This window comes from Ranitomeya variabilis, chromosome 3 (genome assembly GCF_051348905.1).
Source record: "Ranitomeya variabilis isolate aRanVar5 chromosome 3, aRanVar5.hap1, whole genome shotgun sequence".
NCBI lineage: Eukaryota > Metazoa > Chordata > Amphibia > Anura > Dendrobatidae > Ranitomeya > Ranitomeya variabilis.
This window is the reverse complement of record NC_135234.1, coordinates 684,557,923-684,702,101: the sequence shown is the minus strand read 5'-3', so window position 1 is coordinate 684,702,101 and position 144,179 is coordinate 684,557,923.

Here is a 144,179-nt window from a genome sequence, read left to right as displayed (position 1 = left end):
ATCCCAACAGTAACCCTAACCACACCTCTAACCCTGACACACCCCTAACCCTAATCCCAACCCTATTCCCAACCGTAAATGTAATCTAAACCCTAACCGTAACTTTAGCCCCAACCCTAACCCTAACTTTAGCCCCAACCCTAACTGTAGCCTTAACCCTAGCCCCAACCCTAGCCCTAACCCTAGCCCTAATGGGAAAATGGAAATAAATACTTTTTTTTTATTTTTCCCTAACTAAGGGGGTGATGAAGGGGGGTTTGATTTACTTTTATAGCGGGTTTTTTAGCGGATTTTTATGATTGGCAGCCATCACACACTGAAAGACGCTTTTTATTGCAAAAAATATTTTTTGCGTTACCACATTTTGAGAGCTATAAATTTTCCATATTTTGGTCCACAGAGTCATGTGAGGTCTTGTTTTTTGCGGGACGAGTTGACGTTTTTATTGGTAACATTTTTGGGCACGTCACATTTTTTGATCGCTTTTTATTCCGATTTTTGTGAGGCAGAATGACCAAAAACCAGCTATTCATGAATTTCTTTTGGGGGAGGCGTTTATACCGTTCCGCGTTTGGTAAAATTGATAAAGCAGTTTTATTCTTCGGGTCAGTACGATTACAGCGATATCTCATTTATATTATTTTTTTTGTTTTGGCGCTTTTATACGATAAAAACTATTTTATGGAAAAAATAATTATTTTTGCATCGCTTTATTCTCAGGACTATAACTTTTTTATTTTTCTGCTGATGATGCTGTATGGCGGCTCGTTATTTGCGGGACAAGATGACGCTTTCAGCGGTACCATGGTTATTTATATCTGTCTTTTTGATCGCGTGTTATTCCACTTTTTGTTCGGCGGTATGATAATAAAGCGTTGTTTTTTGCCTCGTTTTTTTTTTTTTTTTCTTACGGTGTTTACTGAAGGGGTTAACGAGTGGGCCAGTTTTATAGGTAGGGTCGTTACGGACGCGGCGATACTAAATATGTGTACTTTTATTGTTTTGTTTTTTTTATATTTAGGTAAAGAAATGTATTTATGGGAATAATATATTTTTTTTTTTTTCATTATTTTGGAATATTTTTTTTTATTTTTTTTTACACATTTGGAAATTTTTTTTTTTACTTTTTTACTTTGCCCCAGGGGGGGACAATACAGATCGGTGATCTGCCAGTTTGCATAGCACTCTGACAGCTCACCGATCTGATTGAAGTGCAGGCTGCTTCACAGTGCCTGCTCTGAGCAGGCTTCTGTGAAGCCACCAAACTCCCTGCAGGACCCGGATCCGCGGCCATCTTGGATCCGGGTCTGGAGCAGGCAGGGAGGGAGGTAAGACCCTCGCAGCAACGCGATCACATCGCGTTGCTGCGGGGGGCTCAGGGAAGCCCGCAGGGAGCCCTCTCCCTGCGCGATGCTTCCCTGCATCGCCGGCACATCGCGATCATGTTTGATCGCGGTGTGCCGGGGGTTAATGTGCCGGGGGCGGTCCGTGACCGCTCCTGGCACATAGTGCCGGATGTCAGCTGCGATATGCAGCTGACACCCGGCGGCGATCGGCCGCGCTCCCCCCGTGAGCGCGGCCGATCGGCTATGACGTACTATCCCGTCAAGGGTCAGATAGGCCCAGGTCACCTCGACGGGATAGTACGTCAAAGGTCACAGAGGGGTTAACTCTCTAACTAGTCACATGATTTAGGTGGGGCAGTAGCCCGAAACACAGTGTCTGCAAATTGAGATTTTGGTTTTGGCTTTTATCATAAATCATGTGACAAGGCTCATTAAAGAGTCAATATTGACTTTTAGGATTGCTACTTCCTATAGGTGGCACTAGAGTTCTAGTCCTCTTCCTCTTTGAAGAGACAATTTGCATATTTCCCAGAGGAGCATTGTGGTTTAAAAGTGTCCTCACCTTGGCATGTCAGGCTTGACATGTCCCTCTCCGTAAGGAAAAACTTTACCCCTTGGATCATTGTACAGAGAGACACACCGGCCCTGGCATGCCAAGGTAAGGAGGCTTATTCACCGAGCAATGCTCCTCTGGGAAATTAAATATGCAAATTGCTTATTCAGATAGAAAAAGGACTAGATCTCTATAGCACCACTTGTTGGAAGCAACAATCCTACAAGTCACTAACGACCCTTTAACATCTCATTTTGCAGACACGGTGTTTTGGGGCATTGCCTGAAGAGGCAATTTGCATATAATAACATTGACCAAAATTAATTTCAGTCTATTTGTTTGGCATTGCGCAACAATCATGGTTTCTCATGCGGCCCCTTGTGAAAATTAATTGCCCATCCCTGCAATAGAATAACAGATAACGTTCTGATTTCTGTGAGTCTCACCTCTGAGAACCTAAGTAATCTAAAGAAGGGGCTCTAGAATCCTGGAATCTTGAGAACAGAGCCCTGCAGGGCCCCATCTTGAATGGATTGGGGATGCAAATGCTCAGCCTATATTGAATTCATTGTCTTAGGCTAGGTTCACAATGCGCTAATGCAGCCCGTTAAACACATGCGTTAAACGGGCTGCGTTAACGCAAGTGCCGAAATGTGATCGCGCTAGCGCAGATAGAGCTAGCAGATGCTCTATCTGCGCTAGCGGTGACGGACCCGGAAACACTGCAGTCCGCGTCCTAGGGTCCGTCACTCAATGAGGGCACATCGCTAGCACACGGCCATTTTGGGCATGCGCTAGCGATGTGTCCGACATAGGGCTTAATGGCGGCGTTAACAGACTGCGTTACACCGCGTTATGCCATGGTGTAACGCAGTCCGTCTAACGGACTGCCTATAACGCAATGTGAACCTAGCCTAAGAAACTGCTTGAGAAACCCAAGTACAGTGCATTGCTTGGCTTTCTCCAACAGATCCACAAAGATCAAACAAATTCTCCATTCCAGAGAACCTCGATCTCATGATCACTTATGTAAACAACAGTGAGACTCTCAAAGATCAGCAAGTTATCGCATGTCCCATGAGTAGGAGATAATTTGTGATTTTGGTGAAATCACAAAGAAGCAAGCACTACATGTCACCGTATCTGTTAATAATTATCTGCCAAAATAGATTTCACAGAAATAACATTGGATTAACATAAAGTGAGTACGTCCTGAGAGACATCAAATAAGTAATTGATTTACTTAAGTGATATCTGTGATAACAATTATGAAATTAAAATGAAGCCATTAAATTCGATTTCAGACTCTATAAGATTAGTATGTGCATATATCAGAGCCCAGGGACTATATAGCACCTGATATACATATATGACTGAGTTCAGAAAGATGGTCTGGAATGTCATATTAACCTTGCACACTGGGACTTTACTGGTGAATTCATTAGCCCCAGTTTGTCACCTAGTGAACCTAATTATCCAGCACACAAATTAGATTTAATTTAAGTGATGGGAAAGCATACAAATTAGCTATTTTACTTTTTTCATTCTGTCAATATTTTTAATAATCATCATCATCTGTTAACAGGAGATCCCATTTAGTTTAATTACCTACATTTAAGTCTGTAGGAAAAAGTAGGCCTCAATTGTCAAAACTGCCTAAATACTGTCTTTATTTCCAATGGTAGCCAATCAAAGGTCAGCTTTAATTTTTTTAATAGTTCTGTTAAAAATGAAAGATGCACTGTGATTGGTTGCTTTGGGCAACAAAGACAATTTTTCTTTCAGACTATATATATTCATTTGCCTTTTTGACCATGCTTAATATTGTCTGCCTCGCTAACAAAATCTTGAGAGAAGTGCAGCCAATAACTAGACTCATCAAGCCACCGAGCTCACTGATTGGCTGCAGCACTGCCTACATGACATCAGCGCTGCAGACAATAGCTGACACCAAGAGCAGTGGCGGAAACTCAGTACTAAACCGGCGGAGCATGCGTAAACAACAGTTTATTTTCTCAATACAAGCTGCAGAAAGGGGACAGAGGTTTTCTGAAATTGGAAAACCAATTTAAATCTTCTGTCATCAGTTCATTATTTAATGACTTTCCACTCCATTTACCCATATGAAAACTGAAATCTTTTAGCATTTATTATTTTCAAAGGAATCTATCAGTAATAGCAACCATCCTAAGCCATATGCTAGGGCTAGCGGAACGCACCAAATAATAAAGAGGTAGATATAAGGTGTGTTCGCAGCCCCGGGTCCACCGTGCAGAGATGGTACCTGCTGCTGAGTAATGGCGGATGGACACTTGTTCACATGTGGGTTAGACCTCACCCCATGAGAATAGTAGCGAACTCTGTTGCTTCACAGAGCTGCAAAAATACACTGCGCCCTGTTAACAGACACAGGGTACAGCTGCAAGACACTAGTGGGATCCCTATGAATCACCCCCACTAATCTGGTGATTGGACTCGCTCTGCCCCTCGGTGGCTTTTGAGCCCGCGCCTGAGGACGCCCCGAGTCAGATGCAGAGTCCAAGCGGGAATTCCCACCCTACACTGACAGGTTGTCAGGAAAGCGCACTGATTGTGCATGGTGCCGTATAAGCGGGCAATGCAAAAGGCACTGTAATGTGTGCTAGGTTTGCAGGTAGCACTGTTGGGCGCTAGATAGCTTCCACCATTCGCGAGCAGTCAACAACACTAGGAATGGGAATGATTAAGGAGCTTTCATCCATCGACAGTCACTAATCTACACACACACATTATCAAGTTTATACTAGCGCATGGCCATGAGAACCTTTTATAGAGGAAGCTCTCCGGGACCTTCCTAGTGGTCCAATAGGAGCTGCTACAGGACCTGAGCATGTGACCCCTGACTTCCAATGAGAGGTCTTCCATTGGGCATGCTCAGTAGAGGAAAAGCAGGACTTAGTCCCAGGAGCGTCTCCTCGCCGCAGAACAGTGCTGGTTACAATGGCTGAGTCTGGAAGGGCAGAAGTAACTAAGCGCACAGTATCTGCCTGAGCCAGACACTGGGACTGACATCTCTGCTGAGCAGGCTCCACTGCAGCTGGAGAACAATGGGAGACAGCAGCGGAGGTGGTTCAAGATCCCCCTGTGCAGCGGCAGTAACTCGACACCTAACATTACCCCCCTCCTTGGACCTCGCTACGTTCGAAGGCAGCAATGAGCTGCGGAGTCCGAATGTGCTCAGCAGGCTCCCAGGACCTATCCTCTGGGCCATAACCTTTGCAATCCACCAAATAAATGTTTTTGCCACGTACTACCTTACACCCCAAGATAGCGTTCACCTCATAATCATCCGTAGATGAACCCAATGTCCCGGCAGATGACTCAGAAAACCGGGACATGTGAACAAGCTTTAGAAGGGACACATGAAAGGTGTCAGTGATACCTAGGCGTGGAGGAAGGGCCAGACGGTAGACCACAGGGTTAACCTGTTTCAGGACCTTGAAGAGACCCAAGTAGCAAGGTGCAAACTTAGTGGTCTCATCTCGCAGCCTGAAATTACAGGCGGAGAGCCACACTAAGTAGCCAAGAGTAAAGGTCGGAGCTGGGCACTGATGTGCATTGGCGGAGGACCTCATTCTCTCCTTGGAAGCCCGGATGGCATCCTGTGTGCGGTCCCAAATGTCACGTGCCTCCACAGCCCAGTCTGCCACCCTGGAATCGGCGGAAGACACGGGCATAGGCACAGGAACCCATGGATACTGGCCGTAGTTAAGGAGGAATGGGGTCTGCACAGTGGAGTCGGCTACGGCGCTGTTCAGTGCAAACTCCACCCACAGTAGCAAGGATGCCTAGTCATCTTGCCTGTCTGAAACAAAATGTCGTGGATATGTGACCAGAGTCTGGTTGGCCCTCTCTACCAACCCATTCGTCTCGGGATGGTATGCTGAAGAGTTCGATGCTGAGTTGACGACAAAGCTCTCCCCAGAACCGAGATGCAAACTGGGGACCCCGGTCACTGACAATTTTGTCCGGCATACCGTGTAGGCGGAAAATGTGTTTAATAAACAACGCTGCCAAGACCCGTGCAGAAGGTAGCCGTGGAAGAGGCACCACACCATTTTGGAAAATTGGTCAGTGATTACCCAAATAATGGTGCAGCCATGGGACTTGGGTAAGCCCAACACAAAGTCCATCCAGACCATCTCCCAGGGCCTGTCTGCCACCGGCAGGGGGTAAAGTAACCCAGCTGGCCATTGTCGAGGAGACTTATTCTTGGCGCAGGAGACACACGCCCGAATATAGTCTTCAACATCACAGGCCATATGTGGCCACCAGTACGTCCTTGCCAGAAGCTCCGATGCCCTTTTGGTCCCAAAGTGTCCACCCACCCTGGACGAGTGAGCCCAAGAGATAACCTCTGGTCGCAAATTTGATGGCACGAAAGTCTTGCCCGGGGGCACAGACTCTAGCAAAACCGGAGCCACGGTCCTCAGGCTCTCTGAAGGGACAATTAACTGAGGCTCCTCCTTCACTGATGATAATACGGAGCGGGAGAGAACGTCGGCATGGATGTTCTTGTCTCCGGACAGATTATGGAGAGTGAAGTGGAAATGGGAGAAGAACAGGGACCATCTAGGCTGGTGAGAATTTAGACGCTGGGCAGTCTGCCCAGTAAACCAAATTTTTGTGATTGGTATAGACTTGGAAGGGAAAACGAGCCCCCTCCAGGAGGTGTCTCCACTCCGAGAAAGCCAACTTTATATCTAGCAACTCCCTGTCCCCGATGGAATTATTCCTCTCTGCCAGTGTGAAGGTCTTAGAGAAAAAGAAGCAAGGATGCTTCTGACCTCGAGCATCCTTTTGGAATGGGACTGCTCCAGCACTGAGAGATGAGGCATCCACCTCCATTATGAAAGGTTTATCTACATCGTGGCGATGTAGAATGGGAGCGCTAGCAAAATGGGATATAATAGAGAGGAAGGCCTTGGAGACCTCCTCCAACCACAATTTGGGATTTGCTCCCTTTTTGGTAAGGGCAACCAAGGGAGCTACCAAAGTTGAGAAGTGGGGAATGAACTGGCAATGATAATTAATGAACCCCATAAAGTGCTGCACCACTTTGAGAGAATGGGGTTCCTGCCAGTCCATCACAGCCTGTAGCTTGGTAGGATCCATAGCCAATCCCTGGGCGGAGATGATATAGCCACGGAAAGGCAAGGACTCCTGCTCAAACACACACTTCTCCATCTTGGTGTAGAGGGAGTTTGCCCGTAGGAGGTCGAAGACTTTGCAAACATCTCTCCGCTGGGAGTCTATATCTGGAGAGTGGATGAGAATATCATCCAAATAGACTACAACCGAGGTGGACAGCATATCCCGGAAGATATCATTCACAAAGTCTTGGAAAACGGCAGGAACATTAAAGAGCCCGAAGGGCATCACCAGGTATTCATAGTGCCCGTCCCTGGTGTTAAATGCCGTCTTCCATTCATCCCCCTCACGGATGCGAATCAGGTTGTAAGCACCCCGCAGATCAAGTTTAGTAAATACCCTCGCATCCCGCAACCTATCAAATAGCTCTGAGGCAGAGGGGATTGGTTGTTAATGGTAATGGCGTTAGGATCCCTGTAATCAATGCATGGATGTAGTTCTCCGTTCTTCTTCTGCATGATGAAGAACCCAGCCCCTGCAGGTGACACTGACTTCCTAATGAATCCTCTTGCCAGATTCTCCTGGATGTATTGGGACATCACTTCCGTCTCTGGGAGAGACAGGGGATAGACTCGACGCCGGGGAGGCTCTGCACCAGGCAAGAGGTGTATAGGACAGTCATAGGGGTGGTGGGGTGGAAGGGTCTCCGCAGCCCTCTTGGAGAATATGTCCACATAGGGCCAATAGTGCTTGATGAGAGAGGAAAGATCTGTGGGTACCTCAGTAGTAGCAACTAGAGATGAGCCACCTCCCTAGTGTTCGGGTTCGGTTTGGTTCGTCGAACAGGGAGATGTTCGACGAACTGTTCGTCGACCGTTCGACAAACACCGTCGAACCCCATTGAAACCAATGGCAGGCAAACACAAACACATACAAACACATGGAAAACACATAGAAAACACCTTAAAAGGTGTCCAAAAGCTGACAAACTGCTCAGAAGACACAACAAACACATGGAAAAGTCACAACTACATATAGTCATGCGAAAAGAAAAGAGGTGGAGGAGTAAAAGGAGGAGGAGACACAGATATAGGCATGCCATGCCCTTCTAAAATCAAGAAAGGCTGGAGTAAAAATGTAAACTCACTCTACCAACACCCAGATGTCTTGACAAAAAAAATAAAAAAATAAATATCTTTAGGTAGAATGGCGGGGGGTCCATTCAGAACACTTTCCTTAGAAGAAGTAGTGGTACCCCCGTTGGGAGTTGTGCCAAAAAATGAACCCAATACATTCAGACTAATCCACCATTTGTCATATCCAAGGGGCAGATCAGTAAACGAAAACATTGACGCGGAACCAAGTACAGCACTATGTACTGTACCTCCTTTGATGAGGCAATCAGGCAGGTCAAGAAGTTGGGAAGGGGCACCCTAATGGCCAAAACAGACATTGAGGGGGCGTTCCGGTTACTACCTGTGCCTCCGAATAGTGTCCTCCCATTGGGCTGCTTCTGTGAAGGAGCATACTACATAGATCGGTGTTTGCCCATGGGGTGCTTGATATCCTGCTCACTATTTGAGGCGTTTAGTTGCTTTCTCGAATGTGTCGTCATGGACGTTTGTAAGGCGGCACATATTATCCATTACCTCGTCGTCTTCTTATGCCTGGGCCCAAAAGATTCGCCACAGTGTGAAAACACGCGGTAGTCCACCTGTGAGAAGGAGAGAGCTGGAGGGAGAGTGGACACCCCAGAGCTGAGGGGTTAGATTGAGAAAGAAAGAAGGCGGTGTAGCTTGCTTCATGGGTGGGGTACTCTGCTGAGTAGGAGAAATTGCTACTAGGCCCAAAAGGATTTCCTGGGCCAGATGCCATTACAAAATAAGAGTTAGGTAAACAGGCGGTGTAGCTTGCTTCATGGGTGGGGTACGCTGCTGAGTAGCACCAAATTCTACTAGGCCCAAAAGGATTTCCTGGGCCAGATGCCGTAAAAAAATAGTAGTTAGGTAAACAGGCGGAGTAGCTTGTTTCATGGGTGGGGTACGCTGCTGAGTAGCACTAAATTCTACTAGGCCCAAATGGATTTCCTGGGCCAGATGCCGTTAAAAAATAGTACTTAGGTAAACAGGCAGTGGGTGGCTGGGCTACTCTGCTGACTAGCAGACACTGAAGCTTTGGAGCAGACCTCTGAATCCCAGGCCATAGTATGAGTAAACAACTCTGCAGACGACCCCACCCACCTGGAATTGACGATGGCAACATCATGTAAAACTCAGCAAGGGGACTAAATAAAAGAGTCTCCATTTTTTCAAAAAATTCGGCCACAGACACCACTTAAATGGCATCAATTTCGCCAGAGTTTTTTAAAACGGTTGGTGAGGTGATTTTCAAAAATCATCAAGCTTTTAGTCTCCCCAAGATGACACAGGGGTAGAAAAGTCCTTGCGGATCCAGGATTTGTTCATCTTGATGAACGTTAGTCTGTCTACATTGTCACTGGACAGCCGCGTGCGCTTATCTGTCAGCACACCACCAGCAGCGCTGAACACACGTTCAGAGAGAATGCTGGCTGCGGGGCACAACAAGATCTCCAAGGCGTGAGTGGCGAGCTCAGGCCATTTTTCAAGATTGGAAGCCCAAAATGAGCAAGGGTCCAGTTCCACAGTCATGGCATCGATGTTAACTTGGAGATACTCTTGTACCATCCTCTCTAGGCGTTGGCTGTGCGTCAGACTTCTTGTCTCCTGTGGCCTTGCAAAGGATGGTCTAAAAAAATCTTGAAACGATTGGAAAAAATTGCTGTTACCACCAGATATGATGTTACTGTTACAGTTAGAGTGATGACTCGATAGTCTCATGGTTGGCAAGTTAGAACTCAGAGATTGACTATGTGCACCACTGGTGTTTTGTGGAAAAGCAGATGTTAGATTCTGTAACAGTCTCTGCTGATACTCCTGCATGCGTGAATCCCTTTCTATGGCAGGAATTATTTAGCCAAATTTGCTTTTGTACCGGGGATCTAAGAGTGTGGCAACCCAGTAGTCGGCATTACTTCGGATTCTGACAATCCAAGGGTCATGTTGCAGGTAGTGCAGCAAGAAGGCACTCATGTGTCTTGCGCATCCAGGAGGACCAAGTCCTTGTTGTCTTGGTGGTGGTGAGGTGAGAATCATGCTTCCTTCGTCTGCCCTCTCCCCCCAACCTCACACAACAGAAATTTGATCAAGGTCTCCCTCATCTGCGCCAGTTCGTCCTCCACTTCTTCCTCGCCTCCTGCACCTTCCTCAACAGTTTGGCTGCTACCATGCGCCCTCGGTAATCCCTCTCCCCCAGCCTCCAATGCCAGCCGCCTTGGTGCTGCCAACCTTCTTGACCTTGGAGATATGATCCCTTCCGCATATGACTCCTCCTGTTGCTCCTCCTCCTCCTCCTCTTGTTCCACCACCTGACTCCGGACACTGTGTAAGGTGTGCTCCAGCATGTAAATCACCGGAATGGTCATGCTGATAATGGCATCGTCAGCACTAAACATCTTCGTTGCTATTTCAAAACTGCAGAAGGGTGCATAGGTCCCTGATCTGAAACCACTCCTGCAGCGTGATTTGCCCCACCTCTTGATCTCGTTGGCCCAGGCTATACGTCATAACATATTGGACCAGGGCTCGTCGGTGCTGCCACAATCGCTGCAACATGTGCAGAGTTGAATTCCACCATGTGGGCACATCGCATTTCAGCCAGTGAACTGGCAGGCCCAACAACTTCTGTAGAGATGCAAGTCATCGAGCTGCGAGATGCGAACGGCGGAAGTGAGCACACAGCGACCGTGCCCTCTGCAGAAGCCCATCTAGTCCGGGATAGTGGGATAAAAATTGCTGGACAACCAGGTTCAAAACGTGAGCCATACAAGGCACGTGTGTGACATTGCCCCGGCGAAGGGCCGCACCCAGGTTTGCAGCATTGTCGCACACAGCCTTCCCTGGCTGTAGGTTGAGTGGAGACAACCATTGATGGAACTCGGTCTCCAGAGCTGGCCACAACTCCTCAGCTGTGTGACTCACATTTCCCAGACATTTCAATGTAAACACTGCCTCATGCCGTTGAGCCCTGGTGACAGCATAGTGAGGAGGTGTGCAGGATTCCTTCTGCGCAGTTACAACATGGGTGGCATTACCAGACAGGCTTTGGGTGCAGGTGGAGGACCGATAGGAGGTTGAGGAGGCAGAAGCAGTGGAGGAACTTCTAGATGCAGAGAATCGACGAGCAACTTGTGGGGACGGCAAGACATGGACAGCAGCCCCTTCTCCTGATGTCGCCGTAGTTACCCAGTGCCCAGTCACTGACATGTAACGACGCCCCTGTCCATGTCTACTCGTCCAAGTGTCTGTGGTGAAATGCACCCTGTCACACACAAAGTTTCTCAAGGAAGCGGTGATGTTGTGTGCGACATGCTGGTGTAGCGCAGGCACAGCTTTCTTTGAGAAGTAGTGGCGACTGGGCATCTGGTACTGGGGCGCTGCGACAGACATAAGGTCTCGAAAATCCTCTGTGTCCACCAGGCAGAAAGGCAGCATTTCTGTAGCCAACAGCTTGCAGATGGAGAAATTCAACCTCTTAGCTTTGTCATGGCTACGAGGAAATGGTCTTTTACTTGTCCACATCTGAGGGACTGAGGGCTGGCTGCCGTGCTTAGATGGAGTTGAGTAGGGTGTCCCCGGCAAGCTGCTGGTTTGTGAGGAAGGTGCAGGCGGAGATGTTATGTTGCCTTGATCAAAATGTGGTGTCGATGTCGGAGAGCGCTCAACACCAGCAGGTGTTTCCACGTGCAAATGTCCTGATGACCTGCTAAAGAGGTGGAAGGTCTGCATCCAAAACCAAGTGCGACTCCTGTCCCCAGAGTCACAGAGGATGAAGAGGACGTGGATGCACTTGATGGGGCAGACGGTGGTTGACCCGGCCCACTAGGCCGCATTGTAGCACAGTGAGCTTCCCACTGCAACTTATGCCTCATTTCCATGTGACGGTTCATGCATGAAGTACTCAAGCTACTGATTTTTTGGCCTCTACTGAGATTTTGTTGACAAATCTTACAGACAACATGAGTTGGGTCATCCTTTACGATGTCAAAAAATGCCTAGGCTATGCAAGGCTTAGAGCCCGTGCGACCTGAATAGCCACCGCGACTTCTGGTCTGAGGCACAGTTGGGGTTGAGGATGCAGTTGATGATGTGCTTCCAGTACTCTGTCTCTGTCCAGGAAGGCGCACCGTTACCTCTTCGTCAGACTCATCACTAGCATCCTCCTCCACCTCCTCTGCTGACCTCATAGACTGGCGGACTGGGGGTTGACTGTAAGTGGGGTCTACAACCTCGTCATCATCATCCTGTGTGTTCTCACACCCGTCGTCCTTAGAGCCAACCTCTTCCTGCCCCGTCCGAAAAGTCAAGTTTTCGTTCCAATCAGGTATCTCAGTCTCATCATCATCTTCCTCATTGTCTCCACCAACAGGAGTTACAGTTTGGGAACAAGGGTCTACATTATGCTCAGAACCTTCTTCATCTGGGCCTGGATCTGACTCACAAAGATTCTGGGCATCAGTGCAGATCATTTCCTCGTCTGGATTCACAGAAGCTCTGGAGCAGACCTCTGATTCCCAGGCTATAGTATGCGTAAACAGCTCTACAGACTCAACCATGTGTGTTACCCCATGCTCAGACGGGCAGCTGGAGACTTGGGAGCTGTGAGGAAGCAAGTGCGATTGGGGTGACAACTCTGAGGACTGGAGTAGTTGTGATGTTGAAGTTGACATGGAGGAGAGCCCACTTGAATGAGCACTTGATATCCGTTCAAGCACCTGCTGTTTTTGTGCCTCATCTGGAATTTTTGGCGATGCTTGTAGCGATGGTCGTAAGAAAGGGATCATATCAGATTGTCCACGAAAAGAAGTAGACATCTTACTTTGGCTGGAAGATGGTCTTTCTTCTGCAGATGTAACTGTTGCTTTACCACCTACCCCACGGACACAACCTTTTTTTCCCTTTCCAACATGCCTATTCCCCTTTCCACCAGCAGCAGGCCTTTTGCCACTCATTTTAGTGCTTAACTAATTGGCAACTCTGTATCTGTAGTTTACCTATATACAAAACTAGGCTTAATTAGTGGCGCTTCCCACAACAATATATAAACCAATCCGAATAAACGGAAGCAAAATGCCAATATAAAATTAAATACTTTATTGTAGACAATATTTAATAACAAAAATTGCAAAAATTAAAAAAATGAAGATACAACTGCACAATACAGCCGCTTTACTAGGTGGCACACCCCTTTTGTATCCTAACTATCACCATTAAGTTAACGCCTATTTGGCTAAGCACCATATATATACACTAGAAATAATTAGTCACTATAATGCCCCATTACATATGTTACTTGTATCTTAAGTGGCTTATCTCAAGCCTACAAAAAACTCTATGGGTTCATTTCTAGAAGATTAGTAAGACTATCAAAAAGCTATACATATGATGTTAACAATGAACATAGATAGTTGCTGATAAATTAATACCACAGGATAAAGTGCAAAGTGCTAACATGAAAACTGTCACATATCATATATCAATTTTTTAGCAGGGTAACAAAAGATCCCATATAATTGTAGTGTGGCAGTCTCAAATAATAACAGACTATAAATAGAGTGTAATGTGCTCAAATCAAGGCAAATACCAGCATATAGTCACACTGTGACAGACACATAAAGTGCATACGTTCAATAATGCTGGAGCACGCGTCTCCAGAATGGTAATGGCAGCAACCACATATGAGAACAGTGTAAATGAGTAAAAGATGGAAGGGTATATGACCTAGTATGGTGGCGTGGGGACCCACGCTTCACAGGCGGGCTACTCTGCTGACGTGCAGACACTGCTACTAAGCCCAAAACCCCAAAACGATTTACTGGGTTAGATGCCGTAAAAATTGAGATACACAGGTGGTGTAGCTAGCTTCACACGCGGGCTACTCTGCTGACGTACAGACAATGCTACTAAGCCCAAAACCCCAAAACGATTTAGGGTACGTTCACACAGGACTTTTTTGCTGCTTTTTTTTGCTGCTTTTTTTAATGCTAATTTAGGTGCGTTATTTTGGTGCGTATTTGGTGCGTTTTTTGGGTACGTTCACACAGGACTTTTTTGCTGCAGATTTTTGCTGCAGTTTTTTGCTGCAGATTTTTGCTGCAGTTTTTTTTTATGCCAATTTTCAGCTGCTAGGACACCTCACAATGGCTCTTCACACCTCACAATGGCTCTTCACACCTCACTACCAGGAACTCCCTCACAATAGATCACAATCAGGACACCTCACAATGGCTCTTCACACCTCATAATGGCTCACAATGGCTCTTCACACCTCACTAACCACACCCCTAAGCTCTTGGCTGTGAGATCCCTTCCTGCTGGCCATGATTTTCTGCACAAAAATAATGCTACATGCGTTTTTGCAGCGTTTTTTTCATCACCCATTCAAGTCAATGGGTGAAAAAACGCTGCAAAAACGCAGCAAAAACGCTGAAAGAAGTGACATGCCCTATGTCCAAAAAAAGCAGCAAAGCAGAAAATACTGATCAAACAAAAAACCAACGTGTGTGCATGAGATTTCTGAAATCTCATAGGCTTTACTGGTACTGTAAAAAGCAGCTGAAAATTAGCATAAAAAAAAGCAGCAAAAAAAAGCAGCAAAAAAGTCCTGTGTGAACGTACCCTTACTGGGTTAGATGCAGTAAAAATTGAGATACACAGGCGGTGTAGCTAGCTTCACAGGCGGGCTACTCTGCTGATGTGCAGACAATGCTACTAAGCCCAAAACCACAAAACGATTTACTGGGTTAGATGCAGTAAAAATTGAGATACACAGGCGGTGTAGCTAGCTTCACACGCGGGCTACTCTGCTGACGTGCAGACAATGCTACTAAGCCCAAAACCCCTAAACGATTTACTGGGTTAGATGCAGTAAAAATTGAGATACACAGGCGGTGTAGCTAGCTTCACAGGCGGGCTACTCTGCTGACGTGCAGACACTGCTACTAAGCCCAAAACCCCAAAACGATTTACTGGGTTAGATGCAGTAAAAATTGAGATACACAGGTGGTGTAGCTAGCTTCACAGGCGGGCTACTCAGATGACTATCAGACAATGCTACTAGCCCAAAAGGATTGGCTGGGCAAGATTACACCAAATGCTGTGACTAACACTTGCACAGCAATGGCTCAGACCTGCCTGGCAAACAGTGCTATGAACTGCTGTAACCTAGCCTGAAAAGGGCTGATATTACAACTAGTCCCAACTCCCTAAACCTATCTCTCAGAAAATTCGCTGGCAAAAAAAGACTCTTTGACTGTATAGCGCCCACAGCAGCAGCAGTGCCGTCTAACACTAAGCTGCAGCAGTGAGGAAATGGTGGCGACGGGGCAAATGGCTGGTTCTTATAGGGCAAGGACATGTGACATACACAGCCAATGACACATGCCCTTGCTTGTGTGCATCACATGCACATTGCTGTGTGTGTGCGCACTGCTGATAGGCTGAGAGACTGCACCACCCCTCTGTAAATGCGGGAAAGAAAAAAAAATTGAGATTCGTGTTATTTCAGCACAGATCTATCCCCCGCCCCCCATACACTGAAACAGTCCATTAACAATGATAAACAGTTTTAATGTGCAAATCAAGCTTTTGGTGAACTAACAGTTATCGAACAGAAACTCGAACAGCCGAATTTTAAGCAAATTGTTCGGGTTCGTCGAACGACTCGAACACCGCCCAAAACAGCTCGAATTTGAAATTGGCGAACAGTTCGACTCGAACACCGCTCATCTCTAGTAGCAACCTGAACGCACTCCCTCAGACATCTGCCCTCACAAGATTCACTCCATCCCAAAATTCTCCCTGAGGACCACTCTATATGAGGGGAGTGGTAACGTAACAGGGTATCCCTAGCAGAATCTCATCTATTCCCTCAGGAATGACAAGAAGGGAAATAATCTCCTGATGGGATGGAGACATAGATAATGAAAATGGGATGGTCTGGTGTGTTATTTGTGAGGGCAGTGTCGACCCATTCACCACTCGTATAGTCACTGGCTTGGCGAGCATCACCAGGGGTATTGCAGGGCGTTGGGCAAAGGCTGGGGACATAAAATTCCCCTCCGCCCCAGAATCCACGCAAAGCTCGACTATAAGAGTGGATGGGCCTATGGTAATTGTCCCCTTGAAGGACAGTTTGGAGGAAAACGTCGCCGTGTCTAGTTTACCTCCTCCTACAACCACTAGACGCTGACGTTTTCCCAACCGCTGGGAACATCTGGAGGCAAGATGTCCTGACTGCTGGCAAACATGACAGACCTTGAGTGCACGAGTAGTCCGGGACTTAGATCCTGCTCGTGACACCTCCATGGCCTCATGTGACTCAGATGCCCGGACCGGAGATTCCAGAGGTTTGGCGAAGGTGGGAGCCAGCCAAAACCTCTGCCTACACTGGGCTCGCTCTATCCTCCACTCTTTAAAACGGATGTCAATGCGAGTTGATACAGTTATTAGCTCCTCCAGTGTTGCGGGAATCTCCCTGGTGGCCAAAGCGCCCTTCACATGGTCAGCCAGCCCCCTCCAAAATATAGGGATGAGGGCTTTATCCGGCCACTCCAGCTTAGATGCTAAAGTCTGGAAGTGGACGGCAAAATGGCTGACCATGGATGAGCCCTGGGTCAATGCCAGCAGTTGGAGCGCCGTATCATGGGTGACTCAAGGTCCTAAAAAGACCTGTTTCAGAGTGCTCAGAAACAACGGAGCACTCTGCACCACATGATTGTCGTGTTCCCACAGCGGCGTAGCCCACTCCAATGCCCTGTCCGACAGAAGGGATATAATGAATCCCACCTTTGCCAGCTCTGTGGGAAAACGTGCTGCCAGGAGCTCGAGGTGTATTGCGCACTGGCTCACGAATCCCCTACATGACTTGCAATCACCAGAGTATTTATCAGGAAGTGGAAGGCGGGATAAGGTCAGAACAGGGGTGGCAGTGGACAAACTTGCTGCAGCCACGCTAGCAGCCTGAACAGCTACTGCGGTAACATCCACAGCTGAGGTTGCACGCTCGAGAGCCGCCAACCTGCCCTCCAGCTGCTGGATGAACTGCTGCAGTCGCTGTTCATCCGCCATTACTAGCCAGACCCTGGCGCTAGTATAATGTTAGGGCTAGCAGAACGCACCAAATAAGTAATAAGTAAGCTGAGTAATGGCAGATGGACCCTCTGTTGCTTCACAGATCCACCAAAATACGTTGCGCCGTATGAATAGACACAGGGTACAGCTGCAAGACCCTAGGGTCTAGGGATCCCTATGAATCACCCCCACTAATCTGGTGATTGGACTCGCTCTGACCCTCCGTGGCTTTTGAGCCCGTGCCTGAGGACGCCCTGAGTCAGATGCAGAGTCCAAGGGGGAATTCCCACCCTACACTGACAGGCTGTCAGGAAAGCGCACTGATAGAGAACGGTGCCATATAAGCGGGCAATGCAAAAGGCACTGTAATGTGTGCTAGGTGTGCAGGTAGCACTGTTGGGCGCTAGACAGCTTCCAACATTCGCGAGCAGTCAACAACACTAGGAATGGTAATGATTAAGGAGCTTTCATCCATCAACAGTCATTCATCTACACACACACATTATCAAGTTTATACTAGCGCATGGCCGTGTGGCCATGCGAACATTTTATAGAGGAAGGTCTCCGGGAACTTCCTAGTGGTCTAATAGGAGCTGATACAGGACCTGAGCATGTGACCCCTGACCACCAATGAGGGGTCTTCCCTTGGGCATGCTCAGTAGAGGAAAAGCAGGACTTAGTCCCAGGAGCGTCTGCTCGCTGCTGAACAGTGCTGGTTACAATGGCTGAGCCTGGAAGGTCAGCAGTAACCAAGTGCACAGTATCTGCCTGAGCCAAATGCTGGGACCGACGTCTCTGCTGAGCAGGCTCCACTGTGGCTGGAGAAGAATGGAAAACCACAGCAGAGGTGGTTTGAGATTCCCCCTATGCAGTGGCGGGAACTCAACACCTAACACCATATATAGGGATGGAGGACATAGAAAGCTGATAGCCAAATAAATCCACATTTGTCTTAAAATGTAAATGATCAGTTAAGATCTATGTAACAGACATAGATCTGCCTGAGAACCTGTCTTCAGAGCTTATTTTAAGCGAAAGGAGACATTACCAGTTTGAGATATGTAATGACTGACAGTTTGCTCTTCTGATCTCACTGCAGAGCTGTGTATGAATATAATTAGCAGAGTTAAACTTTGTCTTATTACAAAATCATTTGTAGCTCTAGTTGTCCTCTAAAGGCCCCGTCTCACTAAGGCTACTTTCACACTAGCGTCGGGAACAACCCGTCGCTGCGCGTCGGGCCGACGTTCCCGACGCTAGTGTGTTCTCCGCCGCACAACGGGGGCAGCGGATGCATATTTCCCACGCATCCGCTGCCCCATTGTGATGTGCGGGGAAGTGCGGGGAGGTGGGGGCGGAGTTCCGACTGCGCATGCGCGGTCGGAAAAAGCGGACCGTCGGGAGCAAAAAACGTTACATGTAACGTTTTTTTCTCCCGACGGACCGCTACCATACGCCCAAACGCCGCCAAACGCATTCACCGTTTGGAAATGCGTCGCAAATGCGTCGCAAATGCGTCGCTAATGTTACTCTATGACGAAACAACGTATCCAGCAAAAACTTTTGCTGGATGCGGCGTTTCGCAAAAACGACGCATTTGCGACGTATTGCAGTTAACGCTAGTGTGAAACTAGCCTAAGCGATTTACCAACGATCACGACCAGCGATACGACCTGGCCGTGATCGTTGGTAAGTCGCTGTGTGGTCGCTGGGGAGCTGTCACACAGACCGCTCTCTCCAGCGACCAACGATCAGGGGAACGACTTCGGCATCGTTGAAACTGTCTTCAACGATGCCGAAGTCCCCCTGCAGCACCCGGGTAACCAGGGTAAACATCGGGTTACTAAGCGCAGGGCCGCGCTTAGTAACCCGATGTTTACCCTGGTTACCAAAAAAAACAAACAGTACATACTCGCCTTTCGGTGTCCGTCAGGTCCCTTGCCGTCTACTTCCTGCTCTGACTGAGATCCGGCCGTACAGTGAGAGCAGAGCGCAGCGGTGACGTCACTGCTGTGCTCTCACTTCTCACTGTATGGCCGGCAGACAGTCAGAGCAGGAAGCAGACGGCAAGGGACCTGACGGACATCAGAAGGCGAGTATGTATTGTTTGTTTTTTTTTTACATTTACGCTGGTAACCAGGGTAAACATCGGGTTACTAAGCGCGGCCCTGCGCTTAGTAACCCGATGTTTACCCTGGTTACCAGTGAAGACATCGCTGGATCGGTGTCACACACACCGATTCAGCGATGTCAGCGGGGCCTCAACGACCGAAAAAAGGTCCAGGCCATTCCGACACGACCAGCGATCTCACAGCAGGGGCCTGATCGCTGGTACGTGTCACACATAGCGAGATCGCTATGGAGGTCGCTGTTGCGTCACAAAACTTGTGACTCAGCAGCGATCTCGCTAGCGATCTCGCTATGTGAGACGGGGCCTTTAGTGCTTCAGCTTCCAGCTCACAGGTAACCATTGTGGGCAGAAGGGCAAAGTGCAAAGCTGACAACACTGTGAGGAAAGATCTGCAGCTGCAAACGTGTTTGTAATGAAACAAGGTTCTGCTGTACTCCCCTCCCCCTACAACGACTGCCTGTGACATGGAATCTGAAGAAGGGTTAAGGTACCTTCACACGAAGCGACGCTGCAGCGATAGCGACAACGATGTCGATCGCTGCAGCGTCGCTGTTTGGTCGCTGGAGAGCTGTCACACAGACCGCTCTCCAGCGATCAACTATGCCGAGGTCCCCTGGTAACCAGGGTAAACATCGGGTAACTAAGCGCAGGGCCGCGCTTAGTAACCCGATGTTTACCCTGGTTACCAGCGTAAAATCTAAAAAAAACAAACAGCACATACTTACATTCACGTCCCCCTGCGTCCACTTCCTGACTGACTGAGCGCCGTACAGTGAGAGCAGAGCGGTGACGTCACCGCTGTGCTGCTTTCACTTTCACTTTGCGGCGCTGAGTCAGAGGAGGAAGCAGACTGCAGGGGACGCAATGTGAGTATGTGCTGTTTGTTTTTTTTACATTTTACGCTAGTAACCAGGGTAAACATCGGGTAACTAAGCGCGGCCCTGCGCTTAGTAACCCGATGTTTACCCTGGTTACCAGTGTAAAATATCGCTGGTATCGTTGCTTTTGCTTTCAAACACAACGATACACAGCGATCGGACGACCAAATAAAGTTCTGGACTTTATTCAGCGACCAGCGACATCACAGCAGGATCCTGATCGCTGCTGCGTGTCAAACGAAACGATATCGCTAGCGAGGACGCTGCAACGTCACGGATTGCTAGCGATATCGTTATAATGTCGTTTCGTGTGAAGGTACCTTTACTTGTATTCAGGCACAATACTGCAGCAGGACTTACAGTACAATGAGATCAAATTCACAAATGCAGATGTGATTGTTAGGCAAATCTCAGCTCTGCTTTACTGTGTTAGTTATAGTCACACATAGCCCTGCAGTGAGATAAGGAGAGCAGAGTCTGACAGTTATTACATGCCTCACACTTGTAAAGCCCCCTTTCATTTAAAATAGTCTCTGGAGCCAGATTCTCACGCAGATCAGTGTCCGGACCATAGATCTTAATAGTTAATTTACATATTAAGAAAAATGTGGATTATTCTGTAATAAAAGTTGAGATTGTCGATAACAAGGTATCATTTTCTTCTGTTTCCTATGACCTACATGCCCATATAGATGGCGTAGGAGAATTGATCCTACTGACAGATTCCCTGTCAATGTTTTCTGATAGGTTTTTGAAACGGTTCCAGCAATCTATGCAAGACTACCTGCTGCCAAACCTGTGTCCTTGTGACATAAATGCAAAGCTAAAACTAAGGCTGCAGTCACACTAGCAGTATTTGGTCAGTATTTTACATCAGTATTTGTAAGCCAAAACCAGGAGTGGAACAAATAGAGGAAAAGTATAATAGAAACATATGCACCACTTCTGCATTTATCACCCACTCCTGGTTTTGGCTTACAAATACTGATGTAAAATACTGACCAAATACTGCTAGTGTGACGGCAGCCTAATAGTCATGACCAGTGTGTCTGGTTTGTACACAAAGGCATTTAGTGTTGTGTCTATAACTGTATCAGCCCATGGCTCTCACATCAACAACAATTACCGTATTTTTCGGACTATAAGACGCACCTAGGTTTTAGAGGTGGAAAATAGGGAACAAAATATTTGAAGCTAAAAAATGTGGTAAAATATTTAATAACATAAATAACATACTATTATATGTGGTGGTATTATATATAATAATTTGTTATTATGTTGGAAGCTACGGGTAGAAGATGGTGCTGCGGGACCAGTGTGGTGTCTGTAAAGTACTATATGAAGACACTGGAGGGTGAGCATAAGAATGGGGGCACAGGGCTTAAATTTAAAGCACCATTCCAGCACTGAAAAATAACAGTGGAGTGCTGCTTTAAAATCCCAGGGGAGAACTATAACTCCCAGCATGTCCTGCAGATGCTATGGCATGCTGGGAGTTATAGTTCACCACAGGAGTGGCGGAGTGCATTTTTTTGTGCTGTAGTGACTAACCTTTTAATTAATTCTTAGTTGTTCAGGCTGTGCAGGTACTGCAGCTAGCCAGCCACGCTGACCGCACCTCTTATTGCCTGTCCAAAGCTCATGTAAGAGGAAGCTTGCCGATTCTAGTGCCATGTCTGAAGGACCTGTGATGATGACATGAAGAGGGAGGGCTCTGTGCTGTCATGTGATGCTCCAGCCCACCCTCTTCATGACCTCACACAGGTCCTTATGCCGCAGCACTCAGCATCCAGCACAGCCCGGGCAGGGGCTGTCCTGTCTCTCCTCTGGCACCCTGCTCCTGCCGCCTCCTCCACCGGACACACAGAACTCCCCAGCTGCAGGAATCTGGTGCTGGGGAAACCATGTGGGTCCGTTGTTTAAGTGAAGGATTATTCATTGGCTGCTCCCCCCTCACTCTTCGGTGCTGACAGGTGGGAGGGGAAGTGGCTAATGAATATTCACCTCACTTTAAGTATCGGGACCACGTGGTTTCCCCAGAGCTGGATTCAAGCAGTGGGGACATTTTCCTGCCTTCTACCAGTGGGATCCCACACACCGGGAGCACCAAGAAACTGCCATAATGGCTTTTTTCTTTCTTTTTTTGTGTATTTTTTGTGACCTCCATACCATGCTAATTTAAACTCAGTTTACTGATATTTAACCCATTATTACAGGGGATGACTGGGTCACATTTTGGACATGAATAGGTCAGGTTTGACATTTGGTCGCGGTTGCTATGAATCATTAGTCATTAATTATTCTCACAAGTGATTGACATATATATATTTTTTGGGTTTTGTCATAACTTGTTACAAACTGCCAGCTGTTTACTGTTGATTGAGCACACGGTTGTAACGGGGGCCAAGGTGGTAGCCATGGCGAGTGGCTGCTGCTGTTACAACACACCCCGGCTCCCCATTTTGTGTCCATTTTGTGGTGTGCTGTGTGTGTCAAGTGCTTCACCTACCTGTGGGTCAGGAATCTCTTCAGCATATAGAGCACACAAATATAATCAGAGTCATTGTTCTTTTCCAATGAAACTTTACTGAACTCAGGCTTTTTCATGACAGTTACAGTCCATCCATTTTCACAATACATGGGAACTCTATCTCCTGCACTTTCCCTGGTCTGCTCCTTCAGCTTATCTTCCTGCACCTTGGTTTCCAGGCTCGCAGTTCCCTGAACCATCCAACTAGCTGATACTGAGTGCCCCCTGTCCACTTTCCCCATCATGGGTGAAACTAAAGGATGCCACTGCCTATCCTTCTTGGACTGTAAGTCCCGGACGTCATGAGAGGTAACCCACAGACAAGCCACTGATTCTTCCAGGCTGTCTCGCTTCCCACGTGCTCCAAGATCTAGCATCTTCAGACCTTCTTCCTTCAATCTTCAGTCTCACTCCCTCAACTCTGCAGTGTTGCTCTGTTCAGCTCTCTGCCCCAACTCCTTCTAGATGGAGCAATTTTCCTCACACAGCTTTAGCTCCTCCCACTAACTGAAATTACCTCAGGAAGGCACTCTACACTGGCCCCGCCCCCTTTCTCAATTGTCACTACTCTGACTGAAACCCACTAGCCCTCCTACTGGCTAAGGCCTCTTTCACACTTGTCCTTTGGCCTCAGTCTGAAACGGCCATTTTCCTCAAATAGCGGATCCACCATTTTTTTTTGCAGATCCGCTATTTTCCCATAGACATACATTAGCGACGGATTGTGGCGGATGGTCGTCCGTTCCATCCGCCATGTGACGGATCCGTCGAGATTTGGCGGACGTCATCTAGACATAGACGGACATTATAAAGTTTTTTGTCTGCGCCAAAATGGTGGTACGCATTGGATCCGTCGCATCCGCCATTCCATAGAATGGGCGCCTATGGGCGACGGATCCTTCGCGACCGTCATTTGGCGGATCCGTCGCCCCAATCCGCTTTTTCAATTGCGCATGCTCCAAATAGTAGATACTTTTCCCAGACAACCCCCAAGTAACGGATCAGTCAAAAGAACGGATCCGTTAGAACCGTTTTCTCAACAATTGTGACAGATCCGTCGATCCGTCACTATGTCGGAGCAGACTGACGCCAAACAACTGAAGTGTGAAAGAAGCCTAAACTATATAACTGTTACTGAACCATTTCATATCCTATCTTAATCTAAATCTGAATCTAGCATATAGCTCTATAGTGCCCCCCTTAACACTAACCCGCAACTACACTGTCATAACCCTTACCAGTGCTGACCTACCACTGCCACTGACTGTCCCTATTTTGTCCCTAACACTCAAATATCAGAACAGTGTCAGCCATTATTATACTATACAGTGTCAGCTATCATATATTACACAGGGCACACAGTAAACACAAAACATACCCGGTTTCATTAGGTAGGCATGTACACGAATTCAGGGCCCAAACCAGACACCTGCACACTCCCTTACACGGTCATGAAAACTGACAGGTTGTCACCTTGAACATTGAGGGGTCGGTCTGACCGCCATGACGTATATGTGTTTTTAATTGTTTTTATTGTTTGTGGATTTGTGTGTCCTTATGTTCAAATAAAGCTATATATTTTATTATTGTTATCTTGCTCTGAGTATTGATACAGGTGTGCACGCCCAATTGTCTGGTCTTTTCCTGCTTTGGTTTAAGATGTCTGAGTTTGAGCTAAGAACAATTTTTATTAGCAGGTTCCCTTTAACCTGGAGGTGCATGGTAATTTGGTAATCAGTTAAAATTAAAGATTAAATCCTTTTCTTAGGCTACGTTCACATTTGCGGTCGGCGCCGCAGCGTCGTCACATGCGTCATGCGCCCCTATATTTAACATGGGGGCGCATGGACATGCATCGCACTTGCGTTTTGCGCCGCATGCGTCCCTGCGGCGCCCGCGTCCGGGCGCAGAGGACGCAGCAAGTTGCATTTTTGCTGCGTCCAAAATCAATGAAAAAAAGGACGCATGCGGCGCAAAACGCAGCGTTGTGCATGCGTTTTGCTGCGTTTTTGTTTGCGTTGTGCGTTGCGGCGCCGACGCTGCGGCGCACAACGCAAATGTGAACGTAGCCTTAATTCTATGTTTTGCAGTGATGATCGATTGGAAATCATTCATTCTTAACCATAAATAATAAAACATATGTTACATACTGGATATGTGTTATGGTGAATGTATTCAATTTTACTATGATACCAATGATAAATAAATCCACTTCATGCAAATGTAGTATTACTTCTGAAAAGTAGTCACATTATATATATATATATATATATATATATATATATATATATATATATATATACAGTACAGACCAAAAGTTTGGACACACCTTCTCATTTAAAGATTTTTCTGTATTTTCATGACTATGAAAATTGTACATTCACACTAAAGGCATCAAAACTGTGAATTATCACATGTGGAATTATATACTTAACAAAAAAGTGTGAAACAACTGAAATTTTGTCTAGGTTCTTCAAAGTAGCCACCTTTTGCTTTGATGACTGCTTTGCACACTCTTGGCATTCTCTTGATGAGCTTCAAGAGGTAGTTACCGGGAATGGTTTTCACTTCACATGTGTGCCGTGTCAGGTTTAATAAGTGGGATTTCTTGCCTTATAAATGGGGTTGGGACCATCAGTTGTGTTGAGCAGAAGTCTGGTGGATACACAGCTGATAGTCCTACTGAACAGACTGTTAGAATTTGTATTATGGCAAGAAAAAAGCAGCTAAGTAAAGAAAACCGAGTGGCCATCATTACTTGTTTGGCCTAAAGAGACTTGTTTGGGCTAAAGAACACAAGGAATGGACATTAGACCAGTGGAAATCTGTGCTTTGGTCTGATGAGTCCAAATTTCAGATCTTTGGTTCCAACCACCGTGTCTTTGTGCGATGCAGAAAAGATCAACGGATGGACTCTACATGCCTGGTTCCCACGGTGAAGCATGGAGGAGGTGTGATGGTGTGGGGGTGCTTTGCTGGTGACACTGTTGGGGATTTATTTAAAATTGAAGGCATACTAAACCAGCATGGCTACCACAGCATCTTGCAGCGGCATGCTATTCCATCCGGTTTGCGTTTAGTTGGACCATCATTTATTTTTCAACAGGACAATGACCTCAAGCACACTTCCAGGCTGTGTAAGGGCTATTTGACCAAGAAGGAGAGTGATGGGGTGCTACGCCAGATGACCTGGCCTCTACAGTCATCAGACCTGAACCCAATCGAGATGGTTTGGGGTGAGCTGGACCGCAGAGAGAAGGCAAAAGGGCCAACAAGTGCTAAGCATCTCTGGGAACACCTTCAAGATTGTTGGAAGACCATTCCCGGTGACTACCTCTTGAAGCTCATCAAGAGAATGCCAAGAGTGTGCAAAGTAGTCATCAAAGCAAAAGGTGGCTACTTTGAAGAACCTAGAATTTAAGACATATTTTCAGTTGTGTCACACTTTTTTGTTAAGTATATAATTCCACATGTGATAATTCATAGTTTTGATGCCTTCAGTGTGAATGGACAATTTTCATAGTCATGAAAATACATAAAAATCTTTAAATGAAAAGGTGTGTCCAAACTTTTTGTCTGTACTGTATACACATACATAGTATATATATATATATATATATATATATATATATATATATATATATATATATATGGTCACTGGTGTCATACATGAGGAGAGATATGCATCACAAAGGTTGTTTTCCTGCGTGATGTGAAAGCCATAAGTGTTTTCTCCAGCATGATATGTGCTGAGAGCAATCCAGTCACTACATGGGCGTGGTTTTTATGGAGGGTAGGTCAGAGATTGGCCGGACACCTAACCACCATAACTCCACCTCCAGGGTGTGGATGGAGGGAGTTAAATGTCCAGCTATTTTTTTAGCCTTTAAGGAAGAGCTGCCATATGTGTTGTCCAAGAGGTACTGGGCAGGACTGTATATGAACTTTTTTTACTTTCTTTTGAGCCAGACAGGCTGTTTTCTTCTGTTACCAGTTTTGGTTTTTGGTTTATGATACAATAAACCACCCAGAGACTTTAACAGCTGCCTGTGTCTACGTCAAGGAGCAGGTAAGTGAGCTGACCTTCCAAAATATATAGAAAAGTGACTACTTTTTATATATATATATATATATATACATATATATATATATATATATATATATATATATATATATATATATATATATATATATATATATATATATATATATATATATGTTATAGAGCATTGTAAATTATCAACTTCCTTATGAATGTACCAAATCAACAGAAGAGACATGGGTGTCCTAAATGTACCAATTAATAATAGTCCGGCTGTGCACAATTGACTACAATGCAGTTTAGAAAGAAATAGAACTGCTATATTTTGTCACAAACAGTTTCTTAACAGAGCAGTGTCTAACATAAAAGTGACCTCCTGTGTCCCATAAATGTCCCTAACTACTGCGATATACACAGAACTAGGTCACTTAGCTGGGCCAGATGTGGTCATTGCAGTCCTGGCACCGTGAGTACAAAGAGCTTCCACAAAGATGTGCCGTTATTGAAGTGTACTTCTAAAAAGTGGAGCTTAGAAAGAAACATTTATCTCATTTACTTCTGCAGATAATAAGTAAAGCGCATTATTTTAGGAGAAAACCATTTGTTTTCTGTCGGTTTAAATCCAATAAGCTACTTTAAAAAAGTTATCTGCTTTCAATTAAGTTCAGCAAAGTTTCACCATGAAAAGAATGAAAGCCAGCCTTGTCACAATGTAATCCTATTCAAATATGAATGATGCTAAAGAAATATTACATCATTTTTAGAACGCTTTAAAAATACATGAACTCGAAGTCCAGAAAAATCCTGTGACCTCTCAAATTCTACTTCATAAGCTAAAAAAATGAGCATTTCATCAGAATCAAAGCTTTAGGGGATTTAGAGGTTTAAGTCAGCAGTGTGTGAGAGGATCCAAAGACCAGACCGCAAGACATGACATCACCATCCACATGGTTGCTGAGGCCTGTGATTGGCTGCAATGGTCAGGTGATTGGAATGACACGTCAGAGAAAACATCCGGTGACATCCCCAGACTGCAGTAACCAATCACGAGCTTAGCTGTCATGTGACTGAAGAACAGTGACGTTTTTACTTCAAGTCTACTGCAGATCAGCGGAAAGGCCTGTGACAGCAGGAGAGTATGACTCAATTATTTTTTACTAACCTATTGCGATGCCTGTTCAGTTTTTAGTGAGGCCAACCAACCTTTTTAATGGTATCCAGTAGAGATGAGTGGATGTGCCGAGATTCTAATTCGGCAAATCACAAATTTATCAAGGAAATTAAATTTGCATTGCAGTTATTCTATGCAAATTCAATGTTCATCATTATACTCTTGGGGTCTCAAAAGATCCTACAACATAACAAGAGTAGGATACATAAAAAAAACCACAATACTCACCTCACCACTCACCAGTTCCACCACCCATACGGCCTGCTGTCTAGTCCTCTGTGCCTCTTTGTGCCTTTCCCTGTCACGTGTGTCTTCTTGGTTACCGGCTGCCTAGACAATTGATGTACCTGCTTGCCATGCTATAGAAGTGCATGTCATTATGTCCTGAGTAAGGTTGAGCGAAACTCATCGGACAAATTCAAAAATCGCCGACTTTCTGCAAAGTCGGGTTTCATGAAACCCGACCCGATCCTAGTGTGGGATCGGCCATGAGGTCGGCGATCTGCGCGCAAGAGTCGCGTTTTGTATGATGCTTTCAGCGCCATTTTTCAGCCAATGAAGGGGGACGCAGAGTGTGGGCAGCGTGATGACATAGGTCTCGGTCCCCACCATCTTAGAGAAGGGCATGACATTGATTGGCTTGCTTTCTGCAGCATTACAGGGGCTATAAAGGGGCGAGCACGCCGACCGCCATCTTACTTCTGCCGATCTTAGCATAGGGAGAGGATGCTGCAGCTTCATCAGAAGAAGGGATATAGTTAGGGAGGGAAGATTAACCCCCAAACTGCTTGTGCTGTAGCGAGTTCCACTGTCCAACACCACCTTTTTTTTGCAGGGACAGTGGAGGCTATATTTTTGTGCATCAGCTCTGTAGCTTATTAGGCTGCCTTATAAGGCTCCCTGATAGCTGCATTGCTGTTTGCACGCTGCTGTGCAAACCAACTGCTTTTTTAAAAGCAACAATCCTGTTGCTCCTGTCGTGGTTCCCAATGGCAGGGGAACGTCAAAACACAAAAATAACGGACGAGCTCTGGGTGATGGAATCTCGAGCTGACCGTGAGCTAAATCTACCACACAACTAATAGCAGCCAGGGAGCATACCTATGATTATCCCTAGATGCCACGCGCCAGCCGGAGGACTAACTACTCCTGGTAGAGGAAGAAACAGACCTGGCTTACCTCTAGTGAAATACCCCAAAGATGATAGAAGCCCCCCACATATAATAACGGTGAGTTCAGAGGAAACTACATACACAGTATGAAAGTAGATTTAGCAAAGAGAGGTCCACTTACTAGATAGCAGAAGGATACAAAAGAGGACTTCACGGTCAACTGAAAACCCTTTCAAAAAAACCATCCTGAAATTACTTTAAGACTCCTGTGTCAACTCATGACACAGGAGTGGCAATTTCAGCCCACAAGAGCTTCCAGCTACAGAGAATAACAAAACTGCAAAATGGACAAAGAAACAAAAACAAAAGGACAAAAGTCCACTTAGCTGATCAGCAGACTAGTAGCAGGAACATGCAACCGAAGGCTCTGGTTACAATGATGACCGGCAAGGAAATGACTGGAGAGCAAGGCTAAATAGGAAACTCCCAAACACTGATGGGAGCAGGTGAACTGAGACCGCAAAGCACACACAAGTCATCAGTACCACCAGCAACCACCAGGGGAGCCCAAAAGCGGATTCACAACATGCTCCTTTCTGCACAGTTATCTTGTTTATTTGTCCACACTTTTGTGTGCAGCAGTCCTTTTTATTGCTGCCATACTTGTCCTGAGATCATTGTAGGGAGATTGAAATTGTACTACAGTCCTTGTATTTTTTCATATATCTTCCAGCCACTTTCTGCCACGTACATTGTGTTGTGTTAAACACTGGGCCGGAGTTTTGGTTCAGTCTCCCCCCAAAAAAAGCAAGATTCAAATTCTCACAAAGTGGATATACTTCAGTCCTGTTAGTTTGTCGTATATCAGCCAGCCACTTTCTGCCACGTACATTGTGTTGTGTTATACACTGGGCCTGAGTTTTGGTTCAGTCTTCCCCCCAAAAAAGTGAGATTCAAATTCTCACAAAGTGGATATACTTCAGTCCTGTTAGTTTGTCGTATATCAGCCAGCCACTTTCTGCCACATACATTGTGTTGTGTTATACACTGGGCCTGAGTTTTGGTTCAGTCTCCCCCAAAAAAGTGAGATTCAAATTCTCACAAAGTGGATATACTTCAGTCCTGTTAGTTTGTCGTATATCAGCCAGCCACTTTCTGCCACATACATTGTGTTGTGTTATACACTGGGCCTGAGTTTTGGTTCAGTCTCCCCCAAAAAAGTGAGATTCAAATTCTCACAAAGTGGATATACTTCAGTCCTGTTAGTTTGTCGTATATCAGCCAGCCACTTTCTGCCACATACATTGTGTTGTGTTATACACTGGGCCTGAGTTTTGGTTCAGTCTCCCCCCAAAAAAAGTGAGATTCAAATTCTCACAAAGTGGATATACTTCAGTCCTGTTAGTTTGTCGTATATCAGCCAGCCACTTTCTGCCACGTACATTGTGTTGTGTTATACACTGGGCCTGAGTTTTGGTTCAGTCTCCCCAAAAAAAAGTGAGATTCAAATTCTCACAAAGAGGATATACTTCAGTCCTGTTAGTTTGTCGTATATCAGCCAGCCACTTTCTGCCATGGACATTGTGTTGTGCTATACACTGGGCTTGAGTTTTGGTTCAGTCTCCCCCAAAAAAGTGAGATTCAAATTCTCACAAAGTGGATATACTTCAGTCCTGTTAGTTTGTCGTATATCAGCCAGCCACTTTCTGCCACGTAGATTGTGTTGTTATACACTGGGCATGAGTTTTGGTTCAGTCTCCCCAAAAAAAAGGGATATTTAAATTCTCAACAAGTTTATATACACCTTCTACCTTGTTTTACAGTACCATATAACGGTTGTTATTTTGGTTCCAATTTCCAAAAAATGAGGAAGTCTGGTGGAAGAGCCCGTGGGCGGTGGTTGCCAGCTGGTACTGATGGTGGTGGTGCATCTGGTGGGAGTGGCAAAAGCACAATAGCACCTAAGGCTGGAGGTGTTGAGCCAGCATCATCGTCTGGCTACACAAGGCCTCGAAGGCTCCCTTATCTGGGAGTGGGAAAACAGCGTTTAAAGCCGGAGCAGCAGGAAAAAGTTTTGGCTTTCCTTGCTGACTCAGCCTCTAGCTCTTTCGCCTCCTCTTCAGAAAGTTCCAAATATAAAAGCAGCGAGTCGTCAGTGGATGCTCCTGGTCAGGAACAAGATGTTTTCTTGTGTCCTTCACCCAAACCAAAAGTGAAGGATGCATCAGGCGACACTACAGGTTACTCCATGGAGCTCTTTACACATACCGTGCCTGGGTTAGAAAGGGAAATTGTTAACTGCCCATTACAAGATGAATCGGACATGGAGTGCACTGATGCACAGCCACAGCTAGATTATTATGCTGTTCCATTGACTCAGATCACTACATTGCCCTTGCAGTGTACTGAGCCAGAATCTGACCCTGATGAGACTATAGTGCCACGTCCCGAATGCTATAGCACCTTACACGGTGACACAGAGGAAGGTGCACATGACATTGAAGAGGAGGTGATAGATGACCCAGTTGTTGACCCAGATTGGCAGCCATTGGGGGAAGAGGGTGCCGCTGCCAGTAGCTCAGAAGCGGAGGAGGATGATCCGCAGCAGCCATCTACATCGCAACAGCTGTCATCTGGCAGGCCCGTATCAGGCCAAAAACGTGTGTCAAAAACAAAAACAGTTTTAGGACAGCGTGGCCTCCGGTGAAAGTAGCACAGCGTGCAATGCCTGAAAAGGTATTCCATAGTAGGAAGAGTGTAGTGTGGCAACTTTTTAACCAAGATCCGAATGATCAGTCAAAAGTTATCTGTAAGAAATGCTCAAAGACCTTTAGCAGAGGGAAGAATCTTCAAAATTTAAATACAACGTGCATGCTTAGACATTTAACCAGCAAGCACTTGCAAGCCTGGACTAACTACCAAACGTCACGTACCATAGGTGCACCTGCTCAGAATGAAGGTAGTCAGCAACGCTACATTGCTTCCCTCACTGTAAGCCCACCGGTTAGGACACCACCAGCAGCAAATGTGGAGGTATCGTTGCAAGGCCAAAGCAGTCAGGGATTCACAAGGTTATTGGTAGGAAACACTGTATGTAGGCCAACATCAAGAATACCATCACCAACCCTCTCTCAATCCGCCATGTCCACCATCAACACCGGCAGTTCCACCATATGCAGCTCTCCAGTCCAGCTCACCCTACAAGAGACTCTCGTTAGGAAAAGAAAGTACTCATCCTCTTATCCGCGTACACAGGGTTTGAACGCCCATATTGCTACTCTAATCTCGATAGAGATGATGCCCTACCGGTTGGTTAAAAGTGAAGCTTTCAAAGACCTGATGGCCTACGCAGTACCATGCTATGACCTACCCATTCGGCACTTCTTTGCGAGAAAAGCCATCCCAGCCCTCCACCAGCATGTCAAAGACCGCATTGTCCATGCACTGAGGCAATCAGTCAGTGGAAAGGTGCACCTCACAACAGATGCATGGACCAGTAGGCATGGCCAGGGACGTTACGTGTCCATCACGGCGCACTGGGTTAATGTGGTGGATGCAGGGTCCACAGGGGACAGCCATAGTGGGACAGTTCTGCCTAGCCCAAGGTCTAGGAAACAGTTGGCTGTAGGTGTTCGCCACCCCTCCTCCTCCTCCTCCTCCAGAAGTTAAAGCTCGTTTACAGAGCGCAGTCGCACGACCACTCCATCCGCAGCTGCCAGTGTTGCACACGAGGTGTCCCATTATAGAACAGCTAGTGGTAAGCGTCAGCAGGCTGTGTTACAAATGAAGTGTTTGGGCGACAACAGACACACCACGGAAGTACTCGTCCAGTACTTGCAGCAACAAACTCAATCATGGCTGGGCAGTGTACATCTTGAGGCAGGCAAGGTAGTCAGTGATAACAGAAGGAATTTTATGGCTGCCATAGCCTTTTCAGAACTGAAACACATACCTTGCCTGGCTCACACTTTGAACCTGGTGGTGCAGTGCTTCCTCAAAAATTATCCGGAGTTACCAGCCCCGCTCCTGAAGGTGCGAAGACTTTGCTCGCACATCCGCCGGTTGCCCGTACACTCCAGCCGTATGCTGAACCATCAGCGATCGCTGAATCTTCCCCAGCACCGCCTAATAATCGACGTTGCAACAAGGTGGTACTCCACACTGCACATGGTTCAGAGGCTGTGTGAACAGAGGCGTGCAGTAATTAATTTGTGGGAAGATACACATACACGGGCAGGCACTTGGATGGCAGACATGGAGTTGTCTGGTGTGCAGTGGTCAAAGCTACAAGACCTCTGTCAATCCTTCAGTGTTTTGAGGAATGCACATGGCTGATAAGTGCAGACATCATAAGCATGAGCATCCCACTAATGCGTCTGCTGATGCAAAGTTTGACGCACATTAAGGAGCAGGCGTCTGCAGCCGAGGAGGAGGGAAGCCTTGATGACAGTCAGTCATTGTCTGCTCAGGGAACTCTCCTGGATGAGGTGGCGGACGAAGAGGAGGAGGAGGAGGATGATGGGGATGAATATTTATGGGAGGATGCTTCTCAGGGGGCAATAGAAACTGGTGGCGTTGCAAGGTCAGGTACAGGTTTTTGCGGGACACAAGTGATGTTGATTTGCAAGAAAGTGCTCCTCAACCCAGCACAAGCAGTGAATTGACACCTGGAACATTGGCCCACATGGCTGAGTATGCCTTGCGTATCCTAAAAAGGGACCCCCGCATTATCAAAATGATGACTGATGGCGATTACTGGTTGGTCTGCCTCCTGGATCCACGGTATAAAAGAAAATTACAAAATATCATGCCACATGAGAACCTTGAGCAAATATTGGCTACCAAACAAGCAACTCTTGTAGACCGTATGGTTTAGGCATTCCCAGCACACAGCGACGGAGATGGTTCTCACACGAGCCGCAGGGGGCAACATGGCAGAGGTGATAGAGGTGCACAAATCTGAAGTGGCATTGGACAGAGGGGTTTTATGACCAGGTTTTGGAGCCATTTCACAATGACCACTGACACGACAGGTACTGCTGCATCGATTCAAAGTGACAGGAGACAGCATTTGTTCAGTATGGTTACGAACTACTTTTCCTCCCTTATCAATGTTCTCCCTCACAGGTCATTCCCCTTTGATTACTGGGCATCTAAAATAGACACCTGGCCTGAATTGGCAGAATATGCATTACAGGAGCTCGCTTGCCCTGCTGCTAGTGTGCTATCAGAAAGAGTCTTCAGTGCTGCTGGTTCAATGCTGACCGAAAAAAGGACACGTCTGGCTACCAAAAATGTTGATTATCTAACCTTCATTAAAATGAACCAATCATGGATTTCAAATTATTTTGCCCCACCTTCCCCTGCTGACATTTAGCTTGTCTGAAAAATGTCTTGCTTTTGGCCTCCTCTTACTGACTTCTCCAATTCCTCCATTTGCAGCTGTTGAATGTCCACCATAGGCCATTTTTATACCTCCCTAAATGGGCTGACTCACCCCACAGGGCCATGGTCACCACCTGGCGCAAGCACCCGTGCGAGTGCCGTTTGCCTGGACAGGTGGGTGGGCCCACTCTTGGGCGACGACACTGGCACAGGGTCCCTCATAGTACAACAAAGTGTCTCTGACGGTGGTGGTGCACAACCAACGTCAGACACACCGTCGTAATATGAGGGGCCCTATGCCGGTACCGACGACGACAAGAGAGTGTTCCCCCCCAGCTCGAACAGTGCTCTACCACTTGCAATACTTACCTCTCCCTGCTCCACCACTGTGTAGTCTGTGCTGTTAAATCCTTCAATGGCACTGCCAATACAAATTTATTGAAATGATAGATGATAGTTAAAATATACAGGGGCCCTGGCCTCCATTTAGACCAGTTAATACTTTGCGCCTACTACCACTGTCTGCTACTCAGCAGAGGAGCCCACCCCTGTACCTAGCTATGCCACCTGTTTATTTATGAACAATTTTTTGGCAGACAGTTAGCCCACTTTATTATTTGGGCCTACTAACTGTGTCTGCCACTCATTACAGTTTTCCTCCACTGAACAAAGCAATGCCGCCTGTTTAGTCCTGTTACCACATTTGAACTGCATTTAGCCTACTTTATTTTTTGGGCCCACTAACTGTGTCTGCCACTCATTACAGTTTTCCTCCACTGAACAAAGCAATGCTGCCTGTTTAGTCCTGTTACAAATTTTGAACTGCATTTAGCCCACTTTATTATTTGGGCCTAATAACTGTGTCTGCCACTCATTACAGTTTTCCTCCACTGAACAAAGCAATGCCGCCTGTTTAGTCCTGTTACCACATTTGAACTGCATTTAGCCCACTTTATTATTTGGGCCTACTAACTGTGTCTGCCACTCATTACAGTTTTCCTCCACTGAACAAAGCAATGCCGCCTGTTTAGTCCTGTTACCACATTCGAACTTCATTTAGCCCACTTTATTATTTGGGCCTATTAACTGTGTCTGCCACTCATTACACTTTTCCTCCACTGAACAAAGCAATGCCGCCTGTTTAGTCCTGTTACCACATTTGAACTGCATTTAGTCCACTTTACTATTTGGGCCTACTAACTGTGTCTGCCACTCATTACTGTTTTCCTCCACTGAACAAAGCAATGCCACCTGTTTAATCCTGTTACCACATTTGTTCTGCATTTAGCCCACTTTATTATTTGGGCCTACTAACTGTGTTTCCTCCTCATCCTGCTCATTACCCAGCCACTGCTAGATGAGTCTGCTGGTACATTGACCCAGACCACTACATTTCCCTTGCACTCAACACAGCCAGAATCTGACCCTGTTGAAAGTCAGGTTCCCCTTCCCACATACTATACCACCTTACATGGGGACAAAGAGGAAGGTGTAGATGAAAGTGCAGGTTCCTTCATCAGGTGAGGGGGCATACTCATTGGCGATGTCACTGGCACAGGGCCCCTCATAGTACGCAAAAGTGTCTCTACCAGTGGGAGGCGCCACCCGCCGTCAAACACACCGCCGTACTATGAGGGGCCCTGTGCCAGTGACGTCGCCAAGGAGTATGCCCCCACCTGATGAAGGAACCTGCACTTTCATCTGCACCTTCCTACGAACGAGTGGGTCCTCCTTGCTTGCTCAGGATCACAGCACTTGCAAAGTTGAAATACTTACCTCGCCCTGCTCCACCGCCGTGACGTATTCCGCGTTTCCTGAGCCCACGAAAATCTTGAGCCAGCCCTACCCCCCCACAACTTTAGCCAAATGACCCCCAGTTTTCAATGCCTAACTATTATTATAAAGTAAATTAAGATTGACAAGCTTCAGTAATAAGAATTGATGTTTTTGGCATTAAAATGGGCACTGTAGGTGTTTTCCTGTCCTCCACTCACTGCCGACTTTGATTCCCCATTGACTTGCATTGGGTTTCGTGTTTCAGTCGGCCCCCGATTTTTCGCAATAATCGGCCGATTTCACCCGACCCGACTTTTGACAAAGTAGGGTTTCGCGAAACCCGACTCGATCCGAAAAAGTAAAAGTCGCTCAACTCTAGTCCTGAGTTTGCAATGTGCATTGGTACAAGTTGCACACAGGGATGTCAGAGGCTTAATTGGCAAGAAGTAGCAGCCCAGAGTGTGGTAGAAGATAAGGGATTGAGGACTGGACAGCAGCTGTAAGTGCAGCGGGACAGGTCAGAAGTATGGTGCCTACAATTTTTTTTAACCCTTTGCCTGCTCTCTATGGCACAGGTAAACGTTAGAAAGCTGTATTACTAAAATCAGTATTCTGGAAAAATGTAAATTTGAGGAGAATTCAATTCCACTTGAATAAATTTGCTCATTTCTACTAGGCATTCATTAGCTTTATAGCCACCAAACCAAATATCGCACTGGGTAGGATATTAAAACAGACCCTTGTAGCTGCATGTAGAAGCAGTACTTTCTCTGCTGTTGACAACAGCTTAAATAATAGGTTATGCACAATGCCATAACTGTACGAATACCCAATTCCTCTAGGAATTCTGGAGCTGTCAATCAAGGCTAAAGGGAAGCGTGATTTAATAATAATAATAATAATAATAATCTTTATTTATATAGCGCCAACATATTCCGCAGCGCTTTACAGTTTAACAGTTTCAAACACAACAGTCATTGGTAACAATGTTAACAATACAGCAATAAAGCAAAATAAGACGACCCTGCTCGTGAGAGCTTACAATCTACAATGAGGTGGGGAGATACAAAGTACAGGTGTGTATTTACAATGATGTATTTACAATGATGGTCCAGCCATCTTCAGGGGGTGGGGGTAGATGAGAGTCAATGGGCTACACACACACACAAACATAAAATGACTGATTAGGGAACGTGATAGGCCGCTCTGAACAAATGAGTTTTGAGTGAGCGCCTAAAGCTATGCAAGTTGTGGATGATCCTAATATCTTGGGGTAGAGCATTCCAGAGGATTGGCGCAGCACGGGAAAAGTCTTGGAGTCGGGAGTGGGAGGTACGGATTAGTGCAGAGGTTAGTCGAAAGTCGTTTGCAGAGCGCAGCGGTCGGCTAGGCCGATAGACAGAAATGAGGGAGGAGATGTAAGGGGGTGCTGCACTGTGAAGAGCTTTGTGGGTGAGAACAAGTACTTTGAATTGTATCCTGTAATGAATGGGCAGCCAGTGTAATGACTGGCGAAGAGCGGACACGTCCGAGTAACGATTAGCCAGATGGACGACCCTGGCTGCTGCATTAAGGATAGACTGGAGAGGGGAAAGTCGCGTGAGGGGGAGGCCAATTAAAAGAGAGTTACAGTAGTCCAGGCGGGAGTGGATTAGGGCGACAGTGAGAGTTTTTGTTGTCTCCATGGTGAGAAAAGGGCGGATTCTAGAGATGTTCTTTAGGTGTAAGCGGCACGAGCGGGCAAGAGATTGTATGTGGGAGGTGAAGGAGAGATCGGAGTCAAACATGACACCCAGACAGCGTGCCTGCTGCCTAGGTGTTATTATGGTGCCACCCACGGAGAGGGAAATGTCAGATTTAGGGAGGTTAGTAGAAGGCGGGAGCAGAAGAAGTTCAGTTTTGGAGAGGTTGAGCTTCAGATAGAGAGCGGACATGATGTTAGAGACTGCAGACAGACAGTCAGTGGCGTTCTGTAGTACAGCGGGGGTAAGGTCAGGGGCTGACGTGTATAGTTGTGTGTCATCAGCATAAAGATGGTACTGAAAGCCAAATCTGCTGATGGTCTGTCCAATTGGGGACGTGTAGAGGGAGAAGAGAAGGGGGCCAAGGACTGAGCCCTGAGGTACCCCGACAGTGAGAGGAAGAGGAGATGAAGTGGAGCCGGAGAACAGAACACTGAAGGAGCGGTCAGAAAGATAGGAAGAGAACCAGGAGAGAGCAGTGTCCTTAATGCCTAGTGACTGGAGCCTAGAGAGTAGGAGAGGGTGGTCAACAGTGTCGAAAGCTGCAGAAAGATCGAGGAGAATGAGCAGAGAGTGGTCACCGTTACATTTTGCTGTCAGAAGGTCATTGGTCACCTTGATGAGTGCAGTTTCTGTTGAATGTAGGGGGCGGAACCCGGACTGTGAAGGGTCTAGGAGGGAATGAGTGGAGAGGTAACGGGTAAGGCGGGAGTAGACTAGGCGCTCCAGGAGTTTTGAGATGAAGGGTAGATTGGAGACCGGTCTGTAGTTGTTTGCACATGATGGGTCAAGGGTGGGTTTTTTTAGTAATGGAGTAATGATAGAGTGTTTGAAGGAGGAGGGGAAAATGCCAGAGGAGAGGGAGAGATTAAAGATTGCAGTTAGGTGAGTTGTGACGACTGGAGAGAGAGACTGGAGGAGGTGTGAGGGAATGGGGTCGGTGGTGCATGTAGTCGGACGAGAAGAGGAGAGGAGCTTGGAGACTTCTTCTTCTGTGATGGGATCGAATGTGGAGAGTGAGCCAGGGGAGATGCAGGGAGGAATGGGAGTCATTGCACTTGGTGTCTGGGAGCGGATTTCCTGACGGATGTTATCTATTTTCTCTATAAAGTGGGAGGCCAGGTCATCAGCCCAAATGTCTGTGATAGGGTCTTGTGCTTTTGGCCTGAGGAGGGAGTGAAATGTGTCAAAAAGTTTCTTGGGGTTGTTGGATAGTGAGGAGATCAGGGTGGTGAAGTAGGTCTGTTTGGCAAGGTGAAGGGCAGAGTTATAGGTCCTTAACATAAATTTGAAGTGCAGGAAGTCTTCTGGGGTGCGAGTTTTCCTCCATAAGCGTTCAGCACACCTGGAGCATCGCTGGAGAAATCGGGTTTGCGATGTGAGCCAGGGCTGTTTCACTCTGTGTTTGGAGGTTCTGAAGGTGAGGGGAGCTACTTGGTCTAGGGTGCTTCTAAGAGTGTCATTGAAGTAATGTACAGCCAGATCAGGACAGGAACAAGAGGAGACTGGGGACAGTGATGAGTGTAAGGAGTCTGAAAGTGTGTGAGGATTAATAGCATGTAGATTTCTGAATGTGTGGTAGGTAGGAGAGTGCTGGGGTGGGCGAGGAATTGTGAGTGTGAAGGAGAGAATGTTGTGGTCAGAGAGGGGAAGTGGTGAGTTATCTAGGTGGGGAATTGAACAGAGCCGGACAAAGACCAAGTCCAGGGTGTTACCGTCTTTGTGTGTTTCAGAGGTTGAGAGCTGTGAGAGGCCGAGAGAAGTGGTTAGTGATAGAAGCTGGGATGCAGATGTGGACGTGGGGCTGTTAATGGGAATGTTGAAGTCTCCCAGGATAAGGGTTGGTAATTCTGAGGACATAAAGTGCGGCAGCCAGGCTGAGAAGTCGTCCAGGAAGTGGGTAGGTGAGCCTGGGGGCCGGTATATGACCGCTACTCTGAGGGAGAGGGGACGGAAGAGCCTGATGGTGTGGACCTCAAAAGAAGGGAATGAAAGTGAAGATCAGTTTTTAACTCCTTACTGACTTATGCTTTACTGATACATCATATGTCGGCTCTGACTTTGATGCGGGCTTGCACGACGAAGCCTGCATCTTTCCTGGCAGATGATGGCTGCTTTAATTATTAAAGGAAACCTGTCAGGTCCCCCGTGGCCCCATAACCACCAGCAGTTGTGCCTGCATATGTAAATACCCTTTCTAACAATCCCTGTATTACATTATAAACGTAAACAGATCTTTAGATAAATTATTTCTAAAGTCTGTTTATGATATGTAGAGATTCCTGGACCCCTGGATCTTTATTTTTAAATAGCGCTAACATATTTCGCAGCGCTTTACAGTTTTTGCACACATTATCATTGCTGTACCCAATGGGGCTCACAATCTAAATTCCCCATCAGTATGTCTTTGGAATGTGGGAGGAAACTGTCAAATGACAGCATGATCCTGCAGAGGTACAAAGTTTACCTACAGTCACTGGCTTTGGCGGATGCGACTACTGCTCTCATCAGCCTATGCCTGGTGCTACTAATAACAGCGCTACAAATAAATAATAGATAAAAAATGTCAAGGGTTCCCCTGTATTTTTGATAACCAGCCAGGCAAAACTGACAAATGCGGGCTGCAAATCTTAGCTGTCAGCATTAGCAAGGCTGGTTATCAAGAATAGAGGGGTCCGCACTCCGATTTTTTAAATTATTTAAATAAATAATTAAAAAAAACAGCATGGGATCCCCCTACTTTTGACAACCAAGCAAGCTAAAGCAGACAGCTGGGGGCTGGTATTCTCAGGCTTGTATGGAGCCATGTACATTGGCCCCCCAGTCAAAAAATAGCAGCCCGCAGCTGCCCAGTAAAGGCACATTTATTAGGTGTGCCCAGCTCTTCCCACTTCCCCTGTGGTGGTGGCAAGTGGTGTTCATATTTGTGGGGTTGATGTCACCTTTGTAGTGTCCGGTGACATCAAACCCTCTGAGTCTATAAGACGCATATCCATTACTAGTAAATTACTAATACTATTGTTGTATTGTAAATAAACACACAGCAAGTATAAAGTCCTTTATTTGAGATAAAAAAAACACACTTTTACTTTTTTATTTAAAAATAACAAACACATTTAGGTGAGTCTAACGTCCATTCCATTGAAGCCCTTGCCTTCTGTAATAAAACTAAAATAAAAAACAAATATATCCCTCACCTGTCTGTTGTTCTGTCCCATTCTGTAATTCATGTCTGGGGATAAATAGTTTTCCACTTGGACGAAGTGAAGATGATACCGTCACGGCTGAGAACCACTGGGAAAATAAGTTGCTGCTAGCGTATCATCGGTGACCAGCAGTGACGTCATCAAGGTTACCACCAGTCACTGAGGCTGCATTCCCAGTTCCCAGGTGAACTGCGGTGAACTCTCTGAGCACAGCCCTACACCGTGAGACTTTAAATAAATAAATAATTTTTAAAAATGATGTAGGTTCCCCTGTGTTTTTGATAACCAGAGAGGCAAAACTCACAGCTGGGGGTTGCAACCCTCAGCTGTCAGCGTTAGCAAGGCTGGTTATCAAGAATAGATGGGGTCCACTCCATAACAAGAGATGCAAAAATCAAGAAGGTGCTTGCAAAGCCAAGCACAACAGCCGGATCCAAAATGACTGTCTGTCGCACCTGGCAAACCTGTGACACATACTCCCCTTCAGACCATATTTGTCGTGTTACTAACGGATAATCATAAGGCTACGTGCACACGTTCAGGAATTTTCATGTTTTTTTTGCATTTTTTCACTATGAAAGTGCAATAAAAACACATACATTAAGCATCCTATTATTAGAATGCATTCCGCATTTTTTGTGCACATGTTGCGTTTTTTTCCGCGGCGGAATCACATTCCGGAAAAAAACGCAGCATGTTCATTCTTTGTGCGGAATCGCGGGGATTCCACACACATAGGAATGCACTGATCCGGTTACTTTCTGCATGTGGCTATGCCCACCATGCGGGAAGTAAGCGGATCATGTGCAGTTGGTACCCAGGATGAAGGAGAGGAGACTCTCCTCCAGGCCCTGGGAACCATATAATTGTTAAAAAAAAAATTAAAATAAAAAATCATGATATTCTCGCCTTCCGGCGTCCCCGGCAGTCTTCCTGCTCCTCGCGATGCTCGCGTTCCTAAGGATGCTTTGTGGCAATGACCTGTGATGACGAGCGGTCGCGAGACCGCTACGTCTTCTGGGTTCATTACCGCTAGACATTACTGGGAACGCGAGCATCGCGAGGAGCGGGAAGACTGCCGGGGACGCCGGAAGGTGAGAATGTCACGATTTTTTTTATTATTATTATTTTTAACATTCTATATTTTTACTATTGATGCTGCATAGGCAGCATCAATAGTAAAAAGTTGGTCACACTTGTCAAACACTATGTTTGACAAGTGTGACCAATCTGTCAATCAGCATTCTGCAAGCTAACTACGCTTGGAAAACGTGAGTGTTTAGCGTGAAAATGCATGCCAATTCCGCATGTGTTTTTCCCGCGGCAGGGAGTTCCGGAATTGCCACGGGAATTTCCACGGCAATTCCGGACGTGTGCACATAGCCTAAAACTCTAATTTTTCAGCCAGCAATAAACATTGCAACATAGAAGCTAAATAAAGCAAATTGTGCAAAACTTTTAACGACTCCCAATAGCAAAAGTTATTTTTAGCCCAAAATGCATGCATTTAAATAAAATAAATCTCCCTAAGATTAGTAACCCATTTAAATAATGTGCTTTGATTTGTAGGAAGCATGGGCCGACATGGATGAGAGAGGACACATCTAATATTAGTCATGGACAGCTAGTAGGGTTACTGGAATCAGGAGGCATCAAAGACTAGGATGGACACACTAGAATGGTGTCTCTGGCAGCTCTACTATTATTAGAGCTCGATGTTGTTAAGCACTTATTAGTGGCAATGAATTCTAGCCACCTGTTTCTTAAAAATGAAAATGTTTGAGAGGCTCGGCTATGAGCAGCTATTGTTGTTTTAATAGTTATATTGATTCCAAGAAAATCAAACATAAAGAAAGTAATCCTTGTGAAACACTTGCCATACGCTTCTGCTTCCTGCAGAGAAATGAAATTTGCTCTGGTCTCAGTGACTAATTCCAGGCCATTCTTCTCTTGCCATCCATGCTTTTGTGTTAGGTGCATTTATACCCATTTTGTTGTATTGACTCAAATCCATGTAGCCTCTTGTAATCCATACAAACAATGAAAAGAAGATAAGTGATCTTGGATCTGGATCAGAAGATGACTGTTTATTATCAAGTACGAATGAAAAGGAAATCCATTTATATTTAAAAAAAAACCTGACCTGAATGTATTCAAAGGCTACTGACATTCTCCATAAAGCATACTGTATATGAAGTGTCCAGGTACTAATTTTCATATCGCATATACATCAATATGAAATTCACTTTGTATATTTTCTATTATGGTTTATGGTTTTAAGGGACTGTGCACCCCTGAGGATGTCTTAATGGTGTGTATATTTCACACCGTTACGATACAACATGCTAAAGTGCTTGCTGAAAATTTCCTAAGGGGTGAACAACCTGTATGCTCAGCTCGACCAAAGGTGCATGTGCATGTAAGGGGCATGACCAGACAGTGGGTACCTGTGTGCCGGTTCCGGAACTTGAGAGGCTGCATCCACTGTTTCTTGTGGGAAGCCTGAGTGAGCCGAACCTTCCCCAATCGCCTGAGGGAAGAGCTAGTGAGGGGGACCTTCCTGCTGTCCCAGGGGGGCAGAGTGAGCCTGGAAAGCACGCGCAGCAACAGAGAAAAAGAGGGAAAAAGCATGCAAAGAGGGGCAGTGTGGGGCCAGCGTAGTGAGGAGCGTGCTCTGCTTCCCCCTCCAGGGAGTGCTGCAGCAGGCCTGAAAGACGGGGACTGCAGCATTGAGGGGAGTAGTGTGCTCCGAAGCAATGTGCAGAGCAAGAGCCGTGCAGAGCTGAGCTGTGCAGAGCTGTGCCGAGCAGAACAGAGCCGTGCGGAGCAGAGCTGGGCAGAGCTGGGTAGAGCCGGGTACACAGAGCAGAGCAGAGCCGGGTGTTGCAGCAGTCACAGAGAGTAGTGCTCCGGCCGGTCAAAATACTGGGAGAACACCCGAGCATGCTTGGAAAACTCAAGTAATGAGCACACTCGTTCATCACTAAAGTCGACTTCTCCAGTGATGCTCTAGGAATGGCGAACGCCTATGGAGGAAAATTTGCACATCAGAAAACTTTATCCATTATAAATTTATGCTAAGAACCTATAACTCTGCCCTTCGCTTTGCCAAACAGACCTACTTCTCCACCCTGATCTCCTCACTATCAAACAACCAAAAAAACTCTTCAACACCTTTCACTCCCTCCTCAGACCAAAAGCACAGGCCCCTATCATAGACTTTTGTGCTGATGATCTGCCCTCCCACTTTACAGAAAAAATAGAAAATATCAGTCAGGAAATCAACTCCCAGCCACAAAGTGCGGTGACTCCCATCCCTCCCCCATCTCCTCTGGCTCACTCTCCACATTTGACCCAGTCACAGAATAAGCCTACATGCTCATCTCTTCTTCATGTCCTACTACATACACTCCTGACCCCAATCCCTCACACCCACTCCAGACTCTCTATCTCCAGTGGTCACTCCTCACCTAACTAAAATCTTCAATCTCTCCCTCTCCTTTAGTATTTTCCCCTCCTTCAAACACTCTATAAATACTCCATTATAAAAAAAAATTATCTCGACCCATACTGCACAAATAACTACAGACCAGTCTAAAATCTCCCCTTCATCTCTAAACTCTCGGAGCGCCTGGTCTCCTTCCACCTTACCCATTACCTGTCCACTCACTCTCTCCTAGATCCATCACAGTCCGGCTTATGCCCCCTACATTCTACAGAAACTGCAATCAAAGTGACTAATGACCTTTTGATAGCAAAACAAAACATTGACCACTCTCTGCTCATTCTTCTTGACCTTTCTGCAGGTTTCACCACTGTTGACCACCGCCTCCTACTCTCTATGCTACAGTAGGCATAAAGGACACTTCTCTGTCCTTTTTCTCTTTCCATCTTTCTGACAACTGCTTCAGTGTATCATTTGCTGGCTCAAGTTCTTCACCTCTTCCTCTCACTGTTGGGTTCCGTCAGGGTTCAGTCCTTGGCACTCTTCTCTCTACATGGTCACAATTGGACAGACCATCAGCACATTTGTCTTTCAGTACCATCTTTATGCTGACACACAACTATACACTTCATCTCCTGACCTTACCCCTACTTTACTACAGAACACCAGTGACTGTCTGTCCGCAGTTTCCAACATCATGTCTGCCCTCTATCTGAAACTCAACCTTTCCAAAACTGAACTTCTTCTGCTCCCGCCATCTACTCACCTCCCTAAAGCTGACATCTCCCTCTCCATGTGTGACACCACAATAATGCCTAGGCAGCAGGCTCCCTGTCTAGGTGTTATGTTTGACACCAATCTTTCCTTCACCTCCTATATACAATCTCTTGGCTACTCTTGTCCCATGCTGCTAAATAACTTCTCTAGAATCCACCCCTTTCTCACCATGGAAGCAACAAAAACTCTCACTGTTGCCTTGATCTGCTCCCACCTTGACTACTGTAATTCTCTATTACTTAGCCTCCCCCTGATCCTTATGGCAGCAGGCAGGGACATTTATTTGACTAATCGTTACTCAGATGCCTCCGTCTGTGCCAGTCATTGCATTGGCTGCCCAAACATTCTAGAATACAATTTAAACTGTTAGTTCTCACCCACAAAACTCTCCACAGTGTGGCACCCAACTTCTTTTCTGTTTATCAGCCTACCCGCTCGTTATGCTCTGCAAGCGACTTTCGATTAATATGTGCCCTAATCTGTACCTCCCTCTTCCGGCTCTAAGACTTCTCCCGAGTTGCACCAATCCTCTGGAATGCTCTACCCCAAGAAATTAGGACTACACAAAACTGACACAGTTTTAGGCACTCCCTAAAAACACATCAGTTTAGGGCGACCTATCACGTTCCCTAATAGAAGTCCTTTTATACAGTATATGGCTCATTCAATATTTCTCTGAACATAACTCTCCACCGCACTCAAAAGCACTACAAATATTGGTTGGTGACCAGTTCATGCAACCTATATCTGTCCTCCATTCCCTGGTGGACCATCATTGTAAATAAGCACCTGCACTTTGTGTCTACCCCACCTCATGGTAGATTGTAAGCTCTTACGAGCAGATTCGTCATTATCGTTGCTTTAATTATTGTATTATTTTTAATTATGTTACTTAAAAGCTGTGTATGAACTGGTGAATCATAAAGTACTGTGAAATATTTTGGCGCCATATAAATCAAGATTATTATTATTATAGTCGACAGAAGATAGTTCTCCAATCCCTCTAAAATCAGAGGTTTCGGACAACTTTACTCTTTTATGCAAGGGCACCTGTACTTAATAATAATAATAATTTTTATTTCTACAGACCCAACATATTCTGCAGCACTTTACAAATCAGAGGGGATATGTACAGACAATGTCACACATTATCGAGTAACATAGTTCAATGCGTACCAAAAGAAATGAGGGCCCTGCTCACAAGCTTACAATCTATGAGAAGATAGGGGTAACACAAAAGGTAAAAATAAAGTGCTTGGATTGTGGTCCAGCCATCAATATAAAAAATAGGATCATTCAAATAACACTGCATGAACCGTTCAACAGCCAGTATCTGTATAACTACAGATACTACAGATACAAAGTGCTACTCAGTGCATGGAAGATAGAACAAAAGATAGATTAGTGAGGTGAGGTTATAGGCCAGGCTAAAGAAATGTGTTTTGAGGTATGCTTGAAACTGTGTAGTTAACCAGATTGTCTAGGGTAGTGCATTCCAGAAAACTGGTGCAGGACTAGAGGAAAAGAATGGCAGGTTTGGATTATAGAAAATGTTATTTTAAAGTCATTAGTGAAATGGAGAGCATCGGTAGGGTGGTAGACAGGGATGAGGAAGGAGATGTAGGGTGGTGCAGAACTGTTGAGAGTTTTTTGTATAAGTTTATACGTAAACTGAGTTTTTCCTACCTAGAGACATCTATGGAGACCATTTCCTCACTTGAGTATGAGGATATAACGGAGTCTGGTGTTGATAGTCCTCCTAACCGTATTCCCCAAAAAAACAACAAGAAAGGAGGTTCTTCAAAAAATGATGACGACGGGCAAGACGAAAACATCCTAATAAGAAAGTGCAGTCTCAGAAAGCACAATTAACGTAATCTTGTCCGGTGTGGAATTTGTCTGCACAGATTTTGCAGGAAGAACATCTCTCTGTTCTTTCAAAGGGGCTTGGATATTCACCAACTAAAAACTTTGATTTATTTTCTACATTGCTGGATGTAAATAAATTTGCCAGGCACATTACCATCAAGTACCATTTTAAGGAAGATGACACATCAGAATCACACACTTCTGATGATAGGTCTGTTGACATAACCATACCAACTGAAGATATTCCAATCTCTTTATTCAGTGATTTACAAAATATTATGATGTTGAGGCAACATAGATCTGAATCCTACCAAAGCACTTAGGTAGGAAATATAATATTTGAGACCAAAAATCAATACTATTATCCGATCCAATCAAAACCACCCATTCTGGACCAGTTCCAGGATGTGGTAGAGCAAGAATTTGCTAGGTTGGATCTTGGTAAAAAAAACTCCCTTGAACAATCTAAGTAAAAAAGAAAGACTAGCTCTTAGGGAGATTAAAAACATTAAAAACATCATTATATGTAAAGCTGATAAGGGCGGGGTCTATAATCATTCTTGATACTGATTTATATCTGAAATGTAATGAGCTGATGTTGAGCAATACTGACATCTATCGTGTTTTGAGGAGTGATCCAACTGCACTCTTCCAAAAAGATCTAATAGTGCTCTTGAGAAAGGTTCTGGAGAATGGGGTTCTAGCACAAAAAATCTTTGATTATTTGTACACTGATACACCTATAATTCCCATTCTCCATTCCCTACCCAAGGTACACAAACCGGACTTTCCTCCCAAAGTGAGACCTATAATATCAGGCATTGGGTCGGTGAATGAAACACTAGGAGCATAGGTGGACAACATGCTTCAGCCTCTCGTAAAAGAGATCCCTGGATATATTAAGGACACTAAAGCTGTCCTACAAGTATTTGATAAATTTGTGTGGGATGATGAGTTTAGCTGGATTACAATAGATGTAGTGGCATTCTATCCATCAATCTCTTTTGAGGTGGTATAATAGCTCTAAAATTCTTTCTATTTAAATACAGCACCTATGAGTTGCATATGGTAGAGTTTATCATTGAATCTGTGAAATTTCTTTTAAATAGAAATTATATCACATTTAATAACAACTTTTATATCCAGAAACAAGGTGTAAGCATAAGGGGAAGTTCTCACCCTCCCTTGCAAATATTACCGCGGTCTATTTTGAAGAAACTATATTGTTCTCTCCAGACAATCCTTTCTTGAAAAACATGATTTGGTTTCGGAGATATATTGATGACCTCTTGCTGGTGTGCACAGGTGACATAGATGAAGCTAATGCGTTTTTCACATTTCTGATAATCCATTCAATTTCAAATTTACTCATTGTTTCAATAAAGAAAAAGTTAGTTTTCTAGATGTCACCCTCCGCACCATTAGGGGGTCACCAAGAGTTAATATATTACCATATAGAAAAGAAACTGACACTAATACCATTCTTAAACCAAACTCATGCAATCTGAAACATGTTACACACAATATACCTGTGGGAGAACTCATTAGAATCAAAATAAATTGTTCTGATGATACATTACTAGATGCAGAACTGGATAAAAAATGTGTTGAATTACGGAGTAGAGGATATTCACAAAACATCTTAAAATTAGCTAAAGACAAGGTAGCAAAATTGAGTAGAGATGATCTTATTAAAAATAATAAAAAAGTAATATCTCGATGGGTACGGGTTATATTAATTTCACTACCCAATAAAGTGCCAGGAAAGCTCCCACTTTGGGCACAGTTATTTCACCTAGTCTTTTTGTTAGAGATAATACTACGGAAACCAATAACTGGTTAAGTCTGACAGGATTCTATAAATGCAAGCATGCTATAAAATGTAAGGAGTTTACTTCCTATCATATGGGTTTGACATACCCAATCAATGGGTTCAGTATATTGGTTGCACGATCAGTCCCTTGAAACGAAGAATCAGGAGACATCTCTCTGATTCTAAGGGTGAATTGAAAATAAATGTTTCAGCTGTCTCAAGACACTTTGCGGTAACGCTTAGTGGGAACACTGCCACATTATGATTTGCTGTGTTCCGCACAGGCTATCTCCATAAACTGGAACATGGATTTCAAAACCAGGAAAGCTTCCTGGCAAGGGAAAATTAATGCAGTAATTGGTAATGAGGATGCTGTGATAATTACTGATAGTGGTTTACATTATGATGGGCTATTTAACAATATTAAGAACCTGACCTACAAAAGAACTCGCTCTTGGTGGAATAGAGCGTTTCTAGAAAATTATATTCAGAAACAACTAATACCGAGGGGCTTAAGAATTCAAGTTACTCCCTCATTTCAGGTTGATGATGATGAATTTATAAAAAATTGGGAAAGCATTTGCAACGAGACCTCCAGGAAATTAATGGAGTTATTAATTAAATATAACTTGGGAATTCTATCCAAGATTGACTCATCATTGGAAGAAGCTTTTTCCAAGGCTAAATCTAATCCTTCTACCCAACAATTCCAATCAATTAATCCACAATTGGAGAAATTGATTGATCAGTGGGTCAAGGACATTCGAGTGAAACAAGTAAGCTTGCAAGGGATCAAAAAGATTTCTCCAGTGGAAAGATTTATAGATGGCGCAAATATCAACCCAGGGAGAACATCAGGGACCGGATTCCATCAACCTCATCAAATCAGCCTATATGTGATATTTCTGATACCTCCTCTTCCGCCTTCTCTACTGTCTCAACGGTTTCCACTCCGAAACGCAAGAGAGAATTACGTTATGCACCAACAAAACGCACTTATGGCTATTCTCCTGAAAATTATAGAAACAAAAATAATCTGAAGGTAATTAATTTGAGTACACATGTATTTTCGGATGTTGAGATTGGTATTTTGAGTAGAGGACTTATGTTTTGTCCGTCAGCACAATTTGACAAATTTACGGCCGTTAAGGACCTGCATTTGTTACCCAGGGCCGGCGTTAGGGGCAGGTAGACAAGGCAGCTGCCTGGGGCCCCCGCTGCCCTAGGGGCCCCCAGCCAGGGGAAGACATACTGCTGATGGCACTGCTCCGGGGCCCAGAGGTGGAGGGGGGGCCCTGGAGGCAGGCCCGGTATCATGCAGGATCGGGCCCCTCTCACTCCCTCCTATAATCATGGAACACCGGGTGCCGGGGAGAGAGCGGGGCGCGAAGTGCAGGAGATCAAAAAGGGGGCGTGTCATGAAGGGAGAGACGCTGGCCAATCAACGCTTTCCTTACCTCACAGTGACCAGACTGAGGAGAGCGCTCACTGGCTGCCGTCTGTCCTCCTGCATGGCGTGTCCTAATGGTGAGTGCTCATCTACAGTCAGGGGCCCCACAGCACAGCACATAGAGCCATCATGGAGGAAGAGCAGGACTTACAGGGGGTCTTCTGCTCCCTCCACTGTTCTGTTCAGAGCAGGCTGCAGCGTCTCCTCACAGAGAAGAGATGGGGGAGGAGGCTCACTGCACGGGACAGCACCAGGGGGCTGATATCAGTGCTGTCTGCTCTGTGCCCCATCCCCCACAGTGGGGTCTGCAGCCCTCTCCAGCTGAACTATGTGACCTCATCCAGGGCTCATCTGATCACCTATACAAGATTAGTATGTGTGTATGTATATGCTTGTATATGTATGTGTGTGTGCATCTGTGTGTCTCTATGTGTATGTTTCTGTGTGTGTATCTGTGTATGTACAGTATATGTGTGTATGTATGGTATATTTGTATGGCTATGTGTGTATGCATGCACAGTATGTGTGTATCTGTGTATGTGCAATAAATTTGTATGGATATATGGTATATACACTCACCGGCCACTTTATTAGGTACACCATGCTAGTAACGGGTTGGACCCCTTTTGCCTTCAGAACTGCCTCAATTCTTCGTGGCATAGATTCAACAAGGTGCTGGAAGCATTCCTCAGAGATTTTGGTCCATATTGACATGATGGCATCACACAGTTGCCGCAGATTTGTCGGCTGCACATCACAAAGATGCTCCATACAAGGCAGGATGGATCCATGCTTTCATGTTGTTTACGCCAAATTCTGACCCTACCATCCGAATGTCGCAGCAGAAATCGAGACTCATCAGACCAAGCAACGTTTTTCCAATCTTCTACTGTCCAATTTCGATGAGCTTGTGCAAATTGTAGCCTCAGTTTCCTGTTCTTAGCTGAAAGGAGTGGTACCCGGTGTGGTCTTCTGCTGCTGTAGCCCATCTGCCTCAAAGTTCGACGCACTGTGCATTCAGAGATGCTCTTAGGCCTACCTTGGTTGTAACGGGTGGCGATTTGAGTCACTGTTGCCTTTCTATCAGCTCGAACCAGTCTGCCCATTCTCCTCTGACCTCTGGCATCAACAAGGCATTTCCGCCCACAGAACTGCCGCTCACTGGATTTTTTTTCTTTTTCGGGCCATTCTCTGTAAACCCTAGAGATGGTTGTGCGTGAAAATCCCAGTAGATCAGCAGTTTCTGAAATACTCAGACCAGCCCTTCTGGCACCAACAACCATGCCACGTTCAAAGGCACTCAAATCACCTTTCTTCCCCATACTGATGCTCGGTTTGAACTGCAGGAGATTGTCTTGACCATGTCTACATGCCTAAATGCACTGAGTTGCCGCCATGTGATTGGCTGATTAGAAATTAAGTGTTAACAAGAAGTTGGACAGGTGTACCTAATAAAGTGGCCAGTGAGTGTATATATGTTTATGTGCATGTACATACAGTATATGTGTATGTATATGTGTGTACGGTATGTGTATATACTGTATGTGTGTATGTACGGTACGTGTATGTGTATCTGTATGTTCGGTATATGTGTGTATGCATGTACGGTATATGTATGTATGTACGGTATGTGTATTTGGGTGTGTGTATTTTATATGTATGTACGGTATGTGTGTACTATATGTATATAACTGTATCTGTGTATGTACGGTATATGTGTGTGTATCTGTGTATGTACGGTATATGTGTGTACGGCATTTGTGTGAATGTACGGTATATGCATTTGTGTATGTACGGTATGTGTATGTATGATAGTATATGTATGTGTATCTGTGTGTATGTATGGTATATGTATGTGTTTGCATATACTGTATATGTATGTGTATCTGTACGTACGGTGTATGTATGTGTATTTGTGTGTATGTATGGTATATGTATGTACGGTATGTGTATACTATATGTGTATATAGCTGTATGTGTGTATGCATGTAAGGTATATGTCTGTGTATGTATGTACGGTATGTGTATCTGTGTGTGTACGTATGGTGTATGTATGTGTATCTGTGTGTATGTATGGTATATGTATGTATATCTATGTGTGTGAATGTACGGTATATGCATGTGTGTATGTACGGTATGTGTATGTATGACGGTATATGTATGTGTATCTGTGTGTATGTATGGTATATGTATGTGTATTTGTGTGTATGTATGGTATATGTAAGTACGGTATGTGTATACTATATGTGTATATAACTGTATGTGTGTATGTACAGTACGTGTATGTGTATCTGTATGTATGTACGGTATGTGTACCTGTGTGTATGTACGGTGTATGTATGTACAGTATATGCCGGAACAAAAATCATTGTTCTCATCAGCACATCGCCCAGTTAAAACTGTAGATATGCTGCTAAGATGATACTGTATGGGGACAGATTGATTTACTAGTGATCATTCTGTCCCCATCATTGTTCCTCAGCCAGTGTAAAGAGGCTGGAAACAAGTGGCGAATGACTTCAATATTGTTGATCACACTCGTTTAGTGGTCTGAAATCAGCGCATGTAGCTACAACCAAAATGTTTCTTTTTGTTGGTGCAATTTGTTAGTGCAGCGCCCCAGAGTCCTGGTCGTTGCAGTAATGTCGCTCTGCCACTAAGGGGAGTGATGTTACGTCTGATTGCACTAAAGGAGTTTCTCTGACCAGGTAACACTCACACTACACTTCACACTCCGGCCACCAGGGGGGTGGTTCTATCTAGTAGGCCACTCCTCACACTCTGGTAAAACTGGGGGTTGGACAGGAAGACGGGGGAAGAAGTAACTGGGAAGAGCTAGTGAGAGGACCTGTCAGGGATGGGATCCTGGCAGACTCCTAAGAGCAGAACTAACCAGTGAACAATGGGAATACAGAAAAGAGGCGATAGGACCAGAAGGAGTCGTGCTGTTAGACCGAGGCAACATCCTTCTGAGGCGCAAACAGTCGGTGGCCGGAACGCCGAGCAAGTAAGAGACTCTAAGTACTACTGCAAACCACGGCAGGACAGCCAATTATAGGTTGGCTGTCTCACACAAATCACCTAAGCAGACAACGGAGGCAGCTGTGGGAGAGGGGCGACTCTAGGGTCCCGGAAGAACTCCAGGCCTACCCCGTCATACGGGTGCGTCCTACCATATCACCTGGGGGACGGAGAGAACGAACATCAGAGACAGACAGAATCAGTTGTGAGGACTATCCCGGGAGCTCAGCAGGGAAGGACCACAACACACAGCGCTAGAAGGTAGACACTGATTCCCACCTGTAAAGAGAACTCCTGATGTGCCTTTGGACCGGCCGGTCTCAAACAGCCCTGTTGACAGCGCTCTGGACTGAGGATTCTAAAACCTTCAGTAAAGAGGTAAAGAGACTGCAACCTGGTGTCCTCGTTATTTACTACAACCTACACTGCACCGCAATATCACCACCATTTACCACCACCTTTCACTGGACGCCCCTCAGCAGGGTCACGGACCGGGTCTAGCCACCGTGACAACCCCAGAACAGAGACTCAGAGGCCCGGTACCGGGTACCCCTCGGCCCTGCGGCAGTGGGGGCGCTCCATTAGCATTTGGGGCCCCATTTTGAACTTTTGCCTAGGGCCCCACTTTGCCTAAAACCGGCCCTGTTGTTTGCTAGAAAATTACTTTTTTAAATGATACTTTCACAATGAGAGTTTGTTTCAAATGTTTGCAACAGAGGCGGAACAGGAGGCATTAGCAACTTTGAATGAACTGGCACGAGAACACAATGAACCGCAGGAAGGTAAGATTCCTAAATCTATTCAACCACGGTCCCAGAAGTTTCCACCCTTGTCAGCTTGTCCCACAATTGATGTTTTTGTCAAAACGGTGAGCAAAGATTTTGAAAACATTCCTCGCTACCCCAAGATTGATAATTTCAATAAAAAAGAAAAATTAGGTCTAAAAAGACTACAGGAACTAGATGATGTGGTGTTTAAACTAGCTGACAAGGGTGGAAATTTGGTGATTTGGCCAAAAACACTATATGACACAGAAGCTTTCAGACAATTGAGGGACAAAATATGTTATAAAAAACTTTTAATCCCCTTGAAAAATTTAGGTCTGAACTTTTGTCTATTTTGAAAGACGCTATGGAGATGGAGGTTATAACAAAGGAATTATTTTCAGCACTCCAAATTACGGAACCCCTGTACCAACACTGTATTTACTGCCAAGGATCCACAAAAATAGTGACACCCCCCTGGGAGTCCAATTATTTCAGGGTGCGGAAATTACTTAGAAAATGTTAACAAATTTGTGGACGCAAAGTTGCAACCATTGGTTGAGGAACTCCCGTCGTATATTAAAGATACTAATGAATTTCTCAAAAAGGTTGATGGATTACATGTTGACAATGACACCTTTTTGGTGACATGCGACGTGGAATCCTTATATACCAATATTCGCCATAGTGATGATATTCAGGCAGCACAGTATTCAGCGAGTTGCTGTTCTATGCCTTCCCCCATGAGCCAATTGGTGGTCCAACTTTTGCAGTTTTCATTCACACAACTTTTTCTTTTTTAAGGGGTCCCTCTACCTGCAGCTCCAGGGCACTGCAATGGGTGCTTCTTTCGCGCCAACTTATGCAAATTTATTCCTTGGGCTGTGGGAGAGGGATCTATTTTTGTCTGGTCACGTATCGTCAGTGGAGTGCATCCCTATGTGGGTGTGCTACATTGACAATATATTTTTCATCTGGCAAGGATCCATTGAAACACTTCATGGTTGGGTTAAATCAAAATACGAAAAACATACATTTGACCTATAAATGTGATAAAGATCGAATTGAGTTTTTAGATGTCAGTATCCGGAGAGGAGTGAACAATTGCCTACAAACTAACCTATTTCGTAAGGAGACTGCTGTGAATTCATTACTGCATGCTACATCGGCACACCCTCTGGCAATGATACGCTCTATTCCAATAGGTCAATTTTTACATATTCGAAGGATCTGTTCTGAAGACATTGATTTTGAGGCACAAGCTGAGGATCTAAAGAGGAGATTCTTGGATTGAGGGTATAGCAAACGGTCGATAAAAAAGGCCTATAATCGAGCCAAAAATATGACTAGACATCAGGCTCTATATTCTACTAAATCATCAACCTCAAACCAAGTAGTTCGTCTTATTACACAATATCATGGTCAAACTGACCTGATGCAATTTTATATGGCCAAATCTTGGTCAATTCTACAGGCCGATCCAATTCTGTCTAGATATATAGGGGAGAAACTAAATATTACCTACAGAAGTTTTAGGAATTTGAGAGACCAACTTGTCAAAAGTCATTATACACACAAGACGGTCTCCTTTTTGTCCAATTTTAAACCACAAGTGGGTTGTAAACCCTGTGGCAAATGCGTAGCGTGCCCTAATATTCTGAGAGCACAAACTTTTTCCAACTCTAGAAAAAGACGTATAAAATAAAACACGCAATAACCTGTACTTCAAAGGCGGTAATATACTATGCGACCTGTCCATGTTCCCTTATATATGTGGGACTAACCACCCTTCAACTAAAGGTACGCATACACGAACATGTCTTGGGAATACTGGTAGCAAGAGAAATTGAAGATGTCTCCCTTTTAAAAACACTTCCCAAACACTTTAAAATGTATCATGATTGTGATGCTACCTTGTTGAAGGTGATTGGTATAGACTTGGTTTAACCAAAAGAAAGGGGAGGAAAAATCAGTATACCTCTAGCTAAAATGGAAACAAAGTGGATATGGACACTAGAGACCATTTCCCCCTATGACCTGAATGAAAATATAAGTTTTGCCCCATTTATGTAATCCACTTTTTAAATTTTAGGCGGTTTTTTCTTTTATTATGATTATTTATTAATTTTATTATCATCTCTTTGGCTTTTAGGATATACCGTATATACTCGAGTATAAGCCGACCCGAGTATAAGCCGACCCCCCTAATTTTGCCACAAAAAACTGGGAAAACTTATTGACTCGAGTATAAGCCTAGGGTGGAAAATGCAGCAGGTACCGGTGAATTTCAAAATTAAAAATAGATACTCCATACCGTTCATTATGGCCCCATAGATGCTCTAAATAAAGCTGTGCCATATATACAATGCTCTGCACCATTGCCCCATAGATACTCCACATAAAGCTGTGCCATATATACAATGCTCTGCACCGTTGCCCCATAGCTGTGCCATATATATAATGCTCTGCACCGTTGCCCCATAGCTGTGCCATATATATAATGATCTGCACCGTTGCCCCATAGCTGTGCCATATAGTGCTCTGCACCGTTGCCCCATAGCTGTGCCATATAGTGCTCTGCACTGTTGCCCCATAGCTGTGCCATATATATAATGCTCTGCACCGTTGCCCCATAGCTGTGCCATATAGTGCTCTGCACCATTGCCCCATAGCTGTGCCATATAGTGCTCTGCACCGTTGCCCCATAGCTGTGCCATATAGTGCTCTGCACCATTGCCCCATAGCTGTGCCATATAGTGCTCTGCACCTTTGCCCCACAGCTGTGCCATATAGTGCTCTGCACCGTTGCCCCATAGCTGTGCCATATAGTGCTCTGCACTGTTGCCCCATAGCTGTGCCATATAGTGCTCTGCACCATTGCCCCATAGCTGTGCCATATAGTGCTCTGCACCGTTGCCCCATAGCTGTGCCATATAGTGCTCTGCACCGTTGCCCCATAGCTGTGCCATATAGTGCTCTGCACCATTGCCCCATAGCTGTGCCATATAGTGCTCTGCACCATTGCCCCATAGCTGTGCCATATAATGCTCTGCACCATTGCCCCATAGCTGTGCCATATAGTGCTCTGCACCATTGCCCCATAGCTGTGCCATATAGTGCTCTGCACCATTGCCCCATAGCTGTGCCATATAGTGCTCTGCACCGTTGCCCCATAGCTGTGCCATATAGTGCTCTGCACCGTTGCCCCATAGCTGTGCCATATAGTGCTCTGCACCATTGCCCCATAGCTGTGCCATATAGTGCTCTGCACCATTGCCCCATAGCTGTGCCATATAATGCTCTGCACCATTGCCCCATAGCTGTGCCATATAGTGCTCTGCACCATTGCCCCATAGCTGTGCCATATAATGCTCTGCACCATTGCCCCATAGCTGTGCCATATAGTGCTCTGCACCGTCCATTATTGCCCCATAGCTGCTGCTGCTGCTGCAATAAAAAACAAACAAACACATACTCACCTGTCTTGCTTGCAGCTCCTCACGTCCCGGCGTCTCTCCGCACTGACTGATCAGGCAGAGGGCGGCGCGCACACTATATGCGTCATCGCGCCCTCTGACCTGCACAGTCAGAGCGGAGAGACGCCGGGAAGATGGCGCGGCGCCCGGCGTGTGGAACGAGGACAGGTGAATATGCGATACTTACCTGCTCCCGGCGTCCCGCTCTTTCCCCCGGACAGCTGTTCTTCGGTGCCGCAGCCTCTTCCTCTGTCAGCGGTCACCGGCACCGCTGATTAGAGAAATGAATTATGCGGCTCCGCCCCTATGGGGGGTGGAGCAGCCTATTCATTTCTCTAATGAGCGGTCCCACGTGACCGCTCAGGGGAAGAGGCTGCGGCACCGAAGACAGTGTGACAGGCAGGGGGAGCGACAGGAACGCCGGGACTAGGTGAGTATATGACAGTGCTCACCCGCCGACCCCACCACCGATCATGACTCGAGTATAAGCCGAGAGGGGCACTTTCAGCCCAAAAATTTGGGCTGAAAATCTCGGCTTATACTCGAGTATATACGGTATTTATAAATTTACCTGATGTAATCTAAATGTGGTGGTCTTGGGATGGAGTACGCGTGTGATCCGTTTAATCGTACATGATGATGAAGACGATCCAAGAAAATGAATTTCTCTAGGAAGAACTAGGATGAAGTCGGATAGGAACAATTGTAGGGCTAACCATCTTTAGCCTATCTATATAAAAAAAGAAAAATATATTGGTCATTCTGATATGTGCTGTATTAATATGTGACTATTGGTCATATATGTCGTGATAATATATATTTTTCCACCTTTGTCACTAAATATCTCACATTTTATTTCTTATTATTATGTATTATTTATTTAGCTTTTATTTTTAATTTATTTTTTTATTTTTATTTTTTTATTTTTTATTTATTTTTATTATATTTTTTCTATTTATATTTCTCTTTATATTTATTTTTATATATTATTATATTATCATCATTTTTTTCAATGGTATTATACATATACACATATCATTGTGTATATAATAACATATATGTTATAATATGGATTTGGTGGTACCTATATGTCCTGCTCTTTTTGATGCATGTCCATATCACACTTATGTTCACTATATTTTCACTATATTTTTATATATAACTACATACATATTAGATTAAACAGTATAGATTGACTACAGTAGGATACAGAGATAGTTACACAGCCTGTTTCTCCTGATGCATGTATATTTTATATGTATTATTTATTTTTTATTTTTTTATTTTTACATATATTAAATCTATAGTCCACTGCATGCATATTTGATCAATAGCTCATTTCATGTCGGATTATTTGTTGATTCTTATACTAATACATGTATTGGTATATAGGATAACTTTAAAGGGTCCTATTATGTACTCCTTGTTGGGTATATGCAGTAACCTTACATGTCAAGCTGGAGTAATTGCTTATTTGTTACAACTTGCTACACAGACTGCCACACTTGATTTAGGTTTGAAATATGTTTATTATTTTTTTCCCTTATATTATTTCTTTTCTTTTTTATAGTACACGCTACAATTATTGCATTTGTCTACCATGCCTTGTTTGACTATAACGTAGTGTGAACTTACAGAGTTGTTTTTGCTAAAGATCTGCTGCCCATGGTGAGCGCACCTAGCTGGTGCGCATGCGCGGCTTGTGTCCGGACACTCCGGCTTTTCGCATCGCTGTGGTCTTGGCAACTCCGGGCACTAGTCCCGTGCGTCCGATCATGTGATGCGTGGGAGGGAGCTTCCGGTCACTCCTGGCCGCGCATGCGCCGGTCACGCTTTGGTCGCCATCATTGGTGGTATGTATTATATAAACGCAGCAAGCCTGTCTGAATGCCACCCCCTGACGAAGGAACCTTGTTCCGAAATGCGCGTCGGGATGTGTGCGTTTACAGGACGGAGTGGACCTTGAGGTATTGATCCCCTTTTCTTCTTTTTGGTTTATTGCACTTAGCACTTTATTCACTTTATGGAAGGCTGCATACCATTTATGTGACTCCATGTATCGCTTGTCACAAGGGTGCTGGGTAGACTACAGCTGATTACCCGGGCCCCTGCGATATCCCTCAGACTAGGGAAAACACTGTCTGTCCCTCTCCCAGAATTTACACTGATGGTGTGCTTGTCTGGGCCGCCAGGCCTGACCCTGACTCTTGTTTCAGCCCTATGCTGAAACCACCACCCGCCACCCAGTGATAAGACCACACACCAACCCCTACAGAAAGCACAGACAGGGAAAACTAAAAAATGAACCACGCCGCAGACACACAGGAAAACACTATAATGTGCACAGGGCACAACAAATACAAATATAGGAAGGAGAAATATGACAAAGGATAATACACCACCAGATACGATATTTCTTCTCCTAGACCACCACTCCAGACCGAGATCACCAGGCACAAGACACAAGCTATAATCGGCGACGCCCAAAGTCCAGAATGACTATTTAAAGGCCACGGGCGTGACCCAGCCTCCAACCAGATTACCAGCTAGATTAACCCCGGACAACCTGGATAAAATCTAGCCGGCGCCACTGAGCGTATAGTGGACGAATGTGGAATTACCGCTGTCTGTCGGACGCCCTAGTGTGAATAGCGTCCGACATGACATCGCTGCACTGAATTTCTTATATGACACCCTTAAATATACTTTATTATTGATTGTCACATATATTTTACGTGGTTTTCACTTAAAGAAATTTTTTGGGGGGATTTTTTATACCATATTTGGGACTAATATCAACCTGTACAGGTCCACTGGCTGTATTTTATTTATATATATGGGTTCATTTGGTATGGAATCCTTGTTCATTAATTAAGGCTATATGAACCGTCGTGATACGAGCACACTTTTGTTTTATTTTAATTTTTAAATTTTGCACCACTAGCATTGGCAAATAAAGATATTTATCTATTATATGGTCTTGTCTGGTCTTCCATGGTATATCCTTAGTTCTGGTGATTGGTTTTGCACATTATGATTTTGTGGCATAGAGAAGGTCAGATGCCCAATTCGGGGCGGAGACTATAGAAGAAAAATTCTGAATCGCGAAACATTCTGGACGTTTAAGTTGGTTACCAGACATCCAGATGGTTTGAATATTAGGAGGGATTTAATCCTACAATATAATTAATATTTTGAAAAATTGCATTGAACTATGGGAACCAGATATTTCACCATAAAAAATCCTAAGTTGAGCCTTCCTAGAAACAACTTTTTCTTAATTATATCCCACATGCCCGCAAACTGTTTACGCACCAGTTTTATTTAACCCCTACACACAGCGGCCCTTTTTCATTTTTGCGTTTTCGTTTTTCGCTCCCCTCCTTCCCAGAGCCATAACTTTTTTATTTTTCTGTCAATATGGTCAAGTGATGGCTTATTTTTTGCAGGACGAGTTGTACTTTTGAACGACATCATTGGTTTTACAATGTCTTGTACTAGAAAACAGGAAAAAAATTCCAAGTGCAATCCCACACTTGTTTTTTGTTTGGCTTTTTTGCTAGGTTCACTAAATGCTAAAACTGACCTGCCATTATAATTCTCCAGGTCACTTCGAGTTCATAGACACCTAACATGTCTAGGTTATTTTTTATCTAAGTGGTGAAAAAAAATTAAAAACTTTGCTAAAAAAATGCACCATTTTCCGATACCCGTAGTGTCTCCATTTTTCGTGATCTGGGGTCGGGTGAGGGCTTTAACCCGTTAAGCCCCAAGGGTGGTTTGCACGTTAATGACCGGGCCAATTTTTACAATTCTGACCACTGTCCCTTTATGAGGTTATAACTCTGGAACGCTTCAACGGATCTTGGCGATTCTGACATTGTTTTCTCGTGACATATTGTACTTCATGGTAGTGGTAAAATTTCTTCGATATAACGTGCGTTTATTTGTGAAAAAAATAGAAATTTGGCGAACATTTTGAAAATTTTGCAATTTTCCAACTTTGAATTTTTATGCCCTTAAATCACAGATATATGTCACACAAGATAATTAATAAGTAACATTTCCCACATGTCTACTTTACATCAGCACAATTTTTGAACCAAAATTTTTTATTGTTAGGGAGTTATAAGGGTTAAATTTGACCTGCAATTTCTCATTTTTACAACACCATTTTTTTTTAGGGACCACATCACATTTGAAGTCATTTTGAGGGGTCTATATGATTGAAAATAACCAAGTGTGACACCATTGTAAAAACCGCACCCCTCAAGGTGCTCAAAACCACATTCAAGAAGTTTATTAACCCTTCAGGTGTTTTACAGGAATTTTTGGAATGTTTAAAAAAATGAACATTTAACTTTTTTTCACAAAAAATTTACTTCAGCTCCAATTTGTTTTATTTTCCCAAGGGTAAGAGAAGAAATTGGACACCAAAAGTTGTTGGACCATTTGTTCTGAGTATGCCGATACCCCATATGTGGGGGTAAACCACTGTTTGGGCGCATGGCAGAGCTCGGAAGGGAAGGAGCGCCGTTTGACTTTTCAATGCAAAATTGACTGGAATTGAGATGGGACACCATGTTGCGTTTGGAGAGCCCCTGATGAGCCAAAACATTGAAACCCCCCACAAGTGACACCATTTTTGAAAGTAGACCCCCTAAGGAACTTATCTAGATGTGTGGTGAGCACTTTGACCCACCAAGTGCTTCACAGAAATTTATAATGCAGAGCCGTCAAAATAAAAAATCATATTTTTTCACAAATATGATCTTTTCACCCTCATTTTTTTTTTCCCAAGGGTAAGAAAGTGGACCCCAAAAGTTGTTGTGCCATTTGTTCTGAGTACACCGATACCCCATATGTGAGGGTAAACCACTGTTTGGGTGCATGGCAGAGCTCGGAAACCCTAACCCTAGCCCTAACCCTAGCCCTAACCCTAACCCTAGCCCTAACCCTAACCCTAGCCCTAATGGGAAAATGGAAATAAATACATTTTTTAATTCTTTTATGTTTCCCTAACTAAGGGGGTGATGAAGGGGGTTTGATTTACTTTTATAGCGGGTTTTTTAGCGGATTTTTATGATTGGCAGCTGTCACACACTAAAAGACGCTTTTTATTGCAAAAAATATTTTTTGCGTTACCACATTTTGAGACCTATAATTTTTACATATTTTGGTCCACAGAGTCATGTGAGGTCTTGTTTTTTGCGGGACGAGTTGACGTTTTTATTGGTAAAATTTTGGGGCATGTGACATTTTTTGATCGCTTTTTATTCCGATTTTTGTGAGGCAGAATGACCAAAAACCAGCTATTCATGAATTTTTTTTTTGGGGGGGGTTATACCATTCCACGTTTGGTAAAATGGATACAGCAGCTTTATTCTTCGGGTCAGTAGGATTACATCGATACCTCATTTACATAATTTTTTTATGTTTTGGCGCTTTTATACGATAAAAACTATTTTACAGAAAAAATAATTATTTTTGCATCGCTTTATTCTGAGGAGGACTATAACTTTTTTATTTTTTTGCTGATGATGCTGTATGGCGGATCGTTTTATGCGGGACAAGATGACGTTTTCAGCGGTACCATGGTTATTTATATCCGTCTTTTTGATCGCGTGTCATTCCACTTTTTGTTCGGCAGTATGATAATAAAGCGTTTTTTGCCTCGTTTTTTTTTTTTACGGTGTTCACTGAAGGGGTTAACAAGTGGGCCAGTTTTATAGATCGGGTCGTTACGGACGCGGGGATACTAAATATGTGTACTTTTATTGTTTTTTTATTATTTAGATAAAGAAATGTATTTATGGGAACAATATTTTTTTCTCTCTTTATTTAGGAATTTTTTTTTAATTATTTTTTTTTACACATTTAAAAAAATTTTTTTTTACTTTTTCCCAGTGGGGACTGTTATGGTGACCTGGTGGTTAGGAGCACTAGGAATGACCTGATGAGCAAACTAGTAATACAGGACCAGCTCTGGGAAGTGGGAGCTCTGCTGACCGCAACCCCTAATCCTATCACAACAACTAGAAATAGCCGTGGAGCGTACCTGACTCTGCCTAGATGCCTCTTCACAGCCTAAGAGCTAACTACCCCTAAAGATAGAAAATAAAGCCTACCTTGCCTCAGAGAAATTCCCCAAAGAAAACAGGCAGCCCCCCACAAATATTAACTGTGAGTTAAGATGGAAGTCACAAACACAGGAATGAAATAGGTTTCAGCAAAGGAGGCCGGACTTAACTAAACAGACTGAGGATAGAAAAGGCAGCTTTGCGGTCAGCACAAAAAACTATAAAAACCACGCAGAGTGTGCAAAAGAGACCCCCGCACCGACTCACGGTGCGGAGGTGCCACTCTGCATCCCAGAGCTTCCAGCTAGCTTGGCAAAATCATGATAGCAAGCTGGACAGAAAACAGAGATAAACAATATAACTAGCAGGGACTTAGCTTTTGCTGGAGTAGACAGGTCATCTGCAAGATCCAAGAGAGAACTGAACCAGTACTAGAACATTGACAGCTGGCATCAAGTAGCGATCTGAGTGGAGTTAAATAGAGCAGCCAGCCTAGAACTAAATGAGGTCAGCTGTCATGATTCTCAATGGCGAGAGAACATAGCCCAGCATATATGAGAACTAGCTCTTGGAAGATGGAAACTATACTGACCATGAACTAAACCTGCCGCACAACTAGAAGTGGCCGGGTAGCATGCCTACGTTTTTTATCCCTAGATGCCCAGCGCCAGCCGGAGAACTACCTAATCCTAGCAGAGGAAAAGACAGTCCTGGCTCACCTCTAGAGAAAGTTTCCCAAAAGGCAGACAGAGGCCCCCACATATATTGGCGGTGATTTTAGATGAAATGACAAACGTAGTATGAAAATAGGTTTAGCAAAATCGAGGTCCGCTTACTAGATAGCATAAAGACAGAAAGGGCACTTTCATGGTCAGCAGAAAACTCTATCAAAACACCATCCAGAAATTACTTTAAGACTCTAGCATTAACTCATAACACCAGAGTGGCAATTTCCGCTCACAAGAGCTTTCCAGACACAGTAACGAAACAGCAGCTGTGAACAGGAACAAAATGCAAAAACACACAAGGACAAAAGTCCAACTAAGCTAGGAGTTGTCTAGTAGCAGGAACATGCACAGAAGGCTTCTGATTACATTGTTGACCGGCATGAAACTGACAGAGGAGCAAGGTTATATAGCGACTCCCACATCCTGATAGGAGCAGGTGAACAGAGGGGATGATGCACACAAGTACAATTCCACAAGTGGCCACCAGGGGAGCCCAGAATCCAATTTCACAACAGTACCCCCCCCTCAAGGAGGGGGCACCGAACCCTCACCAGAACCACCAGGGCGATCAGGATGAGCCCTATGAAAGGCACGAACAAGATCGGAGGCATGAACATCAGAGGCAGTGACCCAAGAATTATCCTCCTGACCGTATCCCTTCCATTTGACCAGATACTGGAGTTTCCGTCTGGAAACACGAGAGTCTAAGATCTTTTCCACAACGTACTCCAACTCACCCTCAACCAACACCGGAGCAGGAGGCTCAACGGAAGGCACAGCCGGTACCTCATACCTGCGCAACAATGACCGATGAAAAACATTATGAATCGAAAAGGATGCAGGGAGGTCCAAACGGAAGGACACAGGGTTAAGAATCTCCAATATCTTGTACGGGCCGATGAACCGAGGCTTAAACTTAGGAGAAGAAACCCTCATAGGGACAAAACGAGAAGACAACCACACCAAGTCCCCAACACAAAGCCGAGGACCAACACGACGACGGCGGTTGGCAAAAAGCTGAGTCTTCTCCTGGGACAACTTCAAATTGTCCACCACCTGCCCCCAAATCTAATGCAACCTCTCCACCACAGCATCCACTCCAGGACAATCCGAAGATTCCACTTGACCGGAGGAAAATCGAGGATGAAACCCCGAATTACAGAAAAACGGGGACACCAAGGTGGCAGAGCTGGCCCGATTATTGAGGGCGAACTCCGCCAAAGGCAAAAAAGCAACCCAATCATCCTGATCCGCAGACACAAAACACCTCAAATATGTCTCCAAGGTCTGATTAGTCCGCTCGGTCTGGCCATTAGTCTGAGGATGGAAAGCAGACGAAAAAGACAAATCTATGCCCATCCTAGCACAGAATGCCCGCCAAAATCTAGACATGAATTGGGTCCCTCTGTCAGAAACGATATTCTCCGGAATACCATGCAAACGAACAACATTTTGAAAAAACAGAGGAACCAACTCGGAAGAAGAAGGCAACTTAGGCAAGGGAACCAGATGGACCATCTTAGAGAAACGGTCACACACCACCCAGATGACAGACATCTTCTGAGAAACAGGCAGATCCGAAATAAAATCCATCGAGATGTGCGTCCAAGGCCTCTTCGGGAAAGGCAAGGGTAACAACAATCCACTAGCCCGAGAACAACAAGGCTTGGCCCGAGCACAAACGTCACAAGACTGCACAAAGCCTCGCACATCTCGTGACAGGGAAGGCCACCAGAAGGACCTTGCCACCAAATCCCTGGTACCAAAGATTCCAGGATGACCTGCCAACGCAGAAGAATGAACCTCAGAGATGACTCTACTGGTCCAATCATCAGGAACAAACAGTCTACCAGGTGGGCAACGATCAGGTCTATCCGCCTGAAACTCCTGCAAGGCCCGCCGCAGGTCTGGAGAAACGGCAGACAATATCACTCCATCTTTAAGGATACCTGTGGGCTCAGAATTACCAGGGGAGTCAGGCTCAAAACTCCTAGAAAGAGCATCCGCCTTAACATTCTTAGAACCCGGTAGGTAAGACACCACAAAATTAAACCGAGAGAAAAACAACGACCAGCGCGCCTGTCTAGGATTCAGGCGCCTGGCAGACTCAAGGTAAATTAAATTTTTGTGGTCAGTCAATACCACCACCTGATGTCTGGCCCCCTCAAGCCAGTGACGCCACTCCTCAAAAGCCCACTTCATGGCCAAAAGCTCCCGATTCCCAATATCATAATTCCGCTCGGCGGGCGAAAATTTACGGGAAAAAAAGGCACAAGGTCTCATCACGGAGCAGTCGGAACTTCTTTGCGACAAAACCGCCCCAGCTCCGATTTCAGAAGCGTCGACCTCAACCTGAAAAGGAAGAGCAACATCAGGCTGACGCAACACTGGGGCGGAAGAAAAGCGGCGCTTGAGCTCCCGAAAGGCCTCCACAGCATCAGGGGACCAATCAGCAACATCAGCACCCTTCTTAGTCAAATCAGTCAATGGTTTTACAACATCAGAAAAACCAGCAATAAAATCGACGATAAAAGTTAGCAAAGCCCAAAAATTTCTGAAGACTCTTAAGAGAAGAGGGTTGCGTCCAATCACCAATAGCCTGAACCTTGACAGGATCCATCTCGATGGAAGAGGGGGAAAAAATGTATCCCAAGAAGGAAATCTTTTGAACCCCAAAAACACACTTAGAACCCTTCACACACAAGGAATTAGACCGCAAAACCTGAAAAACCCTCCTGACCTGCTGGACGTGAGAGTCCCAGTCATCCGAAAAAATCAGAATATCATCCAGATACACAATCATAAATTTATCCAAATAATCGCGGAAAATGTCATGCATAAAGGACTGGAAGACAGAAGGGGCATTTGAAAGACCAAAAGGCATCACCAAATACTCAAAATGGCCCTCGGGCGTATTAAATGCGGTTTTCCACTCATCCCCCTGCTTGATTCGCACCAAATTATACGCCCCACGGAGATCAATCTTAGAGAACCACTTGGCCCCCTTTATACGAGCAAACAAATCAGTAAGCAGTGGTAACGGATATTGATATTTAACCGTGATTTTATTCAAAAGTCGATAATCAATACACGGCCTCAAAGAGCCGTCTTTCTTAGACACAAAGAAAAAACCGGCTCCTAAGGGAGATGACGAAGGACGAATATGTCCCTTTTCCAAGGACTCCTTTATATATTCTCGCATAGCCGCGTGTTCAGGCACAGACAGATTAAATAAACGACCCTTAGGGTATTTACTACCCGGGATCAAGTCTATGGCACAATCGCACTCCCGGTGCGGAGGTAGTGAACCAACCTTGGGTTCTTCAAAAACGTCACGAAAGTCAGACAAGAATTCAGGAATCTCAGAGGGCATAGATGATGAAATGGAAACCAAAGGTACGTCCCCATGAGTTCCTTTACATCCCCAGCTTAACACAGACATAGCTCTCCAGTCGAGGACTGGGTTATGAGATTGCAGCCATGGCAATCCCAGCACCAAAACATCATGTAGATTATACAGCACCAGAAAGCGAATAACCTCCTGGTGATCCGGATTAACACGCATAGTCACTTGTGTCCAGTATTGTGGTTTATTACTAGCCAATGGGGTGGAGTCAATCCCTTTCAGAGGTATCGGAGCCTCCAATGGCTCCAAATCATACCCACAGCGTTTGGCAAAGGACCAATCCATAAGACTCAAAGCAGCGCCAGAGTCGACATAGGCGTCCGCGGTAATAGATGACAAAGAACAAATCAGGGTCACAGATAGAATAAACTTAGACTGTAAAGTGCTAATTGAAACAGACTTGTCAGGCTTCTTAGTACGCTTAAAGCATGCTGATATAACATGAGTTGAATCACCACAATAGAAGCACAACCCATTTTTTCGTCTAAAATTCTGCCGCTCGCTTCTGGACAGAATTCTATCACATTGCATATTTTCTGGCGTTTTCTCAGTAGACACCGCCAAATGGTGCACAGGTTTGCGCTCCCGCAGACGCCTATCGATCTGAATAGCCATCGTCATGGACTCATTCAGACTCGCAGGCACAGGGAACCCCACCATAACATCCTTAATGGCATCAGAGAGACCTTCTCTGAAAATCGCCGCCAGGGCGCACTCATTCCACTGAGTAAGCACAGACCATTTGCGGAATTTTTGGCAGTATATTTCAGCTTCATCTTGCCCCTGAGACAAGGACATCAAGGCCTTTTCCGCCTGAAGCTCTAAATGAGGTTCCTCATAAAGCAACCCCAAGGCCAGAAAAAACGCATCCACATTGAGCAACGCAGGATCCCCTGGTGCCAATGCAAAAGCCCAGTCCTGAGGGTCGCCCCGGAGCAAGGAAATTACAATCCTGACCTGCTGTGCAGGGTCTCCGGCAAAGCGAGACTTCAGGGACAAAAACAATTTGCAATTATTTTTAAAATTTTGAAAGTGAGATCTATTCCCCGAGAAGAATTCAGGCAAAGGAATTCTAGGCTCAGATATAGGTGCATGAACAACAAAATCTTGCAAATTTTGTACCTTTGTGGCGAGATTATTCAAACCTGTAGCTACACTCTGAAGATCCATTTGAAACAGGTGAACACAGAGCCATTCAAGGATTAGAAGGAGAGAAAGAGAGGAAGGCTGAAGTATAGGCAGACTAGCAAGTGATTCAATTAAGAGCACACTCAGAACTAGAGGGAAAAAAAAAAAAAAAATTGTAGCAGACTTCTTTTTTCTCTCCTTTCTCAGCCAGTAATTTAACCCTTTTTTAGGCCGGTCAAACTGTCATGATTCTCAATGGCGAGAGAACATAGCCCAGCATATATGAGAACTAGCTCTTGGAAGATGGAAACTATACTGACCATGAACTAAACCTGCCGCACAACTAGAAGTGGCTGGGTAGCATGCCTACGTTTTTTATCCCTAGATGCCCAGCGCCAGCCGGAGAACTACCTAATCCTAGCAGAGGAAAAGACAGTCCTGGCTCACCTCTAGAGAAATTTTCCCAAAAGGCAGACAGAGGCCCCCACATATATTGGCGGTGATTTTAGATGAAATGACAAACGTAGTATGAAAATAGGTTTAGCAAAATCGAGGTCCGCTTACTAGATAGCATAAAGACAGAAAGGGCACTTTCATGGTCAGCAGAAAACTCTATCAAAACACCATCCAGAAATTACTTTAAGACTCTAGCATTAACTCATAACACCAGAGTGGCAATTTCCGCTCACAAGAGCTTTCCAGACACAGTAACGAAACAGCAGCTGTGAACAGGAACAAAATGCAAAAACACACAAGGACAAAAGTCCAACTAAGCTAGGAGTTGTCTAGTAGCAGGAACATGCACAGAAGGCTTCTGATTACATTGTTGACCGGCATGAAACTGACAGAGGAGCAAGGTTATATAGCGACTCCCACATCCTGATAGGAGCAGGTGAACAGAGGGGATGATGCACACAAGTACAATTCCACAAGTGGCCACCGGGGGAGCCCAGAATCCAATTTCACAACAGTCAGCTGGAGAAGGAACCTCAGAACCAGCAGCTCCACTCACAGCCACCAGAGGGAGTCCATGGACAGAACTCGCCGAAGTACCATTCATGACCACAGGAGGGAGTTCGAGAACAGAATTCACAACAGGGGACATCACTGTATAGTGACAGATCGCTGATCTGACACTTTGCAGAGCACTGTGTCAGATCAGCGATCTGGCGTGCCCTGCTCCTGGCTCACCAGCGCCTGCTCTGAGCAGGCGCTTGTAAGCCACCTCCCTGCAGGACCTGGAAGTAGCCCCGCGGCCATTTTGGATCCAGGGCCTGCAGGGAGGAGACGCTCGGTACAAGGTGAGCACATCACCTTGTACCGATCATCTCAGGGAAGCACGCAGGGAGCCCCCTCCCTGCGCGATGCTTCCCTGTACCGCCAGAACACTGCAATCATGTTTGATCACAGTGTGCCAGGGGTTAACGTGCCGGGAGCGGTCCGTGACTGCTCCTGGCACATAGTGCTGGATGTCAGCTGCGATAGTCAGCTGACACCCGACTGCGATCGCATATGATGTACTATCCCGTCACGATCATCAGATCGCTGCTATGTAACTGAAATGCAGGCTTGCTATGAGTGCTGACCACAGGGTGGCGCTCACAGCAGGCCGACATCAGTAACCATAGAGGTCTCAAGGACCTCTATGGTTACAATCCTGACGCATCGCCGACCCCGATCATGTGACCGGGGTCGGCGATGCGCTCATTTCCGGCCGCGCGGTAGTTAAATGCAGCTGTCAGCATTTGACAGCAACATTTAACAGGTTAATAACGGCGGGTGGATCGCGATTTCACATGTCAGCTGTACAAAACAGTTGACATGTCGCGACTTTGATGTGGGCTCGCCGCCGGAGCACACATCAAAGGGGGAGATGCGACATGCGCCGTACTAGTACGGGGCATGTCGTGAAGGGGTTAAAATAATGTCGTTTATACTGATCGGATTTTGGAACTAATATGAAATTCAGGTCTCATACATTATGCAGAATTTTGGGGAATAATAGATAATTATGATATATATGGATTATGGTGTAAAATAGGCTATATAGCACACAGAAGTGGAATACCATTCTGTTTGCATTTACCAGTGGATAATGTATGTTGCACAGGTATATTCACGTCTTGACATCCTAATTATTATTTTTATATATATATATATATATATATATATATATATATATATATATATATATATATATGTATATATATATTTATGATAAAAGATAAAAAATATCAATACATACCGCACACATATAATACCATCATATTCCACTAAAGTCTGATTGTCAATGTTATGTTATTTGCAGCAAATGTTCCATAGTCTATTATGTATCAAATTAATTTGTATTGAGTATGGGAATATCCTGATATATGAAATGATACACTCTTTGTAGTGTTGTTTATATAATATAACGATTCCTTGCTATCATATTCATATGTACAGGTTCACATGGACCTTTTTTTCTTGCTGCACTTCTCTGATTACAAGGAATCACTGAAATTGAACAACCATGTTGATACTATCTGCCTGCGTGCTGGACATGAAAGAGTTACTCACACAGCTGAAACTCCTGCTCTGAACCTAGCCTCTGTATGGACTGGTTTTTGTAGCTATTTAGGCTTTGTGCACAAGTATTCTAGGTCCAATGCGGATTTTTCTGCAGCGGATTTGATAAATCCGCAGTGGAAAACTGCTGTGTATTTATCGCGGATTTACCGCGGTTTTTCTGCGGTTTTACAACTGCGGTTTTCCATAGGGGCAGCTGTAAAACCGCTGTGGAATCCGCAGAAAGAAGTGACATGCTGCGGAATGTAAACAGCTACGTTTCCACACGTTTTTTTCCGCAGCATGTGCACAGCGTTTTTGGTTTCCCATAGGTTTACATTGAACTGTAAACTTATGGGAAACTGCTGCGGATCCGTAGCATTTTCCGCATCGTGTGCACATACCCTTAGGCTACTTTCACACTAGCGTTAACTGCAATACGTCGCAAATGCGTAGTTTTGCCGAAAATACGCATCCAGCAAAAGTTCTTGCTGGATACGTTTTTTCGTCATAGACTAACATTAGCGACGCATTAGCGACGCATTTGCGACACATTGCCAAACGTCGCGTCCGTTTTGCGACGCTTGGGCGTGTGTTAGCGGACCGTCGGGAGAAAAAAACCTTACATGTAACGTTTTTTGCTCCCGACGGTCCGCTTTTTCCGACCGCGCATGCGCGGCCAGAACTCCGCCCCCACCTCCCCGCACCTCACAATGGGGCAGCGGATGCGCTGGAAAAATGCATCCGCTGCCCCCGTTGTGCGGCGGGGACAACGCTAGCGTTGGGGACCTCGGCCCGACGCACGGCGACGGGCCGAGCCCGACGCTAGTGTGAAAGTAGCCTTAGGGTATGTGTCCACGTTCAGGAAACGCTGCTTTTTTGATGCAGCATTGAGCAGCATGCATAAAACACGCAGCGTCCAGATGTTACAGCATAGTGGAGGGGATTTCATGAAATCCTGTCTCCACTATGCAGAAAAAGACGCATGCGGCACACCCGAGAAAACTCACATGCGGCGCGTCTTTTAAGAACGCAGCATGTCCTTACATAGCAGAAAAAACTCAAGGACAACGCAGGTGACCTGCCAGTGACCTCAGGTGCAGATTTGGTCAGGATTTTACCTGCATAAAATCCTGACCAAATCCTGAAGCAATCCTGAACGTGTGCACATACCCTTATAGGCTGAGTTCACACATAGCAGAATTGCCGTGGAAATTTCCGCGGCAATTCTGCGCCTCCTGCCGCGGGTATATCACATGCAGAATTTGCATGCATATACCTGCAGAAAACTAGCGTTTTGCAAGCATAATTAGCTTGCAGAATGCTAGCGTTTTCCAAGCGATCTGTAGCATCGCTTGGAAAACTGACTGACAGGTTGGTCACACTTGTCAAACATAGTGTTTGACAAGTGTGACCAACTTTTTACTATAGATGCAGCCTATGCAGCATCTATAGTAAAAGATAGAATGTTAAAAATAATAAAAAAAATAAAAAAAAAAGGTTATACTCACCTCAGCGGCTTCCCTTCCTAATGCTGTGTGTTCAGGACCTTCCATTGACGTAGCGGTCACGTGACCCGCGGTTATGTGACCGCGACGTCATCGCAGGTCCTTCACACACACCTCGGAAGCCGCTGAGAAGGTCGGGCCGCCAGAAGGTGAGTATATCGCTATTTTTTATTTTAATTCTTTTTTTTTTACCACTTATATGGTGCCCAGTCCGTGGAGGAGAGTCTCCTCTCCTCCACCCTGGGTACCAACCGCACTTGATCTGCTTACTTCCCGCATGGTGTGCACAGCCCCGTGCGGGAAGTAAGCAGATCAATGCACTCCTATGTGTGCAGAATCGCTGCGATTCCGCAATTTTAATGAACATGCTGCGTTTTTTTCTGGATTGCGATTCCGCTCAGGAAAAAAATGCAGCATGTGCACAAAAAATGCGGATTGCATTCTGTTACATAGGATGCTTAATGTTAGGTTTTTTTTCGCGGTTTTATAGCGTTTTTATAGCGAAAAACCGCGAAAAAAACGCAAAAAATCTGCTACGTGTGCACACAGCCTTAATGTCTATTTGTGTCTGTTCAGCGAGACCATGATTAAGGCTTTGCTATAGGCCAAAACATGTTTTAGATGTCCACTGGTTTGATCTGACTGCATGTAACTGTGTTTTTTTACATTTTTTAATTATTTCTCAATAAAAGTGGAAGTTTTATACAAATAAGACTTCTGAAGGTGCAGCAGATTCTTCATCGCCGGGTCATACATTTGTTTCTGGATATAAGTTTATATTGTATTCTGTAGCGGATGGCCAACCAATGCAACGACTAGCACATAGCGGTGGCATCAGTGTAATGGCTGGACAGAAATATGATCCTGGCGGCTGAATTAAGGATAGATTGGAGAGGAGAGCATTTAGTACAAGGGAGATCAATTAATAAAGAGTTGCAGTAAACCAGGTGAGAATGAATCAGAGCAACAGTAAGGGTTTTTTCATAGTTAGGCCGGCCTCACACTAGCGAGTTTTACGGACGTATGAGCGCATAAACTACGTCCGTAAAATACGCATTACACACGGCCCAATGATTCTCTATGGCCCAGCTCCTATCTGCCGTATATTACGCATTCGTAATATACGGTCTTGTACGGCCGTAGAAAATCGCAGCATGCTGCGTTTGTCACCGTATTTCGCAAAAAAATCGCCAATGAAAGTCTATGGGGGCGAGAAAAATACGGATTACACACGGACCAGCAGTGTGACTTGCGAGAAATACGCAGCGGTGTTAGTGAAAAGCCGGTAATTCAATTGCCGGCTTTTCATTTCTCCTTCCCAAACCCGACAGGATATGAGACATGATTACATACAGTAAAGCATCTCATATCCCCTTTTTTTTTGCATATTCCACACTACTAATGTTAGTAGTGTGTATGTGCAAAATTTGGGCGCTGTAGCTGCTAAAATAAAGGGTTAAATGGCGGAAAAAATTGGCGTGGGCTACAGCGCAATTTTCTCTGCCAGAGAGGTAAAGCCAGTGACTGAGGGCAGATATTAATAGCCTAGAGAGGGTCCATGGTTATTGGCCCCCCCCTGGCTACAAACATCTGCCCCCAGCCACCCCAGAAAAGGCACATCTGGAAGATGCGCCTATTCTGGCACTTGGCCACTCTCTTCCCACTCCTGTGTAGCGGTGGGATATGGGGTAATGAAGGGTTAATGTCACCTTGCTTGTAAGGTGACATTAAGCCAGATTAATAATGGAGAGGCATCAATTATGACACCTATCCATTATTAATCCAATTGTATGAAAGGGTTAAAAAAACACACACACATTATTAAAAAGTATTTTAAAGAAATAAACACACAGGTTGTTTTAATATTTTACTGCTCTCTCAATCCACCTGAAGACCCTCGCTCTGAAAAATAATAAACCAGCAATATACATACCTTCAGATGATCTGTCACGTCCCACGAAGGAAATCCATCTGAAGGGGTTAAATAATTTTACAGCCAGGAGCTGTGCTAAAGCACTCGCTCGTGCCTGTAAACCCCGGGTACTGAAAAGTTCCACGCTTGAGTTCATATGAGGACATCCAGCAGAGGGCGCCTCACCGCAACTCAAGGTAACTACAGATCACCCAGCTTTCCTTTCAGTACCCGGGGTTTTACAGGCACGAGCGAGTGCATTAGCACAGCTCCTGGCTGTAAAATGATTTAACCCCTTCAGATGGATTTACTTCATGGGACGTGACAGATCATCTGAAGGTATGTATATTGTTGGTTTATTATTTTTCAGAGCGAGGGTCTTCAGGTGGATTGAGAGAGCAATAAAATATTAAAAATACCTGTGTGTTTATTTCATTAAAATACTTTTTAATAATGTGTGTGTTTTTTTAACCCTTTCATACAATTGGATTAATAATGGATAGGTGTCATAATTGATGCCTCTCCATTATTAATCTGGCTTAATGTCACCTTAAGCAAGGTGACATTAACCCTTCATTACCCCATATCCCACCGCTACATGGGAGTGGGAAGAGAGTGGCCAAGTGCCAGAATAGGCGCATCTTCCAGATGTGCCTTTTCTGGGGTGGCTGGGGGCAGATTTTTGTAGTCAGGGGGGGGCCAATAACCATGGACCCTCTCTAGGCTATTAATATCTGCCCTCAGTCACTGGCTTTACTGCTCTGGCGGAGAAAATTGCGCGAGAGCCCACGCCAATTTTTTTCGCCATTTAACCCTTTATTTTAGCAGCTACAGCGCCCAAATTTTGCACATACACACTACTAACATTAGATGGTTTATTGTATGTAAACCATGTCTCATATCCTGTCGGGTTTGGGAAGGAGAAATGAAAAGCCGGCAATTGAATTACCGGCTTTTCACATATATCGCGCTGAATTAAATATAAATACAGAATATATATACACTCACCGGCCACTTTATTAGGTACACCATGCTAGTAACGGGTTGGACCCCCTTTTGCCTTCAGAACTGCCTCAATTCTTCGTGGCATAGATTCAACAAGGTGCTGGAAGCATTCCTCAGAGATTTTGGTCCATATTGACATGATGGCATCACACAGTTGCTGCAGATTTGTCGGCTGCACATCCCAAAGATGCTCCATACAAGGCAGGATGGATCCATGCTTTCATGTTGTTTACGCCAAATTCTGACCCTACCATCCAAATGTCGCAGCAGAAATCGAGACTCATCAGACCAAGCAACGTTTTTCCAATCTTCTACTGTCCAATTTCGATGAGCTTGTGCAAATTGTAGCCTCAGTTTCCTGTTCTTAGCTGAAAGGAGTGGTACCCGGTGTGGTCTTCTGCTGCTGTAGCCCATCTGCCTCAAAGTTCGACGCACTGTGCGTTCAGAGATGCTTTTAGGCCTACCTTGGTTGTAACGGGTGGCGATTTGAGTCACTGTTGCCTTTCTATCAGCTCGAACCAGTCTGCCCATTCTCCTCTGACCTCTGGCATCAACAAGGCATTTCCGCCCACAGAACTGCCGCTCACTGGATTTTTTTTCTTTTTCGGGCCATTCTCTGTAAACCCTAGAGATGGTTGTGCGTGGAAATCCCAGTAGATCAGCAGTTTCTGAAATACTCAGACCAGCCCTTCTGGCACCAACAACCATGCCACGTTCAAAGGCACTCAAATCACCTTTCTTCCCCATACTGATGCTCGGTTTGAACTGCAGGAGATTGTCTTCACCATGTCTACATGCCTAAATGCACTGAGTTGCCGCCATGTGATTGGCTGATTAGAAATTAAGTGTTAACAAGAAGTTGGACAGGTGTACCTAATAAAGTGGCCAGTGAGTGTATATGTGTCTCAATGACATATATATATATATATATATATATATATATATATATATATATATATATATATATATATATATATACGGTATATATGTTTTAACGAACATTTGAGCACATAAATCCATTAGATGTCAGTTTTGCAAGCCTGCGAGAAAATATCGCAGTACGGATGCCATACGGATTACATACGGAGGATGCCATGCGCAAAATACGCTGACACACCCTGCCTACGGATGACATACGGATCACTATTTTGGGGACTTTTCTGAGTATTACAGCCGTAAAAAAAGGACCGTATTTACATACGATGAGTGTGAGGCCGGCCTTAAAGGTAAGAAAAGGTCGGACACTAGAGATGTTTTTGAGGTTGCAGGTGACATGAGGTGATATTTACTTCTGGAATACAGCCAATGAAAAAGTTATGTAACATCTCTAACAGAAGGAAGTGACCAACATATTTCATAAATCTGCTTGTGATTTCATAACTGCTTTCACCATGGATAGCTTGACCAGTGAAAAACTCATCAAATTATTATAGAGTAGTGGACAGTGGTGTGACTTAAAGCATTTGAGCCGCAATGCAAAATCTCTAAGGCTGTTTTCACACTAGCGTCGGTACAGGGCCGTCGCGCTGCGTCGGCCCGACGTACCGACGCATACTGTGAAGAAAATGCCCGACGTGGGCAGCGGAAGCAGTCTTAAGACGCTTCCGCTGCTTCATTGTAAGGTACAGGGAGGAGGGGGCGGAGTTTTGGCCGCACATGCGCGGTCGAAAATGGCGGTCCCGACGCACAAAAAAACGTTACATGTAACTTTTTTTGTGGCAGCGGTGTGCCAAAACACGACGCAACCGTCGCACGACGGTTGCGACGTGTGGCACTGCGTCGCAATGCTTCGGTAATGTTAGTCTATGGGGAAAAAACACATCCTGCAGACAACTTTGCAGGATGCGTTTTTTCTCCACAACGACGCATTGTGACGTGCAGTGCACGACGCTAGTGTGAAAGTAGCCTAACAGAGTCCCTAACTATCATGGGTCTGTAAAAGTATTCGTCTTCTTATATGAGGTAATGGCACCATTTGTGCCCCTTATACTCCAGGGCCCGGGTTTCTCAAATGAAAGAAGTTTGTTATTGATTTACTATGGCCAAAAAGAACTTATTGAGAACATTTTCTGCTAAATGTCAATGCCTCTTTGAAGAAGAACAACATTACAGAAGTTGACCGAAAAACAGATATGTGTTAAATAGTCACTCTGTACCGCTTAATTTTTTTCCTCTGTTGTCAGATGGAATTGGTGGCAATACTAGAAAAGTTCAGTGTAACGACAGAGCGCACCCCAACAATAGAAACTCAACCCTGGTCACAGATCAAGCCACAAATCAAAAAGATATTGTCATTTTAACTTATGGTGTTGTCAACCAAGTCTGAGCATTGAGAAAGTGCCTGTCGAAATCCACTAGTGTATGACCAGTATGAGAAGGTGCAAACCACAAAAATATTAACTCATTGCATTTCATGTCTGTCCAGCGTACAGAAGTAAATAGAAATCATCTCCTTGGCTGCCAATTGAATTGATACATGAGTGCTCTGATCTGAGACATCATGATGATTTGTAGCCACATTCCCCAAATTTTAAGTTTCATTCAGACACCTATGAATTATGTACATGTTCTATCCATGTTTTCACAGACAGAACACTTACCTATTATGTTCTATTGCACTCTCCACATGTTTGTGTTTTTTTGTGGACCAATTAACATTGTTACACACCAGTCCAGGGAATCCCGGGCTCTGCTTCCTTCACCTTGAGCTGCTGCCCTCTGTTGTGCTCCACATAGGGTTTTGTAGGTTGCACGATGTGGCTTAGTGACTTCATCTCACAAATTCTAGTTAAGGCCTTTTAGAACAAGGATTGAGACTTAGGACTTTCATTTGGTCTACACCTTCTGTGCACTCCATACTTTAACTTGCTTCAATCCCTACTGAATTCCAGTTCATCCATCTTGCTACTCCCAAGATTCCCGGGTGTGCGATGTCCTCGCTTCCTACATGCCTTACTGCTTGCGACACCAATGACTGTGGTCTGTGTGCCCATCTGGACCTGAGGCTCCACCTCACTTGGTGAGCCTAAAAACATGGATTCTATTAATAAGAGTTTTGTTTTTTGTTTGCAGCTAATCATTGTGCTCAGCAGCTCTGCCTTTGTAGAAGACATGAGCCGCTGACCTCATTGAATGGCTGCAGTGCTTAAAACATGACATCATCACTGCAGCTAAACAATAGAGCCCGGACACAGATATACTACTTTTTTTAATTAGGCTCCTTAAATGATTGTTCCATTACATTGAAAGTGCAGCTTTCCAAACAAACTGATAGCACTTCTGTCCACACAATGGCTGCTGGGTGAAAAGGATGTGACCAGTCCTATACATCAGCCTCCTCCAATGGAAAAACAGCTTTCCCATGTGAGGAATTTTGCAATTTGAGGAGGAGGAAAGACTGGTCTGGTCACATTTTCTTCTATCAGTTTTACTTTTAAAGTTTATTTGAAACAGATATCTACCCCACCTCCCTTCTCCCCCGTCTCACATGGAGCGGTACTGCGAAGTTCCTTGGTATTACAGCTTCAAGTGTGGCACCTGCATTTCCGACGAGCCATGTTTCAGGTATAAGCATTTAATCATGGCATTCAGTTAGGTCCTGTATTATGGCTGTTTTCTTGTTGATTGATCTTGCACTACAGAGTCCATCTCTGAACTGGTTTTCATTATTCACAACTTCATTATACTATATAGGTTATAGGTTTTAATGGGGTTGTCCAGTACCTAGACAAAATAAAATAAGAATTCTCCTTGTAAAATAAAAATAACATATACTCACCACCTGCACAGGCATTGTTCCAGGAAATATTAGGTCTCCTGTAGCTCGTGTGCCAATTAGCGGCCGCTTTTGTGTTACTGCGCTCTCACTACTTTCACTTGGTCACTGATTTCCTGCAGGGGTCCGTTGGCATAACGGGCATAACATAGTCACGCAAGGCCCCGAGAACCACACTGACATCTCCGAAACGACACTGATGCAGGAGACCTATATGCTATGTTTATTTTAAAGGGGAAAGTACTTTTTCTTTAAAGAAAAAAAAAGGTTGTCCAGGTAGTGGACAAACCTTTTAATGGACAAATCTTTTAATACACCCTAATTCCTATGTGAGAGGGCTGCTGCCATTCCAACGGTCGGACGCTTCTCTCCCTCAACATCTTCTGTCTTGGGAAAATCAAGAGGCCTCATACAGGTTCGATGGGTGGCCGATTCTGTTGTTCCAGCCAGTGTTTGCCTAATGTGTATGGTGCCTGTGTGAGAGGGGCCAGGGCTGTAGTCATGGCTATCAATGGTGGCTGCTTCAGCGCACTCTGGCCCTCCGTCACATTCATACAATGTCCCAGCGGCAGCGTACCCTTTTGTCCGCTTTCCTGCCCATCTGGGTCCTCTCTGACTCGCTGGGGGTTTCTTTCTTCAGAATCCGTATAAAGAGAGACAGAGTCCAATTCCAACATAAAACAAACAATTTTACTTAGTTCCTTTCTCAGCTCGTCCAGTTCACATTAGGTACAGCATATGAAACTTCACAAGACACAACATTTTCTGTCCCTTTCTTCTTTAGGAATACCATGGGGTCACACCAATGTTCCCAGTACCTCAGCACTTGGTCTGACCAGTCTGACTAACTGTAGGAGTTCTCAGGCCGTTTTGCCCCAGACCTGCAGGCGTCTTCCTAAGTAGCTGACCACCACCATCTTCTTGACAATTGTTACTCCTAGGCCCTGGACTATCTGGACTCCTTTCCTTGAAGAACGTTACATGGCTCAACTGCCCTGCATGGGCTCTGAGGCCCTTCTGACCAAAAACAGGAAGCTCTCTAGACCTTATGCAGTTGGCCCCTCCTAACTAACTAGTTTCTACTGTGCCCCCCTCTGGTGGGTTAATCTAGATCCTACAACTCACCGAATCCTTTACTTTTCCTACAATTACAAACATATATACATTACATTATATACCCAATCCTCAGATCAGAAACCATATTTATTTTATATAGTCATACCCTCAAAGTTGTAATAAGGGAGGCTAAAGTAGCCACGGACACTCTCAAAGACATGATGATTACAAGAAAGAAAACGCGCACGTTGGGGATGCTGCACTAGATCTCCAGGTAGCAAGAAGCATGGGTAAGTACAGGCTTTGACTTATAGTGCACATTTTTGTTCCCTTAAAGGGATACATATTAACTTAGGGAGTCTCAGCTGACCCGCTTTGGATTGATTTGTAGTACCAGATATATGTTCTACTGCTCTGTTTGAGCTGATTGATATTTAGTGACTTCTAAGTAACAATAAGGGACTTTCACTCTCTTCCTATTGGTGCTATATCTCCATTTTTTGATTGGGATTTATGAGGGAACAACGCTATGTGGGTCGCACTTACACTTTCTTATTAAAATAGCTGCCACTCTTTGCCCTGCCTCCCACTAGTACTTGGGATCTTTGTGCTTTACACCTGTTCATTAAACTACTTTGTCTATCACTGCATCTACTATGTCTGTTGTTTTTTCGATATATGTGTTTTTAAATAAATATTACATTTTATCCTTGGGACGTTTTGCACTCTTTTTCTTTCTTGTATTCATACATTACATTATAGCAGCATTAAAGGCATTATGCGACTTCACAATATATAGATATATATCAGACATACATAACAGAACATATAGTATTTAGCAGGCATATGAGGAGTACCAGCACTTTCAGGGACACAGAAGCATGTGTAAGGCTGGCAGGGTGTAAACTGATTAGGCACGTTGGCTGGTCCTAAAATTATGCTTGACAAGTAACTTTTCATAAATTTACAGGTAAGGCATATAAATAGTGGAGTTTAGCCCACTGTCTATAATAATAATAATAATTATGATGAATAAGCCTACACTATTATTTTTGAATCTGCAAGGACTTGTGATATGCTGATATAAGTTCAGACATGCTGTATAATTAAGGTCTAGTTACATTAGCATTGGGAGCCTCAATAGAGGGTTTTGTTTTACAATCTAGATGACCGACCATTTGGTGGCACGTCAATGGTGTCTTTTGACAAACGTTTGGATTCGTCTTTTAGAAGCAGAAGTCCTGGCATCAGTGTGGACAGAGCTTTACTTTCTCTAATTCATTTTCCACTTTCCAAAGAAATTTTGCCAGTAAACCCTAGGCACATGGCAGACCAGAATGTACCGAGCCTGTAGGGAGGCACATAGAGTCATCGTCGCTCTGTTCGACGGAGCTGTAGGCACTTTGTGTACTGACGTTTGATGCCTCCATATGGCACCTTACTACAGAGATACGCCTCAGCAATCAAGAAGACAAATATGAATGTTGCCAATTATCTCTTTGTTTTATGCCACTTTTATAATATTGAGTGTTTTACTGTTATACGTGCATTCAGTAGTTGTTTTATACCCAACCATGAAAACCATTGTGTCTACCATTAAACTGCACTAAATTTACGGCTGAAAAGTCCCAGGCACCATGTTTCCTTTGGATATCGGCTTTGTCCTGTGCACATATTCTGCTAGCGTTAGAACATTATAGGATATGAAGAGTCTACTCTCCGAGGAGCCTTCTGTTGTGTTTTTGTATTAAAGCCGAATGTTATCTGTTATCTATCATAAATGTTATTTAATTTAGTGTCAGAAAAGCAATCTGCAAGGGTATATCACCGGAGATAACGAATCGTCCAAAAGACGAGCGCAAAGCGATAAATATTATGAATGTTCCCATAGTCTTAATAGATAAGTGCAGAATATACAGCATGCCTTCAGCATATAACTACAGGTTTACCCAGTCAGGAAGTCATAAGTCAATTATGTTAAAATGAAAGCTAGAACAATAGCACTCCAAGGATGAGACTGGAGCACTAAAAAAAATAACTGCATCAACACAAGTTTATATTTCCTCTTTATTATTTTCTTTCCTGTGGCTGTGTGTTTGCCACCGTTGGCTCATAGTGTGCATGTACTGAGCTCCGTTTATGACCAAGGGGAGTTCTTCCATTGTATCTGAGAAAGTTTAACAGCCTAAAATATATGTATATCATTTATACACTCACTTCTGCGTCCATGGCCCTGTATTATTTCACAGATATATATATTTGGAGACCAGAAAGTCAGTCCATAAGGATTCATGTGGGGAACGAATAGAAGTAACTTGCTGACTTGTCACACATTATTCTTATCTTTGATACTGATTATTTTGGGTTTGATAATATATGTTACAAAAGACTGAGATTACAAAAAAAGGTTTTTTTTTCTAAAGACATTGTTACACTTGTCCATTGACTATAAATGGTTTTAAATATCACCTCCATTTAATAAAATGAGGCTGGGTTGCAGTACCATGCACAGCCAATGGTCACGAGTGGTGTTGTTTTTAAGAGAAAAAAAGTAAAATCTTTTTGCTTTTGAACTGGCTATCTCATCAAAAAGGGCTGTAGAGCTGAATAAAATGTGTTTTTCCTTTTTTAATTTCATCTCTCATATACACTCACCGGCCACTTTATTAGGTACACCATGCTAGTAACGGGTTGGACCCCCTTTTGCCTTCAGAACTGCCTCAATTCTTCGTGGCATAGATTCAACAAGGTGCTGGAAGCATTCCTCAGAGATTTTGGTCCATATTGACATGATGGCATCACACAGTTGCCGCAGATTTGTCGGCTGCACATCCCAAAGATGCTCCATACAAGGCAGGATGGATCCATGCTTTCATGTTGTTTACGCCAAATTCTGACCCTACCATCCGAATGTCGCAGCAGAAATCGAGACTCATCAGACCAAGCAACGTTTTTCCAATCTTCTACTGTCCAATTTCGATGAGCTTGTACAAATTGTAGCCTCAGTTTCCTGTTCTTAGCTGAAAGGAGTGGTACCCGGTGTGGTCTTCTGCTGCTGTAGCCCATCTGCCTCAAAGTTCGACGCACTGTGCGTTCAGAGATGCTCTTAGGCCTACCTTGGTTGTAACGGGTGGCGATTTGAGTCACTGTTGCCTTTCTATCAGCTCGAACCAGTCTGCCCATTCTCCTCTGACCTCTGGCATCAACAAGGCATTTCCGCCCACAGAACTGCCGCTCACTGGATTTTTTTTCTTTTTCGGACCATTCTCTGTAAACCCTAGAGATGGTTGTGCGTGAAAATCCCAGTAGATCAGCAGTTTCTGAAATACTCAGACCAGCCCTTCTGGCACCAACAACCATGCCACGTTCAAAGGCACTCAAATCACCTTTCTTCCCCATACTGATGCTCGGTTTGAACTGCAGGAGATTGTCTTGACCATGTCTACATGCCTAAATGCACTGAGTTGCCGCCATGTGATTGGCTGATTAGAAATTAAGTGTTAACAAGAAGTTGGACAGGTGTACCTAATAAAGTGGCCAGTGAGTGTATGTGGATATTGGCTTCTAAAGTTTAGGGTGCCTAATATGCTAATACACCCTTCAGCTATGGAGCAGTAACAGAGATTCTTCTCCGGGAGCATTTACTTTTCTCCTGTTTGCAATTGTCCAATCAAAAGAAGCCAACCTCATGCAGGGGAAAAAAAGTGCAAACAGCCATAGAGAAGGTTAGAACATCTGGGATCTGGGGAGACTGATGTGTTTAACCTTATCACAATAAGATTTCCTCACTTCTTTCAGTTAGGGCGCATTCAGACCTACTTAAAATTGGTTCAAGATTAGACCGCAATGCATGGACTGGCAGCAGGTCTTCTGAATAGAGAGTGACAGCTTCATAAAAATACATAGAGCTGTCAGGGTCCGATATCAGGCTGCCAGTCTGTGCATTGCGGCCCAATATAGGACTGATATATATGAATATCTGAATGCGTCTTAACTCTCATTAGAAGTGCTGGCAGAGGAAGAGAAGTACATTGCATTAAAAGTTTTGGATCTATCCCAAGCATTGGGGAATATTGCCTTGATACCTGCAATAAATTCACAGCATTGTATGTGACAAACGGTGCTCGCACAATGATCTTCCTCACTGCTCTCCACTTCAGCTCTCTTTTCATGGTGCTTTAATGACAATCATGATGTAATGACATGACAGTGACAGGAGAGGAAAGCTGCAGTGAGGAACAGTGATAAAAATGATAGTGTGAGAAGTGTTTGTAATAATGCTCTAGATCTATCCCAGGTGTCAGGTTATTATTCCCTGATATCCGATGTACTGTGGATCCAGAGAGGGGTTGTATGTGCAGTGCCCCAGAGTCCTGGTCGTTGCAGTACTGATGCTCCGCCGCTAAGGGGAGTGATGGTACGTCTGATGGCACTGAAGGAGTTCACCTGACCAGGTATCACAGACACCAATACACTTCATAGTCTGGCCTCCAGGGGGAGCTAAGGGTGCTATGTATTAGGCCACTCCTCACAATCTGGTAAAACTGGGGGTTAGATAGAAAGTTAGAACAGAAGCTGACTGGGTTGGAACCAGGCAACATCCTGTGGCAGAGGGTGTTGCAGGGGAAGATTCAGGGGGGTCCCTGTCAGGGGTGGGATCCTGACAGAGGCCTAGCGAACAGGAAAGAATGTTAAGGAACCGCGCCTGCACTATATCGCGGCGGTATCTCAAGAAAGGACAAGAAGCGAGGTTTATTGTGGAGAGTGAGAAACGAGATCAAAGCAAAAAGGAGATAACACCAATAGGAGTCGTGCTGTAAGATTGAGGCAACATCCTATTGAGGCACGTAGCCGGTGGCCGGAACGCCGAAGAAGTATTAAGCTCCAAGCATTACTTCAAACCAACGGCAGGACAGTTAATTATAGGTTGGCTGTCTCACCTAAATCACCTAAGCAGACATAGGGGGCAACTGTCAGAGAGGGGCGTCACTAGGGTCCCGGAAGAGCTCCAGGCCTACCCGTCATACGGGTGCGTCCTATCCATATCATCTGGGGGACGGAGAAGAACATCAGAGTAGACATAAGTTGTGGGAAAGAACATCAGAAACAGACACAACAGTTGTGAGGACTATCCCGTGGTGCTCAGCAGGGAAGTACTACAACACACAGGCGCTAGAAGGTAGGCACAGATTTCCACCTGCAAAGGGAACTCTGGAGGTGCCATCGGACCGGCCGGTCTCAGACAGCCCTGTTAACCGTACTCTGGATTGAGGACCTTGAAGCCTTCAGTAAAGAGGTAAAGAGACTGCAACCCTGTGTCCTCGTTATTCATCGCGACCTGCACCACGCACCACCACTTACAACTTTCATTGGACGCCCCTTAGCAGGGTCACGGACCGGGTCTAGCCACCGTGACAACCCCAGAACTGAGACAGAGAAACCCGGTACCAAGTACCCCGTGGCCCTGCATCTGGGGGCGCTCCATATGTAACGACAGTACAGTGCAACTCTCACCCCCTCCTGGCATTTGCAATGTCAGTAAGTACTGAAAGTGAGCAGATCTCAGTGTGATAAGGTAAAAACATATCGGTTTCCTTAGATCTCACCTGCTTTGACCTTCTCTGTTGGCGTTTTCTTTTTATTCACTGTATCATGCTGCCTTCTTATATTTGAGTAATGTCATACAGGTGTGAAGAAAACACCCTCGGAAAGAGTATATGTTACCGCCTCTTTGGTTGAAGGAGAAGTTAGCAAATTATGCACCATAAATGTTAGATGTAGAGATGAGCGAACTCGAAAGTAAAAGTTCTGGTTTCATGCCGGAGAGTTAGAGTCTGGTGCTAAACACCGAACACGGATTTCTCCTGGATGTCCTTTGCAATGTTTGAAGTTTCAGGGGAAGTCTGGAGCCTCTTTAGATGCTATAAATGACATGACAGGTTCCTTTTAATTTCTAAGTTCATCTTTCTGTGTGTTTTTGTCATCCATATTCACCTCCCCATTCCACTTACATCACCACTCATTCACATCAGTCCCTCTCTCCTGCCCTCTCCCATGTACAGCTACCATGCTCTTTTCACCATCCTGAATAATCTCAGTCCATCTTGTCCAAAGATATTGCACAATAAACCATGTCACAAATCCAAGAACCATTTGCTCTTTCTCTTTTTACTGCTACTACTTATTTCAGGGGATATCTTTCCTAAGCCTGGTACACCCTTCGCCAACTTCAACCCCTCCCCACTTCTCATCAAAACCCTGCTAACCTTATTAACATTAGTTGTACTCCTTAATTTCCCTCTTTTAATTGTGCCCTCTGGAATCCACTGTCTGTATGTACAAGCTTCTTTACCTGCACAACTATTTTCTGAACAACTCTTTTAATCTGCTGGCACTCACTGAAACCTGGATTCAGGATTCTGACACTGTCTCCCCTGCCGATATTTCTCATGGCGACTTACCTCTGAGACCTGTGAACAGACTTGGTGGTGGGGTCGACTTACTCTTACTCTACGACACCCCTTACATCACCTCCCTCATTTCTGTTTATCAGGCTACCCGTTCTCTATGCTCCACAAGTAACTTTCGACTAACATCTGCACTAATCCATACCTCTCCCACTCAGGGGACAAAGACTTCTCCCGAGTTGCGCCAATTCTTTGGAATACTGTACCCCAAGAAAATAGGACTATCCACAACTTACACAGTTTCAGGCTCTCCCTAAAAACACATCTGTTTAGGGCGGCCTATCACGTTCCCTAATCAAAGTCCTTTTTATATATAGCCCATTCACTATTTCCCTGAACATAATTCTCCATCAAGCTCCCCTGCACCCAAAAGCACTACAAATATTGACTGGTCACTAACTCGTGCAATCTTTTTCTATCCCCCATGCCTTCAAGATGGTTGGACCATCATTGTAAATAAGCACCTGTACTTTGTGTCAACCTACCTCATTGTAGATTGTAAGCTCTTACGAGCAGGGTCGCCATTAGTTTTGCATTCATTATTGTATTATTTTTGAATTCATTATTGTATTATTTTTAACTACAGTATGTTACTTATGACTAGTGTTGAGCGATACCGTCCGATACTTGAAAGTACCGGTATCGGATAGTATCGGCCGATACCCGAAAAGTATCGGATATCGCCGATACCGATACCCGATACCAATACAAGTCAATGGGACACCAAGTATCGGAAGGTATCCTGATGGTTCCCAGGGTCTGAAGGAGAGGAAACTCCCCTTCAGGCCCTGGGATCCATATTTATGTGCAAAATAAAGAATAAAAATAAAAAATATTGATATACTCACCCTCTGACGCGCCCTGGTTGTAACCGCCAGCCTCCGTTCATAAGAATGAGCGCTTGAAAGTCCTTAGATGACGTCGCGGCCTGTGATTGGTCGCGGAGCGGCCACGTGACTGCAACGCGACCAATCACAGGCCGCGACGTCATCTAAGGACTTTCAAGCGCTCATTCTTATGACCGGAGGCTGGCGGTTACAACCAGGGCGCGTCAGAGGGTGAGTATATCAATATTTTTTATTTTTATTCTTTATTTTACACATTAATATCGATCCCGATACCGATTCCCGATACCACAAAAGTATCGGATCTCGGTATCAGAATTCCGATACAGCAAATATCGGCCGATACCCGATACTTGCGGTATCGGAATGCTCAACACTAGGGTTGAGCGAAACGGGTCGATCATTTTCAAAAGTCGCCGACTTTTGGCTAAGTCGGCGTCTCATGAAACCCGATCCGACCCCTGTGCTTGTCGGCCATGCGGTACGCGACTTTCGCGCCAAAGTCGCGTTTCAATGACGCGAAAAGCGCCATTTCTCAGCCAATGAAGGTGAACGCAGAGTGTGGGCAGCGTGATGACATAGATCCTGGTCCCCACCATCTTAGAGAAGGGCATTGCAGTGATTGGCTTGCTGTCTGCGGCGTCACAGGGGCTATAAAGGGGCGTTCCCGCCGACCGCCATCTTACTGCTGCTGATCTGAGCTTAGGGACAGGTTGCTGCCGCTTCGTCAGAAGCAGGGAGAGCGTTAGGCAGGGTCCACTAACCACCAAACCGCTTGTGCTGCAGCGATTTCCACTGTCCAACACCACCTTCGGTGTGCAGGGACTGTGGAAGCTATTTTTTTTTTTTTTTCCCCTCAGCGCTGTAGCTCATTGGGCTGCCCTAGAAGGCTCCGTGATAGCTGTATTGCTGTGTGTACGCCACTGTGGAAACCAACTGCTTTTTTCAAAGCACATATCCTCTTGTTCCTTCCTTTCTGCACAGCTATCTTTTTTGTTTGTCCACACTTTTTATTTAATTTGTGCATCAGTCCACTCCTATTGCTGCCTGCCATACCTGGCTTACATTACTGCAGGGAGATAGTAATTGTAGGACAGTTTTTTTTTTTTTTTTGTTTTTTTTTTGTGGGAGATTAAGATTGGCATTTCTGCTACAGTGCCATCCCTGTGTGTGCCATCTCTCACTGAGTGGGCCATAGAAAGCCTATTTATTTTTTCCGTGATTTGTGTTCTAAAATCTACCTCAACACAAAAACACTACATCAATCAGTGGGAGAAAAATATTGGCCTCAGTCAGGGCTTGTGTGCCACTGCTGTGTGTGCTATCTCTCATTCAGTGGGCTATAGCAAGCCTATTTTTTTTTTTTTTTTTTAATATTATTTGGTTTCTAAAGTCTCCCTGAAAAAACAAAAAATACATAAAAAAACAGTGGGAGAGTAATATTGCCCTTTCAGCTTGTGTGCCAGTCTTGACTCCTGGGTGTGCCACCTCTCTCCCTTTCATTCAGTGGGCCATAGAAAGCCTATTTATTTTTTCCGTGATTTGTGTTCTAAATTCTACCTCAACACAAAAACACTACATCAATCAGTGGGAGAAAAATATTGGCCTCAGTCAGGGCTTGTGTGCCACTGCTGTGTGTGCTATCTCTCATTCAGTGGGCTATAGCAAGCCTATTTTTTTTTTTTTTTTTTTTTTTTTAATATTATTTGGTTTCTAAAGTCTCCCTGAAAAAAAAAAAAAAACCTAAAAAAACAGTGGGAGAGTAATATTGCCCTTTCAGCTTGTGTGCCAGTCTTGACTCCTGGGTGTGCCACCTCTCTCCCTCTCATTCAGTGGGCCATAGAAAGCCTATTTATTTTTTTTTTTTAATATTATTTGGTTTCTAATTCTCCCTGAAAAAAAAAAAAAAAACCTAAAAAAACAGTGGGAGAATAATATTGCCCTTTCAGCTTGTGTGCCAGTCTTGACTCCTGGGTGTGCCACCTCTCTCCCTCTCATTCAGTGGGCCATAGAAAGCCTATTTATTTTTTTTTTTAAATATTATTGGGTTTCTAAAGTCTCCCTGAAAAAACAAAAAATACATAAAAAAACAGTGGGAGAGTAATATTGCCCTTTCAGCTTGTGTGCCAGTCTTGACTCCTGGGTGTGCCACCTCTCTCCCTTTCATTCAGTGGGCCATAGAAAGCCTATTTATTTTTTCCGTGATTTGTGTTCTAAATTCTACCTCAACACAAAAACACTACATCAATCAGTGGGAGAAAAATATTGGCCTCAGTCAGGGCTTGTGTGCCACTGCTGTGTGTGCTATCTCTCATTCAGTGGGCTATAGCAAGCCTATTTTTTTTTTTTTTTTTTTTTTTTAATATTATTTGGTTTCTAAAGTCTCCCTGAAAAAAAAAAAAAAACCTAAAAAAACAGTGGGAGAGTAATATTGCCCTTTCAGCTTGTGTGCCAGTCTTGACTCCTGGGTGTGCCACCTCTCTCCCTCTCATTCAGTGGGCCATAGAAAGCCTATTTATTTTTTTTTTTAATATTATTTGGTTTCTAATTCTCCCTGAAAAAAAACAAAAAAAACCTAAAAAAACAGTGGGAGAATAATATTGCCCTTTCAGCTTGTGTGCCAGTCTTGACTCCTGGGTGTGCCACCTCTCTCCCTCTCATTCAGTGGGCCATAGAAAGCCTATTTATTTTTTTTTTTAATATTATTTGGTTTCTAAAGTCTCCCTGAAAAAAAAAAAAAAACCTAAAAAAACAGTGGGAGAGTAATATTGCCCTTTCAGCTTGTGTGCCAGTCTTGACTCCTGGGTGTGCCACCTCTCTCCCTCTCATTCAGTGGGCCATAGAAAGCCTATTTATTTTTTTTTTTTAATATTATTTGGTTTCTAATTCTCCCTGAAAAAAAAAAAAAAAACCTAAAAAAACAGTGGGAGAATAATATTGCCCTTTCAGCTTGTGTGCCAGTCTTGACTCCTGGGTGTGCCACCTCTCTCCCTCTCATTCAGTGGGCCATAGAAAGCCTATTTATTTTTTTTTTAAAATATTATTGGGTTTCTAAAGTCTCCCTGAAAAAACAAAAAATACATAAAAAAACAGTGGGAGAGTAATATTGCCCTTTCAGCTTGTGTGCCAGTCTTGACTCCTGGGTGTGCCACCTCTCTCCCTTTCATTCAGTGGGCCATAGAAAGCCTATTTATTTTTTCCGTGATTTGTGTTCTAAATTCTACCTCAACACAAAAACACTACATCAATCAGTGGGAGAAAAATATTGGCCTCAGTCAGGGCTTGTGTGCCACTGCTGTGTGTGCTATCTCTCATTCAGTGGGCTATAGCAAGCCTATTTTTTTTTTTTTTTTAATATTATTTGGTTTCTAAAGTCTCCCTGAAAAAAAAAAAAAAACCTAAAAAAACAGTGGGAGAGTAATATTGCCCTTTCAGCTTGTGTGCCAGTCTTGACTCCTGGGTGTGCCACCTCTCTCCCTCTCATTCAGTGGGCCATAGAAAGCCTATTTATTTTTTTTTTTTAATATTATTTGGTTTCTAATTCTCCCTGAAAAAAAAAAAAAAAACCTAAAAAAACAGTGGGAGAATAATATTGCCCTTTCAGCTTGTGTGCCAGTCTTGACTCCTGGGTGTGCCACCTCTCTCCCTCTCATTCAGTGGGCCATAGAAAGCCTATTTATTTTTTTTTTTAAATATTATTGGGTTTCTAAAGTCTCCCTGAAAAAACAAAAAATACATAAAAAAACAGTGGGAGAGTAATATTGCCCTTTCAGCTTGTGTGCCAGTCTTGACTCCTGGGTGTGCCACCTCTCTCCCTTTCATTCAGTGGGCCATAGAAAGCCTATTTATTTTTTCCGTGATTTGTGTTCTAAATTCTACCTCAACACAAAAACACTACATCAATCAGTGGGAGAAAAATATTGGCCTCAGTCAGGGCTTGTGTGCCACTGCTGTGTGTGCTATCTCTCATTCAGTGGGCTATAGCAAGCCTATTTTTTTTTTTTTTTTTTTTTTAATATTATTTGGTTTCTAAAGTCTCCCTGAAAAAAAAAAAAAAACCTAAAAAAACAGTGGGAGAGTAATATTGCCCTTTCAGCTTGTGTGCCAGTCTTGACTCCTGGGTGTGCCACCTCTCTCCCTCTCATTCAGTGGGCCATAGAAAGCCTATTTATTTTTTTTTTTTAATATTATTTGGTTTCTAATTCTCCCTGAAAAAAAAAAAAAAAACCTAAAAAAACAGTGGGAGAATAATATTGCCCTTTCAGCTTGTGTGCCAGTCTTGACTCCTGGGTGTGCCACCTCTCTCCCTCTCATTCAGTGGGCCATAGAAAGCCTATTTATTTTTTTTTTAAAATATTATTGGGTTTCTAAAGTCTCCCTGAAAAAACAAAAAATACATAAAAAAACAGTGGGAGAGTAATATTGCCCTTTCAGCTTGTGTGCCAGTCTTGACTCCTGGGTGTGCCACCTCTCTCCCTTTCATTCAGTGGGCCATAGAAAGCCTATTTATTTTTTCCGTGATTTGTGTTCTAAATTCTACCTCAACACAAAAACACTACATCAATCAGTGGGAGAAAAATATTGGCCTCAGTCAGGGCTTGTGTGCCACTGCTGTGTGTGCTATCTCTCATTCAGTGGGCTATAGCAAGCCTATTTTTTTTTTTTTTTTTTTTTTTTTAATATTATTTGGTTTCTAAAGTCTCCCTGAAAAAAAAAAAAAAACCTAAAAAAACAGTGGGAGAGTAATATTGCCCTTTCAGCTTGTGTGCCAGTCTTGACTCCTGGGTGTGCCACCTCTCTCCCTCTCATTCAGTGGGCCATAGAAAGCCTTTTTTTTTTTTGGTTTTTTTAATATTATTTGGTTTCTAAAGTCTCCCTGAAAAAAACAAAAAAAACATAAAAAACAGTGGGAGAGTAATATTGCCCTTTCAGCTTGTGCGCCAGTCTTGACTCCTGGTTGTGCCACCTCTCTCTCTCTAATTGTGGGCCATAGAAAGCCTTTTTTTTTTTTTTTTTTTAATATTATTTGGTTTCTAAAGTCTCCCTGAGAAAAAAAAATAAATAAATTAGGTGGGAGATTAATATTGACATTAGTGCTTGAGTGACAGTCCTGCGTGTGTGTCATCTCTGTGATTTTGTGCCACAGAAAACAGAGTGTGTAACATTGTGCCTGATTTTCCTTGTGGTCTCACCAACCTGTTAAGGGATATTGAAATCATACTGAAGTTATAGCTCACCGTGTAAGTTGTTTGACAGCAACAAATAAAGTTACTTTGGTTAAGATTTTAAAACAATGAGGAAGTCTGGTGCAAGAGGTCGTCGTGGGCGTTCATTGTCAGCTGGTAATGATGGTAGTGGTAGTGGAGCATCAGGTGGTCGTGGGGATAAAAATATTCCACCTAAGTCTGGAGCTGTGGAGCCAGTTTCGTCGTCAGGCTACACAAGGCCTCGAACGCTCTCTTTTCTGGGAGTAGGAAAACCGCTTTTAAAGGCGGAGCAGCAACAGCAAGTTTTGGCTTACATTGCAGACTCAGCCTCTAGCTCTTTTGCCTCCTCTTCCGAAACTGGTAAATGTAAAAGCAGCGCGTCGCTTGTGGATGTTCACGGTCAGGGACAAGTCGCTTCCTTGTCCTCCTCAGCAAAAACTACAACAAGAGAGAAGGATGCAGCAGGCGACACAACGGGTCACTCCATGGAGCTCTTTACACATACCGTCCCTGGCTTAGAAAGTGAAACATTTAACAGGCCATGCCCATTACAAGTAGATTCTGACATGGAGTGCACTGATGCACAGCCACAGCCAGAGTACTATGCTGCTCCTTTGACTCAGACCACCACATTGCCCTCTCAGGGTACAGATCCACAATCAGACCCTGATGAGACTATGTTGCCCCGCCACGAACGCTATACCACCGACCGACACAGTGACACAGACGAAGTTGCACACGAGCTCGAAGAGGAGGTAATAGATGACCCAGTTATTGACCCCGATTGGCAGCCATTGGGGGAACAGGGTGCAGGCGGCAGTAGTTCAGAAGCGGAGGTGGAGGAGGGGCCGCAGCAGGCATCAACATCGCAACAGGTTCCATCTGCCGGGCCCGTATCTGGACCAAAACGCGTGTCAAAGCCAAAACCTGTTGGAGCACAGCGTTGCCATCCGGTTAAAGCTCAGTCTGCAATCCCTGAAAAGGGATCCGAGTCTAGGAAGAGTGCAGTCTGGCATTTTTTTAAACAACATCCAACTGATCAGCGCAAAGTCATCTGTCAAAAATGTTCAACTAGCTTAAGCAGAGGTCAGAATCTGAAAAGTCTAAATACTAGTTGCATGCATAGACACTTAACCACCATGCATTTTCAAGCCTGGACTAACTACCAAACGTCCCTCAAGGTTGTAGCACCCTCGGCCAATGAAGCTAGTCAGCAACGCAACATCCCTTCCGTCACTGTAAGGCCACCATTTTCCGCACCACCGGCAGTATCTGTGCAGGTTTCTTTGCCAGCCAAAAGCAGTCAGGGTCAGGGAATCACCAGTTTTGTAGGAGGAAATATTGCATCTAGGGCACCGGCGGAAACAATACCGTCTCCAACCGTCTCTCAGTCTGCCATGTACACCGGCACACCCGAAAGTTCCACGATCTCCAGCTCTCCAGTCCAGCTCACCCTACATGAGACTCTGGTTAGAAAAAGGAAGTACTTATCCTCGCATCCGCGTACACAGGGTTTTAACGCCCACATAGCTAGACTAATCTCGTTAGAGATGATGCCCTACCGGTTAGTTGAAAGCGAAGCTTTCAAAGCCCTGATGGAGTACGCTGAACCACGATACGAGCTACCCAGTCGACACTTTTTTTCCAGAAAAGCCATCCCAGCCCTGCACCAGCATGTTAAACAGCGCATCGTCCATGCACTCAGGCAATCTGTGAGTACAAAGGTGCACCTGACTACAGATGCATGGACCAGTAGGCATGGCCAGGGACGTTATGTGTCCATCACGGCACACTGGGTGAATGTGGTGGATGCAGGGTCCACAGGCGACATCAATTTAGGGACAGTTGTGCCTAGCCCACGGTCTAGGAAACAGTTGGCTGTAGGCGTTCGCACCCCCTCCTCCTCCTCCTCCTCGTCCTCCTGCAGAAGCTACAGCTCTTCCACAGAACGCAGTCTGCCAACCACTCCATCGGCAGATGACACTGTTGCACACCAGTTGTCCCATTATGGGCCAGCTACTGCCAAGCGTCAGCAGGCTGTATTGGCTATGAAGTGCTTGGGCGACAATAGACACACCGCGGAAGTTCTGTCCGAGTTCTTGCAACAAGAAACGCAGTCGTGGCTGGGCACAGTAGATCTTGAGGCAGGCAAGGTAGTGAGTGATAACGGAAGGAATTTCATGGCTGCCATCTCCCTTTCCCAACTGAAACACATTCCTTGCCTGGCTCACACCTTAAACCTGGTGGTGCAGTGCTTATTGAAAACTTATCCTGGGTTCTCCGACCTGCTCCTCAAAGTGCGTGCACTTTGCTCACATATCCGACGTTCGCCTGTACACGCCAGCCGTATGCAGACCTATCAGCGGTCTTTGAACCTTCCCCAGCATCGCCTAATCATAGACGTTGCAACAAGGTGGAACTCAACACTGCACATGCTTCAGAGACTGTGCGAACAGAGGCGTGCTGTTATTTATTTGTGGGAGGATACACGGGCAGGCAGTAGGATGGCAGACATGGAGTTGTCAGGTGTGCAGTGGTCTAAGATACAAGACATGTGTCAAGTCCTTCAGTGCTTTGAGGAATGCACACGGCTGGTTAGTGCAGACAACGCCGTAATAAGCATGAGCATCCCCCTAATGCGTCTGCTGATGCAAAGTTTGACGCACATAAAGGAGCAGGCGTCTGCACCAGAGGAAGAGGAAAGCCTTGATGACAGTCAGCCATTGTCTGGTCAGGGCAGTGTACAGGACGAGGTAGCGGGCGAAGAGGAGGTGGAGGACGAGGAGGATGATGGGGATGAGTATATTTTTAATGCCGAACCTTTCCCGGGGGCACAGGAATTTGGTTGCGTGTCACGGCCGGGTTCTGGTTTTTTGAGGGACACAAGTGACGTAGATTTGCCTGCAACTGCCCCTCAACCAATCACAACCGGAGATTTGACAACTGGAACTTTGGCCCACATGGCGGATTATGCCTTACGTATCCTAAAAAGGGACACACGCATTACGAAAATGATGAACGATGACGATTACTGGTTGGCCTGCCTCCTTGATCCACGCTATAAAGGCAAATTGCAAAATATTATGCCACATGAGAACTTGGAACTAATATTAGCAACCAAACAATCAACTCTTGTTGACCGTTTGCTTCAGGCATTCCCAGCACACAGCGCACGTGATCGTTCTCACACGAGCTCCAGGGGGCAGCAGACTAGGAGTGTTAGGGGTGCACACATCAGAAGTGGCGTTGGACAGAGGGGTTTTCTGAACAGGTTGTGGAGTGATTTTGCTATGACCGCAGACAGGACAGGTACTGCTGCATCAATTGAAAGTGACAGGAGACAACATTTGTCCAGTATGGTTACTAACTATTTTTCATCCCTTATCGATGTTCTCCCTCAACCGTCATTCCCATTTGATTACTGGGCCTCCAAATTAGACACCTGGCCAGAATTGGCAGAATATGCATTGCAGGAGCTTGCTTGCCCGGCAGCAAGTGTCCTATCAGAAAGAGTATTCAGTGCTGCAGGTTCAATATTAACCGAAAAAAGGACTCGTCTGGCTACCCAAAATGTTGACGATCTAACATTCATTAAAATGAACCACAACTGGATTTCGAAATCTTTTGCCCCACCTTGCCCGGCCGACACCTAGCTTTCCTATGAAAAGCTCTTGCCTGTGAATTACTTTTCTAATGTCTAATTTGCTGCAGCTGATTGTACAGCATACGACATGTTTACACCTCCCTAAATGGCAAAACTCCCCACACGGGGCCGTGGTATCGCGACTTGGCGCAAGCACCCGTGAGACTGCTGTTTGTCTGAAGAGGTGGGTGTGCTCGCTTTTGGTTGACGGCATTGCTACTGGGTCCCTCATAGTACAATGTAGTGTCTCTGGCGGTGGTGGTGCGCACCCAACGTCAGACACACCGTTGTAACATGAGGGGCCCTGGGGCGGTCCCGCCGGCCTCAAGAGAGTTCCCCCCTACCCCAGCTCAAAATGTGCTCTACCATGTGCAAAATTATGTCGCACAGCTCCACCAATCTTTAGTCTATTCGCTGACATCATTCAATGTCTGGCACTGACAATACAAATTTGTAGACATCTATGATGCAACTTAAAGTAGTCTGTGTCTGTGTCCTATATTGGCACCATTAAATAGTTACTGCCAAATTACTATGTCAGAAACTCAGTAGATGAGCCCACCCCTGTACCTAAGTATGCCACGTTTTTTTTTTGTTTTGGTTGTTTTGCGAGACATTAACATCTATTTATATTTTGGGAGTACTGGGACAGACACTCCTTGCACTACTCCTCCACTCACCACCAAGCTGCCTGTGTATCCATGTAACCGCTGTAAAACTGCCATGAGCCTATTGTTTGTTATTTTAGGCCTTTGATAGCCTGTCTGCGGCCCCTACTTGCAATACTCCTCCACTGACCACCAAGCTGCCTGCCCGTGTATCCATGTAACCGCTGTAAAACTGCCATGAGCCTATTGTTTGTTATTTTAGGCCTTTGATAGCCTGTCTGCGGTCCCTACTTTAAATACTCCTCCACTGACCACCAAGCTGCCTGCCCGTGTATCCATGTAACCGCTGTGAAACTGCCATGAGCCTATTGTTTGTTATGTTAGGCCTTTGATAGCCTGTCTGCGGTCCCTACTTTAAATACTCCTCCACTGACCAGACCACTGCTGCCCGTGTACCCCTGGAACCAATTATAAAGTGCCTACAGCCAGCCCATTTTCTTATGTTAGGCCTTTGAAGCCTGTCTGCGGTCCCTACTTTAAATACTCCTCCACTGACCACCAAGCTGCCTGCCCGTGTATCCATGTAACCGCTGTAAAACTGCCATGAGCCTATTGTTTGTTATTTTAGGCCTTTGATAGCCTGTCTGCGGTCCCTACTTTAAATACTCCTCCACTGACCACCAAGCTGCCTGCCCGTGTATCCATGTAACCGCTGTGAAACTGCCATGAGCCTATTGTTTGTTATGTTAGGCCTTTGATAGCCTGTCTGCGGTCCCTACTTTAAATACTCCTCCACTGACCAGACCACTGCTGCCCGTGTACCCCTGGAACCAATTATAAAGTGCCTACAGCCAGCCCATTTTCTTATGTTAGGCCTTTGAAGCCTGTCTGCGGTCCCTACTTTAAATACTCCTCCACTGACCACCAAGCTGCCTGCCCGTGTATCCATGTAACCGCTGTAAAACTGCCATGAGCCTATTGTTTGTTATTTTAGGCCTTTGATAGCCTGTCTGCGGTCCCTACTTTAAATACTCCTCCACTGACCACCAAGCTGCCTGCCCGTGTATCCATGTAACCGCTGTGAAACTGCCATGAGCCTATTGTTTGTTATGTTAGGCCTTTGATAGCCTGTCTGCGGTCCCTACTTTAAATACTCCTCCACTGACCAGACCACTGCTGCCCGTGTACCCCTGGAACCAATTATAAAGTGCCTACAGCCAGCCCATTTTCTTATGTTAGGCCTTTGAAGCCTGTCTGCGGTCCCTACTTTAAATACTCCTCCACTGACCAGACCACTGCTGCCCGTGTACCCCTGGAACCAATTATAAAGTGCCTACAGCCAGCCCATTTTCTTATGTTAGGCCTTTGAAGCCTGTCTGCGGTCCCTACTTTAAATACTCCTCCACTCACCACCACCAAGCTGCCTGCCCGTGTATCCATGTAACCGCTGTGAAACTGCCATGAGCCTATTGTTTGTTATGTTAGGCCTTTGATAGCCTGTCTGCGGCCCCTACTTGCAATACTCCTCCACTGACCACCAAGCTGCCTGCCCGTGTATCCATGTAACCGCTGTAAAACTGCCATGAGCCTATTGTTTGTTATTTTAGGCCTTTGATAGCCTGTCTGCGGTCCCTACTTTAAATACTCCTCCACTGACCACCAAGCTGCCTGCCCGTGTATCCATGTAACCGCTGTGAAACTGCCATGAGCCTATTGTTTGTTATGTTAGGCCTTTGATAGCCTGTCTGCGGTCCCTACTTTAAATACTCCTCCACTGACCAGACCACTGCTGCCCGTGTACCCCTGGAACCAATTATAAAGTGCCTACAGCCAGCCCATTTTCTTATGTTAGGCCTTTGAAGCCTGTCTGCGGTCCCTACTTTAAATACTCCTCCACTGACCACCAAGCTGCCTGCCCGTGTATCCATGTAACCGCTGTAAAACTGCCATGAGCCTATTGTTTGTTATTTTAGGCCTTTGATAGCCTGTCTGCGGTCCCTACTTTAAATACTCCTCCACTGACCACCAAGCTGCCTGCCCGTGTATCCATGTAACCGCTGTAAAACTGCCATGAGCCTATTGTTTGTTATTTTAGGCCTTTGATAGCCTGTCTGCGGCCCCTACTTGCAATACTCCTCCACTGACCACAATGCTGCCTGGAGTGCCTGCCTGTGTATCCATGTAACCGATGTAAAACTGCCATGACTGCCTACTGTTTGTTATTTTAGGCCTTTGATAGCCTGTCTGCAGCCCCTACTTGCAATACTCCTCCACTGACCACACCAATGCTGCCCGTGTACCCCTGGAACCTATTTAAAAGTTCATAGAGCCTAGTTATATATTTTATTTACTATTAATAAGGCCATGATGGACTACGCTGTACCACGCTACAAGCTAACCAGTCGACACTTCTTTTGCGAGAAAAGCCATCCCAACCCTCCACCAGCATGTAGAAGACCGCATTGTCCATGCACTCTGGCAATCTGTGAGTACAAAGGTGCACCTGACAACAGACGCATGGACCTGTAGGCATGGCCACGGAAGATTACGTGTCCATTACGGCGCAATGGGTTAATGTGGTGGATGCATGGTCCACAGGGGACAGCCTACTAAGTCTGTCTGCAGTCCCTAATTCAAATTGTCCTCCACTGTCTAAATCGGAACTTCCACCTTCTGGCTTTCGGCCTATAGTATCAGAAATTAAACTGCATTTGGCCTTCAACTTTGGTTAGGGCCTACTAACGGCTTCTGCCCCTCCCTGGTGTTGCCCTCAACTAAATAAAGCTGAGCTTCAACCTTCTGCTCCAAATTACCATTTTGAAAAATGCAATAGGCTTTTCAGGCCTACTAAAGGTGTCTGTCTGTGTGCCCCTGCCTGGTGTTGTCCTCAACTAAATAAAGCTGAGCTTCAACCTTCCGGCTCTCATTAAGTGGTTTTAAAAAAAAAAAATGGTGGTTAGGGCCTACTAACGGCTTCTGCCCCTCCCTGGTGTTGCCCTCAACTAAATAAAGCTGAGCTTCAACCTTCTGCTCCAAATTACCATTTTGAAAAATGCAATAGGCTTTTCCGGCCTACTAAAGGTGTCTGTCTGTGTGCCCCTCCCTGGTGTTGTCCTCAACTAAATAAAGCTGAGCTTCAACCTTCCGGCTCTCATTATGTGGTTTTAAAAAAAAAAATGGTGGTTAGGGCCTACTAACGGCTTCTGCCCCTCCCTGGTGTTGTCCTCAACTAAATAAAGCTGAGCTTCAACCTTCCGGCTCTCATTATGTGGTTTTAAAAAAAAAAATGGTGGTTAGGGCCTACTAACGGCTTCTGCCCCTCCCTGGTGTTGCCCTCAACTAAATAAAGCTGAGCTTCAACCTTCTGCTCCAAATTACCATTTTGAAAAATGCAATAGGCTTTTCAGGCCTACTAAAGGTGTCTGTCTGTGTGCCCCTCCCTGGTGTTGTCCTCAACTAAATAAAGCTGAGCTTCAACCTTCCGGCTCTCATTATGTGGTTTTAAAAAAAAAAATGGTGGTTAGGGCCTACTAACGGCTTCTGCCCCTCCCTGGTGTTGTCCTCAACTAAATAAAGCTGAGCTTCAACCTTCCGGCTCTCATTATGTGGTTTTAAAAAAAAAAATGGTGGTTAGGGCCTACTAACGGCTTCTGCCCCTCCCTGGTGTTGCCCTCAACTAAATAAAGCTGAGCTTCAACCTTCTGCTCCAAATTACCATTTTGAAAAATGCAATAGGCTTTTCAGGCCTACTAAAGGTGTCTGTCTGTGTGCCCCTCCCTGGTGTTGTCCTCAACTAAATAAAGCTGAGCTTCAACCTTCCGGCTCTCATTATGTGGTTTTAAAAAAAAAAATGGTGGTTAGGGCCTACTAACGGCTTCTGCCCCTCCCTGGTGTTGTCCTCAACTAAATAAAGCTGAGCTTCAACCTTCCGGCTCTCATTATGTGGTTTTAAAAAAAAAAATGGTGGTTAGGGCCTACTAACGGCTTCTGCCCCTCCCTGGTGTTGCCCTCAACTAAATAAAGCTGAGCTTCAACCTTCTGCTCCAAATTACCATTTTGAAAAATGCAATAGGCTTTTCCGGCCTACTAAAGGTGTCTGTCTGTGTGCCCCTCCCTGGTGTTGTCCTCAACTAAATAAAGCTGAGCTTCAACCTTCCGGCTCTCATTATGTGGTTTTAAAAAAAAAAATGGTGGTTAGGGCCTACTAACGGCTTCTGCCCCTCCCTGGTGTTGTCCTCAACTAAATAAAGCTGAGCTTCAACCTTCCGGCTCTCATTAAGTGGTTTTAAAAAAAAAAAATGGTGGTTAGGGCCTACTAACGGCTTCTGCCCCTCCCTGGTGTTGTCCTCAACTAAATAAAGCTGAGCTTCAACCTTCCGGCTCTCATTAAGTGGTTTTAAAAAAAAAAATGGTGGTTAGGGCCTACTAACGGCTTCTGCCCCTCCCTGGTGTTGCCCTCAACTAAATAAAGCTGAGCTTCAACCTTCTGCTCCAAATTACCATTTTGAAAAATGCAATAGGCTTTTCAGGCCTACTAAAGGTGTCTGTCTGTGTGCCCCTCCCTGGTGTTGTCCTCAACTAAATAAAGCTGAGCTTCAACCTTCCGGCTCTCATTATGTGGTTTTAAAAAAAAAAATGGTGGTTAGGGCCTACTAACGGCTTCTGCCCCTCCCTGGTGTTGCCCTCAACTAAATAAAGCTGAGCTTCAACCTTCTGCTCCAAATTACCATTTTGAAAAATGCAATAGGCTTTTCAGGCCTACTAAAGGTGTCTGTCTGTGTGCCCCTCCCTGGTGTTGTCCTCAACTAAATAAAGCTGAGCTTCAACCTTCCGGCTCTCATTATGTGGTTTTAAAAAAAAAAATGGTGGTTAGGGCCTACTAACGGCTTCTGCCCCTCCCTGGTGTTGCCCTCAACTAAATAAAGCTGAGCTTCAACCTTCTGCTCCAAATTACCATTTTGAAAAATGCAATAGGCTTTTCAGGCCTACTAAAGGTGTCTGTCTGTGTGCCCCTCCCTGGTGTTGTCCTCAACTAAATAAAGCTGAGCTTCAACCTTCCGGCTCTCATTATGTGGTTTTAAAAAAAAAAATGGTGGTTAGGGCCTACTAACGGCTTCTGCCCCTCCCTGGTGTTGTCCTCAACTAAATAAAGCTGAGCTTCAACCTTCCGGCTCTCATTATGTGGTTTTAAAAAAAAAAATGGTGGTTAGGGCCTACTAACGGCTTCTGCCCCTCCCTGGTGTTGCCCTCAACTAAATAAAGCTGAGCTTCAACCTTCTGCTCCAAATTACCATTTTGAAAAATGCAATAGGCTTTTCAGGCCTACTAAAGGTGTCTGTCTGTGTGCCCCTCCCTGGTGTTGTCCTCAACTAAATAAAGCTGAGCTTCAACCTTCCGGCTCTCATTATGTGGTTTTTAAAAAAAAAATGGTGGTTAGGGCCTACTAACGGCTTCTGCCCCTCCCTGGTGTTGTCCTCAACTAAATAAAGCTGAGCTTCAACCTTCCGGCTCTCATTATGTGGTTTTAAAAAAAAAAATGGTGGTTAGGGCCTACTAACGGCTTCTGCCCCTCCCTGGTGTTGCCCTCAACTAAATAAAGCTGAGCTTCAACCTTCTGCTCCAAATTACCATTTTGAAAAATGCAATAGGCTTTTCAGGCCTACTAAAGGTGTCTGTCTGTGTGCCCCTCCCTGGTGTTGTCCTCAACTAAATAAAGCTGAGCTTCAACCTTCCGGCTCTCATTATGTGGTTTTAAAAAAAAAAATGGTGGTTAGGGCCTACTAACGGCTTCTGCCCCTCCCTGGTGTTGTCCTCAACTAAATAAAGCTGAGCTTCAACCTTCCGGCTCTCATTAAGTGGTTTTAAAAAAAAAAAATGGTGGTTAGGGCCTACTAACGGCTTCTGCCCCTCCCTGGTGTTGTCCTCAACTAAATAAAGCTGAGCTTCAACCTTCCGGCTCTCATTAAGTGGTTTAAAAAAAAAAAATGGTGGTTAGGGCCTACTAACGGCTTCTGCCCCTCCCTGGTGTTGCCCTCAACTAAATAAAGCTGAGCTTCAACCTTCTGCTCCAAATTACCATTTTGAAAAATGCAATAGGCTTTTCAGGCCTACTAAAGGTGTCTGTCTGTGTGCCCCTCCCTGGTGTTGTCCTCAACTAAATAAAGCTGAGCTTCAACCTTCCGGCTCTCATTATGTGGTTTTAAAAAAAAAAATGGTGGTTAGGGCCTACTAACGGCTTCTGCCCCTCCCTGGTGTTGCCCTCAACTAAATAAAGCTGAGCTTCAACCTTCTGCTCCAAATTACCATTTTGAAAAATGCAATAGGCTTTTCCGGCCTACTAAAGGTGTCTGTCTGTGTGCCCCTCCCTGGTGTTGTCCTCAACTAAATAAAGCTGAGCTTCAACCTTCCGGCTCTCATTATGTGGTTTTAAAAAAAAAAATGGTGGTTAGGGCCTACTAACGGCTTCTGCCCCTCCCTGGTGTTGCCCTCAACTAAATAAAGCTGAGCTTCAACCTTCTGCTCCAAATTACCATTTTGAAAAATGCAATAGGCTTTTCAGGCCTACTAAAGGTGTCTGTCTGTGTGCCCCTCCCTGGTGTTGTCCTCAACTAAATAAAGCTGAGCTTCAACCTTCCGGCTCTCATTATGTGGTTTTAAAAAAAAAAATGGTGGTTAGGGCCTACTAACGGCTTCTGCCCCTCCCTGGTGTTGTCCTCAACTAAATAAAGCTGAGCTTCAACCTTCCGGCTCTCATTATGTGGTTTTAAAAAAAAAAAATGGTGGTTAGGGCCTACTAACGGCTTCTGCCCCTCCCTGGTGTTGTCCTCAACTAAATAAAGCTGAGCTTCAACCTTCCGGCTCTCATTAAGTGGTTTTAAAAAAAAAAAATGGTGGTTAGGGCCTACTAACGGCTTCTGCCCCTCCCTGGTGTTGTCCTCAACTAAATAAAGCTGAGCTTCAACCTTCCGGCTCTCATTAAGTGGTTTTAAAAAAAAAATGGTGGTTAGGGCCTACTAACGGCTTCTGCCCCTCCCTGGTGTTGCCCTCAACTAAATAAAGCTGAGCTTCAACCTTCTGCTCCAAATTACCATTTTGAAAAATGCAATAGGCTTTTCCGGCCTACTAAAGGTGTCTGTCTGTGTGCCCCTGCCTGGTGTTGCCCTCAACTAAATAAAGCTGAGCTTCAACCTTCTGCTCCAAATTACCATTTTAAAAAATGCAATAGGCTTTTCCGGCCTACTAAAGGTGTCTGCCCCTCCCTGGTGTTGTCCTCAACTGAACAAAGCTGAGCTTCCACATTCTGGCTTTCGCCCTATACTATCAGATATTAAACTGCATTTGGCCTACTAGTGTGGTTAGGCCCTTGAAACAGTGTCTGCTGCTCTTGGGTTTGCTACTCCACTGAACAAAGCAATGCCGCCTGTTTAGTCCTGTTACCAATTTTGAACTGCATGTAGCCTACTTTATTCTTTGGCCCTATATCTGTTTCCTCCTCATCCTGCCCATTGCCCAGCCACTGCTAAATGAGTCTGCTGGTACATTGACCTAGACCACTACATTCCCCTTGTACTCTACACAGCCAGAATCTGTCCCTGCTGAAAGTAAGGTTCCCCTTCCCGCATGTTATACCACCTTACACAGGGACAAAGAGGAAGGTGCAGATGAAAGTGCAGGTTCCTTCATCAGGTGGGGGGGCATACTCGTTGGCGACGTCACTGGCACAGGGCCCCTCAGAGTACGCAAAAGTGTCGCTGCTGGTGGGAGGCGCCCCCGCCATGCAAACACACCGCCGTACTTTGAGGGGCCCTGTGCCAGTGGCAATGCGAACGAGTGGGCCCCCCCCCTGCTTGCTCAGGATCACAGCACTTGCAACTTTTAAATACTTACCTTTCCCTGCAACACCGCCGTGACGTAGTCCGCATTTCCTGGGCCCACGAAAAACTTGAGCCAGCCCTACTCCCCCCACAACTTTCCCCCAATTCCCTATGCCCAACTATTATTATACAGTTAATTAAGATTGGCAAGCTTCAGAAACAAGAATGGATGTTTTTGGCATTAAAATGGGCACTGTAGGTGTTTTCCTGGCCTCCACTCACTGCCGACTATGCTTCCCCATTGACTTGCATTGGGTTTCGTGTTTCGGTCGATCCCCGACTTTTAGCGATAATCGGCCGACTGCACTCGACTCGACTCTGGACAAAATCGGGTTTCCCAAAACCCTACTCGATCTTAAAAAAATGAAAGTCGCTCAACCCTACTCAACACTGCTTATGACTGTTGTATATGAACCTCTGAATTGTAAAGCACTGCAGAATATGTTGGCGCTATATAAAGATTATTATTATAATTATTATTAAATATCTCCTTTAAATTCAAATTTAACTCCTTTAAAACTTAAAATTATCACAAAAGATTAACACATTTTATTTGTTTTTCAATAATCAACTAAAACTAAGACTCTAAAAAGCTGTATATGAATAGTTGAATATTCTCGCAGCCATAATATATATTGTATTTTTGCACAATGTCATATACTCTCTTTTAGGAAGAGGAAAAGTAGGGACCTCCTTCACCACAGACTAGATTTCTCTAATGATGTGATGTTCCAAGGATTAATACCCACGGGGACTTCAAAATCTGGAACACAATTTGCAAACCATTCATGTCTTCCTTGCACACTAGATGAGGCTCAGACAGCTTTTACCGATCCTCTCTGAAGACTCAAGATACTTGGTGCATTAAATTGCTGTGGTCTTGAGGAACTCAACTCTAATTTCTTCAGTGCCCCCAAAACACATTTTCTAAGTCATTCACGGTATGCTGTGCAGTTCTTTTTTTTGTTTGTTACAACATTCTACTGTACATGGGCAGCTGCGCCTTTTGTAAAAGAAAGCGTTATTAAATTAACCATATGAAGTGTTACATAAATCACTTTTATTTAATAGCAGGTTAAGACACAATGGAGACCCACTCTAAATTAACCCCTAGAGTCTGGTGCTGGAAGCTGGAAAAACAAAGCTATCTCCTTACTATGGAGGCAACGTACTCTGGGACAAATTGCAGAGATTGTCACAAATCACATTAGTCCTATTGGGAATTACAATGCGTTGGCTTGTCAGAAACTCACAAGGGCCAATTTGACATGAAGCCAGTTAGCATATTTTTGCAATATTGGGGTAAAGCTGACAAGACGTAAGAAAGCCACAACCATGAGGAGAACATGCAATCTCCATGTCAATGTTGCCCATTTTTGGATTTTATCCAAGTAAGTGAGTACATACTGCTATCCATCAGCTAGGATCCCATGGTTGACAATTGACCCAGGGCTTCTGAGCTAAAAGGAGGCAAGCTTGTAAACCTTTGGTGGGCCAAGGGTCCCAGGAGGGGTGGGGCTGGGAATTAAAGATTAACCTTTGTTTTAATTTTTATTTTATAAATCAATACTACATATGGTAATAAGAAACGTTGTAATACATCTTATCAGCTAAATTTGCTTCTTCAGCGAAATTCTCAATTCAAGGCTAAAATCCCTATTCATTGAAGACAGACTCTCCCATTACTGAGATAGGAGATGGCAGCTGGTGCTGTTACAATTCTATGTAGATGAGAGGAGGGAGGAGTTAGAGGCAGAGCCCCTCCCATTTACACAGAAACTTATCAGCACCAACTGCCATCTTCTATCTTACAGTAATGTAAGAATCTGTCTTCACTAAATACAGATTTTACCCAGGAGTTAAGAATTTTGAGAATGAATGATCAGTCCAGGAGGAGAAAGTAGCAGATTTCTTGAATGCTATCTAATATATAAAGCTGAATGTGTGTATGTGTGTATGTATGTATGTATGTATGTGTGTATGTCCGGGATTGGCATCTGAACCGTCGCAGCTACAGCCACAAAATTTTGCACAGTCACACGTCTGGACCCCGAGAGCGTCATAGGCTATGTTGTGAGGTGAAATTTTAACCCCGCGCTTTCCAATTCACCAAACAATTTTGCCCCTATCTACATAATGGGGAAAAAGTGAAAGGAAAAGTGTTGGAGGCTTCGCAGCTACAGGCACAAAATTTTGCACAGTCACACGTCTGGACCCCGAGAGCGTCAAAGCTATGTTGTAAGGTGAAATTTTAACCCCGCGCTTTCCAATTCACCAAACAATTTTGCCCCTATCTACATAATGGGGAAAAAATGAAAGGAAAAGTGTTGGAGGCAAATTAACAGCTGCCAGATGTGAACAAGGGGGACTTAAAGAATGACAGCGATGGTGCCAAAGAGTATATACTGTACAGTTGCTAAGGTGGGGCCCCAACATGGGATAATCACCACACCACCACGGGGATATGAACACACACACAAAATGCGCCACACACTACCAAGTGCTCGAACACATATACCACCCTCAGCGCACATTTCACCACACATACACCAACCTCGCCACATAAAAGTAGAAACACAAAAGTCGCCGTTCAAAACTCGCCACGCGCAAAACTCTCCACATGCAAAACTCGCCACACGTGCAAAACTCACCTCATGGAAAACTCGCCACACGCAAAACTCGCCACACGCAGAAAAATTGCCACATGCACAAAAGTTGCAACACATGCAAAAGTTGCCTCACACAAAACTTGCACATACTCAAAAGGCACCACACATAAAACTCGCCACGCGCAAAACTCGCCATGCGCAAAACTTGCTGCACACAACTTGCTACACTAACCTGTCACATGCAACTCGACACACAAAAAGTTGCTACACGCATGTCGCCACACAAAACTCATCTCACAAAAGTCCCTACATGCATGTCACCACACGCAACTCAACACACACAACTTGACACACGAAACTCGCCCTAAAACACACACAAGTCTGGTATTATCCTTCAAAAATAAAAATCTGATTAATAAGCAGACAAACTACAAGAGCAACAAATGTACCATATAGGAATCCGGCAGCTGTCAGTCACATGACCAGTCTATTATGTGTATGTGTGAGCTAATATATACTGCCAGGGGGTGGGCTTACTGTTGGCTGGGGAATTATCAGGCTGCCATTTTAGTTTACAAATACTGAGGTAAAAATACTGACCAAATAACGTGTGAACGAGGGCTAATACAGGAGGAGATGACACACAGATATATACTATATACAGGAGAGATGACACACAGGTATATACTATATAGAGGAGGAGATGACATACAGGTACATACTACATACAGGAGGAGATGACATACAGGTATAAACTATATACAGGAGGAGATGACACACAGGTATATACTATATACAGGAGCAGATTACCTACAGGTATATAGTATATACAGGAGGAGATGACGTACAGGTATATGCTATGTATAGGAGGAGATGACATACAGGTATATACTATATACAGGAGGAGATGACACACAGATATATACTATATATAGGTGAGATGACACACAGGTATATACTATATACAGGAGATTACATACAGGTATATCTAATATATAAAGCTGAATGTGTGTATGTATGTATGTGTGTATGTCCGGGATTGGCATCTGCACCGTCGCAGCTACAGCCACAAAATTTTGCACAGTCACACGTCTGGACCCCGAGAGCATCATAGGCTATGTTGTGAGGTGAAATTTTAACCCCGCGCGTTCCACTTCACCAAACAATTTTGCCCCTATCTACATAATGGGGAAAAAGTGAAGGGAAAAGTGTTGGAGGAAAATTGACAGCTGCCAGATGTGAACAATGAGGACTTAAAGAATGAGAGTGATGGCGCCAAAGAGTATATACCGTACAGTTGCTAAGGAGGGGCCCCGACATGGGATACTCACCACACACGGGGATATGAACACAAACACAAAATGCGCCACACACTACCACGTGCTTGAACACATATACGACCCTCAGCACACATTTCACCACACACACACCAACCTCGCCACATAAAAGTCAAAACACAAAAGTCACCACTCAAAACTCGCAACGCGCAAAACTCGCTACATGCAAAACGCGCCATATGCAAAACTAGGCTCACGCAAAACTCGCCACACGTGCAAAACTCACCTCATGGAAAACTCACCTCATGCAAAACTTGCACACACAGAAAAATTGCCACATGTACAAAAGTTGCACCACATGCAAAAGTTGCCTCACACAAAACTTGCACATACTCAAAACGCACCACACATAAAACTCGCCACGCGCAAAACTCGCCATGCACAAATCTTGCTGCACACAACTTGCTACACTAACCTGTCACATGCAACTCGACACACAAAATGTTGCTACACGCATGTCGCCACACAAAACTCATCTCACAAAAGTCGCTACATGCATGTCGCCACACGCAACTCAACACACACAACTTGACACATGAAACTCTCCCTAAAACACACACAAGTCTGGTATTGTCCTTCAAAAATAAAAATCTGATTAATAAGCAGACAAACTACAAGAGCAACAAATGTACCATATAGGAAATACGGCAGCTGTCAGTCACATGACCTGTCTATTATGTGTATGTGTGAGCTAATATATACTGTCAGGGGGGTGGGCTTCCTGTTGGCTGGGGATTTATCAGGCTGCCAATAGCAACCAATCACAGCTCAGCTTCTATTTTGCTACAGTTAATTAACCTGAGCTCTGATTGGTTAATATAGGCAACAAAGACATTCTCAGTATAACAAAGCTAATATATGTTGTGAAATGCTTCTATTAGCTTAGTTTTTGCCTTTTAATAATTACATTTCTATCTATTTGTTTTGTGGTTTTTGTGTGCAGAATAAATTTTTGTTAACACATTCTATTTTGCTAACAGCAGTCATTAACCCGGGCGAAGCCGGGTAGTACAGCTAGTATACTATAAAGTTGATTTTTTTCATGTGTACTATTTATGAAATACATATTAAAATGACAGTTTCTCTCTAAATATCCCTAGAAATGCTGTCACCTGTGGAATATTATTTACTAGTAATAATTGCTGATAGCTTATATTGTTCCAATGCTTAAAGGGATTTTCCCATAACAAAGTACATTTTAATCAATAGAGTATGGGTCGGTAACCTATGGCTCACCAGCCAGATGTAGCTCTTTTGATGGCTGCATCTGGTTGTCAGACAAATCTTTAATAGAGATGGGCGGACACCTGGATGTTTGGGTTGGTGGGCTCAGCCAAACAGTTACAAAAGGTTCAGGTTTGGGTACCAGAGCAGTTCCCGAACCCAAACCCGGACCCCATTCACTTGAATGGGGGGCCCAAACATCCAGTGTTTTCTGCGCTGTCATGTGAATGACAGCCCGGCAAACACCACTTCTGATCGGCGGTAAAATCATCACAGCAAGTCAGAGAGCCGCGGTTACCACGCTGTTAAAATACAGCATGAGAGCTCAGTTGTGATCGGAGGTATAAAATTTGCCTCAGGTCACTGGTGTCATCTGATGGGACAACTGCTCCCATCATCCGACTCCTGCTGCTGCTAATAGCAGCGAGAGCATGAGAGGCGGATGGGAGCAGTGTAAATAAATAATAATAAAAAAAACGGCAAGGGTTCCCCTGTATTTTTGTTAACCAGCCAGGCAAAACTCACAGCTGACAGCTTCAGCAAGGCTAGTTATCAAGAATAGAGGGTTCCCTACGCCGTATTTTTTAATTATTTAAATAATTTAAAAAAAAATGGTGTGGTGTCACCCCATTTTTGACAACCGGCCTTGCTAAAGCAGATAGCTGGGGGCTGGTATTCTCAGGCTGGTAAGGAGCCATGGATATTTCCACCCACCAGCCTAAAAATAGCAGCCCACAGCTGCCCAGAAAAGGCACATCTATTATATGCGCCAATTCTGGCGCTTTGCTTGGCTCTTTCCACTTGCCCTGTAGCGGTGGCAAGTGGGGTGATAGTTGGGTGGTTAATGTCACCTTTGTATTGTCCGGAGACATCAAGCTCCAAAGTTAATAATGGAGAGGCGTCAATAAGAATCACGAGACATAATAGCGTCACACAAGCTTCAAGAGAGCCAGTGCTGACACAGCTGGAACATGGATTTTAGGGCATGCTATGGTTTTATGGACAAATTTTACTTTTAGGCAGGTTTCACACATCTGTGAAACAAAGAATGCATGGATTAGAATACCTGGCAAATATCTCTTGATCTGAACTACCTGTCTCATAGGCATGCAGGAAGATGTTAGCTCAGGTCAGGAGACCCTGTGGTCAGCCTGGGTATTCCGACCCGAGCATGCACTGTGTTTGACTGATTTGTGAAACCAGACTATGTTCACATCACATTTTTCCTATTTGTCAGTGGCTCTGTCGGGGTCAATGTGTGAAGCCCTGGGAGGTTAACTTTACTGATGCACTTTGTGCTTTGTTAGACATCATTTTCAGCAATATACACTTATTTGAGGTTGGCACCAAAACGTGTTCAACTGCATTTTGGTGCCAGCCTCAAATAGGCATAAACACAGTCACCAAGCATCTGAATCCCATTTTACTGGGCTTCAGACATAAGTCCCAACAGATAAAACGTGACGTGAACCCCATCTAAATCGTGAGCATTGTAAGGTAACGGATGAAATCAGGTGAAAAAAAATCACAACAAGTATACTGCTGTTAAAGGGAACCTGTCAGCAGGATTGTGCACAGTAACCTACATACAGTCAGGGCGGTGCCGTTATCCTGATTAAAACGATACCTGGGTTGATGAAATGGATGGATGCAATCATCATGCAGTGCAGAAGGGGATTTTAAATAAATAAATATATATATATATATATATATATATATATATATATATATATATATATATATTCACAAAAAAAGGAGCAGCACAATACTTTTTACTTATCTCTGCGTGCAAAGCCTCCAGGCAACCTGTCCACTGGTTATCCAAAGTCCATAAATTCAAAAAAGAAGGCAGCACTCCATTTTTCCTTACAAATATGCAGGATTTTAATCAGACCCACATGTCTGTGCGACGTTTTGGCTCTGAATGAGCCTTTCTCAAGCAGTGAGTACAGCGTTTTAGTGCATATATATAGTGTTTTAAAACAATTAACAAGCCTTGATTAAGGCCATTTGTAGTTAATTACGTGCATGTGTTACAGTACATCATATAAAGTGCATACGTGCATGATTCTGCCTCTTAAGTGCTTATATTTCCGAGTTATGCTGTTCTTACCACCACAGGAGCCTGCTAATAATGGAGGACACCATCTTGCCTGTCGGCGTTCACAAGAATCTAGTGCGCAGGTCTGGCACGTCATAATACTATCCTGGACTGCAGGCCAATAGCAGATGTCGGCGCATGCGCAGTAGCGCTAACTTTCGCCATCTTTGTAGTGGCATTTTTATTTTAACTCTATATGTCTACAGGAGCAGGCGCAGAAGCGTCCTGCAGGGATATCAACTAAGGCTGTATACAGCCAATATCGCCACAATTCACTCAAAGATATATATATTTGATCCATTAATAGTATCTGTACTAATATTCTCTATAGTTATATGACCACTACGCAGTGCAATTCTGACACTGCATATATAGAATCTTTATATTCCTAATTCACCATATGGACATTTTAACACATTCAGTGTATAACACCGCCCTGACACTCCCGGCACAGCCCTCTACAGGCCATAACCCGAAGGTCACATAGTGTTCAACTGTTTGCAAGCCAAACCACTCAGGTCAAACTGCCCCCAGTCTGAACTACTATATGGCGGTGAAATATATATATATATATATATATATATATATATATATATATATATATATATATATATATATATATATATATATGCTGTACATACAGCTCTGGCAAAAATTAGGAGACCACTGCAAAATTTTCAGTTTGTCTCATTTTTGTCTTTATAGTTTATTCTGTAAACTACTGACAACATGTCTCCAAAGTTCCAAGCAATAAATTATGTATTTATTTTGTGAAAATGAGATATGGTCAAAATAACAAAAAAATGCATTGCTTGCAGACCTCGAATAATGCAAGAAAAACAAGTTCATAATCATTTAGAAACAACAATACTTATGTTTTAACGCAGGAAAAGTTCAGAAATCTATATTTTGTGAAATAACCATGATTTTTTATCACAGCTTTCATGCGTCTTGGCATGCTTTCCACCAATCTTTCACTTTCACAATTTAAGCAGCTCTCCTTTGTTTGAGGGCTTGTGACTATCCATCTTCCTCTTGATTACATTCCAGAGGTTTTCAATGGGGTTCAGGTCTGGAGATTGGGCTGCCCATGACAGGGATTTAATGTGGTGGTCCTTCATCCACACCTTGATTTACCTAGCTGTGTGGCATGGTGCATTATCCTGCAGGAAAAACCAGTCCTCGAAGTTGGGGAACATTGCCTGAGCAGAAGGAATCAACTGTTTTTCCAGTATAACTTTGTATGCGGCTTGATTTATACGTCCTTTGCAAAGAACAACCTGCCCAATTCCAGCCTTGCTGAAGCATCCCCAGATCATCACCGATCCTCCACCAAATTTCACAGTGGGTGCAAGACACTGTGGCTTTTATGCCTCTCCAGGTCTCCGTTTAACCATTAGATGACCAGGTGTTGATCTGGGGATGCTTCAGCAAGGCTGGAATTGGGCAGGTTAATCTTTGTGAAGGACGTATGAATCAAGCCGCATTCAAGGTTATCCTGGAAAAACAGTTGATTCCTTCTGCTCAGACAATGCTCCCCAACTCCGAGGACTGGTTTTTCCAGCAGGACAATGCATCATGCCTCACAGCTAGGTCAATAAAGATGTGGATGAAGGATCACCACATCAAATCCCTGTCATGGCCAGCCCAATCTCCAGACCTGAACCCCATTGAAAACCTCTGGAATGTAATCAAGAGGATGATGGATAGTCACAAGCCATCCAACAAAGAAGAACTGCTTACATTTTTGCTCCAGAAGCAGTGTGAAAGACTGGTGGAAAGCATGCCAAGACGCATGAAAGCTGTGATTAAAAATCATGGTTATTCCACAAAATATTGATTTCTGAACTCTTACTGAGTTAAAACATTAGTATTGTTATTTCTAAATGATTATGAACTTGTTTTTTTTACATTATTTGAGGTCTGCAAGCAATGCATTTTTTTTTGTTATTTTGACCATTTCTCATTTTCAGAAAATAAATACAAAATGTATTGCTTAGAACTTCGTAGACATGTTGTCAGTAGTTTATAGAATAAAAGAACAATTTACATTTTACTCAAAAATATACATATAAAGAGAAAAATCAGACAAACTGAACATTTTGCAGTGGTCTCTTTGTTTTTGCCAGAGCTGTATATATAATATTTATTAATTAAACTATGGGGCAGGTCACTGATGGATCAGTGACCTGTCATAAGCCATACACATGAATACCTAATCAGAGCACTACATGAAGGCCCACCACAGGCCGCCCCGGAGCACGAGCATATCATTAACTCAAAACTGAAAATAAGGATTACACAACAACCACAAGACAGATTTCATCAACCAAGGAAACATTTTAATCAGTATAACGACGCCGTCCTGACAGTGTCTGTTACTGAGCACAATCCTACTGACAGGTTCTCTTTAGGTTTTCTCTGCATGTGGAAGATTTCTGTGACTGTTGTAAACATGTGAATGCAGCTTGTAAAATCCATGCATAAGGTGTAGAAACAATTTGTTTCACCTGTATGGAAATGATTCAGTCACATTTCTGCATCACATCTGCTTAAAACCTGCATGACTTTCTACCACTTCTCTGTTTATTACAAAAATGTTTATAGCTGATGACTGTAATTCTCTTTTGCAAAGAATAGGCACAAGCGAAACACTGATAGAGGTGCCGCACAGCTGTGACAAGCCAGCTACACCCATGTCAGACCCTTTACACGCCGCTTTGACAAATACGAATACACCCCTTTTCAGAGACATAATGCCAAGGTGTCTCCGGCTGTTCTGCAGATGGAACAAGTCACCTGTAAAAATGTGGAGTCTCTGTTACATCCAAGGGAAGCCCAGACATATTAATTAATTAGTTGGAATTTCTGAGTATGCTTTTACTCTTTACCTCCCTGATGACTTAAGGGACGTGAAGAAATAGTTTTTCTGTATAATGTCATATTTCAGCCTCCTCCATTTGTAAATGTGAGGTTGTCATTTTTTATACACAGTAAGGCGACGTTCCTACGATGAGTATTTGGTGAGTTTTTCTAGTTGCGGTTTTTCTGCAGTATTTCTGCACCTATTATGCAAATGACGTTACTTGTGTTTTTTTATGTGCATTTTTATCATGTTTTTGTCTCTTTTCAGAATATCATATCCTGGTGTTTGGCTTTAACAAAACTATATTGATACAGTCATGTGCGGATTACATGTGTAACAATGGAAATGCTGTAAAAATCTTTATATGTTTTTTACCTGCAGATTTTCCACATCTAACGCATTTCTAACCCGCACCGCTGGTCACTGTACACTGGGAAAACTAAAAGTACAGCAGGCATGAGGTTTCTATAAATCCCATCCACTTTGCTGGAACTGTAAGTTCTTTGCACAGCTAATCTATAGTGTTAAAAATTCATCAAAAATTCTTTGTGGCAACTTAACCTTAAAGGATTTTTTTCCAGAAAGAGCTTATATTCTATGAGGATACGTAGATATCACAGAAAGACGGACTCTGTCCAGGACTCCCTCAGCCAAAGTGAAAATTGCAAACAGAAGCTATTGTTTTGGACAACTATCCAAAATTATTATATAGTTTCTCGTTGATTTCCACAACATGGCATGTATTTTCTATAGCACAGCAGATGATCAATGGCGGTTCCAGCAGCTTCCTCCCAGTAATCAGCTCATTGTTATGGAACCTGCATCACGAAAATAGGCTGCTCTGATTAAATCAGGCAATATGACAGAGTAATAGTGCATAAGATACGCCTATTTTGACCCAGTGATGCAGCTAAGCCCCTTCCTGCACCATGATGCACTAGTTCATCATGTAGCGAGAGTAGATGTAAGGCCGGGGTCACACTAGACCGTAATACGGACGAGTGCTATGCGATAAAAAATTGCATAGCACTCGGCCCAATGTTAATCTATGGTTCAGCTCCCATCATCCGATATTTTCTCCACCGTATTTCGGATCCGAGGGAACTCGCAGCAGGCTGCGATTGTCAGCGTATCTCAGCCGAGACTCGCCAATGCAAGTCTATGGGTGCGAGAAAAAATCGGATTACACACGGACCATGCGTGTGCATTGCGAGAAATACGCAGCGGTGTTCTATAGAAAAGCCGGTAATTCAATTGCCGGCTTTGCATTTCTCCTTCACAAACCCGACAGGATATGAGACATGGTTTACATACAGTAAACCATCTCATATCCCCCTTTTTTTTTGCATATTCCACACTACTAATGTTAGTAGTGTGTATGTGCAAAATTTGGCCGCTGTAGCTGCTAAAATAAAGGGTTAAATGGCGGAAAAAATTGGCGTGGGCTCCCGCGCAATTTTCTCCGCCAGAATGGTAAAGCCAGTGACTGAGGGCAGATATTAATAGCCAGGAGAGGGTCCATGGTTATTGGCCCCCCGTGGCTAAAAACATCTGCCCCCAGCCACCCCAGAAAAGGCACATCTGGAAGATGCGCCTATTCTGGCACTTGGCCACTCTCTTCCCACTCCCTGTAGCGGTGGGATATGGGGTAATGAAGGGTTAATGCCACCTTGCTATTGGAAGGTGACATTAAGCCAGATTAATAATGGAGAGGTGTCAATTATGACACCTATCCATTATTAATACAATTGTATGAAAGGGTTAAAAAACACACACACACATGATTTAAAAGTATTTTAATGCAATAAACACAGCGGTTGTTTTAATAATTTATTGATCTCTCAATCCATTTTCAGACCCTCGCTTGGCAAAACAATAAACACACAATATACATACCCTCTCTGATGTCCTATCACGTCCCACGAGGTAATCCATCTGGAGGGGTTAACTAATATTACAGGCACGAGCTGCGATAAACCACTCGCTCGTGCCTGTAATCCCCGGGTGCTGAAAGGAAAGCAGTGATCTATACTTACATTCAGTCGCGGTGATGCGCCCCTGCTGGAGGTTCTCATGAAGTGCAGCCTGGGAACTTTTTCCCACGCTCCAGGTCATATGAGGACATCCACCAGGGGGCGCATCACCGCGACTGAAGGAAATGTAGGTCAATGACCTATAGTTACCTTCAGTCGCGGTGATGCGCCCCCTGGTGGATGTCTTCATATGACCTGGAGCGTGGGAAAAAGTTCCCAGGCTGCAGTTCATGAGAACATCCAGCAGGGGCGCATCACCGCGACTGAATGTAAGTATAGATCACTGCTTTCCTTTCAGCACCCGGGGATTACAGGCACGAGCGAGTGGTTTATCGCAGCACGTGCCTGTAATATTAGTTAACCCCTCCAGATGGATTACCTCGTGGGACGTGATAGGACATCAGAGAGGGTATGTATATTGTGTGTTTATTGTTTTGCCAAGCGAGGGTCTGAAAATGGATTGAGAGATCAATAAATTATTAAAACAACCGCTGTGTTTATTGCATTAAAATACTTTTAAATCATGTGTGTGTGTGTGTTTTTTAACCCTTTCATACAATTGGATTAATAATGGATAGGTGTCATAACTGACGCCTCTCCATTATTAATCTGGCTTAATGTCACCTTTGTTATGACCCCAATGGCAGAGGGTCTCAGAAATAAATACCAAGTCTGCAAACACAAAAAAGCAGCTCATAAGGCAGTGGTAACTGGGCTGACCGTATATCTAATCCTAGCACCACAAATAGCAGCAGCCGTGGAACGTGCCTACGTTGGTTCTAGACGTCTCGCGCCAGCCGGAGAACTAACTAACCCTAGAAGGGAAAAGATAGACCTTTCTTGCCTCCAGAGAAAAGACCCCAAAAGTTGGATACAAGCCCCCAACAAATAATAACGGTGAGGTAAGAAGAAAAGACAAACGTAAGAATGAACTAGGTATTTAGCAAAGAGAGGCCCACTGACTAATAGCAGAATATAGTAAGATGACTTATACGGTCAGCAAAAACCCTATCAAAATTTCCACACTGGATATTCAAGAACCCCCGAACCGTCTAACGGCCCGGGGGGAGAATACCAGCCCCCTAGAGCTTCCAGCAAAATCAGGAATCACATTTAGTACAAGCTGGACAAAAAATAAGAGCAAAGCAAGTAACCAAAAAACAAGGAAGCAAGACTTAGCTTAATTTTGCAGGAACCAAGACCAGCAGACAGGAGCAAACAGAAAGAACTGATTACAACGATGCCAGGCACCAGACTGAAAATTCAGGAAGTTCATATAGCAACACCCCTGGACTAACGACCCAGGTGGGTGCCAAACTGAGAAAAGACAATCCCAGAGTCATATCACTAGTGACCACAAGAGGGAGCCAAAAAAGTCTAATTCACAACAGTACCCCCCCTTTAAGGAGGGGTCACTGAACCCTCACCAAGACCACCAGGGCGATCAGGATGAGCAGCGTGAAAGGCACGAACTAAATCGGCCGCATGCACTTCAGAGGCAACCACCCAGGAATTATCCTCCTGACCATAGCCCTTCCACTTGACGAGATACTGAAGCCTCCGCCTGGAGAGACGAGAATCCAAGATCTTCTCCACCACGTACTCCAACTCGCCCTCAACCAACACCGGAGCAGGAGGCTCAACAGAAGGAACCACAGGTACAACGTACCGCCGCAACAAAGACCTATGGAACACGTTGTGAATGGCAAACGACACCGGAAGATCCAAGCGAAAGGACACAGGATTAAGGATTTCCAATATCTTGTAAGGACCGATGAAGCGAGGCTTAAATTTAGGAGAGGAGACCTTCATAGGAACAAATCGAGAAGACAGCCATACCAAATCCCCAACACGAAGTCGGGGACCCACACCGCGGCGACGGTTGGCAAAACGCTGAGCCTTCTCCTGTGACAACTTTAAGTTGTCCACCACATGATTCCAAATCTGCTGCAACCTATCCACCACAGAATCTACCCCAGGACAGTCAGAAGGCTCCACATGTCCCGAGGAAAAACGAGGATGGAAACCAGAGTTGCAGAAAAATGGCGAAACCAAAGTAGCGGAACTAGCCCGATTATTAAGGGCAAACTCAGCCAACGGCAAGAAAGTCACCCAATCATCCTGATCTGCAGAAACAAAACACCTCAAATAAGCCTCCAGAGTCTGATTAGTTCGTTCCGTTTGTCCATTAGTCTGAGGATGAAAGGCAGACGAAAACGACAAATCAATGCCCATCTTAGCACAAAAGGATCGCCAGAACCTGGAAACAAACTGGGATCCTCTGTCAGACACGATATTCTCAGGAATGCCGTGTAAACGAACCACATTCTGAAAGAACAAAGGAACCAGATCGGAAGAGGAAGGCAGCTTAGGCAAAGATACCATATGGACCATCTTGGAAAAGCGATCACATACCACCCAGATGACAGACATGCCCTGAGACACCGGAAGATCTGAAATGAAATCCATGGAAATGTGTGTCCAAGGCCTCTTCGGGACAGGCAAGGGCAAGAGCAACCCACTGGCACGAGAACAGCAAGGCTTAGCTCGAGCACAAGTCCCACAGGACTGCACAAATGACCGCACATCCCGTGACAAGGAAGGCCACCAAAAGGACCTAGCCACCAAATCTCTGGTGCCAAAAATTCCCGGATGCCCTGCCAACACCGAGGAATGAACCTCGGAAATGACTCTGCTGGTCCACTTATCAGGAACAAACAGTCTGTCAGGTGGACAAGAGTCAGGTCTACCAGCCTGAAATCTCTGCAACACACGTCGCAAATCCGGAGAAATGGCTGACAAGATTACTCCCTCTTTAAGAATACCAACTGGTTCTGCGACTCCAGGAGAGTCAGGCACAAAGCTCCTTGAAAGAGCATCAGCCTTCACATTCTTTGAACCTGGTAAATACGAGACCACAAAGTCAAAACGGGAGAAAAACAATTACCAACGGGCCTGTTTAGGATTCAGGCTTTTAGCAGACTCGAGATACATCAGATTTTTGTGATCAGTCAAGACCACCACACGATGCTTAGCACCCTCGAGCCAATGACGCCACTCCTCAAATGCCCACTTCATGGCCAGCAACTCCCGATTGCCAACATCATAATTCCGCTCAGCAGGCGAAAACTTCCTAGAGAAAAAAGCACATGGTCTCATTACAGAGCAACCAAGGCCTCTCTGCGACAAAACGGCCCCTGCCCCAATCTCAGAAGCATCCACTTCAACCTGAAAGGGAAATGAGACATCAGGCTGGCACAAAACAGGCGCTGAAGTAAACCGGCGCATCAACTCTTGGAAAGCTTCCACGGCTGCAGGAGCCCAGTTAGCAACATCAGAACCTTTCTTGGTCATATCCGTCAAAGGTTTAACAATGCTAGAAAAATAAGCGATAAAACGACGGTAGAAGTTAGCAAAACCCAAGAACTTCTGAAGACTCTTAACTGACGTGGGTTGAGTCCAATCATGAATAGCTCGGACCTTGACTGGGTCCATCTCCACCGCAGAAGGGGAAAAAATAAAACCCAAAAAGGGAACCTTCTGTACTCCAAAGAGACACTTTGAGCCCTTAACAAATAAAGCATTCTCACGCAAGACCTGAAACACCATCCTGACCTGCTCTACATGCGAGTCCCAATCATCAGAAAAAACCAGAATATCATCCAGATAAACAATCATAAATTTATCCAGATACTTCCGGAAAATATCATGCATAAAGGACTGAAACACTGAAGGAGCATTAGAGAGCCCAAAAGGCATCACCAAGTACTCAAAATGACCTTCGGGCGTATTAAATGCAGTTTTCCATTCATCTCCCTGCTTAATGCGCACAAGGTTGTACGCACCATGAAGATCTATCTTGGTGAACCACTTGGCACCTTTAATCCGGGCAAACAAGTCAGACAACAGAGGCAAAGGATACTGAAATTTAACAGTGATTTTATTCAGAAGCCGATAGTCAATACAAGGTCTCAAAGATCCGTCCTTCTTGGCCACAAAAAAGAATCCCGCACCAAGAGGGGAAGAGGATGGACGGATATGCCCCTTCTCCAGAGATTCCTTGATATACGAATGCATTGCGGTATGCTCAGGTACAGACAGATTAAATAGTCTTCCCTTAGGAAATTTACTACCTGGAATCAAATCTTTAGCGCAGTCACAGTCCCTATGAGGAGGCAGAGCACTGGACCTGGACTCGCTGAATACATCCTGAAAATCAGACAAATACTCAGGAACTTCCGAAGGAGTAGAGGAAGCAATAGACACCGGCGGGGAATCACCATGAATTCCCTGACAGCCCCAACTTGACACATACATTGCCTTCCAATCCAAGACTGGATTATGGGTCTGTAACCATGGCAGACCCAAAACGACCAAATCATGCATTTTATGCAGAACAAGAAAACGAATCACCTCCCGATGTTCAGGAGTCATACACATGGTTACCTGTGTCCAAAACTGCGGTTTATTTTCCGCCAATGGCGTAGCATCAATACCTCTAAGAGGGATAGGATTTACCAATGGCTCAAGAACAAAACCACAGCGCCTGGCAAATGACAGATCCATAAGACTCAGGGCAGCACCTGAATCCACAAACGCCATAACAGGGTAGGAAGACAATGAGCAAATTAAATTCACAGACAAAATAAATTTAGGTTGCAATTTACCAATGGCGACAGGGCTAACAACCCTTGTTAGGCGTTTAGAGCATATAACATGTGTAGAATCACCACAGTAAAAACACAACCCATTCTGACGTCTATGATTTTTCCGTTCATTTCTAGTCTGAATTCTATCACATTGCATTAAATCAGGTGTCTGTTCAGACAACACCACCAGAGGATTAGAAGTTTTGCGCTCCCGCAAACGCCGATCAATTTGAATAGCCAGCACCATGGAATCATTCAGACTTGTAGGAATGGAGAAACCCACCATCACATTCTTAATGGCTTCAGAAAGGCCATTTCTGAAATTTGCGGCCAGAGCACACTCATTCCACTGAGTAAGCACGGACCATTTCCGAAATTTTTGGCAATACACTTCAGCTTCATCCTGGCCCTGAGAAATAGCCAACAAGGCTTTTTCTGCCTGAATTTCAAGATTGGGTTCCTCGTAAAGCAATCCGAGCGCCAGAAAAAACGCATCAATATTCGCCAATGCCGGATCTCCTGGCGCCAGCGAGAAAGCCCAATCCTGAGGGTCGCCCCGCAAGAAAGAGATAACAATTTTAACTTGCTGAGCTGAGTCTCCAGACGAACGGGGTCTCAGAGATAGAAACAATTTACAATTATTCCTGAAATTCCTAAACTTAAATCGGTCTCCAGAGAACAGTTCAGGAATAGGTATTTTAGGTTCAGACATAGGACTACTGGTAACAAAATCTTGTATGCCCTGCACACGAGCAGCAAGCTGGTCCACACTTGTAATCAAGGTCTGGACATTCATGTCTGCAGCAAGCATAAGCCACTCAGAGGTAAAGGGGAGGAAGAAAGAGAGGAAAAAAAAAAAAACTCAGAATTTCCTTTCTTATTATCTCACTTCCGCAATGCATTAAACATTCAATGTTGGCCTGGCATACTGTTATGACCCCAATGGCAGAGGGTCTCAGAAATAAATACCAAGTCTGCAAACACAAAAAAGCAGCTCATAAGGCAGTGGTAACTGGGCTGACCGTATATCTAATCCTAGCACCACAAATAGCAGCAGCCGTGGAACGTGCCTACGTTGGTTCTAGACGTCTCGCGCCAGCCGGAGAACTAACTAACCCTAGAAGGGAAAAGATAGACCTTTCTTGCCTCCAGAGAAAAGACCCCAAAAGTTGGATACAAGCCCCCAACAAATAATAACGGTGAGGTAAGAAGAAAAGACAAACGTAAGAATGAACTAGGTATTTAGCAAAGAGAGGCCCACTGACTAATAGCAGAATATAGTAAGATGACTTATACGGTCAGCAAAAACCCTATCAAAATTTCTACGCTGGATATTCAAGAACCCCCGAACCGTCTAATGGCCCGGGGGGAGAATACCAGCCCCCTAGAGCTTCCAGCAAAATCAGGAATCACATTTAGTACAAGCTGGACAAAAAATAAGAGCAAAGCAAGTAACCAAAAAACAAGGAAGCAAGACTTAGCTTAATTTTGCAGGAACCAAGACCAGCAGACAGGAGCAAACAGAAAGAACTGATTACAACGATGCCAGGCACCAGACTGAAAATTCAGGAAGTTCATATAGCAACACCCCTGGACTAACGACCCAGGTGGGTGCCAAACTGAGAAAAGACAATCCCAGAGTCATATCACTAGTGACCACAAGAGGGAGCCAAAAAAGTCTAATTCACAACACACCTTCCAATAGCAAGGTGGCATTAACCCTTCATTACCCCATATCCCACCGCTACAGGGAGTGGGAAGAGAGTGGCCAAGTGCCAGAATAGGCGCATCTTCCAGATGTGCCTTTTCTGGGGTGGCTGGGGGCAGATGTTTTTAGCCACGGGGGGGGGCCAATAACCATGGACCCTCTCCTGGCTATTAATATCTGCCCTCAGTCACTGGCTTTACCATTCTGGCGGAGAAAATTGCGCGGGAGCCCACGCCAATTTTTTCCGCCATTTAACCCTTTATTTTAGCAGCTACAGCGGCCAAATTTTGCACATACACACTACTAACATTAGTAGTGTGGAATATGCAAAAAAAAGGGGATATGAGATGGTTTACTGTATGTAAACCATGTCTCATATCCTGTCGGGTTTGTGAAGGAGAAATGCAAAGCCGGCAATTGAATTACCGACTTTTCACAGATATCGCGCTGAATGAAATATAAATACAGAATATATATATATATATATATGTGTCTCAATGACATATATATATATATATATATATATATATACTGTATATATGTTTTCCCGAACATTTGAGCACATAAATCCATTAGATGTCGGTTTTGCAAGCTTGCGAGAAAATCTCGGCATACGGATGCCATACGGATGACACACGGATGTCACACGGATCATTTGATGCGAGGAAATCGCATCCTCGCACTGCACACGGATCACTGTTTTTGAAACATTTGTGCGATTCTCGGCCGTGAAAAACGGACCGTTTTTTTATACGTTAAGTGTGTCCCCGGCCTATGAAGGAGGCTCAGCAGGGGACGTGCCAGCAGTGTTATACAGTCCACAGTTACCTCTAACAGTAGCAATCAGAGCTAGCTCCAATCATAGGACTCTGTCAGAATGATTGTGCAAATTAAGTACAAGCGGATGATGGCGGAGCCAAAGATTGAAGTGACCGTCTCACCTGCTTGGTTTCTATCTATCTCCACCCCAATCTGGCTCTGTAAAGCCAGAACTGTCAATCAAAATAGAAGGGGTGGATATAGTGATGGGTGAGCGTGCTCGGATATAGCGTTATCCGAGTATCGTGGGTGCTCGAATAATATGTTGGAGACCCCGTGGCTGCATGACTCGCGGCTGTCAGTAATTGCCTAACAAACATTGACCTAAGGAATCATGTTGCTAGGTCATTTTTATCAAATAATGTACACTTAAAAACAAAACCCAAAGAACAATGTCAAAATTGCATTTTTTTTACCTTTTCCCCTCACCTGTGGAGCTTTTTTTCCTGTTTTTCAATGCCTTATTTGGTGAATTGAATGGTGCCAATAGTGCCTCCATTTTAAAACAATTTCCGCCTTGAGAATGTTCTTCTAGTGCACTAAGGCACTTGCATTGGACCCCTGATATTGGTGACCTATCCCAAAGATTGGTCATCACTACTAAAGTCCTGGAAACGCTTAAAGTGAAGTTTAGATTATATTAGTCCTAACAACCATTCTTTTGACATGACTTAGCTGAATGATTAATAGATATACTGGTATTATGTTTACAGCAGAGTACAGCAGAGCAATATAAAAGCATCAGTCACCGCAGTCTTATGATGGATTATTGATCAGATTTCTTTGGGTTAAATATAGTTAGAAGACTTATTTAAGAGGCTATAACTGTTAGTGTAAGTTACGCTCGTGCCCAGACTGGTGAGCGCAAGCGTGGATTGTGGCTCAACTGTGCCACCAACCAGACTTACCCCGAAGGGGCCTGACTAAGTAGCTACCTTGGTGTTCGCTGGAACCTCTAGTGGTGAGGTCAGGCTTGTGCGGCAGGTAGCTGCCCGGTACCACTCCAGGGTGGCATCTGGCAGTAGCAGCTGACCCCCAAGGGGACAGGACACTATAACGACAGGTGCAGGCAAGTACTTTGGATATACTGTCTTGCTTAGCTGATACATAGACAGGCAAGTACTGGCAACCATGGCTGGAATTCAGGCAGGTCAGTGCAGACAAGCACGGCTGATACTCTGGCAGGCAGATGGGAACGGCAGATACACTGGCAGGCAGGCACGGAAGATAAACTGGCAGGCAGGCACAGCTGATACACTGGCAGAGGTAGGAGCCAGTTTAGACTGGAGGGGCAGGAGCTGTTTCATGATGGACTGGCAGGTACGACTGAAATACAGGAACAGAAAGGACCCAGTTCAGACTGGACAGACAAGGAACTGCAGATTCGGACAGGTGCAGAGCTACAGATGCAGACAGCTACAGAGATGCGTCCGAGCAGGAAACCACAGATGTGGCTAAGCAAAAAAAACGCAGATGTGAGCCAGCAGGAAACTGCAGACACGGCCAAGCAGGAAACCTTAGACGTGGTCAAGCAGGAAATCGCAGACACAGAAAACCATAGGACAAAACAAGGACAAGTACGCACAGGACAGACAGGATCGAGTTCACACAGGGTACTTACAATGAAGCAGCAAGTGTACACAAAGATCACTAATGTACAGAGAGAACAGAACAGAGATAGGTACTGGTTCAGATACTGCAGTTTTTTTAGATAAGCATTGGCTCAGACACTGAAGGTTTTTGGGATAGGAACATGAAAAGACAGCAGGTTTAGGGAAACATCCGGACTTGGATACAAATAGGTTCAGGGACAGATCCTATTTCAGACAATGACAGACACAACTACAGGTTCAGGATTCGGGCCTGGGTACTCAACCCCAAGGGTGGCAGAAACAGGAAGCATGAGATATAAGTATAGATTCAGGGTTCAGGCAAGGGTATACAGCCCCCAGGGTGGCAGAAACAGGAACAGGCAAGAACAGAAACAAAACAGGACCTGGCAACTCAGTAGTTGTACACAGACTGAAAGAGAATGTTGCTCAGGTACCTTCCAACTGGTGGCGGTGCCTTAAGTACCAAGTGCCTCTTAGCAATAGGCTGGGGACACATTAGGCGTGCACACACTGTCTCTTTAAGAATCATGAAGGACAAGCAGAGGACAGAACTCACTGCATGGCCCGAAATGGTGAGTAAGTCGGTGTCACTGCATGGTGGAGCTTGGGAGCCATGCAGTGATGCTGGCAGATATATTACAGTGCATAGGCTGTCAGTGTGGAGCTCTTGAGACAGCATTTCTGTGGATGACTGTATTAAACCAGTACTCACATTCAACTCGACTGCAAAGGCATGTATGAGGATTCCAGAAGAAGTTTTATTTTTAAGCTGAACTCTTGTATTATGCATAATAGCTGTTAGCTGTAGCTGCAAACAGCAGCAGTAGGTAAAAACACAATTCTGGAGCAGAGATGTATGGAGGTGATCCTCAGATGAACATGGCTGACAAGCACTGGCACAGGAGGAAGAAGGGAGGGATAACTGACATCATAGCCGAGCTACAGGGAGAGAGGGAGGACACACTTCTAATAAGGGCAAACCTGATTGTATAGCAGTGTAACAACAATGATGCAATGACAATATAATACTGTACGAGTTATGGGACATGACAACATAAGATAGCTGTTGGCCTACCATTTGCCAGACATTTATCTCTCCTGAATGTCTCATATGCAGGAATGCTCAGCTAAGTCAATTATACATGTGCTTTCAATGGGGAGAGAGACACTTCTAGCCTGGCAGATGCTACCCTGAAAACAAAAGATTTGGGTTTTGAAATTCCAACTTCCCTATTGTCTTCTTCCCAACAATATCTGTCATTGAACTGTCAAGAGGCCCCAATACATAGTAGATGGTTGGCTGGTGCCACCTAAATTGGACGGTTTGTCTGACTTTCATCTATTATGTATGAGGGCCTTTAATCCCAAATTATGTTGCTGTTTGGCTTAAGGCAATGTTAACATGTAGAACTGAATCAGTTCTATACATGTGAATGCCATAGTTTCTGCATAGATTGCTGCAATTCCAAAATAGACGGAGGGCGCAGTCACCGTAATTTCTGTAACAGATCCCGATCCAGACCTGCTTTATATTGTTTAGATTTTTATGGAAATAATTTTGGAAAGGAAAGATTACTTCCCGTTAGAACATTATTAAATATCACAGAGTTTATAGTAATGGTATTTGCTTCTTTCATTAACAAGTTTGAAATTTACAAGAATATTATTTGTTTAAAAGGACAGAACAGACTCTTCACAGATCTGACTGGACAAAATTAGGATTGTAAAATTGATGACTGGTATAAAATACCAAATGTCAAATGTATAACGAGTGATAACTCAGCGGGAACATTCGGCTTTGGTTTTAGATTCATGAGTCAATTACTAATTTTGAATATTTGTATCTTGCATTTTAAAGAGTCCTTTTAAATGATGCAATTTAGTGATATTTCAATATCATAAAGACAGTTTATATACCGTAGTTTCCTGGATAAAATGTTTATTCCTTCTGCTGCATTGTATTTTGTGCTATTCTGTGGTTTTTGTAAATCAGATTACACTATATTGTCTAATGTAATGTCTAGAACTCCAAGAATGTAGCAAAGACGCTAAACTTGTAGGAAGTACATGGAACTCAAGACAAGAAGGCAGAATGAAGAATTATGAATGCAATTTTGAATTATAATTGGCTGAATACAAATGATTGTACCATATAATGTATTACAAATCTTTGAATGGTAGAATATAAAACAACAGCAATTACACAATATTTAACCCCTTCACCCCAGAGCTTTTTCCGTTTTTTCGTTTTTGTTTTTCGCTCCCCTCCTTCCCAGAGCCATAACTTTTTTATTTTTCCGTCCATATGGCCATGTGAGGGCTCATTTTTTGCGGAACGAGATGTACTTTTGAACGATACCATTGGTTTTACCATGCCGTGTAACAGAAAATGGGAAAAAAATTCCAAGTGTGATGAAATTGCAAAAAAAGTGCAATCTCACACTTGTTTTTTGTTTGGCTTTTTTGCTAGGTTCACTAAATGCTAAAACTGACTTGCTATTATGATTCTCCAGGTCATTACGAGTTCTTAGACACCTAACATGTCTAGGTTATTTTTTATCTAAGTGGTGAAAAAAAATTCCAAATTTTGCTAAAAAAAAAAAAAAAAATTGCGCGATTTTCCGATACCCGTAGCGTCTCCAATTTTCATGATCTGGGGTCGGGAGAGGGCTTATTTTTTGTGTGCCAAGCTGGCGTTTTTAATGATACCATTTTGGTGTTGATACGTTCTTTTGATCGCCCGTTATTGCATTTTAATGCAATGTCGCGGTGACCAAAAAAACTTAATTTTGGCGTTTTGATTTTTTTCTCGCTACGCCATTTAGCGGTCAGGTTAATCCTTTGTTTTTGTTGATAGATCAAGCGATTCTGAACGCGACGATACCAAATATGTGTAGGTTTGATTTTTTTTAAATAGTTTTATTTTGATTGGGGCGAAAGGGGGGTGATTTGAACTTTTATATATTTTTGATTTTTTTAATATTTTTAACCACTTTTTTTTTTTTATTTTGGCATGCTTCAATAGCCTCCATAGGAGGCTAGAAGCATGCACAACTCGATCGGCTCTGCTACATAGAGGTGACATACAGATCACCTCTATGTAGCAGAAAGGCAGGTGTACTTTGAGCGCCGACCACTGGGTGGCGCTCAAAGCAATCGGCCATCAAGAACCATAGAGGTCTCAAGGAGACCTCTGGTTGTTATGGCGATGCACTGCTGACCCCCGATCATGTGACGGGGGTCAGCAGTGCGAGCACCTCCGGCCGCGCGGCCGGGAGCGCTAGTTAAATGCCGCTGTTAGCGCTTGACTGCGGCATTTAACTAGTTAATGGGCGCGGGCGGATCGCGATTCCGCTCGCGCTCATTGCGCGCACATGTCAGCTGTACAAAACAGCTGACATGTCGCGGCTTTAAGGTGGGCTCACCGCCGGAGCCCACCTCAAAGCAGGGGATCTGCCAGCTGACGTACTATTCCGTCAGCTGGCTGAAAGGGGTTAAGGATCATTTTTCCAGTTTTGTTTTATAATATATACTGTATTTTAAAAATAAACAGTTCAATATAATTACAGCAATATCGCATGCAGTTTTGGTCATTGAGGAGAATAAACATGGGGGGGGGAATAAAATAGTCTAAGAAAGGAATTGATTAATCAGCACAAAACATTCATTTCTAATGTTACAAAACAGTCATCATAGCTACCTACATATTTAGGGTCATGCAAGTTTAAAAACTTTCAGAGTCTGGTTTGTGTATTGTCCTGTTTGGCACTGGGCGTCACTAATGTACCATCCCCTGATGAAGCTGCAGAAGTGGTGAAGCAAGTTGTGGCGACACTTCATGTGAGTAGTCATCTTAATATATACTATTATTTTGGGTTGTCATTATGATTTAAAAAAAGAAAACACAGTAGTTTGACAATAAATGGCTTCACCCAACAACTAACCATGAGTGCAGAAAAAGTTTTGGTGTTATCATTCATATTCTCTGAAAAAAAAGGACAAGAAAGCAAAGTTGCGGCAGCCAGGGTCGTCCATCTGGCTAATCGTTACTCGGACGTGTCCGCTCTTCGCCAGTCGTTACACTGGCTGCCCATTCATTACAGGATACAATTCAAAGTACTTGTTCTCACCCACAAAGCTCTCCACAGTGCGGCACCCCCTTACATCTCCTCCCTCATTTCTGTCTATCGGCCTAGCCGACCGCTGCGCTCTGCAAACGACTTTCGACTAACCTCTGCACTAATCCGTACCTCTCACTCCCGACTCCAAGACTTCTCCCGTGCTGCGCCAATCCTCTGGAATGCTCTACCCCAAGATATTAGGACCATCCACAATTTGCACAGTTTTAGGCGCTCGCTCAAAACACATTTGTTCAGAGCGGACTATCACGTTCCCTAATCAAAGTCATTTTATGTTTGTGTGTGTGTGTAGCCCATTCACACACACACACTATCTCCACCTACCCCCCACCCCCTGAAGATGGCTGGACCATCATTGTAAATACATCATTGTAAATACACACCTGTACTTTGTATCTCCCCACCTCATTGTGGATTGTAAGCTCTCACGAGCAGGGGCGTCTTATTTCGTCTTATTTTGTCTTATTTTGCTTTATTACTGTATTGTTAACATTGTTACCCATGACTGTTGTGTTTGAAACTGTTAAACTGTAAAGTGCTGCGGAATATGTTGGCGCTATATAAATAAAGATTATTATTATTATTATTATTATTATTATTATTATTATTAAAATTTATGCCAGGGTATGTAAACTTTTGATCACAACTGTATATACTTAAAATAAATGATTTGATATGTGTTATCAGATGTACAGTATTCCCTTATTTTCCACAGATCTGACGTGTAAATTGACAATAGGGACAGCACAGAAAAGAGTTTCCATATGGTTACATTGATATTCCTCTGTCGTCTCATACAGTATGTGCCAGTATATTTTCTTCCCTAAGACTTGGTTCACACAGTCAATATAAACAATACATACATTGCTTTTCTGCTATTCCGCTTTGAAACATACTCTATTCTTTCTTTTATGTGTCTTTCTGTATTCTTTCTAGTATTTGATAGATGTCCCCAGATGGTAACACTTCCAAGGATAAACCCAGGATGAACTGCACGGCTTAAATGCTCCCATCATCAAATGCTTAGTGAGGCTGTATGAGTAACAGCAGAATACTTAGCTGAAGCTTTTAGTAAAGGAAATTGAAACCTTGAGCACCATTTGGTAAGACATTTTATAGGAGCTATGCATTATTTTTCATAGAAAAAAAAAAATCAGGCAAAGGTGCTTACCTGTCCAGGCCTCAAATAAAATGCACTATCATGGTGCAGCGGGCCCAAGTAAAGATGGCGACTACACAGGTGCGGTAATACCAAATGAGACAGCCAGCCTACAATCAGGGATTGGCCGCATGGCAAAACCAGTGCAAACAGATAATCTGCATGCGGTAGTGTTCACAAGGAGAATGCAAAGCATCTGGATCACAGCCTATTAGTAACGCCCTGTGGCGGGCTGCCCAGTGCTGACTGTACTGCGTCCTGTGAGAACAGAGGCCACAACTTACAAAGACCAACTGCACCTCAAAAAGTAAAAATAAATAAAGTGCACAAGAACATATCAAAATATGTAAGGTAGTAGTTAATATTATGGCCACAATACATAAGATGGCAACCCACATCAAGGGTCCTCACACTTGCCAGCCCTACTCTAACAGCAAAAACCACAAAAGGAGGAAAAAAGAGGAAAAAACCTCCACTATTCTAGAAAACACATGAAAAAACAGGCAAAGATGCTTACCTGTCTACGCCTCAAATCAAATGCACTATCATGGTGCAGCGTTTGCACTGGTGTGCCAAGAGGCCAATCCCTGATTGTAGGCTGGCTGTCTCATTGATATTACCGCACCTGTGTAGTCGCCATCTTTACTTGGGCCCGCTGCACCATGATAGTACATTTGATTTGAGGCCTAGACAGGTAAGCACCTTTGTCTGTTTTTTTGGTGTTTTTTCTAGATTAGTGGAGGTTTTTTTCCTCTTTTTTCCTCCTTTTGTGGTTTTATTAATGGTCATCAATAGTTACAAACTAGAACAATAGTCAACATGTCAATATTTAAAGTGTTCTTTTAGTTTGAAAATAATGGGGTCCGTGTTATGCTGTTGAATGTTGGAGGAGGGACAAAACACTGTCCTGAAGTGTGCAGTTCCTGCATGAGCTGTGCACACGGAGCAGTATATGGGCCTTTCCAGTGTTCTATTAGACTATGCTGCACATTGAGCTTTTGGTGAGTTTTTGATGTCTGCACCATTTCTGCACCCATTAACCCCTTTACCACACAAGACGTATTCATACGTCCCTGTGACCTGGTATTTATTAACATGGGTTGTATGGAGGCTGTGCGCGCGATCGCCACTGTGTGTCAGCTGATTCAGACAGCAGACACCCAGCACTCAGTGCCAGGAGTGGTCCCGCACTTTAACCCCCTAAATTCTGTGATCTAACAGACAGAGGGAAGGCAGCCCCTCTGTCCTAGGATTGGAGACCCCATGATGTGTCATCGCAGGGTCCCGATTGTTGCCATGGTGACCCGATGTCGTCATCACGACAAAGTAAAAAACAAAAAATAGTCTTTAAAAAATTTAAAAAATATATTTAAAAAAATAATAATAAAAAAATAAAAATACATTGTACTCATCAACAAATATTTTTCTGAAATAAGAAAAAAAAAGTACAATATTTGGTATCGCCTTGTCCAAAACAACCCAACCTATAAAAAACTGTCCCACTAGTTAACCCCTTTAATTATTTCACCCAAAAGAAGCTGAAAAAGTGCAACATGCAAAACATACATTAGATAGATAGATCTATAGATACTGTAGACAGATCTACACTGTGTTCCACCTTATTATGCAAATTGGATTTAAGTGTCATAAAGATTTAATTGTTTTGTTTTTCAAATAAACTCATGGATGGTATTGTGTCTCAGGGCTCAAGGGATCACTGAAATCAATCTTAAACACATGATAATTAGTTTTCCAGGTGATTCTAATTAAAGGAAAACTATTTAAAAATGATGTTCCACATTATTAGGCAGGCCACAGGTTTCAAGCAATATGGGAAATAAAAAGGATCTCTCTGCTGCTGAAAAGCGTGAAATAGTGCAATCCCTTGGACAAGGTATGAAAACATTAGATATTTCATGAAAACTTAAGCGTGATCATCATACTGTGAAGAGATTTGTGACTGAAACAGAGCACAGACAGAGTTCATGCAGATAAAGGCATAATGAGGAAGCTTTTTGCCAGACAAATTCATTGGATTAAGAGAGCAGCTGCCAAAATACCATTACAAAGCAGCAAACAGTTACTGGAAGCTGCTGGAGCCTCTGGAGTCCCTCGAACCTCAAGGTGTAGGATCCTTCAAAGGCTTGCTGTGGTGCAAAACCTACTATTTGGCTACCCCTATACAGTGTTCACAAGCAGAAACGGTTACAGTGGGCCCAGACATACATGACGACTAATTTTCAAACAGTCTTATTTACTGATGAGTGTCGAGCAAACCCTGGATGGTAAAGATGGATGGAGTAGTGGATGGTTGGTGGATGGTCACCATGTCCCAACAAGGCTGCAATGTCAGTAAGGAGGTGGAGGAGTCATGTTTTGGGCCGGAATCATGGGGACACAGCTGATAAGGCCCTTTAAGGTTCCTGAAGGTGTGAAAATGACCTCTGCAAAGTATATAGATTTTCTGACTGACAACTTTCTTCCATGGTATAAAAAGCAGAAGCGTGCCTTCAGGAGCAAAATCATCTTCATGCATGACAATACCCCATCTCATGCTGCAAAGAATATCTCTGAGTCATTGGCTGCTATGGACATGAAAGGAGATAAACTCATGGTGTGGCCACCATCTTCCCCTGACCTCAACCCTATAGAGAACCTTTGGAGTATTATCAAGCAAAAGATCTATGAGGGTAGGAGGCAGTTCACATCAAAACAGCAGCTCTGGGAGGCTATTCTGACTTCATGCAAAGAAACACAGAAACTCTCCAGAAACTCACAATCCAGAGCACTGCTAACAGGGCTGGCTGAATCCGGCCGGTCCGAAAGCACATCCAGAGTTCCCTTTGCAGGTGGAAATCAGTAGCCTTCCTACTAGCGCCTGTGTGTTGTAGTACCTCCATGCTGAGCACCATGGGATAGTCCTCACAACTGTCGTGTATGTTTCTGATATTCCCTCTCTGTCCCCCAGATGGTATGGATAGGACGACCCATATGACGGGGTAGGCCTGGAGCTATTTTATAGGTACCCTAGAGACGCCCCTCTCCCACAATTTGCCTCCATTGTCTTCATTAGGTATTAAGGTTGGGCAGCCAACTTGGAATTAACTGTCCTGCCGTAGTTCAAAGTAATGCGTAGAGCCAATTACTCCCTCGGTGTTCCGGCCACCGGCTACGCGCCTCAGAAGGAGGCCACCGATCTCGGGGCAGACCCTCCTCCCGGTGTTATCTCCTTGTGCTGTGATCTCATTGCTCACTCCACAATATACTTCGCTTAGTGTCCTTTCTTGGGATGCTGCTGCAATGTAGTGCAGGCGCAGCTCCGTAACGTTCTATCTCTCGCTCTGTCTGTCAGGATCCGACCCCTGACAGGGACCTCTGTCTGCAGCTCAGATGTTCCTCCTTCTCCCCCTGTCTGCCTGACAGGTCTTCCCTGGGTCAAGCCCAGTAGCGTTCTGCCTAACTTCCCTTCCAACCAACCAGTTTTACCCGAGTGTGAGGAGTGGCCTAATAGATAGAACCTTTTGCCCCCTGGTGGCCGGAGTGTGAAGTGCAGTGTGTGACTGTGATACCTGGTCAGGTGAACTCCTTTAGTGCCATCAGACGTAACATCACTCTCTCTGGTGGAAGAGCGACATTACTGCAACGACCAGGACTCTGGGGCGCTGCATTAACATGTAACTTGGCCTGTTAGGATGTTTTGTAGTTAAATAGCTTTTTTGTTCAGTGAATGTGACCTCCTAATGCTGCAAATTCTACAAATGAGCATTTTCAGTTCTTTAAAACATATCAAATGTTTAGAAATTCTACTGTGCCTAATAATTTGAGTTTTATTCATTTTGGAGATTATACTGTTATCATTGGGAGGTTTGTTCAATAAAATTCGATGTATACTCTAACGGGTGATGACTTTCATTAGACTGACTGTCATTGCACCAATCATTTAGGAAAATCAGAGAAAAATGTCTTTTGTATAATAATTTGGAACATGGTGTATAGATAGATCTATCTATCTATAGATCTATCTATCTATTACCTACAGTATCTATAGATCTATCTATCTATCTATCTATAGATCAATCTATCTGTCTATCTATCTATAGATCTAGGAATCCGAAAAACAGGAGCAGCACACCGTAATTAGTGGAAAAAAGGAGCTACTTTTGTTTAGCCCATGACAGCGACGTTTCGGAAAGAAAGTTAACCTGCTTGAAGCAAGTTCTAACAGGTTCACTTTCTTGGACCGAAACGTCGCTGTCATGGGCTAAACAAAAGTAGATCCTTTTTTCCACTAATTACGGTGTGTTGCTCCTGTTTTTCGGATTCCTGTATACAAGGTTTGGTCTTTGCCTTTGGGAGCTCTTGTGCACCCGGACTCTCTATTTTGCTTGATGTGCTGCTCTGTTTTTCTCTATGTATCTATAGATCTATCTATTATCTATCTAGCTATCTATAGATATATCTGTCTATCTATAGACACGCACAAACACCCACACACAAACACGCACATCTTCTCCGCACACACACACAGCCCCGCACACACACACACAGCCCCGCACACACACACACAGCCCCGCAGACACCCACAGACCCACACACACACAAACAGTAGTGAGTGACTAGTCCCATCAGACAATGCTTGCCTACATACAGACCCGCACACATAAACACAAACACACACAGCCCCGCACACAGACACCCGCACACACAGATTAAAAAAAACACCCGCACACAGACGCACACATTTTCTCCATACACACACAGTCTCCGCCCACACACATAGTCTCCGTGCACACTCCGCCCACACACTCTTCCTCCTCCTGATCTGCAACGTTTCTCGCACCCAACTTCACAGCAAATCCGCAGATCTTTTTAAACCTGCGGTTTTGCTGTGGATTTGCCTGGCTCAATGGAAGTCAATGGGTGCAGAAACGCTGGAGATCCGCAAAAAGAATTGACATGTTGCGGAAAATAAAATGCTGCAAATCCGCAAGTTTTTTTCCACAGCATGTGCACAACAATTTTCAATTTCCCATTGACAAACATTGGAGGTGCACTACACTGCAGATTTGAAGCAATTCTTCGCATCCAAAAATGCTGCGGAGCCGCATAAAAATCCACAATGTGTGCACATAGCCTAACACTGCTCATTACTAATATAAAATGAGGACTATACACTGTGTTCCAAATTAGTATGCAAATTGGATTTAAGTGTCATAAAGATTTAATTGTTTTGTTTTTCAAATAAACTCGTGGATGGTATTGTGTCTCAGGGCTCAATGGATCACTGAAAAAAATCTTAAACACGTGATAATTAGTTTTCCAGGTGATTCTAATTAAAGAAAAACTACTTAAAAATCATGTTCCACAATATTAAGCAGGCCACAGGTTTCAAGCAATATGGGAAATAAAAAGGATCTCTCTGCTGCTGAAAAGCGTGAAATAGTGCAATCCCTTGGACAAGGTATGAAAACATTAGATATGTCACGAAAACTTAAGCGTGATCATCATACTGTGAAGAGATTTGTGACTGAAACAGAGCACAGAGTTCATGCAGATAACGGCATAATGAGGAAGGTTTCTGCCAGACAAATTCATTGGATTAAGAGAGCAGCTGCCAAAATACCATTACAAAGCAGCAAACAGTTATTTGAAGCTGCTGGTGCCTGTGGAGTCCCTCGAACCTTAAGGTGTAGGATCCTTCAAAGGCTTGCTGTGGTGCATAAACCTACTATTCGGCCACCCCTAAACAGTGTTCACAAGCAGAAACGGTTGCAGTGAGCCCAGACATACATGAAGACTAATTTTCAAACAGTCTTGTTTACTGATGAGTGTCGAGCAACCCAGGATGGTCCAGATGGATGGAGTAGTGGATGGTTGGTGGATGGCCACCATGTCCCAACAAGGCTGCGATGTCAGCACGGAGGTGGAGGAGTCATGTTTTGGGCTGGAATCATGGGGAAACAGCTGGTAGGGCACTTAAAGGTTCCTGAAGGTGTGAAAATGACCTCTGCAAAGTATCTGCAAAGAGTTTCTGACTGACAACTTTCAGGGTATAAAAAGCAGAAGCGTGCCTTCAGGAGCAAAATCATCTTCATGCATGCACCATCTCATGCTGCAAAGAATACCTCTGAGTCATTGGCTGCTATGGGCATAAAAGGAGATAAACTCATTGTATGGCCACCATCTTCCCCTGACCTCAACCCTATAGAGAACCTTAGGAGTATCATCAAGCAAAAGATCTATGAGGGTGGGAGGCAGTTCACATCAAAACAGCAGCTCTGGGAGGCTTTTCTGACTTCACGCAAAGAAATAGAAGCAGAAACTCTCCAAAAACTCACAAGTTCAATGGATGCAAGAATTGTGAAGGTGATATCAAAGAAGGGTTCCTATGCTAACATGTAACTTGGCCAGTCAGGATGTTTTGGAGTTAAATAGCTTTTTTTGTTCAGCGAATGTGACCTCCTAATGCTGCAAATTCCACAAATGAGCATTTTCAGTTCTTTAAAACATATCAAATGTTTAGAAATTCTACTGTGCCTAATAATTTGGAACAGTGCATTTTGAGTTTTTATTGATTTTGGAGATTATACTGTTATCATTGGGAGGTTTCTTCAATGAAATTCAATGTATACTCTTCTGGGTGATGACTTTCATTAGACTGACTGTCATTTGCACTGACCATTTAGGAAAATCTGAGAAAAACATAATTTGCATAATAATTTGGAACATGGTGTATAACCCAGGAGCAATGATGCGCTTTCCGTTCTGAGTCCTGATACCCACCCAAACAGTAGTATTCTCCCTCTTATGGGGTATTGGTGTATTCAGGAGAAATTGCACTACAAACTGTCCACTGAAGTTGGATCAGCCTGTAACTTCATTTTCCACCTTTGATTTTGAGCATAATTCCAACTCCAGACCTCCATGGGATATTTCTTTATTTAGGGAACACTAAAATCCCACATCCTAGATGTCACTGAATGAAATATTCCAGGTGTAAATCTTTATTCATTACATAGAGGAATATGTTGAGAACAATAAAACCTAAAAATTATCAACGTAAATCACAACTAATATCCCATGGAGGTCTGGAGTTGGAATGATGCTCAACATTAAAGTGGAAAATGAAGTTACAGGCTGATCCAACTTCAGTGGAAATGCTTCAAGACAAGGAAATGATGTTCAGTAGTGTGTGGCCTCCACGTACCTGTATGACCTCCCTACAACACCTGAGCATCCTCCTGATAAGGTGGCAGATGGTCTCCTGAGGGATCTCCTCCCAGACCTGGACTAAAGCATCTACCATCTCCTGGACAGTCTGTGGTGCAAAGTGACGTTGGTGGATGGTGCGATGATGTCCCAGATGTGTTCAATTGGATTCAGGTCAGGGGAACGGGTGGGCCAGTCCATAGCTTCAATGCCTTCATCTTGCAGGGACTGCTGATGCACTCCAGCCACATGAGGTCTGGCACTGTCTTGCATGAGGAGGAACCCAGGGCCAACAGTACCAGCATATAGTCTCACAAGGGGTCTGAGAATCTAATCTTGGTACCTAATGGCAGTCAGGCTACCTCTGGCGAGCACATGGAGGGTTGTGTGGCCCTCCAAAGAAATGCCTCACCACACCATTACTGACCCAGTGCCAAACCGGTCATGCTGAAGGATGTTGCAGGCAGTTCGCTCTCCACGGCGTCTTCAGACTCTGTCACGTCTGTCACATGTGCTCAGTGTGAACCTGCTTTTATCTGTGAAGAGCACAGGGCACCAGTGGCGAATTTGCCAATCCTGGTGTTCTGTGGCAAATGCCAAGTGTCCTGCACGGTGTTGGGCTGTGAGCACAGCCCCATCTGTGGATGTCGGGCACTCAGACCATCCTCATGGAGTCAGTTTCTAACCATTTGTGCAGACACATGCCCATTACGGCCTGCTGGAGGTCATTTTGCAGGGCTCTGGCAGTGCTCCTCCTGTTCCACCTTGCACAAAGGCTGAGATAGCGGTCCTGCTGCTGGGTTGTTGCCATCCTACGGCCCCCTCCACATTTCCTGGTGTACTGGCCTGTCTCCTGGTAGCGCCTCCAGCCTCTGGACACTACGCTGATAGACACAGCAAACCTTCTTGCCATAGCTCGCATTGATGTGCCATCCTGGATGAGCTGCACTACCTGAGCCACTTGTGTGGGTTGTAGAGTCCGTCTCACGCTACCTCGAGTGTCAAAGCACTACCAACATTCAAAAGTGACCAAAACATCAGCCAGAAAGCATTGGTACTGAGATGTGGTCTGTGGTCCCCACCTGCAGAACCACTCCTTTATTGAGTGTGTCTTGATAATTGCCAATAGTTTCCATCTGTTGTCTATTCCATTTGCACAACAGCATGTGAAATTGATTGTCAAACAGTGTTGCTTCCTAAGTGGACAGTTTGAGTTCACAGAAGTTTGATTTACTTGGAGTTATATTCTGTTGTTTAAGGGTTCCCTTTAATTTTTTGAGCAGTGTATGTATATATATATATACCATAGAAAATATTAAAATGTGTGTTGGGCTCCCCATGCATGTGCTGTGACAGTGACACAGCCGCGACACATGCAGCTGCGGCGCCAGACATCTGATCAGCCGTCGGGCTCCATTTATTCGAGTTCCCTCTGCAGCTTATTCGGCAAGAGCTATAGCTTGCTGAATAAGCAGGGACCCGATCAAATTTGCTCAACTCTAGATATAACCTTAAAGCCAGGACTACACCTTGACTTTTTATCTTTCATTACATAAAATTGCTATGGTATAGCTATGGTATCACATTCAATAGGAATGTATTAAGTAGTTGAAATATCTGTTTAAAATGACTCTCGTCAAGCAAGTTGCTAGTAATTTATTTTACCTTCTGCAGTTTTTCATATTAATATATTGTTTATTCCCCCATAGAGGAAAATGAATGTGCTAGAGAAATTCTTAGATATCACATTAAACGGTTTGTTAGGGTATATTCATATGATATAATTTTGAAGTCAATTCCACTTCACATCAATTTTAATAGTAAGTCAGCATCACTGATCAAACAGACCATATTTTTCTATGTAGATTTAAAATCTGTGACAGGTAAAATATTTAAGATAATTTATTGAAGAAGACTCTGCATGGAAAACACAGCCGGTAGCTCAAAACTGATTAGCCCCATAAATGTTAATCAGCCTTTTATTTCTTCCATGGATTCTTTTGCAACCTTGTGTTGGAACCTATCAAGTTAATTTTACTCCTGAAACTATTGGTATGTTTATATAAGTGCTAGTACAGCAATAAAATGATACCTGTCTTGTACTAATTCGATGTGCTATCGTTGAGAAATCAAGCTTTGAAGCAAAGTGCAAATTAGCATGGAAGTGCAGTAGACAGAGTGTACTAACATGCCCCAAACGCTCTTCCCTACTAATTTACATGTGTCTTCAAATCCTGATTTCTCATCTTATTACATCAGATTACTAGACTACAGACATCATTTTTATTTGTTATGCACCTGTCCAAGATCTGTGCCTTGCTTCCCTCTTCCTAGTCCGCTCAGCTGTGCTCCATGTCAGGCTTAGTAGATGGCTTGGCGTGATCCCATGTGAGCACCAGCTCGGGCCTATATAAGGCTCACTGAGACACACCCTTTTGTCTTGGCATTGCTTTAAGACGTCTGTGTTTCTGGACCTTGGCTTGATACACACCTGTGCTGCATGCTTGTGGTTTTCTGATGTCCTCTGCCTGCTTGCAGCTTCCTAGCGTCCTCCACCTGTCTGCGGTTTCCTGACACCATCACCTGCCTCTGGTTTCCTGACGTCCTCCACCTGCCTCTGGTTTCCTAACGTCCACCGCCTACCTGCGGTTTCCTGAAATCCCCAGCCTACCTGCCTGTGGTCTCCTCAGGTATCCATGTCCCATGTGCCTTCCTGCTGTGCTGAAGCTCTTGTTCAAAACATTTAGCTTTGAGGATCCACTTTACCTGGTGAGTCTAACATTATTGTTGTACTAGGACTTGTACAAGCCTATCACTATTTTCTGTAGTAAATTAATCCTGATAGGTTCCCTTTAAAGAGGACCATCGATTGGATTTTTTTAATTTAAGCATAGGTTGAAAAAAGAGGTAGGTCCAATAAATTCAACCTTTCTCCCCAATTTTACATTCTTTGACACTGACTTTTCTTTATCCCACGATGCTATTTCTGCTAAGAAAAGCATCCAGCCCTTTTCATGAAGCTGTTATAGTGTCTGCCATTACTACCTTGTGTGGTAGGGCTTCCTATTTAGCTGCTATAATTGCCTTTCTTCCACCTATAATGAGTGCCCCCTGATCCATAGTATGGTCTTTGGAATGAATGAGTCATATTTCAGTCCTTTGCATTGACCACATATGTTTTATACATATAACTGAGATCCCTTCAAAGACATCTTTTTTCCAAGTAAAACAGGACCAACTTTTCCAACTTCACATCAAATGATAAGCCTTCCATCCCATAAAATAATCTAGTTGCCTGACTTTGAAATGGCTCTAACTTCCGAATATCCTTTTTAAAACGTGGAGCCCAAAACTGGATCCCATATTTTGGATGAGCCCTTGAAAGTGATTTATAGAGGAGTAACAATATATTGGGATCGCAGAATTTTGTTTGCTTTTGCAGCTGCTTCCTGACACTGAGTACTGCTGCTCAGCTTACTTGTAATCAGAATACCCAAGTCCTTCTCCTGCTCTGTAGTCCCAAGTATACTTCTATTTAATGTATATGTAGCAATGGGATTACTCAATCCTAGGTGCATTACTTTACATTTATCAACATTAACTTCTTCATATCGATGTCTGTTTTCTTTCTTGAATAAGCCAAATTTTATAATTCTGACTAGTGTTGAGCGATACCGTCCGATACTTGAAAGTATCGGTATCGGAAAGTATCGGCCGATACCGGCAAAGTATCGGATCTAATCCGATACCGATACCCGATACCAATACAAGTCAATGGGACTCATGTATCGAACGGTATTCCTGATGGTTCCCAGGGTCTGAAGGAGAGGAAACTCTCCTTCAGGCCCTGGGAACCATATTAATGTGTAAAATAAAGAATTAAAATAAAAAATATTGCTATACTCACCTCTCCGACGCAGCCTGCACCTTACCGAGGGAACCGGCAGCGTTGTTTGCTTAAAATTCGCGCTTTAACTTCCTTACGTGAAGTCCCGGCTTGTGATTGGTCGCGCGCCGCCCATGTGGCCGCGACGCGACCAATCACAGCAAGCCGTGACGTAATTTTAGGTCCTTCAGTATTTTAAAATTACGTTCCGGCGTTGTGATTGGTCGCGTCGCGGTCACATGGGCGACGCGACCAATCACAAGCCGTGACGTCACGGGAGGCAGGAGACGCGCGCATTTTAAAATGCGCGCGTCTCCTGCCTCCCGTGACGTCACGGCTTGTGATTGGTCGCGTCGCCCATGTGACCGCGACGCGACCAATCACAACGCCGGAACGTAATTTTAAAATACTGAAGGACCTAAAATTACGTCACGGCTTGCTGTGATTGGTTGCGTCGCGGCCACATGGGCGGCACGCGACCAATCAGAAGCCGTGACGTCACGGAAGGAAGGAAAAGCGCGCATTTTAAGCAAAGAACGCTGCCGGTTCCCTCAGTAAGGTGCAGGCTGCGTCGGAGAGGTGAGTATAGCAATATTTTTTATTTTAATTCTTTCTTTTACACATTAATGTTGTTTTGATACCGATACCCGATACCACAAAAGTATCGGATCTCGGTATCGGAATTCCGATACCCGCAAGTATCGGCCGATACCCGATACTTGCGGTATCGGAATGCTCAACACTAATTCTGACTGCTGTCAATTTATGTGCTAATAACACTTCAATGGATTCTGAGATGTTTTTTTCAGGACACATTTTACTTTATATCAGTGGTAAATTTAGGTAGAAATTGTTTTCATTCATTTGTGAAAATATGGCAATTTGGGCAAAAATGTTGCAATTCTCAAACTTTACATTTTTATATCCTTAAAGGGGTTGTCCACTACTAGGACAACCCATTTTTGATCAAAATGTTTGACTCCCATAAAATAATAAAGCTTATCCTCCCCTCCAGTGACAGTGCCATTCCACCAGAGGCAGCACTCGCTCTCCTAGGGCTCCCGTTCGGTTGTTGTGACGCCAGCACCCAATCAGAACAGTGTCACTGTCACCGCCTTTGGACAAATCGAACATGAAGAGGAAGTCCGGGCTGCAGCTGATCTCAGACTTTCTCTTCATGCTCAATTTGACAGGAGGTGGGGACAGTGACATT